At 38.0% G+C, this 103,879-nt stretch overlaps 1 protein-coding gene, 1 non-coding gene and 1 pseudogene across 7 annotated transcripts; 2 read left to right on the top strand and 1 right to left on the bottom strand.

The window, feature by feature from the left end:
- Window positions 1-13,326: 13,326 nt before the first annotated feature.
- SMARCA1 (SWI/SNF related, matrix associated, actin dependent regulator of chromatin, subfamily a, member 1) lies at window positions 13,327-92,495 on the top strand. Of its 6 annotated transcripts, none has more exons than XM_003818926.6 (25): window positions 13,327-16,061; window positions 20,844-20,930; window positions 22,788-22,954; window positions 23,291-23,391; window positions 23,498-23,598; window positions 27,297-27,476; window positions 31,188-31,343; window positions 33,067-33,198; window positions 34,476-34,544; window positions 39,444-39,553; window positions 41,216-41,442; window positions 42,404-42,525; window positions 46,211-46,246; window positions 47,190-47,342; window positions 49,093-49,225; window positions 50,195-50,343; window positions 52,141-52,260; window positions 58,089-58,199; window positions 58,460-58,573; window positions 67,938-68,060; window positions 70,362-70,494; window positions 73,298-73,416; window positions 73,528-73,740; window positions 90,808-90,949; window positions 91,950-92,495. In XM_003818926.6, the coding sequence occupies exons 1-24, from the start codon at window positions 15,888-15,890 to the stop codon at window positions 90,940-90,942; spliced, it is 3,165 nt and encodes a 1,054-aa protein (XP_003818974.1). In that variant the 5' UTR covers window positions 13,327-15,887; the 3' UTR covers window positions 90,943-90,949; window positions 91,950-92,495. The 6 variants fall into 6 exon arrangements, with proteins under 6 accessions (XP_003818974.1, XP_008970591.1, XP_003818972.1 ...); XM_008972343.6 differs by having other exon boundaries at window positions 13,328-16,061; window positions 90,808-90,918; XM_003818925.7 differs by having other exon boundaries at window positions 13,332-16,061; window positions 90,808-90,918; window positions 92,018-92,495.
- Window positions 20,644-20,715, bottom strand: LOC112438606 (small nucleolar RNA SNORD112). Its single transcript, XR_003027010.1, has one exon. It is a non-coding gene; the product is annotated as a small nucleolar RNA SNORD112 (small nucleolar RNA).
- A 10,097-nt stretch (window positions 92,496-102,592) lies between the features above and the next one.
- Window positions 102,593-102,710, top strand: LOC112438607 (5S ribosomal RNA; annotated as a pseudogene).
- Window positions 102,711-103,879: the final 1,169 nt, after the last annotated feature.

Raw genomic sequence — 103,879 nt, 5'->3', positions numbered from 1 at the left:
TTGCACTTTTCTTTAAATAAATCCTGTTGGGTTTACTCTTTCCTTTGACATGTTTACTCTGTTGACAGCCATAAAAATATTTTTCCCAAAGTAATTTTTCGATCGTGTTATTCATTTGCTCCAGAATCTATAATACACTAGATATCAAGAGTGACTGTAAATCTGTAGTAATTAAAAGTATGCTGTGGAGATAGACAATCAATGAAACACAATATAAACCCCTCAAACAGACCACACATATATGGAAGGTTGATATGCAGCGTGTGGGACATTTCAAATCAGTGGGGAAAGAATGGATTATCCACTAAGTGGTACTAGGACTACTGCTTATCCATATGGAAAATTATAAAAATTAGACCCCTACCTCAAACCATGGAAGAAAAATCAGTTCCAGGTGGATTAAAGATCTAAATGTGAAAAGCAAAACTTTATAACTTTCAGAAAAAAAAATTGAGTATGAGCTTGGAATATGGAATGAGAATAAGACATTTAGCTACATGAAATTTCAAAATGTATGTACTTTAAGACAATATAAACAAGTTAAAAGACAAACTGGCCTGCACAGTGGCTCATGCCTGTAATCCCAGCACTTTGGGAGGCCGAGGTGGTAGGATCACTTGAGCCCAGGAGTTCAAGACCAGCCTGGGCAACGTGGCAAAACCCTGTCTCTACAAAAACTATAAAAATTAGCTGGATGTGGTGGCAAGTGCTTGCAGTCCCAGCTACTCAGGAGGCTGAGGTGGGAGCATCCCCTTGAGCCAGCGAGGTCACATCTACAGTGAGCCGTGATGGCGCCACTGCACTCCAGCCTGGGTGACAGAGCAAGACCTTGTCTCAAAAAAAAAAAAAAAAAAGACAAGCTGTCATCACCTTTCGGACATCTCCCACCATTTCCCACCACTCTCCCTAACTAGCTTTGCTTAGTCACACTGACTCCTTGTTGTTGCTAGGACTTGCCAGGCACACTCTTACCTCAGGGCCTTTACACTTGCTGTTCACTCTGCATGCACTCTCACCTCCTTCAGGTCTTTGCTCAAATGTCACTTTCTCACTGAAGCCTTCCTAGACCACTTTATTGAAAATTGTAATTCAACAATCCCCTTCTCCATCACCACACATACATGTTCCCTATCCCTCTTCCCTGCTTATGTATCACTATCTACCACTTCTGTTTTATTTATCAATATTATTGGTCATTTACCTTCACCCGCTAGAATGTTGAGTTCCATGAGTGCAAGGATTTTGTCTGTTTTGATCATAGCTGCATTCTCAGTGCCTAGAACCATTCTTGGAGCCAAGTAGGTGCTAGAAAAATATTGATTAAATGAATGAATGACTTGGTATCCAGGATATATAAGAACTCCTGTAAATAAGAAAGAAACCTAATAGAAAAATTGACAAAATATCTGAGTAAGTAATTCATAGTCAAGGAAACCCAGATGGCCAATAAAGACATGAAAAGATGCCTAACTTTATTACTATTCAGGGAAATTGAAAAGTAAAACCACGAGATACCATTTCACAACCATTGGTTTTGTGAAAATTTAAAAAGTCAGATAACCCCAAGTGTTGTTGAAGTTCTAGCAGTAGAACTCTGATTTACGGCTAGAAGGAGTTTAAGTTGGTAGAACTGCTATGAAGAACAATTTGACGATGTCTAATAAAGGCAATACCCCTCAATCTAGAAATTCTATTTCTAGATATAGACACTGGCAAAACTCTACCTTTCATATGCACAAAGAGACATATAAAAGAATGTTCATTGCAGTATTATTTGTGATCTCAAAAATGGAAGCCAAGTAAATGTCAGCAGGTGAATGAATAAATAATGGTGTTCTCGATGAATGAATTTGAGCTATGGGTAGTAACAGCTAAATTTCAAAAATATAATGTTGAGTGAAAAGCAAATTGCAAAACATGTACAGTATACTGTGTATATAAAGTCTGAAAATATCATCTATTGCTTATGGCTACATAGATGAGTAGTACTGTAATAGTATATAAAACATGAAAGGGCATGATCACCAAATTTAAGAGAGGGAGAGGATTGACACTCGGGGGAGGCATACAGAGAATATCAAATATATCTAATATTTATTTCTCAAAACAGAATCTGAAAAGTGATGTTGCAAGATTTGATAGAACTGGGTGGTGGGTACATATATTGGTTCTGTTATTCCATGTACTTTCCTGCACTGAAAATCATTTGCAGTCAATGAAAACGAAAGATAAAGAAGGAATATGCAGGGGAGGTTAGCAGTATCAAATGCTGAAAATAGGACAAGAAAATGAGGGCCAAAGAGACTTTCTTTGGACGTGTCAAGGAGTTCACTGGAGACCAATAATTGTTTGGTTTCAATAAGTGGTGAGGATAGAAACAAGATTATGGGGAATTGAGGAGGAACTGTATTGTGAGAAAATGGAGACAAGAGACCACAGATTGAAGAGGTTTGGAAATAAAAAGGAACGAAGTACAATTTTAATTAAATTAGTTAGAAGGGTCAAACAGAGGTTGTTGACAAAGCCTGAAGCCACTTTAAAGCGAAGAGGAAGGAACCAACAAAGAGGGGGCCTTTTAAGATGCTAGAAGAGAGAGGCAGTAAGGTTGCAAGCAAAATCCCTCAGTAATTGAGAGGGACAAAGATCCAAGATGTAGATGGCGGAATCGGCCTTAGGGAAAAGGCGAGATACTTCTTCCTCCAACTTTACAGTATCCTCAGCACCTAAACAGTGCATTGCACATAGTGGGCACTCAATAAATATTTGTTAAGTGAAGAATAAGAGGTTGTGTGGAAATTAAAATATATTGAGGTAAGGACACTAAAAACTGAGGTCTCTCACAGGGGAAATGATGGTTGCATATAAGTGGCTTCCAATGCAAAGAGTTAAAAGACAATTGAATAAAATTCAAATAAATGAAACTCTGGCTTCAAGAAAACATGAATCTCACCACCTTTACCACCACCATCTGCACATGCGTGCGTGTACACACATACACAAACACACACAAATTCAGTGGGTGCTCAGTGCCTGTCTTTTATCTATTAGGCAACTATCACTAAGTGTCTAGAACTTACAGGCTTTTCAGAAACAAAATTAAAAAAAACAGGATCTTTAAAAAAGACTAGAGCCGAGCACAGTGGTTCACACCTACAATCCCAGCACTTTGGGAGGCCAAAGCAGAAGGACCATTTGAAGTTTGAGATCAGCCTGGGCAATCTAACGAGACCCCCATCTCTACAAAAATAAAATAAAATAAAATTAGCTGGGCATGGTGGTATGTGCCTACAGTCCCAGTTACTCGGGAGGCTGAGGCAGGAGGATCACTTGAGCCCAGGAGTTCAAGGCTGCAGTGAGCTATGATTGTGCCACAGCACTCCAGCCTGGGCGACAGAAGGAGACTCTGTCTCTAAAAACATTTGTTTTTAAGTAAAGGCTACAAAATACTAAAACGACAATTCAAAAATAATAATTAAATGGCATACAAAATAGAACAGTATATCAAGTTCATTAACAGTTAAATTTATTATGCATTTAAAAACCCATTATATTTGAAGACGATTTTTAGGTTGGATCTTCTCACTTCCCAAGAATTCCCACGTACATGTAATTCTTATGGAGAAATCACAGCCATGTAAATTAAATTAGTTATGCACAGACAAATAATTTCAAAAGCAAAATTACCAACGCATTTTCAAAAATTTATAGCAAAAATATAAATGTTTAATGCAGGATGTGGATGCATTTTAATATGTTTATTATGATGTTGGCTGAAGTCTCCACAAGTGACAGTGTTTAGGGCCTGCAAAGGCAAAAACAGGCCTGCCTAACATAGATGAGGCTGGGAAGGAAGATTTTGCATAGGTGAGTCAGCAGCCAGAGGCTGGAAGGCAGACCAAGTGGAGGCATAAATGATTCATTTATTTTTAAATCCCCACTAGTTGAAAAGCCTCCCTTTTCATATATACAAATCCAGCATGGGTATGGCTTTCCATACAGAGCAACATAAAGAGTTCATTTTTATTTACATATTTCTGTTTTGCATTTCTATATTTCCACTTACACATTTCTATGTTATTTATGTCTATTTTCATTCCTTATAGAGTTTGGGGTGAGAAAAGCTCATTACTTGGGGCCACAGCCTATCACCTATACTCTTGGTGAAATGGCGACAGGCACAGCAAGCAGGAAAAACTGGCCTCCTTCGGCACACAATGCCCTCCAGGCCCTTCTTTCCCTTTGCTACTTTATTTCTATGCGGGCTAGTTTCCTAATTTCCTTCATTCTCTACCCCTATCACATTCACCAAGGCTAGGCTCTCCTTTCTGCTTAGTGAATCCCATAGGCAGGTCAGCATTGCCCAGGCCTGCTTGCCTCTTCCTCTCAGAAATTGGAGATGCTGAACTGAAAGAATATGGCATCAGCCTGGCATTAAAGCTCCAAGGATCTGTCTTGAATGCATCATTCCAGAGTTATCTCCCAAGGAAACTCTTTATAAACTTTATGCTCTGCCCATCATTTCCCTTCAGATTTGAACATGTGCAGCAGTTAGTGGCAATCAAATGGATGTGTCCGTGACTCAAATACTTAGTCAATCATTTAGCTGAACACTGCTAGCTTGCCATCTTGGTCTTGACCTTTATAGAGTGTTAAATTATAAAAAATGATACATAAGCTGTTTAATATATATCCATAAAGAATCAAAGACATGCTGATGATTGAAATCAGAGCATAAAATGATTACAATTCTAAAAATTCCCAAGATAACACTCATCAGACCCAGAAGCTGCATTTATCTGATCAAAATTCTTATATAGCTCATAAAAATTTCTCAAGCACTTCAGAAATCCTTAAAAAGAAAATTGACTTATGGCTAAATACAATTTGTTTTCTCACTCATTGGGAATAAAAAATTATCCACATCTACAAAGTCAAATGATGAGATCTCTAATATCATTATTTAGAAACAAAATGCAAAAATTATTAAAGTAAGCAGGTTGATATTTTTTAAAGCACAAAATTCAATAATTCCAATTTCAGGTCTTGAAAAGGGTTTTTGTCTATTTGTGAATGCTGCAAGGCCTAGTAACATTCAACCATACTGTGATGGATATAGTGGGATGACCTATGAAGGCTGCCTGAGCTCCCTGCTACTCTCAATCATGTGACCCTTCTGGATGCAGTTAGGGAGACATGAGGCTGGTCTTATCTCTAATGCAGGTGTCACAAAGGAAGGGGAAAATATATTCTTGGTTTTTAGGTTATCATTTTAAGTCTCAGTCCAGGGTGTAAGACAGGAAGATTTGGAAAGAGTCTCTGTTGAGAAGGATGTGTTATGTTCCTCAACCCATACCTCTACCCTCAGTACCTCTACCCTCAGTAGACAAGAGCCTCAGAACTGAGAAGAAGGAGTAGAGCAGGAAAGTAAGAGAATGCTTTGGTTTATTTAGAGACAGAGTCTCACTTTGTTGCCCAGGCTGGAATGCAGTGGCATAATCATAGCTCACTGCAGCCTTGAACTCCTGAGCTCAAGTGATCCTCCTGTCTCAGGCTCCCGAATAGCTGGGACTACAGATGTGCACCACCATGTCTAGGTAATTAAAAAAAAAATTAAGAGACAGTGTCTTGCCATGTTGCCCAGGTTGGTCTTGAACTTCTGGGCTCAAGTGATTCACCCTCCCTTGGCCTCCTAAAGTGCTGGGATTACAGGTATTAGCCATCACGCCCAGCCCAGAAGAGAATTTGAAAGCTGGAATCTTGTGGTCATGATGAGAAGAAGCCACATTTGGGAGAAGTAAAGACCATGTCATTAGAGGCCTGATGGGCAGTTGGCCACCCTAATGGATGGCAGCAGGGATGGAAGACAGGATAACTGCACATCCCAAGGAAGCCCAGTGCAGAATATACCAAGAACCTGAGAAGTGGGTTCCTCCTCCCCACCACTGTTATTTCAGTCTTGCATAAACTCTGGAGTTCAAAATCAACATGTGGGGCATGAAGGAGGGAGGGGGTGAATCCTATATCTGATTGGGTTTAAACATGAATTGACTGAGTTTAAGTGGAGGATTGTTTTCTGCCATCAGAAAGAATGCTGCTTCTAGAAAGGCATTAAATCCAGACATAAGCAGCATAAGCTCCAGAACCTTGTCTGTCTTGCTTATGGCTGTATACCTAGCACCTAGTACCTGGCACAGTAGCATTTCGATAGGTATCTGTGGAGTGTATAACTGTCCCTTACAGAAAATAATGAGTGATTTAGAATTATCCTAAGTGTGTTAAGCATCAATACAAATTGGGAAGTTTTGCTGTAACCAATGTAACTATTTAATTTCTTGATCACATGCCACTTATTCTTCACTCCATCTCAGTGCTAATGCTATATCTTTTCTCCAACCTCCTCTGCAACTGTACCTGCTGGAATCCTCTATTCTTCAATGCTCACCTCAAATGAAGCTTTTCCTTCTTTGAAGCCTTTCTCCTGTCTCCTCTCAGCTGGAAAGGAATGCTCCCTCCTGAATAACAGTGTCTCTGTGTACCTCTTAGGGAAGTTCTTGGAACTTTTCAAGGTCTGTTTTGTACAATATTGTTACAGAATGAACAAGCACATGATGAGCTCTGATCATTCTTATCGCTACTCAGCACCATCTCCTCAGTGCTTTATAGTCACGTTTTGAAAAAAACATTTATAAAGTACTTCTTTATATTTTTCTATGGTGTGCCTAATTTTTCTTCTTTTAGTGTGCATAAAATGTGTATGTACAGTTTGAGAAATAATTATAAAGTGAATGTCTATGTAACCTCTACCCAGGTTAAAAAATTGAACATTGTTAGCACTTTGAAAGTGCAAACAATACAAGACTTCAGCTTCCAATTTCGCTTCTGGGCCAGGCACCCAAAACAGGTGCCTTTCTCTGATCATTCCTTCTTCTCCCACCCGGAATTAAACCAAGGGTCGCATTGAGCCAGCATTCCCTGGTGAGGTATAAAAGGTTCTGTCTGTTTGGAGTGGTCAAAGTCCATGCCATAGTGGTCATTAAAATTTTTGAAGGTCATCCCTGGACATAACCATTATCTTGAGTTCTGTGATAATCATTTCTTTGCTTTTCTTTATAGTTTTATTGCTTATGAATGCAGTCATTAAAACTTTTGCCTGCTTTTGAACTTTATATGAATGGCATTGTATGGTATGTATTCTTTATATCTTGCTTATTTCAGCCAATAATATGTCATGCATGTGGTCATATATAGATGCCCTTCAGTTTCATTGATGTACAATATTCTATTGTGTGACTATATTCGGATTTCATTCATTCTCTTGTTGATGGACATTAGGTGGTTTCCAGCATTTGGCTATTACAAACAAAAGCTGATAAGAGCATTCTTTTTTTTTTCCCCTCCGAGACAGAGTCTCACTCTGTCACTCAGGCTGGAGTGCAGTGGTGCGATCTTGGCTCACTGCAACCTCCGCCTCCCGGGTTCAAGCGATTCTCCTGCCTCAGCCTCCCGAGTAGCTGGGACTACAGGCATGCGCCATCACACTCAGCTAATTTTTTTTTTTTTTTAGTAGAGATGGGGTTTCATCATGTTGGTCAGGCTGGTCTCGAACTCATGACCTTGGGTGATCCACCCATCTCGGCTTCCCAGAGTGCTAGGATTACAGGCATGAGCCACTGCACCCAGCCTAGAACATTATTGTACATGGTTTTTGGTGCATATATGAATGATTACCTCTGGGGTGTATTATCCTAGTGGGGTGAAAGATGTCACAGGTTGGGCTCTCTAGAAGCAAAAGCTGAGATTAAATATTGGGTGCAAGATGTTTATTAGGGATCAATACCAGTGGAAGGAAGGCAGAGGGAGTAGTATTGGGCAGGAGAGATGAACTATGATACAAGGCTGACAAAGCTTGAGCTAACTTGGCACTGAGTTTTGGAACAAGTAGAGCCCATTGGTGTGTTCTGTGTCAGGTTGAAATGGTCACCTTAGGAAGAGTGTGACTTCGGGTGAAGCAGCTCTTTGCAGCTAAGGCAGAGTCTCAAGGAGCTGACAGCTGGAGGCTATCTGCTGACTGTACCTCCCCTGCATACCTGAGTAGCATGTTCTTCCTCAAAGCAGAATCTAGGTGGCACATCTCTGTGTCGTTACTACAAAATGGTGCATATGTGTTCAACTCTAATAAATACTGCCAAACTGGTTTCCAAAGTGGTTGTACAATTTACATTTTCACATGCACTCTATGAGAGTCCCCATCCTCGCAAGCTCTGGCTGTTGTCAGTCTTTAAACATTTTAGCCATTCTAATGGATGTGCAGCAGTATCGCATTGTTTTTGTTTTGTTTTGTTTTGAGACAGAGTCTCGTTATGTCACCCTAGGCTGGAGTGTAGTGGCATGACCATGACTCACTGTAGCCTCGACCTCCCAAAGATATGTGATCCTCCTGCTTTAGCCTCCTGAGTAGCTGGGACTACAGGTGCATGCCACCACGCCAGACTAATTTATTTTTTATTTTTGTAGAGACAGGATTTCGCCATGTTGCCTATGCTGGTCTCGAACTCCTGGGCTCAAGCAATACACCCGCCTTGGCCTCCCAAAGTGCTGGGGATACAAGCATGGGCCACTGTGCCGGGCCTCATTGTGGTTTTAACTTGCATTTCCCTGATGACTATTGAGGTTAAAGACATTCTCATATATTAATTGCTTTGTTAAGTCTTCTTTCGTCCACCTGTGTTTGTCTTCCACAGAGAATGAGTCTCTTTCAGGCAAAGGTCAGCAAACACAGCCTGAAGCCCATTTTTGTATGGCCCTTGAACTAAGAATGTTTTTACATTTAAAATTGTTTAAAAAATCAAAAGAATAATAATATTTAGTTATATGAAATTCAAATTCCAGTTTCCATAAAAACAATTTTATTGGAATCCAGCCATGTTCATGTGGTTACCTATAGTCTATGGCTGCTTTCATGTTACAACAGCAGAGTTTAGCGGTTGTGACAGACTTTATAATCTGTAAAGCCTCAAATACTTACTACCTGGCCCTTTACAGAAAAAGTTTGCTGGTCCTCGTTCTAGGTCACTAGTTCTCCAAGTGTGGTCCCTGGACCAACAGCATCAGCATCAGTGGAGAAATTGTTAGATAGACAAATTCTTGGCCCCACTCCAAACTTACCAATTCAGAAACTCTGGGAGTGGGGCCAACTATCTGTGTTTTAACAAGCCCTCCAGATGATGCTGATGTGCTCAAGTTTGAAAACCACTGATCTAGGCCCAGGACAAGGACCCAATCCTTTTTTTTTTTTTTTTTTTTTTTTTTTGAGAGAGAGAGAGAGTGTGTGGTGTGTGTGTGTGTATGTAGACATTATTGTCTTTTGTCTTTTGGTATCTTGTTCCACACGCAGTGGGTAAGCTGGGGGAGAGCCCTGAAAAATGTTATATAAGTGTATTATTATGCATGTGAAATCTGGCAAGAATGGACACTCAGGACAAGATTGAAGGAAGAGAAATGGGAGAAACCAGAAGGCAACATAGAAGCTGAAGGGTATGTGTGGAGTGGGGAGGGCATGATGTAGCTAGGGAGCCAGTCCCTGAACTGCCTTCCCTCCTACCTCTTACTATTATTATGTATTTTTTGAGATGGAGTTTCGCTCTTGTTGCCCAGGCTGGAGTGTAATGGCATGATTTCAGCTCACTGCAACCTCTGCCTCCAAGGTTCAAGTGATTCTCCTGCTTCAGCCTCCCAAGTAGCTGGGATTATGGGCATGCGCCACCACACCCAGCTAATTTTGTATTTTTATTAGAGACGGGATTTCTCCACGTTGGTCAGGCTGCCCTCAAACTCCCGACCTCAGGTGATTCTCCCATCTCGGCCTCCCAAAGTGCTGGGATTATAGGCATGAGGCACCGTGCCTGGCCCCTCCGGCCTCTTTTTAAACAAAGACAAATCGAGTATGACTCCTGTCCTCAAAAAAGTCACAGTCTAAGTAGAGAAGTAGCCTAACCCTCTTCTCCCTCATTACTGCCTTTCTTCAGAACTTACCTTTGGGGAAGTGTAACTGCACCAAATTGCTGACCCTGATAAATGATAATGAACAGAGAAAATGAACTTGGCAAACAGCACTTCCGCCTTATTCCTATTTTAGTTTAGCACTGACTTTCAGACTTACTTTATCATATTCTGGCTTTTTCCTTGGCTTAGCCAAAACTCAAAGCAGCACCCTGCTTTTTTCTTTTTGTTAACTACCATCCACTGAGTATCTGTTATATGCCGGGATCATGTTAAATGTTTTATACACATATTTTACATTAAATCCTCATGAGATCACGTTGAATTAGGTATTATTATACCCATTTTACAGATGCAAATCAGAGGAGAGAGAGGTTAAACAATTTAGTAGAATCTGAACTCCAAGTCTTTCTGACTCTACAGCCAAAGCTGGTAATAATTGTACTATTTTGCCTCTAATAATACCGCCATGGATAATATTGTGCCTTTACATACATAGTAAATACATGGAAATCAATGGTAACGTGTGCATCCATGAGAATTTCTACTTGCATGTAATAGAAACTAACTCTGACTTATTTAAATGGAAATAAAATGTATTAAATAGTGAAAAAATATTGGGCCTTTAGCAAACCCAATTCAGATTATTTAGCATGTGTTTCGTGTTTTAGGGCATGTATGGGTGGGTATAATGTCAGGGTTGGGAGCATTTAAGAAAATCTTGCTGGGCGCAGTGGCTCACGCCTGTAATCCCAGGACTTTGGGAGGCCAAGGCGGGCGGATCAAGAGGTCAGGAGTTTCAGACCAGCCTGACCGACATGGTGAAACCCCATATCTACTAAAAATACAAAAATTAGCCAGGCGTGGTGGCACACGCCTGTAGTCCCAGCTACTCGGGAGGCTGAGACAGAAGAATCGCTTGAATCCAGGAGGTGGTGGTTGCAGTGAGCCGGGATTGTGCCACTGCACTCCAGCCTGGGCGACAGAACGAGACTCTGTCTCAAAAAAAAAAAAAAAAAAAAAAGAAAGAAAATCTCATTTTTTTCCTGAGCTAGTTTTGCAAAATTGCTTAAAAGTAGAAAAATCATTTTATATACCACCTAAAACAATGTCAAAAATCATTCCTCAATCAAGTAACATTATTGTGAACCGTATAATACTCACATTGCTTCTGCTACATTATACATTACTACTGCATTGTCTCTTCTGTGTGAAATTGTTCTGTTCATTTTTTTTTTCGGGACGAAGTCTTGCTCTGTCACCCAGGCTAGAGTGCAGTGGTGTGATCTTGGCTCACTGCAACTTCCGCCTCCCAGGTTCAAGCGATTCTCCTGCCTCAGCCTCCCAAGTAGCTGGGATTACAGGTGCCTGCCACCGCACCCAGCTAATTTTTTTTATTTTTAGAAGAGATGGGGTTTCACCCTCTTGGCCAGGCTGGTCTCGAACTCCTGACTTCATGATCTACCCACCTCGGCCTCTCAATGTGCTGGGATTACAGGCGTGAGCCACTGCACCTGGCCTGTTTTTTTTTTTTTGTTTTTGTTTTTTGACTCACCCTATCTACAAGGTCATATTCCTTCTGTTAAGGATTAATTTCAACTTGTTCAGTTTTGAGTAATACGTTTTGATTCATCTATAAAATGGTATTTATCTATTACATAAAGAAACACCTTCATTGAGGAAAACTAGAATAGAAAAGCAAAATAAGAAAAAAAAATTACACACAATCCCACCACCTTGCTGTATGTAACTACTGGTTTAACATTTGGAGTAGAACCTTCCAGGGTTTGTCCTTTGTGGAAATACATTTATGTAAATAGTGTTTTTCAGTGTGTGTGTGTGGTGAAAATGGGATCATTCTAACTTTTTGCCTGTATGTTTTCACTTAACAATATACAGGAATATATTTTCATGTCAACAGATACCTGATTACATAATCATTCTTTTTTTTTTTTTTTTTTTTTTTTTTTTTGAAACGGAGTCTCACTCTGTCTCCCAGGCTGGGGTGCAGTGGTGCCACCTCGCCTCACTGCAACCTCCCCCTCCAGAATTCAAGCAATTCTCCTGCCTCAGCCTCCCTAGTAGCTGGGATTACAGGCGCCCGCCACTACGCACAGCTAATTTTTTGTATTTTTAGTAGAGATGGGGTTTCATCATGTTGGCCAGGCTGGTCTCGAACTTCTGACCTTGTGATTCACCCGCCTCGGCCTCCCAAAGTTCTGGGATTACAGGCATGAGCCACCGCGTCTAGTCAACACATAATCATTCTTAATGCTTGCATAACATTCCATTTATTAATGTACTATACAATGTTTTGCCAATCCTTTCTTCTTGGACATCTCAGTTCTTTCTGTTACGCTCTCCCCTTCTTTGCACAAACTGTCCTGAGTCCCATTACTGTTTTGAGAGTTTACTTTAGAGCATGGGTGTCCAGCCTTTTGGCTTCCCTGGGTCATACTGGAAGAATAATTGTCCTGGGCCACACATAAAATACTAATGCCAATGATAGCTGATACTCAAAAAAAAAAAAAAAAAAAAAAGGTCCATGCCGAATTTTCATGATATCCGCCACCACAGATAGGCAAAAAAGTTCTTGCATTCAAAGGGTCGGGCACGGCTGCTTTAGAGGGAACACCATGGAGATAGATGGCAGAAATATTTTTCAGTTATTTTCTCAGTATAATTTCTACTGTCAAGGAGGAAGCCCTGTGAAGACCAGTGAACTTAATAAAGATGAAAAACGAGGTTTGGACTAGACAGTCTGGGGTTTGAATGTCACTTACTAGCTGTGGAACCTTAGATGAGTTGTTTAGCCTAAATCTCCATTTTCTTATCTGTAAAATAGGGATAATAATATTTATTTCATAGAATTATTTGGAGGATTAGCAATATCATATGTAAAGAATCTAGCACAGTGCCTAATACAATAGTGGGTGCTCAAGAAATGGTAGACATATACTAGTTATTACCATGACCTTTTCCTTAAAATACAGATCACCAAGGAAATATCACATTTTCAAAAATGCCACTATCATAAATGTCTTTAAAAAAATAGTGAGAAAGCTTACTGATATGAACAGAATGGTTACTGTAGCTGTAAGCAAGACAGTGTGTCCAGAATCTTTTCTGCCAGTTTCTGAAAAACATTAATCAGTCGGATCACAATGTGGTTTTAAGTCATACTGTGGTTTCAATGACAAATTTCAGATGCAAAATAAGAGAAGGAACACGAAGCCTTTGGCTTTTCCTTTATGAACTTTGTAAAACATTTAATATCACCAGTGGACACATGTTCTAGTAGCTACTAAACAAGTTTGGCTATTCGAGAATGATTGTTGAACAACCTCTATAATCTACCAAAATGGACATATTGACCGGTAGACCAAGATTAGTTCTGAGGTTCCCAGTTTATTTTTATTTTTATTTTATTTTATTTTTTGATACGGAGTCTCGCTCTGTTGCCAGGCTGGAGTGCAGTGGCTTGATCTTCGCTCACCGCAATCTCTGCCTCCTGGGTTCAAGCGATTCTCCTGCCTCAGCCTCCCGAGTAGCTGGGATTACAGGCACGCACCACCATACCCAGCTAATTTTTGTATTTTTAGTAGAGAAGGGGTTTCACCATGTTGGCCAGGATGGTCTGGATCTCCTTGTGATCAGCCTGCCTCGGCCTCCCAAAGTGCCGGGATTACAGGCGTGAGAGCCAGTTCTTTATAAAAGTTTGCTCTGTTCTCCAACCCCAATGGAATAGAGCAATCCAAGACCATTTCAAATGAAAAGACATAATTGGGGAAAGTAGTAGCAGATAGAGAAAGGTGTTGAGTAGGCTCAGAAATGAGATGACTCTTGTTGAACAAAGTCTACAGATCATGAATTTTAGGCAGATTTACAAATAAGGATAGCACATGCTCTGTAAATAGCAGCTGTTGCCACAAGCCAAAGGGCAATATTTACATGAATCCTGTGGCAAGGTCTGTTGACCAAGCATCGACCTTTCCAGCCAAATTCATATACTTGGTAGCACTTTCAGCCGCGTCATCTTGAAAAGGAAGGATTGCATTATACATGCATGGAAAATTGCCAACGTACAAATATGTTCTGCCCCCAAATAAATTTTTAAATTCTTTTTTTGGAACATGGAACACATGTCCCCACAAAAAAAAAGGTGTTATAAAGGGATGTGAGTTTCCCAGATTTCCTCACAAAAGTGCATTTAACCCACGATGTAACTGAAATAATGTACACTGACAATGAGAAATACAGTGGAAGAAAACTGACTTGAAAGCAGGGACACACCAATACACAACAAATATTTCTTGAGCTTTTCTCCTTTGCAGCCCCATGCAAGGAAAGAGGAATTCTATCTTTCAATAGCTGCAACATGGTGAAAAATAAATCCTCCACTGTTGCTGTCCTTAAGGGTCCTTCTCAAGACAGGGTATTTAGGGTGTCCATTGCCTCAAGTATTTATCATTTCTATGTGTTGGGAACATTTCATGTCCTCTCTTCTAGCTATTTCGAAATATACATTGCATTGTTTGTTCAGTAGAGTCACCCTACTCTACTTTGAACATTATAACTTATTCCTTCCATCTAACTGTATATTTGTACTCATTAACTGACCTCTCTTCATTGATCCGCCTCAACCCCACACACCCTTCCCAGACTTCTGGTACCTATCATTCTACTCTCTACCTCCATGAGATCAACTTTTTAGCTCCCACATATGAGTGAGAACATGTGATATTTGTCTTTCTGTGCCTGGCTTATTTTGTGCAACGTAATAAACATCAGTTTCATTTATGTTGCTGCAAATGACATTTCATTCTTTTTTATGGCCACATAGTATTCCATTGTGTATACAGACCACATTTTCCTTACCATTCACCTGCTGATGGACACTGATTGATTCTGTATCAGGAAATGATTTTATATCCATGATCATTCATATTATGTGTTGTATTATTACCAAATAATAATGGAGGTGCAAATAGAACCTGTGCCAAAAAATCACAGTAATTCATTTCAATTACTAATATTGAGTGCCTACCACATGTTGCCCCAGGTTCAGTGGGTAACCTTGTCCCCTAGGAATTTAAAAATGCAGTGGTGAAGGTAAGAGAAGTGTTCCTGCACATTGGCTACCTGAGAGGTACCAGAGGTGAAAATAGAGCAAATATACGTAAAACTTGAGAGTCAGACTTTGCCTTGTAAGTGAATGTGTTTGCAGCTGCAATCAAGAGATTCAAGGAGTGCTTCTCTTTGTGCAGAATTTAGGAAGGTGGAAACAGCACCGCTAATCCTACCTCTTTAGGGATCCGGGAAAGGGCAGTCCCAGAGGGGTTCCGCGCTTTGCAAATGGTGAAAAAGACCTTCTACAGTACAGTTAGGAGCAGAGGAAAAGTTCTTTGTGCAAGAAGGGGAGAGCGCCCCGAGGTACAAAGAGCAGATTTAAGGGAAAGAGGATTCGTTCTGCACGCATCTGCGAGGGGAGCTCAGGCTCACTGTTGGGGGCGTGTGGGAAAGGAGATTTTCAGGGGGCCGCGAGTTGTGGGTTCCCGCCTCCACCCCTGTCCGCGCCCCACACTCAGGCAACAGTTGGTCGTGCGGGGCCGGCCCGGGCTCTGGGTGGGGAAGGGGAGTCTCGCGATCGTTGAGGGGGGGTGGAGGAAGGGGGGAGAGTGACGGGGGGAGGCCATGACGTAGGGTGGGTGGACGGAAGTGGGGCAGGGTTGAGGGTTATTTAAAGAAGGGGGGGCCTGAGCGAAGGGGTTGGAAGCGGAGTGATTCCCCACCCCTGCTCCATCTAGCTCTTTCCAGTGCAGCCACTGCCGCCGCCCAGGAGCCCTCGTCCCCTGCCTTGTTCCCCTACTCGTTCCCGCTCCCACGGCATGGAGCAGGACACTGCCGCAGTGGCAGCCACCGTGGCAGCCGCGGATGCGACCGCCACTATCGTGGTCATAGAGGACGAGCAGCCGGGGCCGTCCACCTCTCAGGAGGAGGGAGCGGCCGCCGCGGCCACCGAAGCCACCGCGGCCACGGAGAAGGGCGAGAAGAAGAAGGAGGTAAATAGGAAGGGGGTGTGTGTGTGGTGGACAAATCCTGTGCCTGGCCCCTCTGAGGGGCCCAAACCCTGACCTTTCGGCGCCGACAGGTACCCGCGGAGCTTTGCGGGGCTAGGGGCGGCGGGTGCGGGGGTCGGCGGCGGAACCGCCTGGCGTTCGCTCCCCTCCCCCTTTCCTTCTCGCCGCCTGGAGGACGGGGGCGGGGCTGGGCGCGGGCGGGAGCGGCGCGGGGTGGAGGGGTGCCCGCTCTCCCGGGGCCTGGGGGCTCGGGAGCCCCTCGACAGCCCCCGACCCCCTCCACCTTCCCGGAACTCGGGTAACGGGGTGGGGGATGGGGCTGTGCAGGAAAAAGCCTCCGCCTCTCCCTCTCCTCTCGCTCGCTCCCTCTCCCCCCCCCTTCCCGTCGGCCTCTGCCTGGGAAATCTGGGCCCTTCAATCCCACACTCGCGCTAAAGGGGTTTTGCTGGGGCTTTTTTTGTAATTTGAATTTCAAGGTGCTGGTGGTTGCTGGGTGGAGGGTGACAGGGAAGACATTTCTTTCTTTCATTGGCAATGTCGGTCTTTTGGATAGCAGGAAAAAAACCATCCCTTGTTCGTTTGAACCCCGCCTGCCGAGGTGGGGGTGTCACCCCGAGGAAAGGAGCTCTCTGCGTCGTACCCCCCCGCCCCCCCAAACTGAGGAACCGTGGACGCTGGCTTAGGAAAATTTCCAACATCTGCACCCTCACCCTCTTCTGCCCCGCCCCCGACGGTATAGGGTTTCACTCCAGGGCCACCCCAATGGTCCCTCAATCCGGCCCCAAGCTTTCCAGGCTTCCGACTCCCTCTCCTAGTGGGCGCTGCTGGCTCCTGGACACACACAGGTTTTTTTTTTTTTTTTTTTCTCCTTTAATTTTTAAAAAACTCAGCGTCGCCAAGATGAGCTGCTTCTAACGTAAGGGAACCGCTCTGACACATATTAAAGCCAATCCAGAAAATATGTATTATCTCCATAAGGCACATTTCGTGTGGCCCGAGACATGCAAATAAAACTATAAAACGTTGAAAAATTGACATAAAAATAGGATGGGGCATAAGCATTTTTGATGTATGATAAAATTGCATAACTAATCGTTTATGGGTGGATTTTTTCCTATTTACGAGTAGTCATATCGCAATTTTAAAAAGGTGGGTAATTATGCTTTAGAGATCTCAAGTGGCTTTGTCTGAATCATTATATGATACTATACGACCAAATGAAAAGCTTTTGAGGAAAATGAACACCTTTCGCCTTAAATGAGAAGAGTAATTTTAAATTTAGCAGTTGCTTCTGTGACATATTTTACTATTACAAGGTTGACTAAACAGAAGGACAATTGTAGTGCTAAATGAAAACCGTAGAAAACATACACATTGTAAGATCTACGCGGTACTTGGATTAGTAAGACAATATTGTTGGTTAAAAGTGGGTGTAATACCAAGCATCAATATAAATCAAATGTTGTGAAATTCGGAAATGTCTGTGTGCCTTTTATTCCCTGGACTGGGCAAATGTGAGTGCCAAACTGCCTTTTGTATGGCAGGAGAGGTTGTCGAATTTCCAGATTGTATAAATTTTTGAATTTTGTATAAAATTTTGTATAGTGAAAAAACGGGAGACCAATAAAAAAAACTATATAATATAAACACTGAGTTGATGCCTACATATTTGTCAACTCTTGCCTCATTAGAAATTGCCCTACCAGTACTTCATTTGTCCACCCAGGACAAGGAAATGAGGTGCTGTATGTCAGGAACTTCCTGGATATCCATTTTTATTTTTAATTTTTCCTTAAAAAATGAAATACATTGCATACTACCTTGACACTTTAAATTGCATACTGAAAGTGCAGATTAACCTCTTCTTCATGGCCATCAGTTAGTGTACTTTGACAGTGACACAAGGGCACCTGAAATCCCGCAGGTTGTTCCCTCTCAATTAAGTAACCACCTACCAGACTCTTGCAGTGTTGTGTTGATTTTTAAAAATAATTTTTCCGGCCGGGCGCGGTGGCTCGCGCCTGTAATCCTAGCACTTTGGGAGGCCGAGGCGGGTAGATCACTTGAGGTCAGGAGTTCGAAACCAGCCTGGCCAATATGGTGAAACCCCGTCTCTACTAAAAATACCAAAAAAAAAAAAAAAAAAAAAATTAGCCAAGTGTGGTGGCAGGCACCTGTAATCCCAGCTACTTGGGAGGCTGAGGCAGGAGAATCGCTTGAACCCGGAAGGCTCAGGTTGCAGTGAGCCGAGATCACACCACTGCACTCCAACCTGAGCAACAGAGTGAGACTCCGTCTCAAAATAAATAAATAAATAAAAATTTTCTGTCTTCTTCCTTAATTGCCAGGCTGTTAGCGATCACTTTTTAAACACCTCTAGTTTCACCAGAAATATGTTAGTTTATGATAAAGATTATAGGTGTAACAAAACCATAAACTCATTTGAAAAAAACTGTAAAATACAAAAGTGTCAGTGATAAAACAGGGAGAGGGAAATAATGACACGTGCACACCAAGAATCAGTGATGCTACTGCAGTGGAAGACATTTTCGTCCTTGGTTTCTGCCGTGTCTTCTTGTAGAGTGCCTTCATCTAGTGATCTTTCCATGCCATTTACTGTTGCTTGTATTCTCGGTGACATGGGAAGCCAGATTTTCAAACTTGGTGGAATTGTCTACCAAATAAAAAGAAAATAGGTTTCTGAATGAGAGCGCTTTCATGATGAATACAGTAGATGAGAATTAGTGAATTGACCTGTGACATTTACCTACTCAAAGGTGTTTTTGCTTACTTTCTGGTTGTTGAATTTAGTTGGTTTAAGTGACGGTTGGATTACCCAACACTGTAGAAATTGGAGATGGTATCTTTGGTAATGAAAACGTCAAGAAAAAGGTCATGGTCTTTAAAACAAGCCATTTTGTTGACCTTGTGCTGCATTCTCATGGCACCTAGACTCAGATAACAAAATCCAAAGGAATTCATTAGAGTCTCTTAGTCACTTTTCATCTTTTCTTGTATGAAAAAAATGTAGTTTTGAGAATACACACACACACACACACACACACACACACACGAGAGAAGGTTTAGAAGGTAGGTATTTTAAAATTTGTTGTGGAAGATAGTGCCAATTAAGTAATTACCCACAGCTTTTAATAGCCCTGCTCAAGATTAGGAATTTTAATTAGCATATAATTAGATTTTGATGGTAGTCTACCGCAAGGTAAGCAAAAAAGTAATGGGTAAAATGTTTTTCTAGGATTAAAGCTTTAATTTTCTGTAAGTGTACTTCCCACATTATTATATATATTTGTGCGTATGAGGCAAAGTAATTTTCATTGTTTTGATACTGGAAAACTGCACTTCATATAACCTTTCAAGGAATGAATGATAAACGTATGGATTTGATACCCAATTTTTCTTGTTGCTTTGAAAATAAATATGATTTATATTATATATGGCAGTCTGAAAGTGTGAGTTTGAGGGGCTCTTTAGCAGTTTTCTATTCTCATCCATCCAGGATTACATTCAAAACATTCCATATAGTTGTGTACGTATCAGATGCTGTAAATCAAGATGGTTATTATTTGGGTTAGTGTAACTGAATGATATCTGATCAGTGCTACGAAGTAAGAGTCTGGACAAGGTCAAATTCCATAATCTCAGTTTGGATTTCCTCAAAATAGAAATTTTAGTAAATATTGGAAGACATAATGGGGGCCATATTTTTCTTATGTTTAAGGTCACATTCTGTTGATTTTTGACCTAAGTTTTCATAAATAGGTTGACAAAAGCCATGATAGTTTTCACGAACAAATTTGTGTTTTCTCTTATGCAAAGTATGTGTTAAAACTGAAATGCTCTCATCTTTGGTTCTGGTGGGTAGATTTGTGTTTTTATTATTTTATTTCTTGGTTTCTTATAGGGAAGGAGGCTTATTCTATATATGTATTTATATTTGCCAGTACAAGCTTGTCTTTACAAAGGATAGGGTGCATGAGATAACCCCGTTCCCCAGATAATCTCTGTATTAAGTTATTGATTGATGTTAGTTTTCGCTAAATTACAATTTAAAAATATCAAACATTAATAGTTAAGTAGCCTTGACAAATTGCTTCTACAAGATGTTTATGCAATATAAATAGTTTAAAGTAGTTTTCTTCCCAGTTAGAGAAAATTAACATAAGCCAAAAGTTTAAAACTGTACTATTATATTAAGTATATATGATCACATTGCATTACATAAAAAATTAAATATTCTTATAATACTATGAAAACAATTTTAAAAATATCGTTTTAGGAACAGGAACCACAGTTTTTTTTCTGAAAGTGTGGCGTATTTCCATGACATAAAGGAGTGTTTCTTAGAATTAATATTTACTTTCTTTGAATTATTTGGTTTGTGGTTGATATTAGCCTTTTCTAGATTTTAAAATCTCTTATTTAATGTTTACACATTTTCTTACACTATAAATTAAAGAATGGATGAGAAAGCTCAGTGTCTTGCCTTTTGGGTTTTATTCCAATTAATATTTCTTTGGCATTCACAATTTTTCAGATTTTTTTTATTGGACCTCAGGTGTACAGAACTGGATTAATCATAAGCCTTGTTTTGTGACATGCTCTCATCATTGGTCCATACATGTCCCACATTGATTTATATATTTAGTTATGTAATTACTTTCCGCCTTCTTCTAATGAGAGCATTGACCAGTTTAAGAACCTTGCTTTGCAATTTGGTGACATTTATTTTCTTTGAAATTCTAGAAAAACGTTTCTTCATTTCAACTCAAACTTGCTGCTAAAGCGCCTAAATCTGAAAAGGAAATGGACCCAGAATATGAAGAGAAAATGGTAAATGTAGTGTTGGATAGGATAGTGAATGCTGTAATTAATTTTTATAGTTGAGATGTTAAAGATGAAAAAATACATGTATATATATAATGCATAGAGAATCATCGATTTTAGAATTGGAAAATAATATACAATCTATCACAATATTTTCTGTTGAATAAATTAACCTCCTCATTTTCAGATGAGGAAATAAAGGATCAGGGAAGCTATATGTCATAGTTAGGACTAGAAGTCACATCTCATTTTTGTTCGGTGCTCTCTGTCCCATAATAAAGTGCTTTAAGCTAGAAATATTTATTTATGAGGTGAAAATATCAGTGGTAATACCACTGTGGCTTTGTGACCTGAGAGAAATCCAGTCACAAAGCCAGATTGACGTATTTTTGTTTCTTTCTCCTTCTTTGGACATATGAATAAATGCTACACATTAATGAAATGTGTAATATGTCAATACACTTTAAAGGGAAGAATATTTGTCCAATGCATGAAGATATCACATATTTAAGCAGCATAATCTTAGTTATACTTACATATTGCTTGCTATAATACATTTAATTATTTAATTTTTAGTTACTAAAATACATATTTTAGCTTTAATTTTAACTAAACTCTTATAACCTTGGATCTTTCAAGAATTTAACAGGTGGTTGAAATGGATTTTTTTTTCCTCTGAGGGGTTGTTTTTGCAGTAATATTATAAAAATAAGTATAGATGAAATATATTTTTTGGTTGTTGATAGCTATTTTATAAGACTTAATGTTTAAGGCCACATCTAATGTAGGTAGGCAATGTTTTAACAACTCTAAAAATAACATTCCAGTGAAGATAATATAAAATGGAAAGTTTTTGGCCTCCTTCCAGCTTGTAGTCTGAATTTATCTAACTCTTATGTTTATGTTAATGAACTCTTCTGTAAGTTTTCTGGGTTATTAATTATGCATCCTTCATTAGCAATCAAGTATTCTCTACTCTGTGGTTGGAAAGTGACTTTGAATAAATAAATAGTCTTTATTTTTTCCTTTATCTAGAATGATGTATATATCTTTTGATCTTTTAAGTTTTTTTAGTGAAACAAAGTTTTATTGCCTGTATATGGTACACGTTCCCTGACCTTTTACAATTTATTGAGAAATTAGAATACATATCAACTTTTAATAGTTAATAAACTATTTCACATATATGTGCATATGTTTATATATTTTTCCCAAATTCTGCTTACTTTGGGGAGAAAGTTTATACGCTACTAGCACAAAATACAGTTTTCTAGATCCCTGTGAGTGAAGAGAGGAATGTTTATTACATTACTATACCATGACATTGAAAATATTTTGAGACAAGATGATACTGTATTTTAAGATTTAAGTTATTTCTGGATACAACTTGGAAATTCTTAAGAGTTCAGTTTATGGTATATATATCATAGTTAATTTATATTTCAATATTTGGGATATGTTATATATTTGATGCTTAATTTTGTTACTATTTTATTTAATAAAATGATGTTTTGGAAAGAGGATTTGCTTTATGATTATGACTCTTTAAGAAGGGTATTTCTTATTGGGGAATTTACTGTCTGTCAGATCATTTTTCTTCCCTTCAAACTATTTGAAAATACATTTTCAAATTCTGCTGCTTATTAGCTGTGCAAGGTTGGGCAAATTACTTACCCTCTCTGTGCTTCAGTATCATGTAGTTACAATGGAGATGATACTTGTAATTACGTCATAGGTTGCTTAAGAGAATTGAATGGATTAATGTTTCAAGTGCTAAGAATGTTGTTCAAAGTAAGTATTTGTTAAATAACTTTGAAGGAATGAAAAGGAAAGTCCTTACTTTTCTTTTGTTTTGCAAATTAGAAAGCCGACCGAGCAAAGAGATTTGAATTTTTACTGAAGCAGACAGAACTTTTTGCACATTTCATTCAGCCTTCAGCACAGAAATCTCCAACATCTCCACTGAACATGAAATTGGGACGTCCCCGAATAAAGAAAGATGAAAAGCAGAGCTTAATTTCTGCTGGAGAGTATGTTGGCACCTCTCTCTCTACTTTCTTTCCTTTCTCCTACCTTTTCTTCCTCCTGTCCTCCCTTGATCCCTTCATGCACCCCTTCGCTCTTCATTGTTCAGTATACCTTCATGTGACAAAAAATATTGCCATTATAATTATGTTTTGAAGACAACTATATTTTTTTCTCACTAGAGGCTGATCAGTAAAAATGTAGGCTGGTTCTACTGATTTCTAAGCAAGACCTTGGACAACTCATTCTTTTTCTATAAAAGATAATAGCCATGTACACTGATTTAATTGATACCTTATCATTTAGGTCGAATATGAAGGGATTTCCTTTTTTAATTTCAGCTACCGCCATAGGCGCACAGAGCAAGAAGAAGATGAAGAGCTACTGTCCGAGAGTCGGAAAACATCTAATGTGTGTATTAGATTTGAGGTGTCACCTTCATGTAAGTACTTCATCACATTGGTGAGTTCTTTTTCAATTTAGTTTTAGAAAAATTTTACTTGAGTATGTTAATGAAAGTATGAAATGTCCTTGCATTTTTTCACCAGATGTGAAAGGGGGGCCACTGAGAGATTATCAGATTCGAGGACTGAATTGGTTGATCTCTTTATATGAAAATGGAGTCAATGGCATTTTGGCTGATGAAATGGTAAGGAATTGGTAGCTAAAAACACATTCTCAGTTATCAATGATTTTTAGGTAAATTTGAAAAACCTGAGCTTACCTGCCCCCCGATGCCTGGAGGCTTTTAAAAAGTTGTTATCATGTAAAAGGTATTTTGTAGTCTTAGAATTATTATTATTTTTTTGAGAGAGGATCTCTTTGTGTTTCCAGGCTTGAGTGCAGTGGTGCAATCTCGGCTCACTGTACCCTCGACTTCCTGGGTTCAAGCGATCCTCCTGCCTCAGCCTCCTGAGTAGCTGCGACTCCAGGCACGTGCCCACCACACTGGGCTAATTTTTATTTTTATTTTTAGTAGAGACAGGTCTCGCCACGTCACCCACACTGATTTTGAACTCCTGGGCTCAAGCAGTCCTTCCACCTCGACCTCCCGAAGTGTTGGGATTACAGGTGTGAGCCACAGCACCCAGCTAGAATTGTTTCGTTAAGTCACCGCTAGAACACAGACTTTCACAGGCCATAAAACTCTTACCGAGCTTTCCTCAAATGGTCCAAAAACCTTCTCTGTACTTTTGTTTTTGTTTGCATTTTGGCTTCCAGGAAGCACAGAGTCAAGATGGATGCCCAAATGATGCCTTTATGTAACTTTTTTTTAAAATTTTTTGAGATGGAGTCTTGCTCTGTCACCCAGACTGGAGTGCAGTGGCACGATCTCAGCTCACTGCCACCTCCACCTCCCAGGTTCAAGCAATTCTCTGTCTCAGTCTCCTGAATAGCTGGGGTTACAGGCGCCTGCCACCACGTCTGGCTAATTTTTTTGTATTTTTAGTAGAGATGGGGTTTCACCGTTTTGGCCAGGCTGGTCTTGAACTCCTGACCTTGTGATCCACCTGCCTCGGCCTCCCAGAGTGCTGGGATTACAGGTGTGAGCCACCCCCACCCTGGCCTTATGTAACCTTTAATGGTCTGCCCTGTGTGTCCTTCTGTCTTTTCCTGTTCTTTATCTACTTGTCTTTCTTACTTTCCTTGTCGTCTCTTTATTTCTATTTTGCCATTAATTTATGTTCCATGTTTTCATTGTAGGCTACCTGAAATCCTTTTGGGAATAAGGTGGGGTGTACAAACCAAACAATATGTAAATGACTGCCTGAATATATGCATGTGTGAATGATTATCAATATTTTGACTTGTGAACAATCAAAAAGTGCATAGGTGGAATAAGGAACGAATAAAGAGTAATGTTGAATCTTGATACAGTACAGTGCATGGTGGGGCTTTGGAAATCAGTGAAGGAGTTATAAATGTGTAAATAAAATAACTGAACAGGAAAAAGTAAGGCATATAAGATGCTAATTCATCAGCTAAAGGGGGAATATATGAAGGCTTTTTTTTTTTGAGATGGAGTCTCGCTCTGTCGCCCAGGCTGGAGTGCAGTGGCATGATCTCGGCTCACTGCAATCTCCTCCTTCTGGGTTCATGCCATTCTCCTGCCTCAGCTTCCCGAGTAGCTGGGACTACAGGCGCCCGCCACCGCGCCCAGCTAATTTTTTGTATTTTTTTAGTAGAGACGGGGTTTCACGATGGTCTCGATCTCCTGACCTCGTGATCCTCCCGCCTTGGCCTCCCAAAGTGCTGGGATTACAGGCGTGAGCCACTGTGCCTGGCCCCATATTTGTATTTTAAGACCAAATTAATAAAATGGGATTTAAGAGAGGGCAGAGAAAGTTCTAAATCCATATAACTCAATGATACTCATATTTATGTGACTCTGAAACCATACTTGTAATCACTATTATCCAGAAGAGCCACATGATGATACGTGCCCTATGGCGTCTAGTATAGTTGGTAGTCAGTCGCATAAGTACTCATCCCTGGTTGAGCAACTGTTAGGTGTGTGGCAGAGGATCCCTTAAAGCAAGGGTCTGTAGCTCCTTATATTTAGGTATTCTAGTTTGAAGACTGTTGTCAGCTCAGAGGGGGAGGAGCTTGGTTAATTGGACAATGGAAGGACCAGGATTATTTGCCCCAAGCAGCTCTTGGCTTCAGCCTGTCTAAACATGAAGGATCTGATCTTTAGTGATGAATTTGTGCTGATATCAGATATACGTATTATATATATAATATATAATATATAAATACATATAATATATACTTACTTTTTTTAATATATATATAATTTTTTTTTGAGATGGAGTTTTGCTCTTGTTGTCCAGGCTGGAGTGCAATGGCGTGATCTTGGCTTACTGCAACCTCCACCTCCCGGGTTCAAGCGGTTCTCCTCCCCCAGCCTCCCAGGTAGCTGGGATTACAGGCGCCCACCACCACGCCTGGCTAATTTTGTATTTTTAGTAGAGATGGGGTTTCACCATGTTGGTCAGGCTGTTCTCAAACTCCTGACTTCAGGTGATCCATCCACCTCGGTCTCCCAAAGTGCTGGGATTACAGGTGTGAGCCACTGCACCCAGCCGATACCAGATATGTTTTAATTACTAAAAAATAGACACTTTTAAGGAGTATAGAAAATTTGGAAAAAAATGAATAATTAAAATTAAGTTATAATTCTGCTACTTAGAAGTAACCACAGCTAACATTTTGGCATATTTCATTTTAGTCTTTTTCTTCTGGATGTACTTATTTTGTATAGTTGAAATCATATTGTATATATAATTTGGCATTCTGATTTATTTACATTCATACATATTTTCCATGTAATTAAGACATTTTCCGAACATAATTAATTATTGCATAATAATCCTTGGGAGGTACCATAATTTTATTCAACTTCTCTCTTATTGCTGTTCATTTGGATTGCCCGATGTGTAGTGTAAATAATGCCACTATAAGAACCTTGTAATTTAGTTTTTGTGCACCTCTCAGATTATTTCCGTAGGATTCCTTGAAGTAGAATTACTTGGTTAAGGAGTATAAACATTTTAAGGTTTTGATGTATAGTATTCATAAAAGTTGTCTCATTAAGTGACATATCAGATAGGATACAATAAAAAAATAGCTTTAAGCAGACATTTATAAAAAGAAGTATATATCTTGCTCAGAGATAAAACCGAAAGCAGTTTTAAGAGGCCAAAAAAGGACTTAGTTCCCTTTCTTATGGGTTAGGTATGGGTTCATAGATATTGAATATATTATTTTTTAAAAAGTCCTCTGGAGTTGGTGATCTCTCTCAGGTTCTTTCTGGCTGCAAAGTTCTGTTTTGTGGTTCCTAACGTTCTTAAGGGTGTGAGATGCAAGTACAGAGCCACAAGCCCCTTGAGACACATAGTCTGAATATTTAATATCTGGGCTGTAATAATGTTAGGAACAATAGGAAAGAAAGACCAGTATCTAAGCAGGCTGGCAAAGGAAGCGGGTCTTTATAAAACAAACACACAGAAAATTCCTAACTTCAGAACAAGAAGAAAAATTATATAGTAGATTGCTTGCTCCTTTAGGAGGAAAATGTTCTAAATAGAAAGTTGCTTTGTTGAGCAACATTCTGACTGCAAGTTATTGGTTTCTGTTTGTGCTCACGGTAAGTACAATACTGAATTGGAATGATTTGATTATCTTCTTTTAAAAAAGGTATTTGGTATTTTTACTTTTCATTGGTAGAAACATAATTACCTTTGCGAGATAGTGGACAAAGATCTTTTGTTATGTTGTTCCTAACAAAATGTTTCCTTACAGAAAAAATGTTCATGGATTTTTTTCCTTGTGATGATAATGCAGGGCCTTGGGAAAACTTTACAAACAATTGCTTTGCTTGGTTACCTGAAACACTACCGAAATATTCCTGGACCTCACATGGTTTTAGTTCCAAAGTCTACTTTACACAACTGGATGAATGAATTTAAACGATGGGTCCCATCTCTCCGTGTCATTTGTTTTGTCGGAGACAAGGATGCCAGAGTAAGTGAGAAACAAGTGTAAAAAGGCAGTTAAGAATAACATCATTTCTGGAGTTTAGTTACATATTATTGCTGTTAAAAACATCTGAGTTGACTACTACTAAATAAGACTTAAGGTGTATGTACTCTAAGCTAGGCTCTGTTTTAAGTGCTTTGCATCTATTAATTTAATTCTCACAACACTCCCATGAGGTAGATATATCACCTATTAATAATAGACAATCCATTATTATGCTTCATCTACGTTTGCTTTAACTAGTTCATTAACCTAAGCATTTTTGAATTGTACTTTGAGTGACTTTTCATTAAAAACATCTTATTTTATTGACAGTATATCTTACCAGTGACTCTCATTTGTGCTATTTTGAAGCCAACAATATATAAATTTGCATTACTTAAAATTTTATATTTAAGTTTTTGACTTTTGACTTGGTGTACACACATGCATATGCATGTACACAACTGGAACCTCTTCTATATGTACAGAGAGCCTCGTGTTTTGTGTTTATGCATAGACGCAGCTTTCAGTTTTGGTGTTTGAATAGAAAAATACATGTCTGTATATATTCTCAGGTAATATTAGAAACTGGGCATTTTAGGGGGGTGTTTAAATCAGCCGTTTGTCAGTCTAGTAGGCTACAATCATTTTAGGACTGTAGAATTAATCTAAAAATAATATATTATGTAAAAATACTAAAACAGATAATCTGCTTAGAAAGCTTATTATTAAACTTTGTCTTTATTTGCCTCCAGAGAACACAGTTTAGAGATGTATTCAGTTTTCCATATTTAGATAGGTTATCTAAAGATATCCTCAAAAGAATGGTAGCGCAATGAATTACATAATTTTATCCTTATCATTTTGCTTGAAGAAAAATTACTTAAATTTATTTAAATTTAACTTATAAATAATTTAAATATTGAAATACTGAGCTCATAAGTTTACAATCACAGGCCAGATTCTTCCCTATGCCTAATATTTCCCCTAAAGCAAATTAGTCACTTAGAACTCTTTCTGGTCACCATTGTTATCTAATGTAATACCACTCCATATAAACTTTGCATTTCTAAAGTATTGAGCTTTTGCTAAAATTATTTCTTAAAGATTAAAAGCAAAAGATAAATATCTAGGTTTGTGTTTTCATAATGTCTCGGTATATTTAATTTATGACTGCCCTATCTCTACCTCCTGGGGAGGCTGGGATTCTGGTGGCTTGAAAAATTTCTTTGTTTCTTTTTCCAGAGGCGGGGTCTCGCTCTGTCGCCCAGGCTGGAATGCAGTGATGTGATCATAGCTCACTGCAGCCTTGAACTCCTGGGCTCAAGCGATCCTCTCACCTCGGGTTCCTGAGTTGCTGGGACTACAAGTGTGCACCACTGTGCCTGGCTTTGAAAAATTTCTTAATCTTGAAAACCAGTCTTCAAAGTTAGTGTTTTTCAAATTGTGAGTTGCTACCCATTAGTGGGTTGTGACTTTAGCTTAGTACTTGGTAAAACAATTTTCTGCAACATTGAGAGAGAATGGAATAGCAAATTGCAGAGTGTTTCATACTATAATAAGGATAAATATTGCTTTGAGAAACTTTTAAGTTGCCTCTTTCTGTGTACACACACTCAAACATATATGTATATACTGGATTGCAATTCAAAAGGTAATTTTACTGTGGGCTATGGTCAAAAGAGTTTGAAAACCAATAATTGCCAGTTACATAAATAATAAGTGTACCATGTTCAGCACTTAGAGATTGATGTGGATATGTATAGAGGAAGTCCAGATCATTACATATAGACAGATTTGAATCTTGGTAGAACATAGGATAGATATGTTGGGTCTTTGTATTTTCCTGGTCTTCTGTAAACATTTTATGAAGGTAATATTTTAGTAATAAAAATTTGATGTAGGTTATAATAGGCATTTAATTGAGTTGGGAGATTATTAGAGATACTCTTGATCCTGTCTGATTGATACCAATGTGCTTTGTGGCCCCTTCCTTTTCCACGCCAGAGGTATCAAAGATAGTAGACATAGAAATGGGTTTGATTTCAGTTGTGGCTTTGCTACTGATTGTGTAGGGTTGAGTGAGTCTTCAAGGGCCTTAATTTTTTCACCTCTAAAATGAGAGCTTTTGGATTATGTGACACCTTTAATGTTTTATCAAGATGTTTAACTCTAAATGTATCCAATAGTTACAAAAAATTCAAAGCAGAGCTAACTTAAATTAAAAATATGCATTTGTTGCATGAAACTTGTAGGCGAAACCATGAAACTGAGAGCTTCACAAAATCAAATAAGGATAAGGTGTTAGCACGACTGAATGGGGTCTGGCACTCTACTTCTCTTTATTTTGTCTCCTATTCCCTACTGTCTTAATTAAATTTATAAATGTGATCACTTCCCAGGGTGCAACTGAGATCTCTGAAAAGGCCTTTTTTTTTTTTCTGTCCTCCTCTTCAGTCCAGGTGATTCTCTTATACATAGTAGACACTCAGTAAATATCTGTTGAATGAGTCTGCAGTGTGTTTAGTGCATAGTTGTGAATTATGAAATAAAGACTTTGCAGGGAACAGTTAATTTTGTTTATGCACTGTAACTCCAGATTTATAAAACTTTTTTTTTTTTTTGAGACGGACTCTCACTCTGTCGCAAAGGCTTGAGTGCAGTGGTGACATCTTAGCTCACTGCAGCCTCCCCGCCTCCTGGGTTCAAGCGATTCTCCTGCCTCAGCCTCCCAAGTAGCTGGGATTACAGGTGTGAGCCACCATGCCCAGCTAATTTTTGTATTTTTTAGTAGAGATGGGGTTTCACCATGTTGGCCGGGCTGTTCTTGAACTCCTGACCTCGTGATCCATCTGCCTTGGCCTCCCAAAGTGCTGACATTACAGGCGTGAGCCACCATGCCCAGCTAGATTTATAATACTAATCAGCCTCTTCTTAATATAGATTTTGCTGCTTCCCATTAACTTTTGTGGTTTTATTTTGACCGATAACATCTGGAATTCAGCTCATACAAGTTAAAAATGCTCTCAGTCAACTTACCTACCATGTTGGCCACTGCCTGTGAAGACTTAAAAATAGTTTTAAATAGTCTCACTGTTTTCCATAGCCTCCTGTACTAGACAGAGCAAGTCCCCTTTATGAAATCACATTTGTAACCTCATGGCAAGATCTGGAACTTCACAAAAACATTAGTGGGCTTCCATGACCTTTTAACAAAGTGTATGAGTCAGCCCAGCTAGAAAATGAAGAAGGGACATACAAGAGTTCTCGAAAGGTTGGAATCATTCATGCACATTGAGTTCTATTTGTTGAAACTTTATCATGTTGGTAACTCTTGGATCTTGGCAAGAATATGTTGTTCAGAAAGAGTTACTTTGTCTATGTTCTTTTGAATGCTCCATGATATGAAGACAAGCCCAGTAACTGTGATTTCTGGTCATACGAACTTTTCTAGGTCATTGAATATGCCATATTTCTGTAAGGGAAGCCTTTGTTTCTCTTCTGTTAATGAATATATTAGCAGGTCATCCAGATAATTGACCACACAACTATCTTTGGGCCTCAGTTTTCCCATCTCTAAAATGGATGAAACTAAATGATCCTCAGGGTCTCTTAGAATTCTTAATATTTTCTTGATATTTTAATTCTGTGATCATCTTATAACATATTCTAATATAAATATATTCTAATATGAAGTATTTTATTTTGCATTAGGCTGCTTTTATACGTGATGAAATGATGCCAGGAGAGTGGGATGTTTGCGTTACTTCTTATGAGATGGTAATTAAAGAAAAATCTGTATTCAAAAAGTTTCACTGGCGATACCTGGTCATTGATGAAGCTCACAGAATAAAGAATGAAAAATCTAAGGTAAGTTATCAATATCTTTATTAAAGTTTACATTTAATTACCAGGTTGGTTTGTTCACTTTTCTGTATTCAGAATAAAAAATGATGGAACAGCCGGGTGTGGTGGCTCACGCCTGTAATCCCAGCACTTTGGGAGGCCGAGGAGGGCGGATCACAAGGTCAAGAGATTGAGGCCATTCTGGCCAACATGGTGAAACCCCGTCTCTACTAAAAATACAAAAATTAGCAGGGTGTGGTGGTGCATGCCTGTAGTCCCAGCTACTTGGGAGGCTGAGGCAGGAGAATAGCTTGAACCCGGGAGGCGGAGGTTGCAGTGAGCTGAGATCGCACCCCTGCACTTCAGCCTGGCAAAAGAGTGAGACTCCGTCTCAAAAAAAAGATGGAACATTGTGATTTTATTCATGGAATGTGAATGCAAATCTAAATTATTGAATACAAGACACATTAAAATTGAGCACAGTTTTTAATGTAAAGAAAATTAAGTGTTCCTTTGGTATACCTCCTGTGCCTAACTGTTATGCTGTAGTATTTTAATATTGTTGAGAATATTTAGTGTGCAAATATCGTTTGTATTGATTTATTTTTTATTGAGGGGCTACCTTATATATATTTATATGGATGAGAGAAAATAATTTCCTGGAATTATCTGACTTGTGTGAATTAGAGTGTGGTGTTAACACTGAAAAATATCAATATTTCTTGCCATTCAACTCCATCAACAGTAGGAAAAGCTTCAATTATGATGAACCTCTCTTTGGATCACTGGGCTAATTTGGGAGAAACAGGGACAGAACTGGAGCAAAACCACCAGGTGGATTATACTAATTTCAAATTGGAACTAATATCTGATAAGAGGACGCATGCTAGAGAATAATTTTTTATTTAAGAGCATTATAAAAATGTGCATTTTTGTTCATATGATTACCATTCTTTTGTGCTTTTTGTGTCTTAATTTTTCTGGTCTTATGTTTAGAAAGTTAATATAAGTTACTGGGAAAATCGGCTCAATTCTGGGGCTTAAAAATTGTGACCAGGCCAAGTTAGAACGTGTCTGGGCATGTAGATGAATGTGGTTGGTGGGGAGATGGAGATTTTATTGTGTAAAATGGCTAACCTGGATTCCATGGAGAAGTTCTGACTTTTTTCTGTGAGCCCAAAATGGAGAAATGAAAATTTTGAAGTTGGGGGGAGGGTCTCAGGTATAAATATGATCTGCATTCTTCTTCTTCTTCTTTTTTTTTTTTTTGAGACGGAGTTTCACTCCGTTGCCCAGGGTGGAGTGCAGTGGTATGATCTCAGCTCACTGCAACTTCTGCCTCCTGGATTGAAACGATTCTCCTGCCTCAGCCTCCTGAGTAGCTGGAATTAAAGGCGTGCACCACCACGCCCAGCTAATTTTTTTTTGTATTTTTAGTAGAGATGGGGTTTCACCATGTTGGCGAGTCTGTCTCAAACCCCAGACCTGAGGTGATCCACCTGCCTCGGCCACCCAAAGTGCTGGGATTACAGGCATGAGCCACTGCGCCTGGCTTGCATTCTTTTAAGTATAGAAATGTTTAGTTTTGCCTCACTGCAGCATTGTCACCTGAACTAGGGTATTTTTCCATAGAAAAATTTCAAGTTATATTGTAGTCAAAAATATATTGGTTGGATAAATTACAGTATAACTGAATGTTGAGCATTCTAATAAGTAAAATAATTCTCATATGAGTATTATTTTCTAGCTTTCAGAGATTGTTCGTGAGTTCAAGTCGACTAACCGCTTGCTCCTAACTGGAACACCTTTGCAGAATAACCTGCATGAACTGTGGGCCTTACTCAACTTTTTATTGCCTGATGTCTTTAATTCTGCAGATGTAAGTTTAAGCCATACGTTTTAAGTATAACTTCCTTATTTTCACTGACATGTGTTTTAAAACATTATAGATTGAAATTTATGGTACTTTTTAATTTGTAATTTTTTATCTGCATGTTTTGGTTTTCTTAGGAAAGAGTTCTTTAATAGAGTTTTAAAATGAGGATCTTTTGAGAAATAGTATGCTTCTTGTCTTTGAGATCAACTTGCCTGTTCAACTTTGTCTCTATCACATTACTCCTAAAACTTATGATGTGAGGCTGAGTCCATATTAGTGCATTCACCATTTTATTTTCATTAAGTTGAAGGGGTGTGAAACATATTTTTATATACTAGTTTGGCAGGTGGAAGCTATAAAATGATCTTTGATTATTGTAGGCATTGACATTTGGTGAGTGCTAAAGAGCTCAGAGTATGTGATTTGAAAGACAGCATATTGTGTAAATGTGTTATTTATATATATATATTTTTATCATTAACACAAAGTTATGCTAGGACACCAAACTAAATGGAAAGATTTAAGAACTTTGGTGCTTGATTTTTCCCATTATTATTATTATTACTATTTTGAGAGGGAGTCTCACTCTGTCCCCCAGGCTGGAGTACGGTGGCACAATCTCAGCTCTCTGCAACCTCCGCCTCCTGGGTTAAAGTGATTCTCCTTCCTCAGCCTCCCCAGTAGCTGGGATTACAGGTGCCCGTCACCACACCTGGCTAATTTTTTGTATTTTTAGTAGAGACAGGGTTTTGCCATGTTGGTCAGGCTGGTCTCGAACTCCTGACCTCAAGTGGTCTGCCCACCTCAGCCTCCCAAAGTGCTGGGATTACAGGTGTGAGCCACCGTACCCGGCCCCATTATGACTGTTAATTGATAATAAAAAGTAGCAAGTTTGGCCATAAGTTGCTTTGCACACTTTATCTTGCTTTTGTTTGTTTTATTGTTTGGTAAAATTAACATTCTTATTAGCATTATGTCTTTGATTTTATATTCTACTTTTCAAACTAGATATAATATTGCTACAGTATGGGGAAGCCTAATAAATGTCTTTTAAGGAAAAAGTTGATGGAATTCTTACACAGTGGGGCTCAAATTTTGTTAACTGCTCCAGTATTTTACCTATTTTCAGAAGTAAATAATAGTAGCTATCACAGCTGATAATATTTTTGAAAGTACTTTTTAAATGCATTATTTCCGTATTGGTTTTATAAGAATCTACAGAATATCGGGTATATTTAAAAAAACTGTGCACTCATTGGAGAATTTCCACCCCTCTACAGGACTTTGATTCTTGGTTTGACACTAAAAATTGTCTTGGTGATCAAAAACTCGTGGAAAGACTTCATGCAGTAAGTAATAGCAGACAAGAACATTCAGTAATTAAATAGTATACACAAACTGACCCAGAAAACAAAATGCTATGGAATCTGTTTGAACTTGTGTTTGCCTCTTGGCTCAATGTCACTGTTTCTCCCTCCTAACCTTTCTGACAGCCTTTTTGTTTTTTTTTTGTTTGTTTTTTTTTTTTATTCCTCTATGTCCTCAGCCTCTCTCTAGAACAGCTTTTTTGCTTTGGCTCTCCCCTGTGAATAATGTGGTCCTCTCCAATAGAGAGGCTGGTTCCTGCTCCCACACCCCACAGTTCCTCAGGATGGTATCGGTATTCTCCTAGTTCCCCCACTGCCACTTCTAAGCTACTGCTTCTCCACTGTCATGTATAAAGCTCTTCCTTTGAAGCCTAAGCTGTCTTGCAGTTTTATCCTCCACCCATTCTGTTTCCTGTTAATCTGTTCATCATTGGGTGGCTCCTTAACATTCATTGTATGCCAGGCTGGAGTGCAGTGGCATGATCTTGGCACACTGCAAAGTCCGCCTCCCGAGCTCAAGCAATTCTCCTGCCTCAGCCTCCCGAGTAGCTGAGATTACAGGCGTGTGCCACCACGCCCGGCTAATTTTTGTATTTTTAGTAGAGATGGGGTTTCACCATGTTGGCCAGGCTGATCTCGAACTCCTGACCTCAGGTAATCTGCCCGCCTGGGCCTCCCAAAGTGCTGGGATTACAGGCGTGAGCCACTGCATCCGACCTTTCTTTTCTTTTCTTTTTTTTTTTTTTTTTTTTTTTGAGAGAGAGTCTCGCTAGCCCAGGCTGCTGGAGTTCAGTGGCATGATCTTGGCTCACTGCAACTTCTGCCTCCCGGGTTCAAGCGATTCTCTTGCTTCAGCCTCCCAAGTAGCTGGGACTAAAGGCACGTGCCACCACGCCCGGCTAATTTTTGTATTTTTAGTAGAGACGGGTTTTCACCATGTTGGCCAGGCTGGTCTCGAACTCCTGACCTCATGATCCACCCATCTTGGCCTCCCAAAGTGCTGAGATTACAGGCGAGAACCACTGTGCCCGGCCCCAACTTTCTATTCTTTGATCGCAATTTCTCATCTCTTTCTAGTGCTTTCGTTCATGTTAATCCTTCTGTACTTGTCCTGTTACCTCACAGAGACCTCTAATCCCCAGACCTCTGCATTTTCTCCCCATCTATCAGCTTATTTCTGTTGTGACTTTTTTCTGTATCCAGCAATGAACTCATTTTCTATCACTTGAACCATCTTTGGCCAGTACTCCTAAACTCCCTTGCTGCCTTCTCCGTCTGCCATACCTGCCTAAAAACCGTAACCTGGAATAATGTAATGTAACTGTCTCTCTGTCTTCTGGGTTTCAATTTTGCTTCTGCTGCTTACTAGCAGAGTGGACATCTCTGTATTGGGGCTGCCCAACACTGGTAAAGAAGATTTCACAACTGTCCAGGTTGGAACCACTGTGATTCCATGTTCTCTAACATAAGCTGAGATGTCATGATACTGGTGATCCTTCAGCATGGCCTTCTACAGTCTTCTTTCCTGTTTCCTATAACAACTATTTCAGACCTTCCCCAGTCTCCCCAAGATTTCTATCCCAGGTATCTCCTGCCCTCCTTCTCCCTCATCAGGTAACATCATTCCTTTCTCAAAAAGAAAAAAGAAGACATTAGGTAGGAAGTCCTTCAAGGATGTCTACCTTCTACGGAGGTCTGCATCTGTGTTACCTTCTGTTTGAGTGGAAGAGGTGTCTTTTCTCTGGTCAGTGGCTAATTCTTCCATGTGAATCCTTGATCTCATCTCTTCCTATTCTTTATGGACTTTCCCCCATGATTTATCTTTTTAGTTGACTATATTTTCTACCTCTTTTTAATTGACTATATTTTCTATCTTTTTAACTGACTGTATTTTCTACCTCTCCATCCATATTGGGTCTTTTCCCTAAGTGTAAACATGCTCAGGTGTCTCCCTTATTAATTCCAAATCCAAACACGTACCCATCCACCCTCACACATATGCAAAACAGTGCTCCCTCAACACTGTGTCCCTCTGGCTGTGATTCCGTTTTCTTCCCTTGATAGCTAAGCTCCTTGAAAGAGTAGTTTATCCCCTCCATATCTACTCCCTAGTCTCCTGTTTACTCTTGAATCCATTGACCACTGGCTTCTATCCATTCCATACAACTGAAACTTGTCTCACAGTGTCTTCAATGACTTTCCAGTTGCTGAATTCAGGGTACGCTTTTTGGTCAGTATCTTGGCTATTGCTTTGAAGCTGCTAACTATCTCCTCCTGCTGGAAACTCTTTGCTGCTTGGTTTCTAGGATACTGTTCTCTTTTGGATTTTCTTTTACCCTTTGTCCACCCCTATCAGTCCCTTTCGTGGGCTTTTCTTTCTTTGACTGTCTCTTACAAAGTTTAGCATTTTATAAGGCTTTGTCTTTGACTTTCGTACATGCTCTCCCCGGGGATCCACTCCCATGGTTTTACCTACCACCTATATACTGACGCCTCCTAAATTGACCTCTCTGTATCCTTCTCCTAAGCACTATACTTTCATATCCCATTGCCTTCGGAGTCTTTTTGCTTAAGTATCTCACAGGCAGTTTAAACTCTTAAGGATATCTTTTAGAAAACTTTGAGGCTCACACCAGAAGCCAGAAGTCTTCTTTTACTCTTCCCCTGTCCTTACCTCCCATAGATCTCTAATAATAATAGCTACCATTTATTGTCTACTATATACTTAAGTTCTACACATGTACCACCACAAATTTCCACAGCAGACTTGGAAATAGGTATCATTATCCCCATTTAAAAATGTTTGGCCGGGCAGGGTGGCTCACACCTGTAATCCCAGCACTTTGGGAGGCCGAGGCGGGTGGATCATGAGGTCAAGAGATTGAGACCATCCTGGCCAACATGGTGAAACCACATCTCTACTAAAAATACAAAAAATTAGCTGGGCGTGGTGGCTCACGCCTACAGTCCCAGCTACTCGGGAGGCTGAGGTAGGAGAATGGCTTGAACCTGGGAGACGGAGGTTGCAATGAGCCGAGATCTCACCACTGCATTTCAGCCTGGTGACAGAGTGAGACTCTGTCCCCTTCCACCCCACCTCCCCCCCAAAAAAAAGTTTGGCGGGCCAGGCACAGTGGCTCACGCCTGTAATCCTAGCACTTTGGGAGGTCGAGGCGGGCAGATTGCCTGAGCTCAGGAGTTCGAGACCAGCCTGGGCAACATGGTGAAACCTCATCTCTACTAAAATAGGAAAAATTAGCCGAGCGTGGTGGCGTGCGCCTGTAGTCCCAGCTACTTGGGAGGCTGAGGCAGGAGAATTGCTTGAACCTGGGAGGCGGAGGTTGCAGTGAGCTGAGATTGCCCCACTGCATTCCAGCCTGCGTGACAGAGCGAGACTCTGTCTCAAAAAAAAAAAAAAGTTTGGTATATACACATATCATATATTTGTTTTTGGATGAACCGATGAGGAAATAGGCTTGGAAAAATTAGAGAACTTTCCTAGGCTCACAACAGCTAGTCAGGACTGAGCTGATTTTAGAATTAGCCTGATCTGGGTTTGAATTCCACATATACCACTTGCTAGCAAAGTTCCTTTGATGGCCTTACTAAAATAGAAATGATAACATTTCTTTCAGATTTATCGTAAGGATTAAATAATACATGTAAAGTTCATAGTATAGTATCTGGCACATTGTAGGTAGGTACTCTATAGATTGTAGCACTATTGTCTTGTGATATAACCTGTCTTCCAGGTATACACTGACTATTTTATCTTTTTTTCTCTATTCATCTATATTTTCCTTCACATTGAATATTTTCTCCTCATTTATATATTTAACTACAGTCATGCACTGGCATAACAACGTTATGGTCAACGATGGACCGCATAGATGATGGTGGTCCCATCAGATTATAATGGAGCATATATAGAGACCTGATATATGGCACTTGATACTGGCATTGCAGATCAAGTAGGGGAAATGATTGATAGTGAGTAATGGTGCTGGGACACGTGGTTTTCTATATGAAAAAACTAATAAATACATATACCATGTAGGTTTGTGTAAGAACACTCTATGATCTTAGCACAATGATGAAATCACTTAACAACACATTTCTTAGAACATATCCCCATCATTAAGTGGCACATGATGGTACTTTGAAATGACCTGCATTTTTATTTCATTTTTGAAGACTCCCTGATCGATATTCTGACTTCAGATTTCCTCTCAGGCTTAAAAATCTTGTTGTGGGCTGGGCACAGTGGCTCACGCCTGTAATCCCAGCACTTTGGGAGGCCAAGGTGGGTGGATCACGGGATCAGGAGTTCGAGACCAGCCTGGCCAACATGGTGAAACCCCGTCTCTACTAAAGATACAAAAATGAGCCAGGCGTGGTGGCGCATGCCTGTAATTCCAGCTACTCAGGAGGCTGAGGCAGGAGAATTGCTTGAAGCCAGGAGGCGGAGGTTGCAGTGAGCCGAGATTGTGCCATTGCACTCCAGCCTGGGTGACAGGGTGAGACTCTGTCTCCAAAAACAAACAAACAAACAAAAAAATCTTGTGTTACAGCAGCTTCTTTTTTTTTTTTTTTTTTTTTAAGGGTTCTTTGGTGCTTATTCAGCAACCAATAGTCTTGTTGTCTTAATTTTTCATGTATTTTGTGCCATGAAGTCATGAATGCCTACTTCAGGTCCCCTATTCTGATTTTCTAATGGACTCTTACTTCGTGGTTCTTTACCAAGAAAGTTCGCAACTGGTATTGGTAGTATTTGTCAGACTATGCAGTGGGAAGTAAATTTCACATTAATGTTGTTAATGAAATACATTATTAATCATATTAAATGTTTCATAAACTTTTATAAAAATGATCACCTTTTAGGTTTTAAAACCATTTTTGTTACGCCGTATAAAAACTGATGTAGAGAAGAGTCTGCCACCTAAAAAGGAAATAAAGATTTACTTGGGGCTGAGTAAGATGCAACGAGAATGGTGAGCTATTTCATTTCCTTTAAAACTTATTTGTGTGTAAGAATTTACTAAAAATTAGCTTTGTAGTTGTTCAGTTATGCCGTTAGTTCAAAAATTACATTTTATATTTAAATGGCAAGTTAAGTAGTTCAGATATTTTCAGAGAAAATTTGTAAGTATTTTATTTAACCCTTTGAAAAGAGTATAGGTTTTGGAGTCTATAGATCTGTGTTTGAATTCCATGCATTACCACTTAATAGCTAGTTATCTTGGGCAAGTTACATAGCCTAAATTTCCATTCTGTAAAATGGGGATAATAATATTTAATTTATGAGGATGATGTTAGGATTAAAGGGGGTAATGTCAGTGGCATGCTTGTTAGTTAAAAAGCATTCTTTAAAAGCATTCTTTGGCCAGGTGCAGTGGCTCACATCTGTAATCCCAGCACTTTGGGAGGCCAAGGCAGGAGGATCGTTTGAGCCTAGGAGTTCAAGACTAGCCTGGGCAACAAAGTGAGACCCCATCTCTACAAAAAATAAAAAATAAAATTAGCTGGGCATTGTGGCACACACCTGTGTTTCCAGCTACATGAGAGGCTGAGGCAGGAGGATTACTGGAGCCCAGGAAGTCAAGGCTGCAGTGAGCCATGTTTGTGCCACTGCACTCCAGGGTAGGCAACAGAGTGAGACCGTGTCTCAAAAAAAAAAAGCATTCTTGCTTTTTCCTTCAGTGAAAATAATTATAACCATATTACTAGTGTTGATGAAAATGTCGGTGATTGTGGATATTACAAAAATAGAATCTGGAATGGTTAGATAAATGCACTTAAAGCAGGAAATTGACAAGGGAAGTCACAAGGAATCATAAGTGGGAAGTGTTAATAATGTAATAGTGCTGCTAATAGGAGCAAAATGTTACGTATATAAATACAATTAGATCATGTATAAAATATATGATTTCTTTACTACATAAGCCAGTATAGGGTAGAGATTAAGAGTATATTCTTTGGACTCAGACTAAGATCACAGCTTGGTTTTGTCCCTTCTGTGACCCTGAGTAAGTTGTTTAACTTCTCTTAGCTGCCTTAATTTCCACGTGTAAAATGGGGATGATACTAGTAAATACTCAGAATTGCTATGAAGATTTAGTGGCATAATTCATATAAAGCCCTTGATATGATACTTGGCACTTGCACTCAGCAAAAGTTGATAATTATTATAATTACATATTATCATTGATCGGGTGTATATATATATGTAAGTCTCTGTGGGGGTGGAATTGTAGAAAAGAGAATGAAAAATATTTATAGGATCAGAAAAAAATGACCTGTGAAGACAGGTATAAGAAATTGAAATTGTTTTTAGTTCAAACAAGTAAATGTTGGATGTCAAATTCAGGCAAATGTTGTAGTTACTGATAATTAGCAGATAGAATTCTCTAAATAATTGTCAACTGATGGCAGTTTCTTGTCATGGATAAAGCAGGAGGAAACAGGTTTATAAGCAACACACAAGTTCACATGTTCAAATATTCATTACTTTGTAGGTTTTGCCCATTAGATTTAATCTCAAATCAAATCTTGTTTATCTTTAAACAGGAATCTAATCTGATGGCCAAAAGGAACATTTGTTTATGACATTAACTTTCTAGTAATTGATGATTAATTATAGTTTAAATTTTTAGGTATACAAAAATCCTGATGAAAGATATTGATGTTTTAAACTCTTCTGGCAAGATGGACAAGATGCGACTCTTAAACATTCTGATGCAGCTTCGAAAGTGTTGTAATCATCCATATCTGTTTGATGGTGCTGAACCTGGTCCACCTTATACCACTGATGAGCATATTGTCAGCAACAGTGGTAAAATGGTAGTTCTGGATAAACTATTGGCCAAACTCAAAGAACAGGGTGAGTAATAAATTTTTAAATTAGCATGGAATAAATTTATATTAATGACTTGTATATAAATAAAATTTTCCATATTCATTCATTCACTTATTCAGCAGACATTGTTGAGTACTTACCATTTGCCAGGAATTGTCCTACAGGCTGGGTGTACAAAGATGAATAAGACAACAATCTTTGCCTTGGATAAGCTCACAGTGTAGTGAGGAGGAATAGTTGCAATTCATTGTGATAAGTGCTATGATATGTTGAGAAACTGGGAGTTGGGAAAGTCTTCACAGAGATGACCTTTGAGGTGAGCACTGGACAATGTGTAGGAGTGAACCATGGGGAAAAGGAGGGGAAGGGTTTTCCAGGGTAATGAAACAGGCGTGAAACAAGGGAACACAGAGAGCATATGGTACTTGGGGTAGAGTGGCAGTTGATGAATCTGGAAAGATGGATGGAGCCAAATTACGAACGGTATTTTAAACCATGCCTTAAGGAGTTAGGACTTTTATTTTGAAGGCAGAGGGAGTGTCAGAGAAGACTTGGCTGTGAAGAGTGACAATCGGAGTATGTCACTCTTACATGTTAGGAAGAGAACCTTGAAAGCAGTATGGGGGTCTATTGAGGATGAGAGACTAGGAACAGGAGACTAGTTGGGAGACTATTGCTGTAGTCCAGTGAGAGAGCCTGTGGACCCATCATTCATCCTTAAGAAAAAGTAAAGGCAATCTTTTAAGTCATTGCAATATGTGTGGAGGATTTTGAAGACCTTAAAAAATGCCGAACTCAACAAATGCATAATTCTATATATAGCATCTCTTGAAGGTGTGTGGGTGTGTGTGTGTGTGCACGTGTGTGTGTGCGTTAGTGAAGTGTTCATGTGCTCTACATTTATGTTGCATATGTTTATTTTGTAGCTTTTAAGTTAGTTTCACACAAGTTGTACAACTCACTTTTTCTTGGTGAAATGTTTTAGGTTCAAGGGTTCTCATTTTCAGCCAGATGACTCGCTTGCTGGATATTTTGGAAGATTATTGCATGTGGCGTGGTTATGAGTATTGTCGACTGGATGGACAAACCCCGCATGAAGAAAGAGAGGTGAGGAAGAGAAAATAAAATAAGATTTCAGAAATCAGAGTTCAATTAAGCAATGTATATCAACATTAGGTAGTTTTGAACTTTTGCCTTTTCTTTAGGTGGGTGCATTGAATTTCTCATTAGCATCTCTTTCTCTCTTCAATCTTCAGTGTGGCTTCCATTCCATTGATTCTTTACAAATCATCTTTTTCAAGGTCTTCAAAGACATCACCACTTATCTAAAGGGCACTACACCATCCCATCCTTATTTTCTCTAACCATGCCTATCTCTGACCTTTTAAATTACTAACAGTTTCTCACCTTACTCTCTGACCTCCAATTTCATGTCATTTTCTTTTCCTAATTTGCCAGCTATAGCAGACCTTTGCCATTTGTGGAGTTTAATGGTTGAGATTTTGCCAGTTTATAAGCAACCCTAAAGACTCATGAAGCATAGTAATCCATAAAGGGAATGATCTTGGTTCTTATAGAGCTCTTGTAAAAACTAAATGTGACAAAATAGGTATAGGTATTTATCATGAATTTAAACCTTGGGACACTAAAAGGTTGGCCTGCAGGAATGAGTCACTTAGTGAGGAAGCTTATCTAGTATGCAGTATTTTTCTCAAACATGGAAATTCTTACAGATCTTTAGATTATTCCTCACAAATGTCATGGGTCTAATGCGTTTAATACCCTTTAAAGCACTTTTGCTTGGAAGGCTTTGCTAATTTATCTTCTGTTTTCTGTGATCCTTCAGAGCTCTGTCTTTGGCTTCTGTTTTAAGTCTGTACAGTAAGTCCTCACTTAATGTCGTTGCAAAAAAAAAAAAAATTAGCTGGGTGTGGTGGCGCGCGTCTATAATCCCAGCTACTCAGGAGGCTGAGGCAGCAGAATTGCTTGAACCTGGGAGGCGGAGGTTGCAGTGAGCCAAGATCATGACATTGCACCGCTCCAGCCTGGGCGACATAATGAGACTCTGTCTAAAAAAAAAAAAAAGATAGGTTCTTATAGAAACTGCGACGTCAATCAAAACAATGTATGATGAAATCAATTCTATCTTAGGCTAATTGACATAAACAAGATTTAAGTTCTGGCCAGGTGTGTTGGCTCATGCCTGTAATACCAACGTTTGGGATTGGGAGGCTGAGGCAGGAGGATTGCTTGAGGCTAGTCAGTAAAGACTAGCCTGAGCAACATAGCGAGACCCGGTCTCTACAAAAATAAAATAAAATAAAATTTAAAAAAGCATTAGCCAGGCATGGTGGCATGCACCTGTAGTCCTTGCTCCTCTGGAGGCCGAGGCAGGAGGATGGCTTGAGCTCAGGAGTTTGAGGCTGCAGTGAGATGTGATTGTGCCACTGCACTTCAAACTGTGTGACAGGACAAGACCCCAGTTCCTGTGGCATATTTCTGGTCACAAAGACATCACCAAGCTTCTAAATAAAGACCAAAACACTTATAATATTAAACATGGAAATAAATGTGAGCCATACATACGTTTAAGAAAGATTAATTAAAAGTAAGATAATTATTTACCTGCTTATTCCAGTTCAGGATTACAGTGGTTGGAGCCTCTTCTGGCAGCTCAGGACCCCAGGCAGGAACTAGCCCTGGACAGAATGCCATTCCATCACAGGGCATGCTCGCACACACACCACTCACACTGGGACCATGTAGACATGCCAATTTGCTTTTTGTGCACAGCTTTGGGCTGTGGGAGGGCACAGAGAAAACTCATACAGACATGGGGAGCACATGCAAAACCCATATGGACAGTGGCCCTGGCCAGGAATTGATTGTTTTTTTGTCATCAGTTTTATAATGAAATGATGTTACTTGAGGACCTGCTGTACTCATGCTTTGGGTAGAGATCATGGTTTTATGGTATAGTGGAAAATGCACTGAACTTGGTTTCAGAAGACCTGAATTTTAGCACCAACTTCACCACTTTGCAGCGTGTGCAAGCCATTTAATTCTCTGAGCCTCAGTAGCTTTAATTCTAAGGATAGTAACAACTAGGCTTCTTTCTCTGACAATGTTGTTGTGAGGATAAGTGGATATAATAGGTATGAGCACAGTTTTAAACGGCATATTGCAGTACGTACTGCATGTCATGAAATTGCACACAGGGCTTTCTCCCTTACACCTTTAGGGCCCCATCTCAGGCTACAAGGACTCTCTCTTAGCCCGCATCCCTCTCCTTCTGTAGCTGCCATGGGCACTCCGTTCCTTGTGTGCCTCCTTATTGAAGCCTGGTTCTAGCATAGCATAGTGTTCACAGCAAGCACACAGACCCTTTTCATATTAAAGGTCTTACTGCTACCTCTATGGGGAAACAGTTGCAATAACATTTATACGTATGAGGATATTTCAAGGCTTACACTATTCTGTGTCCTATAGTTTTTTCACTCTCTCTGAGATGGCAACTTGAAGCGTTACTGAGCTTTTGCTGACTTATTCCTGAGGATTGGTTTCCCTGAATCCATACTAAATAAGGCCCTATGGTACCATTCAGGATGATCCTTCTTCCTAGGACAAAGAGAATATCATGGCAGAGCAGTACGTGCTTTCTGACCTCAAATAGCCAATTTGCATTTCTGACTGAGCTGTCTACTGTTTACCTATTTATGTCCAAATTGTTCTGGTTTTTAAAAATTCCAAACAATGTTATCCCCTCAGAGACTCTGAATTTCATGTATTGACTTTAAATATAGCAAAGTCAGAGCTGTTCCTTTTTTCTTGGAAATGCCCTGCTTTCCATTTATGTTGTCCACACCATCATTTCATCTATTTTCCCAATAAGAAGAAGACCACGTTTGATTCCTTACTTTGATTGTGTGCCAGCTGTGAATAAGTAATTCTTTCTCAACAGCTCTCAGATTTTCCCTTTCTCCATTACTACAGCTAAATTCAGCTAACAAAGCCACTGGTCATCGTCTGACTCAGTTCCTGTAACCTCTGCTTAATTGGCCTCCTCACTTTTATAGGGAAAGGAACTAACATTTGTCAAGCAACTACTATAAGCTAGGCAACTTAAAGTTCCAATTGAATTCTCCCAGCAGCGCGGTAAAGTATTGGTATAATTTTCTCCATTTGAAACTGTGTCTCAGAGAGATTAAATACTTGCCCAGAATCACAGATGTAATCAGTGGTGAAGTTGTGATTCATGCCCAAGTTTTTGCTATTTCCTCTACACCAAGGTGCCTCTCACTACACCACGCTGCTTTCTATACTGCCCCCTTTACCTGCTCTGCTGACTGTGACGGTGGTAGTTACCTTCTCTGCCTGAAACTTTGACCATGCCATCCATTTATTTTAAAAAAGATTGCCCATACTTTGTGATTATGCAAGTAATATATGACTGCTGAAGGAAGTTTTGAAATTAAATACAAGTATTTCTGGCCTATCTTTTTAGGTATATGTAATATGTATAAGTAATTGGTATCAGACTTCATATACTATATGTAAAGTACAGTATCCTGATACTATTTACTCAATATTATATTGTACTTTTTAATGTCCGTAAAAAATAATTGTAAAAGTAATTTTAGGATAATATTTCACCCTATGGATGTACTATAAATAATTCATCCCCCTATTCTTGATCGTTTAGGTTGTTTCAAAATTTTCACTATTATAAATAATGCTATAGTGAAAGTCCTTATACATAAATCTTTGTGCACATCTCTGATTATTTCCTTAGGATAAATTCCTAGAAGTGGAATTTCTGGGTCAAAGGGTATGAACATTTTTAAGGCTCTTGATGCATATTGCCAAATTGCTTTCCAGAAAGGTTGTACCAATTTATACTCCCAGCAGCAATGTATGAGAGTGCCCGTCTCACCGCCCCGTCAACATTGAGTATTATCATTTTTTTTAAATCTTCAAAAATGTTATTATGTTGTTTTAGTTTGCATTTATTTGATTACTAGCGAGAATGAACATTATTATTGTGTTTTCTAACCATTTGTATTTGTTCTGTGAGTTGTCTGTTCTTTTTTTCTGCTCATTTTTCTACTGGACTTTGTTTTTCTAATTAATTTGTATGAGATCTTTATATAGTAAGAATATTCATATTAATTTTAACATTCTTTACTAAATATCCCTGGATTGTCATCCTGATTTTCTTCATTACTTACCTGCTTGTTCCTTGTTACCATACTGATAGAAATCTTCTTACTTTCCCCTTTATCCGTTGCCCTCATTCCCATTTGTAAACCATTTTCTCTGTTGGTTAATCTTCTAAACTAATCATTCATAAGCTAATGGAAATGAAGTTGAGATTTCTGATATTTTACCTCCTAGATATATTTCAGCTCTCACTCAAAACGTTTTCATTATTATTGTTTTTAAATAATGTAAATGAATTATTACTTGCTTAGTTAAATTTGTGTATGTAATTGTTCTAAATTTGTCTCTATCGATGTAAGCTTTTAAAGATTAGGAACTTCATTTATATAATATACTTTCTACAGAAATTCACACAGTACAGTATATGTATAGATGCTTAAATATTTTTGAAGATGGAAGAATATTATAAAGTATATTTATAAGGAATATTATAAAGTGTGTGAAGATTTTCTGTATGTATTTTAAATGTTTTTATTTGTTTCTTAAGGACCCTGATGGTCTAATTTTATTTTTCTCTTTTTCTTCTATCCCTTTATCAATAAAAAATAAAGGAAGCAATAGAGGCTTTTAATGCTCCTAATAGTAGCAAATTCATCTTTATGCTAAGTACCAGGGCTGGAGGTCTCGGAATTAACCTGGCAAGTGCTGATGTGGTTATACTATATGATTCAGACTGGAACCCACAGGTTGATCTACAAGCTATGGTTAGTAATCTTTAATGGTGTCAGAAATTTATCATAGCTCTGAATACTGTTGCTATTTACACACATAAAGGTCATTTATGATAAAAAGGTAACAATTTTTGAGAGATTTTATAGAAGTTACAGTCGATTATCCTGGAAAACACAGTTGCTATGCTAATTGCAAAAACAAAAGAAATGAAAGCGAACAACAAACACACCCCAGATCCAACTTATAGCATTTACGTGTTGATTTTGGTTTTTATCATGAAATAGAAATGTCAGTTTTTTCCCATTCCTACAGATTGAAGAGGACACATAAATTTGTTTTAATGAAAAGGATTAAAAAACAATCTCTTGTTATTATTCTGTTTAACAACTAAATATATTAAAATCCTTAGTACTGAAATTAAGAGAGGCAGGATTTTAACTTTCATAAAAAACAATTTGGGAGAGAAGGCAAAAAGGTAAGAAAGGAATATATTCCAGAAAAACACTTGCTACTTAATAATGATACCATGCAAAAGCTATTCTACACTTAAAAACATTTTTGTTTAGGGAGCAAAGTTTCTCTGACCTTTCATCATGACACTACAGGTAACCCCTTTGATATTTTGGTGTCATTTATTGAACTAGAGCAACAACTTCTCTCAATGTGACTCACATTTTCAGATAAAGAAATATAATTTAGAAGTAAAAAGATGCAAAATAACTTCTTAGGTTTTGAATATATAGCTATGGATAATTGTCTTTTTGGGAGCAATGAAAAGTCATATGCCAGTGAGGTATAACTTAGAAGGCTTTCCTTTTATAATAGAGAATTGAAAGGGATTGACCACTGGGACATTCCAAAATCAATATGCTTTGGCGTAATTATTATTGCATTACGATGGTATTGAACTACCTGTTTGATATGACTAACTAGGAGTAAGCCCCAGTAAGTTACAGTGTTACTGAACTGGAAAATCTAATAGTGATAGCACTTCATTTCCGTAGAAGTCTTAGTGTGCATCCCATCTTTCAGGATTTGCTGGTTCAGGTTTAATGTAAATATGTGCAGGGGATTGCATTCTGTTTGAAAAATGTGCTGTGTTGAAACTTTGTTACTAGGCTCTAGTGTTTTTATATTTAGTACAAGGCCTGTTTTGAACTTACATTTTTTTTCTCTACCACCCTCCTCCCTTTACCTATTTGCTCTAGCAGCTTCTGTGTTTTAAAAATACTCTCCCTAGATGGTTTTATACCACTAGAAGTTCGCCACCTGTCACCTGTACCAACTATAAACCATAGGACCAGTCCTAGGCTACTGAATAGTAAGGATAGTAATATCCCATTAATTTTTATAACTCTTTACTGCATATCCCTCAGTAAGCAGAAAGAAGTGCCTGATGATGAAATAAAGCAGACTTTTGCCACCATAGCAACCCTAACTACTTAATAAAATTCCTTGCTAGTTTGGAAGATGTTTATATTTAGTGGCTTAAAGTTACTTAGTAACTCAATCCAGAAACTTTCAGCTCCCTCTTTTATTCATCTTACAGGTGCTTTGCCTTTGTCCTGGAAGTTTCCCATTAATGGTACAATATAATATTTGCAGATTTCTTTGTTCCCGGTGGTCTTTAGATATTCTCAATATTCATCATGCTCTTTTCCAAAGTGTCAGATCTAGAGAAAAAGAACTAATTTTATTTTTAGAATTTTATAGCATATGATGGCTCTGCTCTAAATTTTATCCAGAATATCCAATATCTTATATTAGAACTCTTTCTACTAGGATCGAGCACATCGTATTGGTCAGAAGAAACCAGTACGTGTATTCCGTCTCATCACTGACAACACTGTTGAAGAGAGGATTGTAGAAAGAGCTGAGATAAAACTGAGACTCGATTCAATTGTTATACAACAAGGTATTTATACATAGAAACTTAATTAGGTGTTTTTTGTAAAACACATGTAGTTTTCTTCAAAGGAGATTACTTTTAATAAAAGTTGACCAAAATCTGAAAACTTAGAGGAAAAATTGAAACATCACTGTGTATCCCATGAGTCTGTACAATTGTTATGTATCACCTAAAAATAAAAGGAAAAAATTTAAAAATGCTAATTGAGGCTGGGTGAGGTAGGTCATGCCTGTAATCCCAGCACTTTGGGAGGCCGAGGCGGGTGGATCACCTGAGATCAGGAGTTTGAGACCAGCCTGGCCAACATGGTGAAACCCTGTCTCTACTAAAAATACAAAAAATTAGCCGGGTGTGGTGGCGTGCACCAGTAGTCCCAGCTACTCAGGAGGCTGAGGCAGGAGAATTGCTTGAACCTGGGAGGTGGAGGTTGCAGTGAGCCGAGATCGCGCCACTGCACTCCGCCTTGGGCGACAGAGCAAGACACTGTCTCAAAAACAAACAAACAAACGAACAAAAAATGCTAATTGAAATCTTCTGAATTGAAACCCTGGCATTTGATATATGGAGTAGTTGAACATCCCTAGCTTATTCTTGAATGTCAGTAGCATGCTTTTTGAAGTACCTGAGATTATTTAGCAGATAAAATGGCTACTTTAAAATTTTTGAAAACATATTAGAGGGTACCTTTTCATATAGAGAAGTTTGATCTGAAAACAGAGTTTGAACATGAAAAAAAGTTTCTGTCCTTCTGGGTTTTAACTGAGTTTTACAGAAGGGAATTTATATAGAAATAGAAAGTATGCTAGAAGAAAAACTTGTAGGGTTGTTCATTAAACAAATAACCTTAATGCTCACTAATTTTTTGTTCTTTAAAGCTTTATGTATGGTTAAATGTGATAATGTCTGATTAGAATGATTATGCCTTCTTTGGAATATGATTGATTGAATATGTACAATTTCAATTTTTATCATTAGGAAGACTCATTGACCAACAGTCTAACAAGCTGGCAAAAGAGGAAATGTTACAAATGATACGGCATGGAGCCACCCATGTTTTTGCTTCTAAAGAGAGTGAGTTGACAGATGAAGACATTACAACTATTCTGGAAAGAGGGGAAAAGAAGGTTAGTTAAAATAGCATTTTATTTTCATGCTGGATTGTTTTAACATCAACATACTTCAGCATACTTATATTTTCATTGTACATGTTTATCTGCATTATCTACATGTTTCAGGTAGCTCATATTCTCTCCAACAACTTGTAGATCTATTTCCAGGGGTAGATTAAGGCTTTAAAACTTTTTTTTGGTGAGAAAGACTAAGAACCAGAGTTTAAAATTGAGTGACCTTATATCTAATGCTTTATTGAAAATACTATATCTAAAAGCCAAGTAAATTTTGTGTTTAATCACATGTATAAGGAATGCTTTTTTTTTTTTTTTTTTTTTTTTAAAGAGACAGGGTTTTGCTCTGTCACCCAGGCTGGAGTGCAGTGGTGCAATCATAACTCACTGTAGTCTCCACCTCCTGGGCTGAAGTGATCCTCCCACCTCAGCCTCCTGAGTAGCTGGGACCACAGGCATGTACCAACATGCACATCTAATTAATTTTCTTTTTTAGAGACAGGGCCTTGCTGTGTTGCCCAGACTGATCTTGAACCTCTGGCCCCAAGTGAGCCTCCCACCTCTGCCTCCCAAAGCACTGAGATTATAGGCATGAGCCACCATGCCTGACCAGGACTGTATTTTTATAATCTTTTTTTTTTTTTTTTTTTTTGCACTGGACTAGAAATCATCTACTGATACATTGGTTAATTGAAAATCTTTTATAAAACATTTCATGAAATGCTAAATCACTATTTGTTAAAGCATAATAAGTTGTTTCAGAATATTGTAATTTTGTGTTTAGTTCACTTTCCCCTCTCCACAAATTATGGATAATTTTAAACATAAGTAAAAGTAGACAGAGTAGTATAATGAGCCCCGAAGTACTTATCACCTGTTTCTAACAACCATCAACCAGTCCTGTTCTGTCTATATCCCCAGTTATCTTTTCCCCTCCTTGGATTATTTTGAAGCAAATCTCAGACATACTTCAGCTGTAAATAGTTCACTGTGTATTTCTAAAATAGAAGGACTCTTTAAAGATAATCATTATAACATTGTCTCACCTGAAAAACCCCAATAATTCTTTAATAACACCAAATATCCAATTAGTATTCAAATTTACAATTGTGTCATAAATATTTATACTTAAAAAGTTTTCATTTTTAAATCAGAATGCAAATCAAAATACAAATTGCCATGGTTGAGATTTCATCTCTATCTTTTAAAATCTATAGGCCCCCTCTCCTGCCATGTATTGTATTCCTTGTAATTTATTTGGTGAAAAGACTAGGTTGTTTGCCTTTTGAGTTAATCACAGTGTGGATTTTGCTGATTTCATCTCCATGGTGTATTTTACTATGTTTGTTGCATATCTTGTAAACTGGTTGAATTTGCTTTTCAGAAGAATTTTGTAGTTCAGGTAATAACCTGCATTTTAAATAATCTTGTGTTAATATATTTCATACCAGTATGCAAAATGTGTATTTTTAGTCCATCTTTGCCTTTCTCTTAGCTTTAGCTATTTGTCCCATTTAAATTATGCAAGAGCAATTATAATGTGGGTACAACTTCACTGATAAAAGATTTTAAAGAAAGCCTAAGTGAGAGTACTTGGGAAGCACCATTTAAATATTTGAAATACTTGGGCAAGTAAAATTTGCACTTCAGGTTTGATGTTAGCATTGCATTCATACCTTGTAAATTAGCAGACTGGATATTTCATGTCAAAACCTGACTATTAAAAAGGTAGAGAATCCACAGACTTTTACAAGTAATTCAGTGATAATTTTCTCATTTCAATGTTTTCACCTTTAGACTGCAGAGATGAATGAACGCCTGCAAAAAATGGGAGAGTCTTCTCTAAGAAATTTTAGAATGGACATTGAACAAAGTTTATACAAATTTGAGGGAGAAGATTATAGAGAAAAACAGAAGGTAACTTTTTACTCTCAACCATTAGACCCTCAAATGAGCATTTCTCCCCATAACAATTATAAAATAACACTGGCACTTACCTATTATAATACCCTGCTCTAGAGTGAAATTTGATATAGGTCTAAATATCTCATGCAAGGTATATCTTTCGTTTATTTTATTGGTTTATCGTCGTCGTCATCATCATCATCATCATCATCATCGTCATCATTTTTGCTGTTGCTGCTGCTGCTACTACTACTACTGCTTAGTACTACTTTTGTTATTGAGAAGCAGTGTAGGATTGAGGTTGAATTCCTGAATTCTGGAGCTGAAATCTCAACTCTTGTCACTAATTAAGTGACTCTGGGTATTCTCAATTTTCTCATTTATCAAATGGAGGTTATAATAGTTACATCATAGAGGGATTCTGATGATGAAATGAGTTAATACTCATAAAGTTATTAGAATAATGCCTGACACTTAATGTTAACTGTATGAATAATAATATTAGTAACATTTAGTTACTTAAATGCAGAAGGACTTTGTTACATGTGGTCTGTTGAAGAAATGGGGGTTTTATTTATCTTGTTTTTTAAACTGAAATTAAGGCTGAGATTTTAAAACTTTTTATTTTTAAATTACTTTAGACTTACAAAATAGTTGTAAAAATAGTACAGAGCTAACCTATAGCCTTCACTCAGCTTCCCCTAATATTAACAATTTACATGTTAGTATAATGATCACAACCAGGAAATTAATACCAGTTTTTCTCCTAATGTCCTTTCCTGTGCCAGGAAAAGGACATTGGTTAATTATCTAATTAACTGGTGTTAGATTCCAGGGGATCTAATCTAGTATCCCACAGTGCATTTTTTAAAAAGTAGACTTTATTATTTTTTCCTTCTATTTTTAGTTGACACATACTAATTGTACATATTTATGGGATACAGAGTGATATTTTGTTACATATATACAATGTGTAATGATCAAATCAGGGTAACTGGTATATCTACTGTCTTAGCACATTTGTGTTGCTGTAAAGGGATACCTGAGGCTTGGTAGTTTATAAAGAAAAGAGGTTTATTTGGCTCATGGTTCTACAGGCTGTAAGAGAAGCATGGCATCAACATCTGCTTCTGGTGAGGGCCTCAGCCTGCTTTCACTTATGGCAGAAGGCAAAGGAGAGCTGGTGTGTGCAGAGACCACATGGCAGAGACAGAGAGAGAGAGACAGTACCAGAGAGAGGAGGGAAATGCTAGGCTCTTTGTCAGGAACTAATAGAGTGAGAGAACTCACTCATTACCTCGAGGACTACACCAAGCCCTTCATGAGAGATCTGCCCCTATGACCCAAACACTTCCTATTGGGCCCCACCTCCAACACTGGGGATCAAATTTCCATGTGAGATTTGGAGGACAAACATATCCAAACCATAGCATTCTGCTCCTGGCCTCCCAAATCTCATGCCCTTCTCACATTGCAGATTATAATCATTCCATCCCAATGGTCCTCAAAAGTCTTAGTTTGTTCCAGCATCAGCTAAAAAGTCCAAAGTCTCATCTCAGTCTCAATGCAAGTTCCTTACAGCTGTGAGCCTATAAAACCAAAAACAAGATATTTATTTCTAAGATACAATGGTTATATAGGCATTGGGTAAACATTTCCATTCTGAAAGGGATAAATCAGCCTAATAAGAGGGGTACCAAGCCCCATGCAAGTCCAAAACCCAGCATTAAAGCTCCAAAATGATCTCCCTTGACTCTGTTTCCCCCATCCTGGGCACACTAGTGTGAGAAATGGGGTCCCGAGCCCTTGGGCAGCCCTGCCTCCAGGGCTTTGCTGGGTACAGCCCACGTGGCTGTTCTCATGAATTAGAGTATGGTGCCTGCAGCTTTTCCAGATAGGAGTTGCTTGATGCTGGTGGCTCTGTAATTCTAGGGTCCCTGCAACACCCCCAATTCCACTAGGCAGTGCCCTTGTTGGGGACTTTGTGTAGGAGTTCCAACCTCACATTTCCACTCAGCATTGCCTTAGTAGAGTCGCTCCACAGGGCAGCGCCCCTGTGGCAGGCTTCTGCCTGGTAATCCAGGCTTTCCAATACATGGTCTGCCATTTTTCCCTCTGTAATTGATAAATACCTTGTGGGGAGATCTTTCTCAAACTTTTACTCACTGATTTTAGCATGTACTGGTGGAGCTTGCCTGCAGTAGTTATTATTGTGGTGTTTGCCTAATGGTAATTTTGTATTTTCTTCATTCCACCTATATGTATTTATTAATTGATATTTTTCTGTGTGGAAGATCTACCCCTTCTCCCCAATTTATTTGTGTCTTCAGTTATTTATTTATATCAGTATGGACTCATGGATGTTTTGAGTTATAATCCAGTTCTATCTTTATATATTTTGTTGCTCAAATTGCTCTATAAAGCTGTCATATTTTTGAACTGACAGAAATGAATTTTCTTAAAATAAAAAAGCTCATTCTTAGGTACTTATTTTACTGAAAAATGAGAGGTGAGACATTTTGGTTTTGCACTGTAGCTAGTATGCTGATAATGCTTTGTTTCTGTTACTGCTTCTGATAGCTTTTAGTTTCTTGATTTGTATTTGTCAGGTTGTCCTATCTCTAATCTTCACTTAGACGGCTTATATTTTATCCTGCTGAGATGGAGGTGATGGCCTATCTGCACGGGGTGGAAATTGCCTTTCTAATATGCTTTTGTGATCTCATTATGTGATATAAGTTTTATTAATTTTACAATTATTCCTGCAGACTTATGGGTAATAGGAGTGTTTTATGAAGTGGAAAAATTTTAAACAATGAAGTCTAAATACCAGTGGAGCTTCTTATCCACATTTTTACAGAAAAATTAGTAAAATACTTGGCTATCTCTAACTGGTTTCCTTGTGCTTCTAATTTTAGCAAAGTAATGATGCGTAAAGAGAATTTTAATAACCATGATGACTTGTATTTTTATAATTAAATGTCTGACAGTAACAGTGGTGTCCAGAATCACATTTTTTTCTGAATATTCTGAGCTGAGATTATATTTTATTTCTGCCTCTTTGTGTTTTCTAGATAGGTTCTTAAAATAGGTTTAAATTATCTTTTGAGGAGAAGTGAAAACTTGAAAGAATATCATTTTTAAATCATGGAAACTATACATTGAGGTAGATTTTCATATATGGTTTGTTGAATCAGTTGCATTACTTTTACAACCATACCTGGTAAATTAAATCATGATGGCTGTGATCCTGAATAAATTAACCCAGATAAGTTAGCATTAATGTACTCTTATGTAAAGTAAACTAATTCGGTATGATTTATTCTTTTTTTTGAAAGTTGAGGAATTGGCCTTTAATGTTTGTTTCAAATTTGAATGCCTAGACCATCAAACAAGTATAGGTTAAATAGCTAAATACATCACTTGTAGAATGTTGGTTTAAATTATTATTAATTTATTTTTACTCCAATTGAGAAAGATAAAATATTGGCTATTTATAAAATATCTCTTTCATTACTGTCGCTTCACATTAATCCATCTGAAGGAAAAGCGAAATTTGTTTCATTGCTGTGGGAATTTCTCATTTTACTTAATAATCTCATTATAATATCGGTATCTCATAGGCTCTTAGAGTTAGAAGGTCATTTATGCTAAGTTTCTTGTAATTAAGAAATCTCATCTTTAGCATCCAAGACAGATATGCAGCCTCTGAACACTGTAGTGTTGGGAATCTTATCCCTCTCAGGGTAGTTTGTTTCACTGTTTTATATTCTCTGGTTCTCAGAAAACTTTTTATTTGAGTTACAAGTTCCTTGATGAAAGAGATTATTTTATTCATGTGTATATCACTGACACTGACTTGCACATAATACAGTAGGTAATTAATGAATAGTTAAATTATATTGAGTAGCCATCTACTTTCTCTAACTTTCCACATTGATTTTAATCTTATGGATCAATGAAGGACTGTGTTCTTTTCTATTTGATAGACTTTCATATGCGAATGTCACCATTTTGTCTGTCTTTAGCCATTACTTCTCTAGACACTGTGAGAATTTGTAGATCTCTAACCATACTGGTCATCTTGGTTTATTATCCACTCTTAAAATACGATGCCAAGGTTGGAATTCAGCCCTTAGATTAGTTCAAGTAGAGTGAGACAACTAATGGTGGATTAATGCCCCCTTTTATGTAAAGATACTAGGCTAAGGACAGAAATAAAGAAAAATATGAATTAGGAAGCCATTTCTCAGACTCCAGAACATTGTAGTGTCAGTTTTGTCTGTTGACTGTTAAATTATATTTTCTAGCTGATAATAGGGTAAAATTGGTAATGCTGCCAAATCATGGTTGATGCTACTTTGGATGTTTAATAATATCTTGCATTTAACTCTTGGCAGTTTACTTAATGCTTTCACATATATGATCATATGTAATCCTCAAGGTAAGTATTATTATTCTAATTTTGCAGGTGGAAAAAAATAATTTCCCCAAAGTTATATAACTAGTGAAGTAGCAGAATCCTGGTCTTTCTGTTTCCACCAACTTTTCCAACTCTGCCATACCTGTGTTTCCAGAAGGTCTCATTTGAATAATTCTCTTGATTTGAAGGGATATATGCTTATCATGTTGACATTTATTATTTACCCCTTTCATCTGTTTCTTTTTTTTTACTTCTTTTTTTAAATTTTTTAAAAATTATACTTTTAAGTTTTAGGGTACATGTGCACATTGTGCAGGTTAGTTACATATGTATACATGTGCCATGCTGGTGCGCTGCACCCACTAACTCGTCATCTAGCATTAGGTATATCTCCTAATGCTATCCCTCCCCCCTCCCCCCACCCCACCACAGTCCCCAGAGTGTGATATTCCCCTTCCTGTGTCCATGTGATCTCATTGTTCAATTCCCACCTATGAGTGAGAATATGCGGTGTTTGGTTTTTTGTTCTTGCGATAGTTTACTGAGGATGATTTCCAATTTCATCCATGTCCCTACAAAGGACATGAGCTCATCATTTTTTATGGCTGCATAGTATTCCATGGTGTATATGTGCCACATTTTCTTAATCCAGTCTATCATTGTTGGACTTTTGGGTTGGTTCCAAGTCTTTGCTATTGTGAATAATGCCGCAATAAACGTACGTGTGCATGTGTCTTTATAGCAGCATGATTTATAGTCCTTTGGGTATATACCCAGTAATGGGATGGCTGGGTCAAATGGTATTTCTAGTTCTAGATCCCTGAGGAATCGCCACACTGACTTCCACAATGGTTGAACTAGTTTACAGTCCCACCAACAGTGTAAAAGTGTTCCTATTTCTCCACATCCTCTCCAGCACCTGTTGTTTCCTGACTTTTTAATGATTGCCATTCTAACTGGTGTGAGATGGTATCTGATTGTGGTTTTGATTTGCATTTCTCTGATGGCCAGTGATGATGAGCATTTTTTCATGTGTTTTTTGGCTGCATAAATGTCTTCTAATTCATACACGTATTACAGTTACCACAGTCAATGTTACTCTTCCGTCTATATTAGCTACCTTTTATTTATTTAATTTGACCAAAAAAAAACCAGATTGTACAGATTCTTCTCAATCACCAAGGAAGAACTAACTTTAAAAGCTACTTTCAAATAAAAATAAAGAAAACTGTCTTTGCATCTAAACTTGGTGTACCACTATGTTTTGGAACTTTGGAGGTAAATTGTGATTTATAAGGCAAGTTTTGATTCTTCCTGATGGCTTTTGCTTTCTTATGTTTCTGCCGCCTCGATGTACTTGATTTTGATAAAACTGTTTGGAGTCATTAAACCCCTTGTTGTTGTTTGTTGTGTATAGCTTGGCATGGTGGAATGGATTGAACCTCCCAAACGAGAACGCAAAGCAAACTACGCAGTGGATGCCTACTTTAGAGAGGCTTTGCGTGTTAGCGAGCCAAAGATTCCAAAGGTAAAACTGTACAAGGCCAGTTTTTATGTCCTAAAGTAGATTTCTGTTGCAACATGATCTATGGGTCAGATTTACTTTTATCATTGCCAAATCATAGTCTCTAAAATATAACAGTACAAAAAAGTATCTGATTTGGCCCAGCCATATAAATGGATTTTATTGTATTTATTTTTCCATATATAACAGAAATAGTAAAAGATAAGTAAGTTTACTTCATGTACTGAAAAGAAGTATATATAATACATTTTCCTCCCTCATAGGCTCCACGGCCTCCAAAACAGCCAAATGTTCAGGATTTTCAATTTTTCCCACCACGCTTATTTGAGCTCCTGGAAAAGGAAATTCTTTATTATCGGAAGACAATAGGCTACAAGGTATTTTTTCCATTTTTTAAGATTCATATAATATAATCTTTAAAAATAATTTAATCTGTTAATCTAGACTAGAAGGTGTTGCATTTTAATTTGAGAGAATGTGACAGCAAATCACAACAGTGATGTTTTTAAAACCAAAGAGGAAGTTTAACTAGATGTAAAACATCTAACCACTGAATCACCAGTACAGTCATCACTAAATGAGATTAATGAAGAATTATGCAATATTTTGAAATAGTAATAACATTATTTTTATAATGCCAGTGTTTGAACAGTTAAAGAATATGTAGAGAGAACAATAGGTATGCGGCTAAAAGCGAATGTTAATATATGATAGGAAATTTTTGATCATTTCCTTAATAGGTCCGAGAAATAGTATTTCTGTCTTTATTGCTTATACGTTGCTGAAAGCCTTGCTGGTGGTTAGTAGATTGTAGTCACTTAGGTGTTAAAGATAATGATAAACATGATAGTGAATTATACAATTTTAAAATGATCTTTTGGTATTTGGAATTCTTATTTATATAGGTAGATAGAATCCTAGTTTTCATGAGTGAAATTTAATATTTGTCACACTAAATCTGTCATATTGGGAGAGTAAGCATACCAGGTAATTTCTGTATGTTGAAATTGACTTCCTAGTGAATGGAGAGAGATGACCAAAGGTATAATAATCACTAACATTAAAAAATTATAAAATACTGGCCGGGTGCAGTGGCTCATGCTTGTAATCCCAGCACTTTGGGAGGCCGAGGCAGAAGGATCAGTTGAGGTCAGGAGTATGAGACCAGCCTTGCCAACATGGCAAAACCCCGTCTCTACTAAAAATGCAAAAATTAGCTGGGTGCGGTGGCAAGCGCCTATAATCCCAGCTACTCGGGAGGCTGAGGCAGGAGAATCGCTTGATCCTGGGAGGTGAAGGTTGCAGTGAGCTGAGATCGCGCCACTGCACTCCAGCCTGGGCGACAGAGGGAGACTCCGTCTCAAAAATAAAATAAAATAAAATAAAATAAAATAAAATAAAATAAAATAAAATAAAATATTAACACTATTTTAATTTTATGAAGTGTTCTGTTTTATGAATTAACAGCTGTGTTTTAAATTTTAGTTTGTAAACCTTTGTCACAACTGGAACTGTGACCCATTATTTTAATTAGTAGCTGGAATGTGCCTAGAAAAGCTCCATGTATATAAGATACTTATATCTTAACTCATTATATTTTGGAACTAGAGTAGATCTCTAGGGTGAACATTCATATAAGACATAAAACTAGTTTCAAAGAAAGTGAAAACAGTGATACACCAGAAGAAACAGGTAAGTTATAGGTTCAAATATAAAATAAAAATAGGAAAATTAATGATAATTATTAACAATAATTATTAATTGTTTAATAATGAAGTAGTTATCTTGTGAGGTAAACAAATACATATCATCTCATTAAGGTTTATAATAATTTTAGGTTTAGAATATTATTTTCTGTTACGTTCATTAACTGTTGTTAGTGAGACTTGAAAGGAGAATTAATTGAAATGTTAGACCTCAGTAATAAATCAAATATTTGCATAGAACATTTTATAATTTACAAAGTGCTTTAACACATACTGAGGTCGTTGATTCCTAACAACCTCATGAAGTAGGTGTTATTATCATCTCCATTTAATAGGTGAGGAAACTGAAGTTCAGAGAGGTTAAATGACCTTGTTCAAGATCATGGAACTAACAGGGTTGCCATTGGTCCTGGTCTCACAACCAGTTTCTCAGTATTCAGATGTTCTATTCGTTCCGCTCAGACATTCTGCGCTCTTTCTGCATGCGATGTAACCCTGCTTCTTTCTGCAGTCCTAAATAAGGACTGTGTTTACAATGGTGTGGCATGACATTTGGGAGTTGGGCCAAGTGGTAGTCAAGTAGCAACAATTAAAAAAATCATCTCTGATATAACTTTATGCTCCTTCTTTGGAGATACTGAAATTTTGTTCCCCATGATACTTTACAGTGACCACCACATTCTGGCCACCGGTCTGGTTTGGATATAAACAGTGCTTTTCATTACAGGCAGTTTGTGGTTAGGGGTGAAGTCTTACAGTGACTCTTTGGGTGGTGGCCAGCTGGAAGGAGATGGAGAAGAGAGGAAACCTCAGAAGATGGAGGAATGAAGTGACAGCTGTGAAGGGTGGTAGAAAGGAAGGGGAGGAGGAGAGGTATAAGAATAGAGGAAAGGGATGAATAGGGAGAGGGGAGATGGCATGGAATTCGTGCTATTGCACCTTATTGTTTGCTCTTCCTCACTTCCCTGAAAGAAGCAAGAGGAGAGGGAAAAAGAGTAAAAGGAGGACCTTTTTTTAAAGTGTAATACCTATTTATTGAGCAATCCTTTGTGCCAGGTACTGGGCCAAGCACTTGGGATAAAGCAGTGAATAAGACAAAGTCTTTCATCTCATGGAGCTTACATTCTAATAGAGGAGATAGGCATTAGATACTACAATGTAATGGTGGTGGCATTTGTGTGGTTCTGTGCTTACAAGGGTTGCTAATGAGGGAGTATAACATGGGTATCTCATGTGGACTGGGAGATCAGGGAAGTGTTCCCTAAGGAAATGTCATTTAAGCTGAGTTTCCAGAGATGTGAATGAGCTAAGTGAAGTGTGGGAGAGAAAAGCTGAGGCAGGTGGCACCTCATATGCAAAGATCTTGAGGTGGGAAGGAGGATGACTCCTTTTGGGAGCTTTAAGAAAGCCAGTGTTGTTAGGGACTGGTGAGACACAGGGTGACTTGAGATGAGGCTGGTGAGTGGGTAGAGTCAAATCATATGGAGGGCTTTGTAGGTCATATTAATGAGGTTGAACTTTAGCTTTAGAGTAAAGGAAACCCACTGAGATGTTTTTAAGGCAGGGAGGTGGGTGGGTGGGTGGTAAAGTAATACTAATAGCAGATACTTAGTCCTTACATGTGTTACTTATTGTTCAAGTTATTTGTAAATGTTAGCTCATTATCCTCCTAACAGCCTTTGAACTACATCCTTATTTTACAGATGAGGAAACTGAAGCATAGAGAGGTTGAGTCATTTGCCCTGAATAATTTGCTCAGGGTCATACAACTTATAAATGGTAAATTATGATCAGATTTACAATTTTTTTTGAGACAGAGTCTCACTTTGTCACCAGGCTGGAGTGCAGTGGCGTGATCTTGGCTCACTGTAACCTCTGCCTCCCGGGTTCAAGGGATTGATTCTCCTGCCTCAGCCTCCCAAGTAGCTGGGACTACAGGTGCATGCCACCACGCCCAACTAATTTTTGTATTTTTAGTAGAGATGGGGTTTCACCATGTTGGCCAGGATGGTCTGGATTTCTTGATCTCTTGACCTACCTGCCTCGGCCTCCCAAAGTGCTGGGATTACAGGTGTGAGCCGCCACGCCCAGCCCAGATTTACATTTTTAAAAGATCACTTTGGCTGCGATGCAGAGAATGGCAGGTTTATCTAGGGAAACCAGCCAGGAGGCTGTTGAAGTATCAAAATGAGAGAAGATGGTGGCCACTTGGACTGCAGTGGTGGTGGTGGAAGGAGAACCAATCCCCTACTACTCTACTCCTAGCCTTGGACTCTCTTCAGCCGTATCCTAGATTGCTTCTGTATTGTCTTAAGACTTGCCTTGATCCTCCTTATGCATGCTTAGCTGAGGATTTACGTGACAAATAAGAATACATTCTGGATATTTGTTCTTTCTGGACCTTGTCTCTTCCATTCTTTACTAGGAACTATGGACCTGAGCTAAGGTGGGTTCTTTAATTGGGTGGTTTTTTGTTTGAGTTCAGAGAATAGACAGATCAGCAGGCATGTTAATCATCTTAAAAAGCTCCCTTTTAAGGATGATGTGATATGTAACCATTAGACATATCTTCTCAAGGCATAGCTAGCATTGCTTTATTTCCCCCTTGTACCTTCAGAAAACTCATCAGGGCCACAAAGTAAATAGAGCACTAGTTTATCCTCAAATGAACAAAACAAAATTGCTTTAGTGGAGTTACCTGGTATTCTGTGTACACAGATTCTCAAAAAGGGACTCTTTCCCCCTTTTCTGCCTAAAGGATTGTTAGCCAAGGGGAGATAGGTGATGCCCATAGCTGGGGGCACTGTGGTTCATGGTTACGTTTTATCTATGTTGAGTCTCCAAAGGCTTATTCTGTTGTGATTTGGAGTGGGGCTAGTGAAGGGCCCACAAGTTTTGAAGCAGTTGGTAGAGAGTGGTTTCCTTGTACTTCCTGGTTATTTGCATTTTTATTTTCTGTTTTTCTCCCCCTTTCCCACCCTCATATTCAGCACAAGGTCACAGCAATATTGCTGATAATAAGATCTGGAGTTAAAGAGTTTTGTTTTATTTGAAGGTGAGAGAAGTATTTGTTTCGCCCTAACCACGTGATGGACAGCAGTACATAATGTGCCCATTCTTGCTGCTATCTAAGCTTTGACCTTAGGCATATTCAAAAGCTTCATTGCTCTTTCGACTTAAAGGAGTTGTTATTTAATGCATGCAATCACTTGGTCACTAAAACCTTTATATTGGAAGAGGATGACTTAATTGAAATTTCAATTACAGCATAAAAAATCCAGAATATCTGGACATTCCATTGAGTCTAAAACCTGGAATGCAAGAGTTTTGCCACATTCGAAGCTAAAGAAAGCTATAGAACATTCTAACGTTTATCCCCAATAAAAAATTCTTTAGGGACAAATATAAACATTTGACAAATGGAGGAAGTTCCATAATCTTTGTGAGTTTTGGTAATGTGTCATTGTGGGCCACCTACTTTTTCAGTGGTAGAACTAAAATAATGGTGAGCTGATTTCAGGTTACTGCTTTTATTTTGTGTGGTGTCACATTTAATTCAGTACTCCATATTTCCTATGCAATGCTTGCTAAACTCCTCCTAAGAAACAAGGCCAAAAAAAGTTTTTCACTACTTCATGGAATACATTTCTTAATCACAAATTCCTTAGCATCTGAGTAGAAATCCAAATAATAATTGAGATTTTTACTTTAGAAAGATAACATTTTATATATTGTGTTGCTGGAGATCATAATGAGACATAGAGTATGAGGACTTTAAATACCTCCTGGGTATCTGTTCAGTACTATTGGTCTGTAATTTGTCTGCTTAATTCTTTTTTTTTCTTTTGAGACGGAGTCTCACTCTCTTGCTGAGGCTGGAGTGCAGTGGCACTGTGTCAGCTCACTGCAACCTCCATCTCCTGGGTTCAAGCAATTCTCCTTCCTTAGCCTCCCGAGTAGCTGGGATTACAGGTACCCATTACCACGCCTGGCTAGTTTTTATATTTTTAGGAGAGACGGGGTTTCATCATGTTGGCCAGGCTGGTCTTGAACTCCTGACCTCAGGTGATCCACCCACTTTGACCTCCCAAAGTGCTGGGATTACAAGTGTGAGCCACCGTGCCTGGCCTATCTGCTTAATTCATAATGTAGTACTTTGAAATCATTCCAGGAAGCTTAATGCTGATATGAACCTCATGAGGTAAAAAAAAAAATGTATGTCTTATTAAAATGATGACTATTAAGGTTTTTTTTATAGGAGGTGTATTAGTCTGTTTCCACACTGCTGATGAGGACATACCCGGGACTGGGTAATTTATAAAGAAAAGAGATTTAATTGACTCACAGTTCCACATGACTCGGGGGCCTCACAATCATGGTGGAAGGCAAGGAGGAGCAAGTCAGGTCCTCCATGTTAGAAGGGAAGAGAGAACTTGTGCAGGGGAATTCCTCTTTATAACACCATCAGATCTCATGAGAATTATTCACTATCACGAGAACAGCATGGGAAAGACCTGCCCCCATGATTCAATTACCTCTCACTGGGTCCTTCCCATGACACATGGGAATTGTGGGAGCTACAATTTAAGATGAAATTTGGGTGGGGACACAGCCAAACCATATCAGGAGGGAGATACAGGAATTTAGAAACTTTGAGCCTTTCCTAATTCTAAACATTTTAGCAGCTATTTGAGTAATTTCTAGAATTAAAATAGCAAACATAGCTTTCATGAAGTCATTCTTGTTTTGCTATGTTAATTAATATGACCACTGGATATAGAATAAATTGCAGTGGATTCTAAAATCTAATGGTTTTATCAAATATTCTGATTTTGCTTTTATTAGAAGTTGAAAGGGGAAGTTTTTAGTATGGGGATGTCTGCATGGGAATAAACAGTTTTATTTTATTTTATGTGGGTATATTTATTTTCTGTCATGAATTGGATGTTTATAAAATATTTTCATTTTGTTAAAAATATGGTTTGTTGGACATGGAAATTTTGAAAATGTTTAAGAGAAGGATATCTTAAGATCAAAGAGGTTTCTTTCAATTAAAATTAAAATTTGAAACCAAAGTAATTTCACATACCAGCAATTTAAGGGGTCTATTAACTTTTAAAACTGTATCTGTACTTTTAAAAAAACATTATGAAGGATTTTTAAAAATACAAAAATGTTGAAATAATTGTACAGTGAACACCCATATATACCCCACATATGTTTGACAATTTACATCTTATCGTATTTGCTTTTTCACCGATTTTTCCATTTCTCTGGCCCTCTATCATATGGATATTTATCTTATTATTATGCATCTCAAAGTTGCAGACATAAGTACATTTTACCCAGAAACACTTCAACATGCATGTCATTATCCAGAGTCATATTTTGTTTATGATTTTTTAAAGTAACATTTACATAGAGTGAAATATATAAACCTTAAGTGTACCATTCAATGTTTTTTCACAAATGCATACACTTATGTAACTCGAACTCCTCCTATAAAGATATAGACCATTTCTGTCACCCCAGAAAGTGCCTTTTCCCAGTGACCATATGCACTCCTCAGAGGCAACCACTGTTCTGATCTTTCCCTCCATAGATTAGGTTTTTAAATTTTTGTTCTAGAATTTCACATAAATGGAATCATACAATATGTATAAGGCTTGTTTCACTTAGCATAATGTTTTAGAGATTCAGCCATGTTGTCCCATGTATCTATGTGGCTCCTTCCTTTTGATTGTGGAACACCTATTCCATTGTATGGATAGGCCACAGTTTGCTTATTCATTCTCTTGATGGTCATCTGGGCTGTTTTCTGGCTTTTGGCTATGATGAGTAAAGCTGCTGTGAACAATCTTGTCAAAGTCTTTGTATAGATACATTTTCCTTTCTTTGGGTAAATACTTAGGAATGGAATTGCTGGTATGCCTGTAATTTTAACATTGGGTTTAGCTACTGAAGAGAAGTTGTTTTTAATCATGCTATGACTGGACTACATTTCATTTTAAATGTACACCTTTTCCATTTCCATTTGCCACCATCCTAGTCCAGATGATCATGCGTCATTTCTAGATTATGATAGTTGAGCAGGTTCTCTTACCTGTTAGTCGCTGCCCCACTTCAGTCCATTCAGCAAAAGGCTTCCGGGTGAAAACACTACATTTTGACACTTTACTCCCTTGTTCAAAAGTCTGCAGCACCTTCTGTGTAGTGTCAAGACCCTGTAAATCTGTCTCTACCCTTCCTTGTTTCTTATCTCTTTTCAACATAAACCCCATATGCGCCTTCCTGCACATTTCTGCCTTCATGCTTTTGCTCATACCCCTAGCCTAGAATATTCTTTCTTCCTTCTCCATCTCCCTAGATCCTTAGAGTTCTTAAGGTACAGCTCATAATTCCACAACTAGTTTGTCAGCTCCTTGTGGGCAAGGACCATATCTAATATAGGTAGAGTTTCCCTCATTCAAAAATCTGAAATCTGACATGTTCCAAAATCCAAAACTTTTTGAGCTCTGACATTGCGTCCAAAGGAAATGCTGCTCATTGGAGCATTTTTTGGATTTCGGATTCTCAAGTTAGAAATGCTCAACAGATAAGTATAATGCAAATATTCCAAAACCCCCAAAAATCTGAAATCTGAAACACTTCTGGTCTGAAACATTTGGGATAAGGGATAAAACCTATGCTTATATTCCAATCAATACTTATCATAGTTCTACAAACATAATAGACATTTAGTCAATACCTGCTAATTTGATTGCCTGATACTGATGATTACAAGTGAATCTAATTTCTCAGTATTTCTTTTTAATGCTCAGTTAGGTTTTATACTTGAAGAACTATTGTACTTAATAGTTAATTTTTAAGTTACTTTTAAGTTGCAATGATATAGTTCCAAACTCTATGAAATACATATAACAATGAGAAAAATGCACTCTAATGTGTATTATAATTACAGGGTAGTAAAACCATGACTACCTGATGCCCCTAGGGAATGAGTCATGTGTGCATTTCAAGCAGTGGAAGGCTTACTGCCAGCCCTTTTATTTTCATGTTTAATGGAATGCTATAAAGTGTAGTACACATGTTATGTACTTGCCCTCTTAAATCAATGTGCTTCCTTGTAGCTGCAGATGCACATAGCGATGGTATCAGGCTTTAGGCTGAGAGACTTCGTTTGTTCCTCCATACACACAGTATAGTTCAGCCCCATACTGCTGAACCACATTGGTTATATATGCTCACTGTGATACACTGAGGCTCTGCAGGCTACAGTTTTGAGATACAGGTGACAGCTTGCTTTCTTGGAGAGCTGAGCTTCTGTCCTTATCTTTTGAACTCAAGTTCTCTTCTCAGTTTTCACTGTATTTGCAGTTCTGTACCCAAAACACCATATATGATTTCTGTTGGTCACTGCTGTTGTAGTCTTTTCCTCCTTGACCACTGGTCCTATCGTAGCTATTTGTGTGCTCTACTATACCCTTCCCTCTTATATTCTCTGTTTCCTCTTTTTTCTTCATTATCCTGTTAACTTTTTCCAAACTTTCCATTTTATGTAAAAATGCTCTCTCCCCTTACATACCTTGGCAGGCAATAAAAGCACTCCTTTCTTTTTGCATGTTGAACTGATCAGACTGTAGGATGTAATGTTCAGGTGCGTTGCCACTTCTCCATTCTGCTCTGTGTTGCCAGGGGAATATGGATTCTTTTTTTTTTTTACTGCTAAACTTTTTGTTTGTTCTCTATGTTACAATAGTATAAGGGTAGACTTTGTTCCAGGGTATAATCATATCTGAAATCTAATGTGGCATTTGCCAGTGAGTTTTAACTATGGAATATCATGTGGCACAAGAATGGTTTTTACTTCAATAGGATCATGGTAGCAGAAATGTGGAGAGGACCGTGTGTCATTCTGGCTATGATTTTATATTGTTTACTCTTGAAATAACTCTAAAGATTGATATGTGTATATACAGCCTTAGTAATTAATTTTTCTTATCAGTTTACTCTTAGTTTATCTCTTGATTTATAGGTCCCAAGGAATCCTGATATCCCAAATCCAGCTCTGGCTCAAAGAGAAGAGCAAAAAAAGATTGATGGAGCTGAACCTCTTACACCAGAAGAGACTGAAGAAAAGGAAAAACTTCTCACACAAGTAAAATATTTTCAATGGCTGTAATACTTACAGTCAATCAATAGAAAAAAAGAAAATATAGATCACACTTTTTATTGTATGGGCCTAGTATCCTAGTGTGACACACCAACAAAACTCAGGGCTATTTTGTAAACATGTTTAGACCAAATCTCCTTATTTTTAAAAATTGATCTTATAGAATATGCCCTTTTGGAAATAGTGGGTAGTATGTATATGCAAAATATAAGTGTCAAGTATTAGCAATTTGACATACATTTTGCCAATTATAATAAGGTCAGTGAATCCACATTTGAATTCTGATAGACAGTAGTTATTAACATATTCTTTTTTGTTTTTTGAGACAGTCTCGCTCTGTCACCCAGGCCGGAGTGCAGTGGTGCGATCTGAGCTCACTGTATCCTCCACCTCCCAGGTTCAAGTGATTCTCCTGCCCAAGCCTCCTGAGTAGCTGGGATTACAGGCACCCACCACCGTGCCTGGCTAATTTTTGTGTTTTTAGTAGAGATGGGGTTTTGCCATGTTGGCCAGGCTGGTCTCAAACTCCTGACCTCAAGTGATCCACCCACCTCGGCCTCCCAAAGTGCAACTGATACTACAGGTGTGAGTCACCGTGCCAAGCCTGTTATTAACATATTCTTGAAAATTTAAATTTCTTTTGTTTATAGATGTGAATTGTCTCCTGAAGTTATATTCTACTAATTTTTTATTAATGGAATAATTTCATAATTTTCAAAATTCTTTTTATCTTTTTTTATAATTTTCATACAATGATGAGAGATTTCTGAAGCTTTTATTATTATTATTATTATTTAAGGTGATCATTGTATAACAATTATTAAATTAGGAAGGTTTCCATTTGAACAAAATATTAATGCTTTTAAGTCATTATTGCTATAATGAGTTTTACGAGTGTTCTACTTCTAAAATAAACTATAGAAGATAAAAATTTCAGCATAGAAGGCTTGCAAAATAAACAAAATGTGTACCGTAGGACATTACTTTAGTATAGAGGGTTGCCAGCAAGATTTATTTATTCAACAAATTTTGAACAATGTGCAATGCATAGTAGTAGGTAATTCTCCACGTTAATTATTGAAAGATAGTTTTTATATTTGTATATTATTTATTATATAGGTTTTTTTTGCTATAACATAATTTTATTGTATGGATTTTCACAAATTACATTCATAAGTTTTTGAGCCAAATGCCTGGAAGTAATAAAGTTTAGTTTGAAAATATAATGGCAGATGGCTGAATATTAGAACTTACCACAGAATAAAATAAAACATTTAAATATTCATGTTCTGTTTTCAAAATGTATTTCCTGAATGTAAAAGTAAAGTTATGGCTTTAGAATGCTACATGACTTGGAGTATATTGTGAATGTATGGTATAACATGAATATACAGTCTCAACTGAGATAATATTTTAGTTTGTAATTAGAAATATAATCAGTTTTCTGCCCCTCCTAGTATATGAATTCATTTTTGTCCTTCTCTGCTGCCTTAAATAATTAATCTTTTTCAAAAAACCATGGCAGTACGTAGGAACAAAATGTGGGGTCATCTGAAATCTTTATCAACTAAAAGCCAGGGATAGAGTTTTGCAATGTCTGGAGTATCACATTTATGTGAGTTGGGGCTCGAGGAGTGGAAGACAAATTCTTGGTCTTGTGACTTCACAGACATGCTAATAACGCCAAGGGAATTTAAAACACTGGCTAAAGTGTTTTATGTTTTAGTAAAGAAATTGAGTGGCTCCAATAACGTTCTGCTTGTAGAAGTTCTATTTATGAACATAATTTAGAACAGAAATTATTTATTCACACTAGTTCAGAATGATGTAAAGAGCTACAATTTTTTTTTGCATTATCTTTTGGTTATTCCTCAGTGTTCTTTTGATTTAGTGCATCCACATTTCTCTCTTTTAATTTATGTAGGAACAGATCTGTGAAAAAAATCATTGAAGTACTAGAATATCACGACTTCAGCATTTATATTAGCATTTTTATTTTCATGCATTTGTATTTTAATGTAGGCATCTATAAAATATGAAATTAAAAACTACAGAAGATCTTAGAACTATGTATCAACATTCTCTTTGTAATAGAAAAGCAGTTATTTCTATAACAACTCTCACTCAACTTTTGATTCCAACATAAAATATGTGCAATTTTATAAGGAGAAACATTTTAAGTCTTTTAAAGTGTTTTTTAATGTATCATTGTATAGAAGTAAATAGGGCAATAAATGGATTTATTAATTTAACCTCTATTGATAATGCTTAACTTTTTGTTCACAGGGTTTCACAAACTGGACTAAACGAGATTTTAACCAGTTTATTAAAGCTAATGAGAAATATGGAAGAGATGACATTGATAACATAGCTCGAGAGGTAGAGGGCAAATCCCCTGAGGAGGTCATGGAGTATTCAGGTTTGTATATAATTTGAAACATGGTGTTGTATTTTAACGTTATTCATTTATTTAGCATCAATTTAATTGTACCTTTGTTCAGAGATGTTTTAAACTTTTATGAATAAGACATAGATGAGAGTATAAACTATAATTGTATTTCTATGAAAAGGTTATAAGAAGGGTTATAAGATTTAGCCTAACAAACTGACTGCTATTGTCTCTATCACCTAGCTAAAAGAGGCAAATAAAGCTCTGATAAAACAAGGGTGGCTCTTGGATAAGCATTGACAAAATTAGTTTCCCACCTTCCAACCTCTGGAATTTGGTCTTCTGGTTCAGTTCTGAGATTCACATTCAGTGGATTGAATTCGTGCCTTTCTTTCTAGGTCGTCCTTAAAGTAGAGAGTTCCTGTCAGGCCCATTTAGATGCTCAAACACCCTCAGAGTTCCACCCTATTCCAGAGAGTTCCTGTGGGTCCCATTAACTTGGGGCTAGCGGGCGTAGAGCTGAAAAGATTGCTTTAATCAATCTGTTAACTGGTCCTCAAATCCTCTCCCTCTCTTACTCACCTGTGTTGTTGAGCTCGACCAGAATCAGTTTAGCTGCTGAAGCATATGGATTTTTTTTTACACTTACTGGTTTATTATAAAGGGTATTGTAAAGGATACAGATGAAGCGTGTAGGGCAAGGTATGGGCCAAGAGGGCGCAGCGCTTTGGTGCCCTCCCTGGGCGAAACCTCTTCGTGTTTAGCTATCCAGAAATCTTATTAAAAATAGGTAAATATGTCTAGCAAGTTTTCTATATGTAGTACATGGGACTTTTCTAACTTCCAAATAGGTTCAGCTCTTAAACTTATAATTTGAAACAAGATGTTTAGAATCTAGAGCATTTTTTGTCATTGAAACAATGGCAAAGTAGGTTTAAGTTTACAAAGTAGGTTTAAGTTTCTATGATAGCCCCTGCCCCAAATCTATTTAACCCTACCACTGAAATTCTGTTTTTGCAATAGTAGGAAAGAAACATTACAGTACCAATAAATATACTAAAGATTAATAATAGCTAGGAACAGCTTTTAATTTATCTAGCATGCTAGTGCTTGAAGAAATCCAGATTTAATTAGAGAGATTTTTTTTTTCTTCTGGAAATCTAAAAGAGTCTTCTGGGGGACTTCAGAGGTCAGTTGTATTGAGTTTTTATTACATATAACATTAAGTTTATGAACTTCCTTTTCCTTCATACCAGCATGATATTACTATTACTCTGAACATTTAGCACATAAATTTAGGGCATTTGGAGGCTTAGGGGAAAAAACAGATTGAAGAGAGAAATTTTAGCATCAAGAGTTGAATGAAAAGAATGTAAAAGGATATGTGCAGAGAGATTTTTAAGAAGAATTTTCTTCAGAAGATAGGCAGGGAGATAACATCGGTGTATGTGAAGTTGCAAGAAAAAAATGTGATTTAAAAAGATGATCCTGTCAGACTTTCTTTCAAATTTGACACCAAGCCAAGTGGCATGACTAGCTCAGGACTATTTAATTGCTGCCTGCCAGGTTGGGGGCCATGTCACAGGGTGAGGAGATTGCAATGAGTTTGTTGTAGTTGGTTACAGTAAGAGAAGAAATGTGTACAATTGACCACCCATGAATATACAGTATCTTGTACATAGCAAGTGTTTAAATATTTGTTGAATGAATATGTGAGTGAATGAGTAAATGAACACAGGTGCTTATAAAAATCAGAGTGCTCACATACCTTTCTTGATAGGCTCTAAAAATGAAAAGCTTGAGGATGTGGAGTATGTCATTAAAAGGCCTTTCATTGAAGTCATGTGACATATTAATACAGCCAGATTATTTGGCTCATCTATAAAATTTGGTTGAGTGACTTGGAATGTTTTTCAGTGTGTATGCAATTAAAATCCCAATGAGGTGTTTTTTTTTTTATGAGAAAAGGGTATTCCAAGTAAGTTTAAAAACACACTACTGGTCATTGGAAATACCGTAAGATGATTAGTGAGTGATTCCAAAAGCAAATGACAATTTCAAGAGAAATGGCTGCTCCATAGAAAAAAATTTGAACAACCTGTTCATAATAGCTTGGGTTTTTTGTTTATTTGTTTGTTTTTGAGATGGAGTCTCACTTAATCGCCCAGGCTGGAGTGCAGTGGCGCGATCTCGGCTCACTGCAACCTCCACTTTCCGGGTTCAAGCAATTCTCCCGCCTCAGCTTCCCGAGTAGCTGCGATTACAGGCACGCACCACCATGTGCAGCTAATTTTTGTATTTTTAGTAGAGATGAGGTTTCACCATGTTGGCCAGGCTGGTCTCAAACTCCCAACCTCAGGCAATCTGCCCGCCTCAGCCTCCCAAAGTGCTGGGATTACAGTGTGAGCCACTGTGCCTGGCCCATAATTGTTTTCGCATGCTAGGAAGCTATATTCACTGTTTATATATTACTCTCTCCTGTGTCACTTTATGTGTTTGGTCCCTTTTCTATCATGTTTGAGTAAAAAGCCTAGCTTAAATCAGTATCTGCATCATCTTTTGAAATCCTAGTCATTTGGGATGGATCGTAAGACTCCGTACTATTTCATGAAGGAAAATTGCTAACCTAAAACCTTGTTTTGAGGTCTTATTTTTAAGTGAAAAGTTAGTAGTATTTAATAATTTAACATATTATATATATAAGATTAATCTGAATCTTAATTTTAAGAAGTACAAGCTCATTGTATTCTTTCCTATTAATTCCTTATTCTACAATTCCTTGGATTTATTTGCTTAAATGATAGGATTTTAAAGAAATAACTCTGTTTTTCAGCTGTATTTTGGGAACGTTGCAATGAATTACAGGACATTGAGAAAATTATGGCTCAAATTGAACGTGGAGAAGCAAGAATTCAACGAAGGATCAGTATCAAGAAAGCCCTGGATGCCAAAGTACTATGTTTTATGTCAAATTATTATTAGATCGTTTTAATTGAAATAGTGGTCAGCTTTGACTTCTTACTGCACATTCAATTAAAAGCACTATTTTGTTTAAATACACAGATTGCAAGATACAAGGCTCCATTTCATCAGTTGCGCATTCAGTATGGAACCAGCAAAGGAAAGAACTATACTGAGGAAGAAGATAGATTCTTGATTTGTATGTTACACAAAATGGGCTTTGATAGAGAAAATGTATATGAAGAATTAAGACAGTGTGTACGAAATGCTCCCCAGTTTAGATTTGACTGGTTTATCAAGTCTAGGACTGCCATGGTATGTATTCCTTTCTTACCGATTTCCTCCAACTTTTTATTTTGAAAAATTTCAGATGCCATATATCCTTCACCTAGATTCTCCAATTAACATTTTGACACATTGGCGCTCTCTCTCTCTCTCTCTCTGTGTATATGTATACATACGTAGCACCTATATATACGTGCAGAATCTATATTTTGTATAAAAAATACGGGGACATCTATATTCTATATTCTGAAATGCGTATCTATATTTTATAAGTATACTTAACTATATTTATGAACCATTTGAAAATTACAGACAATGTGAGTGTTCATCTCTAAATACTTAAGCATGTATCTCCTAAGAATAATGACATTTTCTTACATAACCACAATCCCACCTGAAAACATTGATTCAGTAATGTCATTTAGTGTACAGTCTATGTATAAGCTTTTCCAGTTGCCCCCAAAATGCCCTTTATAGCTGTTTTTTAAAAATTGAAGATCCTGCAAGTTTCACACATTACATTTCGTTGTTGGGTCTCTTTAATCTCTTTTAATCCACAACCTTTTGGTTTTCGTGATCATCACTTTTTAAAGGTGTCCAGGCTAGTTGTCTTGTAGAATGTCCCACATTGTGGATTTACCTCATTACTCATTGTAAGATTCAGGTTCAACGTATTTGGCAAGAGTGCTGTGGAAGTGATGTTATGTATTTTTTATTGCATCCCATCAGAAGGCACATTATGTCATGTTGTCACACTGTTGGTGATGCTAAGTTTGGTCACTTGTTAATGTGATGATCTTCAGAGCTCTCCGCTTTAGAGTTATGTTTTCCCCTTTGTAATTAAGCAGGTTATGCTTGAGACTATGCGAATGACTTAAAGATGGACTTTTAATGAAAAGGAGTTGTTGCCTAAGTTGAGTTTTTTATTAGGAAACAGAATATTTAAGTTGAAGAGATATTTTATTTTAGCTTATGTGATTTCCTCCATTACTTTCTAATGTGAACTGTGTTCCTATTCTAGTCCTACTTAGCAGTGGTGTTCATGATGATTTTGAAATACATGCAACACATTTTTAATGTTGGCATTGTTAATCTTTTGTCAGCCAAGGTAATTAAGACAAAATAATTTATGCAGCCTAAAAATTAAAAGCAACCAGAAACTAACAATGCAAACAATGTTTTTGTGACTAGTCATAAAATAGGATACATTTTTCTTAGCTGCTACCTATCATAAATATCTTTTTGTCCAAAAGTTGACTGAGTGTGAAACAATGCTTAATATTTTGCTTGACTCACTTTATATTTTCAGTTCAAGTTGAATAAAAGGAAAGGAAAAATCTGGGTTACTGTAGTGAAGACATTAATTTTGGCAGATGCTTTAGAAGATCACATATTTGTTAAAACTTTAACACAAATTTAGAGTGTGTGGAGTATGTCCATCAAATTTATGAATGGCATATGCTTGGAGAGCTAGCAAATATTTTAGACCAAGCCATGATCCAGAAGAAGCTAGAGTAGTTGGAATGATGGATCAGTTGAATCCAGCAACACAACATTTATTTATTTTATTTATTTTTGTATGTATGTAGGTATTTATTTATTTTGAGATGGAGTTTCACTCTTTGTCACCCAGGCTGGAGTGCAGTGGTGCAGTCTTGGCTCACTGCAACCTCCACCTCCCGGGTTCAAGCAATTCTCATGTCTCAGCCTCTCGAGTAGCTGGTATTACAGGCACCTGCACCACGCCCAGCTAACTTTTGTATTTTTAGTAGAGATGGGGTTTCACCATGTTGGCCAGGCTGGTCTCGAACTCCTGATCTCATGTGATCCACCTGCCTCAGCCTCCCAAAGTGCTGGGATTATAGGCGTGAACCACCGCGCCCAGCAAACATGACATTTAATAGGGATAAATGTAAAGTGCTATACTTGTACAAAAGAATATGAAAAGATATATATGTTAGCAAGGTACAGTAGGAAGAATTAAGAAAAGAATAAAAAAGATAAAGAGGTAATCTGTAGCTTGAAGGACTGAGGTTGGATATAGGGAAGAGTTGTTTTATAGAGTTCTTTGGATCATTGAAATAGATTATTGAAGAACAATGTAGAATAGCTTTTCATTAGCCTTTGAAAGTGGCATTCTATTTTGACTCTCTGAAGACATTGGCAGTGAGTTACTTGGCCTTTTAAGGTCCCCTTTAGCACAGTGAATCTATGACTATGTTTAGCAGAGAACTCCTTTTAAAAGCCATGCAGGATAAATCTTTTAGCCATTTGGGGTTTTATACATGTAATGATTTAATTTAGAGCACCACTAACAGCTTGTAGAAGACAAATGCCTACCTGCATTTGTCAGTTAATCATGTTTTAGAATATACATACCCTTTTCTGTGATAGAACAGTTATTGAATTTTGAGTTTTTATTTCAGTGATATTTTGCTAATTTTTTAAAAGGTTGAGAGCTTAATGCTGTTTTCAGTTTCTGGAATCATTAAACCAGTAGGACGAAACACATTCAAAGTGCAAGGAAAATCTTACGCTATTTATAATATGAACACGACTGTGGAACTACATAACCTTATTTTATTTTCTAAGAAAAAAATCTAGTATAATATTACCAACCACTAGATGTCTCTGAACTCCCTTGTAAAAAATCTGTTTTTCCTCCATCTTCTTTTTACAAAACATTTACCTCTGTACTCTTTCTTTACCGAGAAATGTAAATCTCAGTTATGTTTTCCAAAAAGCACATATTAACTATTTAAATGATCATAAAATGAAATCTTTTTCTGTTAAAAATGAAGACATTTCTGTCTTCAATTACCTTCTAGAAAGTGGAATTTATTATTTCTGAACAATCTTCAGAAACATGCAGTAGTTTATTTTATATTTAAATATTTTAATTGAAAAGTTTTATTTATTACTTTTTCTATCGTATTAAATTTTTATTTCCCTTCTAGTTAATGGATAATTTTTGCTTATAATAATTTTTGCTTATAATTCTGGATTTAGAGTATAAATAATGTATTTTAAAACACACATACATTTGGAACTTCTTTTTAGAATATTTCATGATAATTTCAACAATTAGGAAATTATAGAAATGGATTGATGGTTCTTGATGATCTTCTTTCCCCCTTTCATTTTTAGTAACTCTTCTGTATAGTGAATCACATTCACAATCTAGGAAGAGAAACTGCCCCCTTTGAAAGAGGCACTTGTGATTTCTGAAATACAAAGAAGTTGTTTCATTGAAAAATCCCATCTTAGAACTACAGAGAATGTAATTTGATTCATTATGTGAGTGTGTCACTGTGTTCAAATGAAAATCTTACTAATGATTGAACTTAGCTTACTAAAGATACCTTTAAAAACGATCTGGCTTAAAGATGACTCTTTTCTTTCTCAGAGACATGAATAGTGTGAAATGCATCTTATAAAAAGTAGAAACCTTAATAGTTATATTTGATTCAGAGATCTCAAAGTACTGAATTCATGGCTCCTGACTTAACTAACAATCATAAAGGCACGAACTTCCGCTTCTAAATATGCCTCACTTTGAAAGCCTTCAGCTAAAGGTTGCAGATTTCTTTGAGGCTCTTTTTCATTAAAAAATGCTAGCTATACAAAAGAGAAAATGAGTTTCAGTTCAATTTCTCTGTGCTAAAAGGATTGTGATTTCTTTCTCTGAGAATTTGTGTGGTCTTTAAGTAAGTAATCAGTCTCTATTGAACTACATAAACAAGTAGGAAGGATATGATCAACTTAGCTTTTTAAGCTCAGAGCATATGAATTGCCCTACCATTTTCTTTCTAAGAAAACCATCTTAGAATGAGGTCATAGTCTTAGGATAGTCAAAAACTTATCAGAGTTAAAAGGACCTTTATCAAATAACCATAAGAGGAAGTAATACTTTGTATTTATGTAGTACCTTTTATATAATGCTTGCCAATCCCTTTACCAACATTAGCTTAATTTTCTTGCCACTCCTTTTAGGAAATGAATGTCAGGAGAGTATCTCTGTTCATTGAGTGACGACTAAACGTGACTGGGAGATTCTAGAAGAATCTAAGAAGTCCAAAAGATCTAGCACATTAGTCAGTTTACTGCAAAGGACATGTGGAAAGAGTACCCAAAATTCAATCAGTAATTCCTTGTACCTTCTTAGGTCCTTCTAAGTACTTAAAGTAGAAAAAGCAGAATTTAACTCTCTGAAATAAGGAACATTTCTTGATAGAACCATTTATTGCATTATTTGCAGGGCTGCTTTGACTCTTAATTTTAGTTAAAAAAAAATTCTAACCTTTTAACCTCTGGGGAGCTTTTTCCTTTTCCAGCCAGCTCAAGAGCCTGTGTGTGCATTGCTTGTGGCCTTGTATATATTAGAGTTGAATCCGAGTATTAGTAATTAGTCATTACAATTACCATATCTTTTGTAGTAGTTTCAATGCATTTTTCTGATAGCATCTCAGAAAGAGAATCACATACTGTGGTATGGTATACAATGTAATGAAAATTGTGTTATTACTGCTTGTTTTCAAATCACAGCTTTATTATAAATGAAAGTGTTTTCTATTTAAAAGGTAAGAAAATGACATTCTCCATTAGAATTGTAGGAAAAAAATACTTTTTAGAAAATATTGCTTTAGCCCTTTATTAACTTCCCTGTTTTTGGCTTATCAGGAGGTATTAAATGTTAATTAGTATTGGTTCAGCACAGGATATTTTATAAATTATCAGTCCAGTCAGAAATGGATTTTCTTTACAGATACTTTAGAAAAATGACAGTCAAATTAAAAAATTGCCAACTTGTTCTATAGTCACAGTAACACTTCTATTTGCTGCTTATGGAGTGTAGTCTAGGAAATTTCATAAGGAAAGACAGCTACTCATGATTTTTAATTTCCATGTTAGTACTTAATTGTGTGATAACAGCTAATTTTTTTTTTTCTTGGCTCACTGCAACCTCCGCCTCCCAGGTTCAAGTGATTCTCGTGCCTCAACCTCCCGAGTAGCAGGGATTACAGTTGCGCATCACTACGACCAGCTAATTTTTAATATTTTTGGTAGAGATGGGATTTCACCATATTGGCCAGGCTGGTCTTGAACTCCTGACCTCAAGTGATCCTCCCACCTCGGTCTCCCAAAGTGCTGGGATAACAGGCATGAGCCACCGTGCCCGGCCTAATATTGATATTTTAGAGCATTACATTCTTAGTAGAATATGAAAAATATGAATTAATACATGATTGGTAAAATTAATAAACTGTAAAATGTACTGATGGGTTCTTCTTGACTATAGAATTAAAATATTTAAAACCACATATTTATGCACTTAGGAGTTTATTACCTCCTCATGCACTTAAAAGACTAAAATGTTCTTTTCTTATTAAATTTTTTTTTTGAAACAGGGTCTTTTTCTTGCCCAGCTGGAGTGCAGTGGCATGATCATGGGTCACTGAAGCCTCAAATTCCTGGACTCAAGCGAACCTCCCACCTCAGCCTCCTGAGTAGCTAGGACTACAGGCGCGTGTCACTGCACGCAGCTGGCTTTTTTAGTTTTTATGAAGACGGGGTCTCACTGTGTTGCCCAGGCTGGTCTTGAACACCTGGGCTCAAGCAGTCCTCCTGCCTCGGCCTCCCAAAGTATCAGGATCACAGGCATGAGCCACTGTGCCCGGCCACAATTATTAATAGTTGTATTTAAAGAGACCAGCATAGCACGTGACCCAGAGTAGGCGTTCAGTGAATAAATGGGCATAGAACTGTTGTATTTAAGTTTGCTTCTATCCCATAGACTCCTACAGTTGGACCAGATTTGGATAGAATGCGAGCAAATATGCCAGTGGGTTGGAGTTCATTTTACTTTTCCTTTAATCTACCTTTTTCTAAGGTTAGACTTTATTTGGCTATCATCCCTGCAGCTTTTATTTATTCATAAGCTTGAATAGCCAGTTATAAATGTCATATGTTTTATTATGCAGCAGTAGTGTTCGATTTGGTACCTTGAACTGTTGTAACAATCTGACATGAAATACAATTAATGCACTAACAGGAGTTCATTTAAGGTATTTATTCTTATGCGTTATCTTGTGAGGAAGTGATACATTTTCTTTTTTTGAGACGGAGTCTTGCTCTGTTGCCAGGCTGGAGTGCAGTGGCATAATCTCGGTTCACTGCAACCTCTGCCTCCTGGGATCAAGTGATTCTCCTGCCTCAGCCTCCCCAGTAGGTGGGACTACAGGCATGTGTCACCACGCCCAGCTGATTTTTGTATTATTAGTAGAGATGAGGTTTCACCATGTTGGCCCGGATGATCTCGATTTCTTGACCTCATGATCTGCCCGCCTCAGCCTCCTAAAGTGCTGGGATTACAGGTGTGAGCCACTGTGCCCAGTGATACAGTATTTTCTAAATAGCAATGCTTAAGCAGCAGCAGTTACGTAAAAGCATCATAACATTTAATACTTGTTTGTGAAATGTAGGATATGTTTATTTGAATATTAACTCTCATATAACTGCCTGTGTGCATTCTAGTATAGACTGCCATTGCTTTTCGTTAGTATGATAGAGATTCAAAAGTGACTAGGAACCTGGGAAATATACTGCAGAATGTATAGGTGAAGACATCGATTAAAAAAGAGCAAAGGTGAAGCAATGTCCATTTTGTTTTACTAAGAGCTGTAGAAGAAAATTCTGACCTCATAGAACTTTACCTACAAATTCAGAGGCACAAATGCGGAGTGGAGTTTTTTGTGTGCCCTTGCTCATTCAGCTGCTTTTGACTTTCAACCATAACAGGCGCAGACCTTCTGTCATTCAGACTTAGGTAGGCTTAGTGTCTAGGATTTTAGTACATAGGAAATGTAATGTGGAGTCTCTTTAATCTCTTTCAATAAGTCACTTCAAGTCTACTGATGCTTTCTCTGCCCTTTGAATTGATGCTTTGAAGCTGAGTATTGGAGCAAAGGATATTTGAACTTAGTGCCCAGGATGATTGATATTCACCACACACTAAGGGGCAGTGCCGCTCACTGCAAACATTACATCATTTATTAAAGGTAGAGATACATATCCTAGTATTCAAAAATTGAAACTTGAGTGACTTTGCATTGAATAGAATCATAAACCATTAAAAAAGTATGGAGAACCAAGGCAGCACAATTTTGTTTAAAGTGAAGCTAAGTCTGTAGCTTAAAACAGGACTTGCAAACTGTGGCCCCCCACCTGTTTTTGTGTGGCCTGAAAGCAAAGAATGACTTTTATATTTTTTAGTGGCTAAAAAAATCAAAAGAAGAAGGATATTTTGCAACATGTGAAAATGATACAAAATTCACATTCTAGGGTTCATAAGTAAGATTTTCTTGGAAAATGGACACACATTTGTTTATGTATTGTCTTTGGCTGTTTTCGTGCTACAATGGCAGAGCTAAATAGTTGTGACAGATTGTGTGGTCTGCAAAAGTCAAAAATATTTGCTATCAGGCTCTTTATTGAAACAATATACCAACACCTGGCTTAAAAGTATGTGTAAGAAAGGTGGAAAGAATTATAACCAAGGGTTGATATAAGTGTTACGCAATTCTTTAAGAAAAGGGTTAAGTGAAGGATGGGTGTATAAAGGGAGAGGATATTTAGCCTTAAAGAGGGGTATTTGGGGACCTAGGGGTGACTGTGATTGAGGCATGGGAACTTCCTTGAAACATGTGAAAGATTGTCATATGGAATAGGAAATCAGCTTGTTCTCTAATGTCTACAAAAGTTAGACCTACAACCAATTTTTGGAAACCATGAGGTAGCAAATTGTAGCTTTGCATAAAGGAACATTTTTAACTTGTCTGAAGTTGGAATAGCCAGCCTTGTGAGGTAGTGAGTACTCCATCATTGGAAGAATTCAGACAGGCTGTACAACTAATTAGCAAGGACCTAGTAGTAGGGATTCAAGCATCAACCTGAATGACTTAAAAGTTCCTTTCTCATCTTGCGAGTTTATGATTTTATGAACTCTGTGTCAAGAAAAGATTTCTGAGTACAAAGTACACTTTTGATTACATCACTCCTCCTGCTCAAAAATTGTTTATAAGGTCCTTTTGTCAATGGAATTAAGTAAAATTTTTAAGTTCTTTGTTCTTAGTTCCCAGTTTCTTTACACAGTCACACACTGGACATATTTCAGGTTCAGTTCCAGAACACTACAATAAAGCAAATATCACAGTAAAGCAAGTCACATGAATTTGTTGGTTTCTCAGTGCATATAAAAGTTTTGTCTATAAGGCGAGCAATAGCATTATGTCTAAAAAAGTACTTACTTTAATTAAAAAATACTTTATTGCTTAAAAAGGTTAACAATCATCCGAGCCTTTAGCAAGTTGTAATCTTTTTGCTGGTGGATGGTCTTGCCTCAGTGTGAATTGCTGCTGACTGATCAGGGTGGTTGTTGCTGAAGGTTGGGGTGGCTGTGGCAATTTCTTCAGAGAAGGCAACAATGAAGTGTGCCACATTGATTGACTCCTCCTTTCACAAAAGATTTATCTTTGGCATGTGATGCTGTTTGATAGCATGTTACAGTAGAGCTTCTTTCAAAATTGGAGTCAGTCCCCTCAAATCTTGCCAAAGCTTTATTAACTAATTTTATGTATAATTCTGAATCCTTTGTTGTCATCTCAACAACGTTCACAGCATCTTCACCAGGAGTAGATGCCTTCCCAAGTAACCACTTTCTTTGTTCATCCATAAGAAGCAACTCCTCATCCACTCAAGTTTTATCATGAAATTGCAGCATTTCAGTCACATCTTCAGGCTCCACTTCTAATTCTAGTTCTCTTGCTATTTTCACCACATCTGCAGTGACTTCCTCCACTAAAGTCTTGAATCCCTCAAAGTCATCCATGAGGACTGGAATCACCTTCTTCTAAACTCTTGTTAATATTGGCATTTTGACTTCCTTCCATAAATCACGAATGTTCTTAATGGCATCTAGAACGATGAATCCTTTCCAGAAGGTTTTCAATTGACTTTGCCCAGATCCATCAGAGTAATCACTATTTATGGCAGCTATAGTCTTATGAAATGTATTTCTTAAATAATATGACTTGAAAGTCAGAATTACTCTTTGATCCATGGGCTGTAAATGAATGTTGTGTTAACAGGCATGAAAAACCTCAATATCCTTATACATTATCTCCATCAGAACTCTTGGGTGGCCAGGTGCATTGTCAAAGAGCAATAATATTTTAAAAAGAATCTTTTTTTTGAGGAGTAGGGTCTCAACATGGGCTTAAAGTATAAATACTTCATACTATAAATATTGCTGTCACCCCAGCCTTTGTTGTTCCAGTTCTAGAGCTAAGGTAAAGTGGATTTAGCATAATTTTTAAGAGCCCTAGGATTTTCAGAATAATAAATGAGCATTGGTTTCAATTTAAAGTCACCAGCTGCATTAGCCCCTAATGAATAAACCTGTCATTTGAAGCTTTGAAGCTGGGCATCCGCTTTTCCTCTCTAGTTATGAAAGTCCTAGATGGCATCTTCTTCTAATATTAGGGTATTTTGTCTCCATTGAAAATTCATTGGTTAGTGTGGCCACCTTCATCAATTATCTTAGCTAGATTTTTCTGGATAACTTGCTGCAGCTTCTCCATCAGCACTTGCTGTTTCACCTTGCACTTTTATGTTATGGAAACAGCATCTTTCTATAAACTTCATGAACCAACCTCCACCAACTTTAAACTTTTCTTCTGCACCTTCCTTACCTCTCTCAGCCTTCATAGAATTGAAGAGTTAGGATCTTGCTCTGGATGAGGCTTTGGCTTAAGGGAATGTTGTGGCTGGTTTGATCTGTCCAGACCACTAAAACTTTCTCCATATTAGCAATAAGGCTGTTTGGCTTTCTTATCACTTGTGTGTTCAATGGAGTAGCACTTTTTTTTTTTTTAAATTATACTTTAAGTTCTGGGATACATGTGCAGAATGTGCAGGTTTGTTACATAGGTATACACGTGCCATGGTGGTTTGCTGCACCCATCAATCCAGCATCTACATTAGGTATTTCTCCTAATGCTATCCCTCCCCTAGTCCCCCACCCCCCCAACAGGCCCCAGTGTGTGATGTTCCCTTCCTTGTGTCCATGTGTTCTCATTGTTCAACTCCCACTTATGAGTGACAACATGCAGTGTTTGGTTTTCTGTTCCTGTGTTAGTTTGCTGAGAATGATGGTTTCCAGCTTCATCTATGTCCCTGCAAAGGCCATGAACTCATCCTTTTTATGACTGCGTAGTATTCCATGGGGGTATATGTGCCACATTTTCTTTATCCAGTCTATCATTGATGGGCATTTGGGTTGGTTCCAAGTCTTTGCTATTGTGAAAAGTGCTGCAATAAACATACATGTGCATGTGTCTTTAGAGTAGAATGATTTATAATCCTTTGGGTACATACTCAGTAATGGGATTGCTGAGTTCAATGGTATTTCTGGTTCTAGATCTTTGAGGAATTGCCACACTGTCTTCCACAATGGTTGAACTAATTTACACTCCCACCAACAGTGTAAAAGTGTTCCTATTTCTCCACATCCTCTCCAGCATCTGTTGATTCCTGACTTTTTAATGATCGCCACCCTAACTGGTGTGAGATGGTGTCTCAGTGTGGTTTTGATTTGCATTTCTGTAATGACCAGTGATGATGAGCTCCTTTTCATTATGTTTGTTAGCCGCATAAATGTCTTCTTTTGAAAAGTGTCTGTTCATGGGGGGAGGGATAGCATTAGGAGATATACCTAATGTAAATGACGAGTTAATGGGTGCAGCACACCAACATGGCACATGTATACATATGTAACAAATCTGCACGTTGTGCACATGTACCCTAGAACTTAAAGTATAATAATAATAATAAAAAGTGTCTGTTCATATCCTTCGCCCACTTTTTAATGGGGTTGTTTGGGTTTTTTTCTTGTAAATTTGTTTAAGTTGTAGATTCTGGATATTAGCCCTTTGTCAGATGGATAGATTGCAAAGATTTTCTCCCATTCTGTAGGTTGCCTGTTTACTCTGAGGATAGTTTCTTTTGCTGTGTAGAAGCTCTTTAGTTTAATTAGATCTCATTTGTCAATTTTGGCTTTTGTTGCCATTGCTTTTGGTGTTTTACTCACGAAGTCTTTGCCCAAGCCTGTGTCCTGAATGGTATTGCCTAGGTTTTCTTGTAAGGTTTTTATGGTTTTAGGTCTTATGTGTAAGTCTTTAATCCATCTTGAATTAATTTTTGTATAAGGTGTAAGGAAGGGGTCTAGTTTCAGTTTTCTGCATATGGCTAGCCAGTTTTCCCAACACCATTTATTAAATAGGGAATCCTTTCCCCATTGCTTGTTTTTGTCAGGTTTGTCAAAGATCAGATGGTTGTAGATGTGTGGTGTTATTTCTGAGGCTTCTGTTCTGTTCCATTGGTCTGTATATCTGTTTTGGTACCAATATCATGCTGTTTTGGTTACTGTAGCCTTGTAGTATAGTTTGAAGTCAGGTAGCATGATGCCTCCAGCTTTGTTCTTTTTGTTTAGGATTGACTTGGCTATACGGGCTCTTTTTTGGTTCCATATGAAATTTAAAGTAGTTTTTTCTAATTCTGTGAAGAAAGTCAATGGTAGCTTGATGGGGATAGCATTTAATCTATAAATTACTTTGGGCAGTATGGCCATTTTCACGATATAGATTCTTCCTATCCATAAGCATGGAATGTTTTTCTATTTGTTTGTGTCCTCTCTTATTTTCTTGAGGAGTGGTTTGTAGTTCTTCTTGAAGAGGTCCTTCACATCCCTTGTAAGTTGTATTCCTAGGTGTTTTATTCTCCTGGTAGCAATTGTGAGTTGGAGTTCACTCATGATTTGGCTCTCTGTTTGTCTATTATTGGTTTATAGGAATGCTTGTGATTTTTGCACACAGATTTTGTATCCTGAGACTTTGCTGAAGTTGCTTATCAGCTTAAGGAGATTTTGGGCTGAGACGATGGAGTTTTATAAATGTACAATCATGTCATCTGCAAACAGACAATTTGACTTCCTTTCTTCCTATTTGAATACCGTTTATTTCTTTCTCTTGCCTGATTGCCCTGGCCAGAACTTCCAATACTGTGTTGAATAGGAGTGGGGAGAGAGGGCATCCTTGTCTCTCTCTTGTGCTGGTTTTCATAGGGAATGCTTCCAGTGGAGTAGCAGTTTTAATTTCCTCCAAGAGTGTTTCCTTTGCATTCACAACTTGGCTAGTTGTTTAGCTCAAGAGGCCTAGCTTTTGGCCTGTCTCAACTTCCTCACTAAGCTTAATCATTTCTAGCTTTTGATTTAAAGTAAGTCGTTTCCTTTTATTTGAACACCTAGGGGCCATTTTAGACTTATAATTAGCCCAATTTCTATATCATTTTGTCTCAGGGAATAGAAGCGTGAGGGAGGGAGAGAGTTGGGGGAATGGCTGGTTGGTAGAGTGGTCAGAATACACACAAGATTTATAAATAAAGTTAGCCATCTAATATGGTTGTGATTCGTGGTACCTCAATATGATTATGATAGTAACATAAAAGCTCACTGATCACAGGTCACCGTAACAGATATAATAATAATGATCTTTGAAATATTGTGAGAATTACCAACATGTGACACAGAAACATGAAGTAAACATATCCTCTTGGAAAAATGGCACCAATAGACTTGTTCAATGTAGGGTTGCTAGAGACTTGCAATTTGTAAAAGCACAATATCTATGAAGCTCAGTAAAGTGAAGTGCAGTAAAACGAGATACGCCTGTACTTTGATCCTAACTTAGCTGTATTCATTCATCACTCATGCTGTGCAACATTTCCCAAGTTGATTTCTACCAAACGTTGTTCCAGGGTGTGCAAATAGATGATTTGCAGAACAAGAGTTCTGTGTTCAGATAGAGTTGGGACATGCTGATTATACTGAATCCTGCCATTCACATTTCCACTCTGCATTAGAATGCTAAAAGCTCTGAGAAGTCCTATCATAAAGAAATTTGTGTAACATTTTAAAAAACCAACATTTCCCATACACATTTGAACATAGGAATTTTTTGCCACAACTATTAACACTACAGAGCAGTTTTCCGTTTGTTATTTTCCTATTCTCTTCTGTTGTCTTTATTGTTTTTGCATCTCCTCTTTTCCTCTTGTGTGCTGTTTTTCTCCAACTTCATTTTTAAATCCAGTGTGGGGAAATGGTGAGAGAAAGAGATAACTAGACTATACAATTGTGGAAACAGTTTGAGGTCCTATGAACAATTCCCTGTAATCCCCCACAAAATAGGAAGATAAAGATGTACAAGAATCTAGGAGAATATATGAAAGGAGAAATTATAGAAAAAGAATGTGCTTTTGACATCATGAAATTTCTCATAGTCATTTCATAGTCACTTATTCAATAAATGAGTCATTTTTTATTGGTAATCTAGCCTTTCTCCTTTTAACTTCTAGTTTTAGCTAGTGTTCTGTTTATGATAACTTATGTTGCGTTAGGCAGTCATGAAGCATGAGAATAAAAAAATGGAGGCTGGGCGTGGTGGCTCACGCCTGTAATCCCAGCACTTTGGGAGGCCAAGGTGGGTGGATCACAAGATCAGGAGATCGAGACCATCCTGGCTAACATGGTGAAACCCTGTCTCTACTAAAAATACAAAAAATTAGCCGGGTGTGGTGGCAGGCGCCTGTAGTCCCAGCTACTCGGGAGGCTGAAGCAGGAGAATGGCGTGAACCCGGGAGATGGAGCTTGCAGTGAGCCGAGATCGTGCCACTGCACTCCAGCCTGGGTGACAGAGTGAGACTCCGTCTCAAAAAAAAAAAAAAAAAAATGGAGCTGGTATCTATAGAGAACATGACATGACCTGTGATAGGAAGGTAACACCTATACTTGTCCATTCCTTGATGTCTTTCTGTAGCATCTTAGATTATTTTTCTGTCTGGAGTAGTTATTGACAGGTTAAAAGGAATGAAGGTATGAACTAATTACACAGTCCATTTATAATCATTTTGAGGTATTCTACTTCCCTGCTTAGGAGGCTGTCTCAAAAGTATTAGTTTTTTTTTTCTGAATCACCCACATGAACCATGAATATATATCTAAAGATATCTCCAGTCACAAGCAACTATTACTTATTGAGAATAATAATAGCCAGAGGATATAGCTTAATGATTCACGAGTCAGCTTTACATAAAGACTCTATTTAGTCTCCCTAGAAACCAACGATCAAATCTCATCAGGGTCAACTTAGCCTTTTCTATAATAGGTAAATTGAATAACATGCTGTTTAATTTGTATGTGTGTTATTGAATGAAGCTATGGAGAATATTTGGTCTGCATACTAAAGATATCACTATTGTTTTGGTAAGTAAGGAAAATTTCAGAGTTATTGTTTCTAAATTATTTAACCCTGGGTGATTGAAGATACACAAGAAACTTGAACATGCCAGTGTTACATTAGAGTATTTTTAATAGGTAAACAGTAATTCATTAATGAGCAATTTTTTTCTGGCTAGACTCTGGTTTTCTGCCTCCTTTTGGGTTTCATTTAGAGCCTAAAATTCATTTGCCTGGATAGTTGATCTTATTTTGTATCTTACATTTCCTATGTTGTATGCCATTTTTTTTTTTGGATTTTATTTGGAAAGATAAAACTGAATTTTAAACAATTTTCCATTCTTAAAAAGTTACAGATTGCCCAAGACTTAAATGTTCATTGCAGAAAATTTGGAGAATTCAGGCTAGTATCAAGAGAAAAATAAAAGTTATCAGTAGTCCTACTCTTAGGGATAGCCGATGTTAACCACTAGTAACATTATTGTTAATATTCTTTTAGCTATTTCTGTGTATATATATATATAATAATAATACGTGTCTGTGTATTCTGTTTCCAGATTACCAAAATTTTAGTTAGTTCCCAGTTTAACACTGCTCTAAACATTGTTTTGTAAATCTTCGTATACATCTTATTTCCTTACAATAAATTTCTGGAAATGGAATTGCTAGGTCAAAGGGTGTGAAAATTTTAAGATCCGTCGTTGAAATGTCAAATTTGCTTTCAAGAAAGGTAGTGTATTAGTCCGCTTGGGCTGCCATAACAGAGTGCCACAGACTGAGTGGCTTAAGCAACAGGAATTTATTTTCTCACCATTATGGAGACTGAAAGTTCAAGATCAAGGTGCCAGCAGGGCTGGTTTCTGGTGTGGCTTCTCCTCCTGGCTTGCAGATGGCCACCTTCCGCACGTGGCATTCTCATATGGCCCATTCTTGGAGTGCATGCAGAGAAAGGGAGAGCTTTGATGTCTCTTCCACTTCTTACAAGGACACCAGTCCTATTGGATTAGGGCTCCATCCATAGGACCTCATTTAACCTTAATTACCTCCTTAAAGTCCCCGTCTTCAAATACAGTCACAAGTCCCCATCTTCAAATACAGTCACATTGAAGGTTAGGGCTTCAAATGAATTTTGCGGAGACATACCTCAGTCCATAGCAGATAGTAGCATTGACATTTCATCATCAGTGAATGAAAGTTCCCGTTTCAACATCTTATTGTCAATGTCAGATATGTATACCATATATGTGCACATGCACACAAGCATGTACATATTGCTAATTTGATGAAGATGGCATTGTTTTACTTTGCATTTCTTTGGTCATTAGTTGCAGTGAAACTTGATTATAATGTTTGGACTTTTTTTTTTGGTGAGTTTTCTATTCCTGTACTTTGACCATTTGTGTGTGTGTGTGTTGGGGTTGTTCTTAATTGCCAGTAAACCTACATTTTCACTTGAGTGTTTAGCTATTCTGGCAGGCATTTTTGCTTATACAGAAAAGGAATCATATTTTAAAATATTATTTATCCTTTGATATTAAACCATTATTTACCTTTAAAATACAGCAAAGTATACAGGGTTAATAATATATGATATTCTGTATTAATGAATCATGTTTAATGTTCACCATACATTCGTAAAAAGTATTTATAGTTTGCATGCATTGATTTGCTGACAGTGAAATATAGGTAGTGGCAAGGTTAATGTAGAAATCTTTTCAGGTATTATTTGCTCTGAATTAACAAATACAGCAGTGTTTCCTGTGATGTGGTCCCCAGAACTCTGATCCCACAAGATGTCCGGTGAGAAGAAAGTCTGTTGGTTAAATATTTTTGACAAATGCTGCATCCTGTACGCCCCACCTAGTGGTTCACAGTGCACATAGGGAACTGAAAGGCTCTGAGAAGCCATGTAATAAGTAAATCTGTTTAACTTTTGTAAACTGGGTACTTCCAAAACTTATTTTGACCATAGAACATCCCCTTATTTTTTTTAATGTGATTTATGTTAACTTTTTATTTTGAAATAAGAAAATTCACAAAAAGTTGTAAAGAAAATGTACAGGGAGGTCTCATGCACCCTTCACCCAGTTTTCCCCAATAGTAACATTTTGCAAAACTATAGTAAAATATCACAACCAGGAAATTGACATTCGTATAATCTATAGAGCTTGTTCAGATTTCATCAGTTATACATGCGCTCGTGTGTGTGTGTGTGTGTGTGTGTGCAGTTCAATGCAGTTTTGTCATGTGTAGAGTTGTGTAACCTCCACCACCATAAGACTCCATTGTGCTATCTCTTTACAGTCACACCCACCCTCTCTCCTCTCCCTAGCTCCTGGCAACCATTGATCTGTTCTCTCTTTCTATAATTTTGTCATTTAAGGATGTTATATAAATGGAATAATATGGTATGTAACCTTTCGAAATTAGCTTTTTTTTTTACTTAGCATAATTCCCTTGAGGTTCATTCAGATTGTTAACTGTATTAATAGTTCTTTCCTTTTTATTGCTGAGTAATATTATATGATATGGATGTATCACGGTTTGTTTAACCAGTCATCCATAAATGACATTTACCCCCACTCCTAATTTTGGTGGAATCTATTAATACCCTGTGTGAATATTGTCCTGAAAAATAGCAGTTTTGGAAATTCTATACCACAGAAATCATACAGTTAAATAGTTGTCAGCGTTTTAAAGATAATGATTGGGTTGCAGAAATTAAAAATCTTTATTACTTCATTTAGGAATTCCAGAGACGCTGTAACACTCTGATTTCATTGATTGAGAAAGAAAATATGGAAATTGAGGAAAGAGAGAGAGCAGAAAAGAAGAAACGGGCAACTAAAACTCCAATGGTAAAATTTTCAGCATTTTCCTAACTTTTAGGTAGATCCCATTTTTTTACATAATTAAAATGCCTATATTATGTTTAATGCCATAGTGATAGCTATTAATAAAAGCTGGTTTTATGAAATGCTAATTTGTTTTGGACAGAAGAAGAATTACTTCACAACCATGTTTCTTATTTGTTTGTAGAACATATGGTTAGGAACTCCCTAGTAACTAGGCTCAGTATTTTAAAAAATTCCTCATGAATCTAAACAGAAGTATAATGCAAGTGAAATCTTTTGAATTGAGACTAGAGCTATCATGGGGGTAGCAGAGGGGTAGGGGTGGGATGGGATGGGGCTGAAGTTGAAACTAGGAGTTCTGATTTGATCAAGTAAGTTTTCTGATGTTTGTGGAATTATGAGTACAAATGGGAACTCTGAGCAGACAACAAAGCTTTGCTTGGTAATAAGTGAACTGTTGAATTGATAGGATAACTTGATTTTAATCCAGTCAGGTTGCTTTGTACAGCTGTAATTTAAAATATTCTTTAATAGATCGTATTATTTGAGTGTGGTTAAGTAAACTGCCATATTTCATCGAATCTAAGATGCCTTCCGTTGTAAGACACAGCATTATTTTATGTACCACTGAGGGAAAATGCTGCCAGGTGTAATTTGTCATCAGTTGTAAGATGCATCCTGATTTCAGAGATGCTAAAATGTGAAAGAAATGTGTATCATAGAAGATGTGAAATATGGTATGTTAAAACCTATCATAAGTTTTTTAAAAAATATATACTCATAAACAAAATTTTGCCCAGAAAACATTAAGTAGTTCTTTAAGATAAGAGTACATTTATAATACCATGTGTAAGTAGATACTTGATGACTATTTTTGATGGGTATTTTATGTCTTTTCATAAAAAGAAACATCTTTGAAGGTTATTTTACATTGGGTTATATAGTTTGTTGGGCTATATAGAACATTAACTGTGAATATAACATTTAAGTGAATATTCATGTTAAAATTTTTTTTTAATGCATTTACATCCTAGATTTAACATTGTTGGGCCATTTAAAATGTGCATATTGGAGCAGAACATTAAATCTGTTTCCATTTTAGTCACAGAAAAGAAAAGCAGAGTCAGCTACTGAGAGCTCTGGAAAGAAGGATGTCAAGAAGGTGAAATCCTAAAGCCTAGAAATAAAGTTTTAAATGGGAAACTGCTATTTTCTTGTTCCCATCTTCAAATGCTAATTGCCAGTTCCAGTGTATTCATGGTACTCTAAGAAAAATCTCTTTGGTTTTGATTTCTTGCATATTTTATATATTTTACAATGCTTTCTACCTGAAATGTGTAGCTTTATATTTTATGGCATTCTAGTATTTTTGTGTACTGTATTTTGTGCATTTCATGTCTTCATCAAAATCCTCTCAGTCCTTGTTCTTTTGAAGCTTGTGCTGAGGTTTTAGCTTTTCTATGTTTTATATGCCGCTGCTTTGAAAGAGAACCTAGATTCTATAGTTGTATTATTGTTGTTTCATACTTTAAATTTATATGGCTGTGGAAAAACGAATTAAAATGTTTTGAGGAGAAAGACTTTTTCACTTCTTTGTTGCTTTCTTTTCTATTGAGTCTGGGCTTGTTTGTGTTACTGCATACTGTGATTAGCATAATAATTGTTTCTTTGAGGTCATCTAAATATTTTTTTCCTAAAGGAATAAAGGGTGAGGAAAGAAAAATATTAAAAAAGCTAATATTTGATACTGTGCTTGCTGTCAGTATGCATTACATTTAAATTATTCTCTAAATATTCAAGTGGGAAAATATAATAAAGAAATGTCTATAAGAAATTTAATTATTTCCTGTTTTTTTGTGCAGTAGAAAGTAGTTGTGTTTACTGAATTGTATTGCTTACTACTGTGTATTTGGTTCAAAGTTAAAGCTTTGCTTGCTGACTTGTGTGTGATCTTCTGTCCCATAGAGCCAGTTCAGAAGGGCCTGGGTGTAACATGTAGAATTATTAACAATTAAGTTTAGAGTATGAAATAAGCACTATGTATGCAGAAGAAGGGGGGCTGTGTTTGTCAGGAATACAGTTATGCTCAGGTAACAATCTCAAAGTGTCAGAGGTTTTACACACCAAGAGTTTTTTTCTTGCTCACACTACATATCTCATGCAGGTCAGAGGGATGTGGGAATGGGAAGGGATCTGCTCCACACGGTAACTCAAGGTTCCAGGATGACTAAGGCTCTGCTATTTTGTGGCTGCAACATCTGGAACATGTGGCACTTAGGCTCTTTACTGCCTCAGCCTAGAAGTGACACATGTCACATCCACTTATATTTCATTGCCACCAAAGTAGTCATGTGGTCCTATATACCTGAAAGAAGGCTGGCAGATGGAGGGGAATAAATGGAACGTCTTACATTACTGCCTCTGTCACAGAGACTGTCAGTTCAGGAACGAAACTGGGTCTATTACATGAAACTTTTAGTGTGGAATTAATCAGAATCTGGGTCAGGTTGTAGGACAGCAGGGAAAATGGATCAAAATCTAGTGTGAAATACACAACAAATAAGTAAAGCTGAGAATGCAGGATAATGATGTTAGTTACCAAAACAAGGTTTGGACCACTGAAGAGTTGTCTCTTCCCCCTTCCAAGATCTTTTGCATTTCCTATCAGACTCTTTTTAGTGCACTACTAGCAAATTCTGGGTAGCCCCTGAGTGTTAGTCAGCATTCTTCATATCCTCAATCTTTTCATAGAAGTTCTCCAACAGAGGAATAGATCTTCTAGAACAACAACCCACTGTCTGTTGGACTCTTCTAAGTCTCCATTCATTGTCCAGATTTTATATCTCTTACTGCCATGTTTCTGGTTGGATTATTTTTACTGTTTCCACTATTAGCACTTAGACTCTTGTACCCTGTTGGGGGTTGGGGTAAAATTGGGGTTCTATTAAGAGACAAGGTTGGGACGATATTATATCAGGGGACCCAGGGATACCCAAATCTGTCCTTGGCTTAGCTGCCTTTTCTGTAAGAAAGGGAGGCTAAGGTGAGCAAAGTAATACTTCACTAGCTGGTGCTTTGGCTGCAAACTCCAGAGCTCTTCAGCCCAAAATCTAACCTTGGAATTTTCCACTCCAATGATATGAATAGCTATAGTTAGTCATCTGCGCTGGAGAAAATGATACCAGGGAGTTTTACTGATAACCCCAAGTTCTGTGCAGTAGAAAACAGCCTAATAAGGGTCTGGACTCTGATCAGTCAGTTCAGCCTTTCTTTTCCTAGGGAGCAGAGAAGATGGCAGGTGGGAGTGGGCACAGTTACGGTCTTTGAACCCCAGCATGGACATTTAACAATCTCTACTTCTCATTCTTTCTCTGGTAATCCAAAGGGGTCAGTAGCTGAGCTAATATGTGATTCTCTACCTTAGGGGAGAAAATCTGCAGGTAAGTTCTTGTAGCCTTTTCATGGAGTCATTTCCCTGTTCCATATCATGGCTGTTATGAGTCTTTCTTGGACCAAAGTGATGTGAAATTCAGCTCCCCAAGGCCTTCAATGGATGCTTCTGATGTCATCCTTAGAAACTTGTGAAATAGTTTTATTCAGGACTTAACTTAAAGACCACACTATATATTTAGTGAAAAATTCACCTATTCTACTTCTCATCTTAAAGTATGTATAGCTACACTATTGAACCTAGCCTACCAAACAGACCCATACAGTGAATACCAGATGATAGCTTAGTCCAAATAATAGCATCTTGGAAATACAAAAATGCCTCAAGTCTGAATATGAAACCCCTCTTATTGTTAAATTTCTACAGAGAAATTAAACTCCCATTGAAAATGTAAAAATCCCAAGAAAGAAATACCATTTCAAACAAGTGGCCTAGACATGGCTGCTATGTTGGGGAGAGAAACCTGGATTGTCAGTTTACTGTATCAGCTCCGTGGAGGCCAGAGGAAGCAGAAGAGAGTGCTATATATGTGAATGCAGTCTTATAAAGCGTAATGACTCTGCCCACCAGCAAAAATGGTCCAGTGGATTACATTGGAATCTGACCCAACCTGATTCCTTGTTTGGAAAATGTACGAGGAGGAAAGTGAGCAGAGAAACAGAGACCCTGAGTGGCTTCCTTCACTCAAGGCCTCTATCTGTAAAAGATAAGGGGTGAATGGGATTTCCCAACAACCCTAGATCTTCCACAGAGGTCCTTGTAAAGCTCTGTCTTGATTCATTGGCTAATCAGGCTCTAATTTCCTTAGAATCAAAAGAAGGCAGGTGGTGAGCTCAGTAATCTCTTGTTTTCATCATAGCCGTTGGTATGGCTTTATTGTATAGTTCTATCTTTTTCTCTGGCTACCTGGCCTACAGGTGTTATGCTATACTTGGGTACTTTTCAGATTGCACAGTTTTCCCGTGAAATATGTTTCCAAATTTGGTTCTTCGTCTAAGACTCCCAGTTAAGAGAAGTTTTTGAACTAAAATATTTGCAGCTATCTTAGTTGCTGGCTGTTTGGTTTGAAAAGCCTCTACCTAACTGGTGAATCTATCTACTGTCATCAAAATAAAATGCTGTTATTTCCTAATTATTGGCAAAGGTCCCCTCTGTGGTCTATTGTTCCCCCTCTATGGTGCAGTAGCCAGTGCAGCTAAGAGTCCCAGGTCAGCTTCAAGGCCACCACGTCTTTCTCTCCAGGTGTTCTTACCAATTCCTGAAATCCTCAAGTTGTTACCAAATTTCAAACTTCTCTGAGTATTCCATCTCATGTTTCCTTCATCTTCCTAAGCCATCCTGCCTAATAGACAAGGAGTAATATTTTTCTGTGGTTGAAATACACATAGCTAATACTATCCTGTCACCTATCCCTCAGCCTTATTATTTCTGTGTGCTCCAACTGATTTTTGTCTGCCACTATCTCTTTCTGAAGGCTTTTTCAGAGACTTAGAAGGCTTCTCTACCCTCCACATGGTAGGCTGGAAGAGCTAGGGATTAACGCATCTGGAAGTGGCTCTGAATAAAAAAACTGATGGGAGTTGGTGTATGAATGCCCCAACTCTCTTACCTCTTGAGCAAGGTAACTAAGGTATGTGATTTATGGTTCCCCAGAGTTTACCCACCGGATTAAGCTCCAGCCACCCACAGTAGTGGCTGTCTTGATAACACACTCTATTAACTGCTTTTTTTCCCCTGTATCACTTCCCTACTCCCCTGTAGGTATTTCCTTAGGTCAGCTCCTGAATAAACTACTTGCATTAGAATCTTCGTATCAGCATTTGCTTCTGAGGGAACTCAAATTAAGATACTCACCTTGTGAGCATAGCTCTTCTTACCCCTTAGTAATTCATTTAGAAAGCGTAGGGTGTTTAATGAGAGTAATGACTGGATAGCATATTATTAATCTGTTCTTATAAATTCTATTCCCTCCGTGAACAGTTAGGGGGTGGTGTGACTGAATCAGGGTATTTTGCACTGGGAACCCCTAGCTCTTCTAGGCTACCTTACAGAGGCTAGAGAAGCCTTCCAGACCTCTGGAAGCTAAATAACAAAAGAAATTTTCTTGTATCACCAATAGCTATGGTATTGGGTGTTATTATTATTATTATTATTATTTGAGACAGAGTCTCTCTCCGTCGCCCAGGCTGGAGTGCAGTGGTGCCATCTCGGCTAACTGCAAGCTCCGCCTCCCGGGTTCATGCCATTCTCCTGCCTCAGCCTCCCGAGTAACTGGGACTACAGGCGCCCGCCACCACGCCCGGCTAATTTTTTGTATTTTTAGTAGAGACGGGGTTTCACCGTCTTAGCCAGGATTGGTCTCGATCTCCTGACCTCGTGATCTGCCCTCCTCGGCCTCCCAAAGTTCTGGGATTACAGGCGTGAGCCACCATGCCCGGCCAGTATTGGGTATTATTATTAGGCAGAGGTTCCAAGGTTCTCAAGTGTTTGGTAAGGCCAAAGCTGGTGCCCAAGCTATTGTCTTTTTAAGTGTTCTCCATGCTAGCTGGTATCCCTTCCCTGTACCAGTGTTTCATTTAGATAATTGGACCAAGCATCGGCCTTTCTTACTGTAATGCAACCATTACAAAAGCTTGTTGATACCAGGCTCTTTTCATTTGTTGGCCTAGTGACTTGATCATTTGTCCCTTTCCTGATACATTGCTCTCCTGCTAAGGAAACTTTCATCTAGGCCACTGTAGTCAGATCCAAGCTGTATCTTTCCGTTGACTTTCTACCCTGCCTGTATTGCCCCCAAGATATGCTTGGTTAATTTCTGATCTTTCTGTGATATAGATACTAGAATTCATCAATATATTGGATTACCAAATTATGTGGGCTGTCTTCAAGAGTCTCCATATATCTATGGGAGGTTGATGGTGAGCACTATTCATCTCCCAACTGTCTACCTCTCATCATGAATAGTTTTGAATTAACATATCTCCTTCAGTGGTGGAGCTCAAAGCCTATTTGCTAATCCAAGATAAAAAAGATCTTTGCATAAGGTCTCACCTTTGCTAGAATATTTATTATGTGACCATCATCATCATCATTTAGGATTGATACCTTATTCAGCCCTCTCCTGAAATCAACTGTAAGTTTCCAAATGCCATTTGTTTTTGTACTGGCATTTAGTTTTGTACTGGCAATAAGATCACTGCTGAAATATGATAACTTACCCCTTTCTACTAAGATTGTCGTGGTATTTCATCTACTGTTTCCTAATGTATGTCAGCTACACTGTTTACAGTTAGGTAGATGGTTTCCCTTGCCTTCATGAGAAATGATTGCAATTGGGTCTGAGATCTGGGTGCTGTATCTATGTAGGTATATCATTTTCTCCTTTCATATATGTCTATCCTGGTTTCTAAGATCTCAAGCTTTCTCCCTTTCCTAGTTTTGTTTATTGAGACACGGTCTCATTCTGTCCCTGAGACTGGAGTGCAGTTTTGCAATTATGGCTCACTGCAGCCTTGACTTCCCTGGCTTAGGGGATTCTCCCACCTCAGCCTCCCGAGTAGCTGGGACTACAGGTGTGCACTGCCACGACGGGCTAATTTTTTGTATTTTTTGTAGAGGCAGGGTTTCGCTATGCTGCCCAGGTGGGTCTCGAACTCCTGGGTTCAAACGATCCTCCCGCCTTGGTCCTCCAAAAGTGATGGGATTACGGGTGTGAGGCACCGCACCCGGTCTCTTTTCCTAATTCTTTCCTAGCTTGCTTGCCACCACTTCCAAAGCAATAACTATCTCCCGGGCAAGAGTTTTTAGTTCATTTAAAGTACCCTGTAATCTAACCTATCCTATCCTGTAGTCTAACCTATCCTATAATGTAACCTAACCTAACCAAGGGCCTTTATTTCCAGGCCGACCCAATTCTCAAAGCCATGACATTCTGGATATAGTTATTATTTAATGCCCTACAGCATTCTGGATATGGTTATTATTTAATGCCTTTTTGACCTTTGATCTTTTTTCTTTCATTAACTTTTACTCTTCACCTCAGTCCAAGAATAAGCTACTGTGTCCATGTAGTGAAGGTCTTAATCTCTTTTTATGAGTGAACTCTACCTTCCTTCAGTGATTGCACCCACACTCTGAGGTCTCTGAAGTCCACAGCCATAATTAGACTCTTGGCTGATATTTATTGAAGATTCCTGATCAGGAAAGCAACTGCAAGGTGTGTCTTGTCTTTTGATTAGGCCTTGCAAATCACTAAGGGTTATTTTTTTTTAACTCTATCTTTTCTCCACAAATTCTTATATTAGGGTTTATGCAGTGTCCAAATCAGAGTCAACATGAGAACATATGGTAGGGAAGGGACTCAGAAAACTTTACATGAGGCCATGACACCTCAGAATTTTATGTGACCATCATTCTCTATCTCCGGATACAAGTTAAAACAAAGTCCAGAGGAACAGAATCTAGGTCTGTCATCTAAGTTGGGTGTATGAGTATTTGGATCTAATGATCCATTAGGCCAAAAATGTCACACACTAGAATTCTGTTTATTTTAGGGAGACCTAGCTGCAGAACCTTGTGGCTCCTGCAGTTTGAAGTCATGGACAAGGTTATCCCAGCTCCTAAAATGAATATTTACACCAATACCAGCACCTGCCTGTTACACATGGGAGAGTATATACTGGCCCTACAGCAGCAGTGCTTCAAGTTTGAGGACTAAACCTCAATCTCTTTTGTGGGACTTTATTCCCCAAATGTCCCTGGGGAAGACAGTTGCCCTGTTTTCTGAGATCATGTCAGTGTCAGGGACAGAGGTGAGATCCAGGCACCATTAAGGGATGAGTTATGGTAGTGATTGGCCAGGTGACTTGGGAATATTTAAATTCTGCCTTGGCCCTGTCACCCTGGTATGTTCCACAAGAGACGCATGTGACTAAAGAGTGGCAAAGGAAGCAAAATAACATTGGGGGCATTAGCCCCCAGACTCTATTTCAGCACTGTACTAAGCTGACCACAAGGAAGCTTAGAGTAGAGACAGTGTGGAACTCAGAACCAAAACAGGATGAATAGCTTACCATTTATCTTAAGCCAAAGTCAAATTTCCAAATTTGCCATTCAAATGAGAAAAAAATGTTACAGCCACCAGCTTCAGAGAGAATGAACCCAGAAAGGGGCTTTCTACCTGTATGGGATTGTTTATATTCTCAGGGCTCCACCCACTAGAAACTGTGGTTCTACAGTGCCCAGGAATCTTGCCCATCAATTCAGTACTCCTCCACTACTTGGGTAGGAGGCTGGGGAGCAGACTAGAGAGGAACTTTTAACTCCTTTGCCTGGAAGTCAATATGGACACTGTGCTTATCTTGCTTAGATGCTTAGCTATGGCAACCAGGTACATTCTTTAGTGTGTGCTTGATTCTGTGTTTATATGTGGCTGGAGCATTGACTAATACAGAAGGTATCAAAAGGGGTACCATGATAGAATGCAAACTCAATAACCTGTGAGAATCACATCATCTATGTGGGATTTCTTATTTTCTAACACATTTTTTGATTATTGGTGAGATTCTTTATGAGCAAACTTGAATCCTTGAGACAATGGTTTACTATACCATGGTGTCACAGTATTTTGAGTCTTCTGGGAAATGGCAACTTGCTGTTGTTTACGATACTGGGAGAAAATGTGACACTTTCATATGCTGTTATAAATGCACATATGCTGAAATTTGAATATGGATGGACTGTGTTTTTAAATGATTTGTTTTTATTATGTAGTTTTTAAAAAAGCAATGTAGACTATATGTGAATAGTTCGCATGCCATAATTTTCCTCATGTGGAGATCTTCTGCAATGCTAGGTAGGTGCTGTGGTATGCCAAGCTGCACTGCTTAAGCCTCATAGAACTGGAACTAGTTATTGCATCTCTCAGGATGCAGGGATATGGATTTACTCTGCTGAAGGAAAACATTCAGTCATATTCAGAATTTTCAGCTTTAGGCTTTGAAGACAACTACACTTGGTTTGGCTTTATTTTTAGGCTCCATGTCAGTTACCTTTTGCTGCATAAAAATCTACCCTAAAACTCAGTGGCTTAAAACAACCATTTGCAACTCACAATTCTGTGGGTTAGCAATTTGGGTTGGGCTCAGCACCTCATGGGCTCAGCTTCTTTCAAGGTGTCAAATTCCTATTTATACATTCAAAGAAATCCTTATAAGTTGAAATAGGGGTATTAAACTCCTAGTAAAGTTGAATTCTTATAACCAGAATGGTTCATAGTCTGAGAAGAAGAAAGCAATATGCAGAAAAAAAATGGCCTTGAGGTCAAAATAGTAGGGCCAAAACTGGGCAGTGAGATCAAAATGCCCTGTGTTGTTTGAGAATACCCTGAGGTTCAACATATTTATTGAGGTCCAGGGATGGTCCTACCATCCCTTTTCTGTCACTGGGCCAGAACTCAGACAAGCTTTTTTGAGGCAGGAGACCTTTACCTTTGCTACCTAAGCTGTTTGCTTCAGAACAGGCTTTCCTGTCACTTTTGCTGCCACCAAAGTTGTCAAGATTTGTAATCCCATAATTGCCGTTATTTCCGTGGATGGGGCTGGACTGTGCCCTGTTACTTGTTATGACTAAATTAATGTATCTGGGGCAAAATGTCTCAACTCCCATCTCACTGGTCCGTAAGTGAGATCCCCACTCAGTCCACCGTTGGGCAAAGATGTTCCAGCAAAAATGGTTTGAAATTCAAATGCTTGAGTCATCTTTCTGGTCTCATAGTGGTTTGATCTCAGAAGCTTTGTTGCTCTTTCTGCCACTGGACCTTGGCCATAGTCATCTCTGTCCATCCTGACAAATGTCATTAACTTTCTGTATTCATTTAAATTGTACTTGTCTATTTATTATTTACTCATTTGTATATTCATGCATTCATTTGTTTATTAACATTCTTCATTTTTAATTGCACCTCAGGTTAAACCCCAGGGAGAAGGGGTTGTGGCCGTGACCCCTTCTCTTACAGAATACCCTTCAAGCTTTGTATCCATAGGGACAGTCTGTCTCTTTTTCTTTCTTTTATTGCCCTTGCTTCTCTCATTGGCTCTGTGTCTCTATCATCTTGTTACTTGCTCTCACTTGCTCTTACACTCAAACAATATAAATAGCTCCTCAGGCACTCTGGTAACTCGCTGACAAATAAGAACCTTAAATAAGAACAGGTGGGTATTATAAGGACATCAGCAAGCAGGAATCGAGGCAGTTAATGCTCTTCATCTCTCTCTGGGGCTACATGATGTCTCTCTCAATGTCTCTGTCATTGTCATTCTCTCTCTCAGCATCCCTGCTTCTCTCTGTATGTGTCCATAGCCCTAATCAATGGCCTACTGATTTTGTGCACGAGTTCTGCTTTTATTGTTACTTTTTCTTGCCATGATCCTTCGTAGATCCCTCTCTTCCTCAGGACATTTTTGGTAAACTCTAACTCTCATTTCTAACTGCTGCCGCCTTCACGTTTTTGAATGGGAGAATCATATGGGCATAGATCATCTTCTGCATCAGGTCACATTGTAGGTAAGTGACTCGACTGACTTGGCTACAACTGGGTCGGGTACACCCTGTGGCTAAAGGGTGAGGTCATGTGATATAAAACTTGGCAGCAAGAGCAGCAGAGGTTGCAAGCAGGCAGTGGACTAACAGGCAGTAATTGACATCTTCATATAGTCTGTTTCTTGCCCATTAGTACACTAACCTTTCTCCTATATACAATACTAAAGATGTCTCTGCCTAAAACCACCTACCTATTACACCTCAACCACAAACACGTGCTTCCAGGAGAGACACAACTCAGTTTCATCTAGAAGCCATATGAAAGGATCGTATTAAAAGCTGCCTGTCAGTCTCTGTCTGCAACCTTTAGGGGACATCCTTAAATTTTTCAGTTCCTGGGCCTGCTTATGGTCTTTGGTTCAGAGTATATATTGCATCCTTGCAGCTGCTTGGGAATGATGAATTATATACTGAAACCAGTAAGCATAAACTATTGCAGGGGAGTTCTTTCATCAGCAAATCTGACCAACTGGGGAATCTGCCTCTGGGAGGATTATCCCTGAGATGATCTAAGGGCAGCAACAGTCCACTTCTAGGTAATGTTGGTACTCTGGGAAAAGCCAACTTAAGGGGCTGGTTCTCAAACTCGATCTTGGATTGGAATCACTTGGAAGACTTGTTAAACTGGTCTATGGCCATACCACCCTGAACGTGCCCAATCTTGCCTGATCTTGGAAGCTAAGCAGGGTTGGGCCTGGTTAGTACTTGGATGGAAGACCCCCTGGGAATACGGGTGCTGTAGGCATTATTTAAATTTAATTTTAAAAAAATCCAGAATGCTGAGCTCCATCTCCAGAGCTTCTGATTCAGTAGGTACTTGCATTTCTAACAAGTTCCCAGGTGACATTGATGCTTTTGGTCCAGGAATCACACTTTGAAAACTGCTGTTTCTAGGGTGCCAATTTGAATCCAGGCGTTTGGTGGTTGAGCTGAAGTGGGCTTTGTTGTATCGCTGTATGGTAGTTTCAGTCCAGGAGAATTTCACTAGGTCATCTGACAGTTGTGATCCTTAGCAGCCCTTGATTTGTAAACTCAAAACAGAGGTCTCCCTGTGTTGTCCCTCCTGGCACCTGGATTGCCACTGTTCCTCATATGCTGATTGTGATGTCCATACTCACCTGGGATTAACTGTTGCCATTTGTGTCCAACGCTAGCTCCTCCCATCTTCTTTTTATATAGTGATACTTCTATGATCACCTCTTGCATTCTCATTTCCTGCCAGGAAGGACTAATGCCCCATGCGTGAATCTTTCCATGCTTCCCAACTCAAATTCCCAAGACTGGGAATCTGATTGGCTGGCCAGTTAATTTTTGTGCCAGCCATGTCAAAGGTTGGCTGGCTTATGGATTTTCAGCCCTTGAGTTGTGAATTCATCCTAAGTCTCACTGGCTGTGTCCAATGAAGGGCAGACTAATATAATACATAACATGGCTGCTAGACAGTAGGGGCTAAGAGTAGAGTAGGTAGACAAAGGGCCTGGGGTCTGGCAGGCGTTGATGGACATTTTGAGTACAGCGTACTGACTAGCAGATTGATTTTTAGATGGTACTCACCATACTGTTTATTTTAAATTATACTGCTATTACTATAATATTAAAATATAATATAAATTAGAATATAACAATACTGGCAATTATTTAATAACCAGGTAAACTTGATTTTATTAGAATACCGAATACTTCTTAGTTATTGGTAAATAGTTCCTTCCCTGAACCTTTCGAATGCCTTCTCTTACCCCAACTGACTTGATCCCTTCCTGAGACCCCCAACACCTTCTTACTACCCAACAACTAAAGGGTTATTTTGTGGCATAGCAGAGGACTCCAGGCTTCTGCTTCAGGGCTAGGGTTGGCCTCCTCCATTTTGATTGGCTTATGTCTGTGCCATTCTGGTTGCTAATTATTTTGAATGCC

Source organism: Pan paniscus, chromosome X, assembly GCF_029289425.2.
Source record: "Pan paniscus chromosome X, NHGRI_mPanPan1-v2.0_pri, whole genome shotgun sequence".
Classification (NCBI taxonomy): Eukaryota; Metazoa; Chordata; class Mammalia; order Primates; family Hominidae; genus Pan; species Pan paniscus.
This window is presented reverse-complemented; position numbering and strand designations above follow the sequence as displayed.

Bases quoted from the DNA above. Each gene is read 5' to 3' on its own strand.
- SMARCA1 (XM_003818925.7), top strand. From the start codon at position 15,888: ATGGAGCAGGACACTGCCGCAGTGGCAGCCACCGTGGCAGCCGCGGAT. The intron at 20,931-22,787 runs GTAAATGTAGTG...TTTGCAAATTAG, and splicing joins CAGAATATGAAGAGAAAATG to AAAGCCGACCGAGCAAAGAG. The intron at 34,545-39,443 runs GTAAGTAATAGC...ATCACCTTTTAG, and splicing joins TCGTGGAAAGACTTCATGCA to GTTTTAAAACCATTTTTGTT.